The 144,179-nt window shown below is 40.9% G+C and overlaps 1 protein-coding gene across 7 annotated transcripts; it reads right to left on the bottom strand.

Moving 5' to 3' along the window:
* Positions 1 to 13,997: 13,997 nt before the first annotated feature.
* Positions 13,998 to 86,976, bottom strand: TMEM260 (transmembrane protein 260). Of its 7 annotated transcripts, XR_006962082.1 has the most exons (17): positions 86,732 to 86,976; positions 80,604 to 80,635; positions 79,729 to 79,880; positions 61,561 to 61,738; positions 59,900 to 60,013; positions 50,488 to 50,667; positions 48,524 to 48,564; positions 44,979 to 45,062; positions 43,677 to 43,791; positions 42,541 to 42,710; positions 39,493 to 39,664; positions 36,367 to 36,515; positions 28,870 to 29,046; positions 26,852 to 26,905; positions 25,228 to 25,318; positions 23,529 to 24,244; positions 21,052 to 21,131 (listed from the first exon to the last, which is right to left on the bottom strand). XR_006962082.1 is itself a non-coding variant. In XM_047079594.1 (16 exons), exons 1-16 carry the CDS (start codon positions 86,889 to 86,891, stop codon positions 14,361 to 14,363), a joined length of 1,920 nt encoding a protein of 639 aa, XP_046935550.1. In that variant the 5' UTR covers positions 86,892 to 86,976; the 3' UTR covers positions 13,998 to 14,360. The 7 variants fall into 7 exon arrangements, 6 of the variants coding, with proteins under 6 accessions (XP_046935550.1, XP_046935547.1, XP_046935546.1 ...); XM_047079594.1 differs by lacking the exons at positions 21,052 to 21,131; positions 23,529 to 24,244 and adding an exon at positions 13,998 to 14,411; XM_047079591.1 differs by lacking the exon at positions 23,529 to 24,244 and having other exon boundaries at positions 18,827 to 21,131.
* Positions 86,977 to 144,179: the final 57,203 nt, after the last annotated feature.

Genomic DNA, 144,179 nt, shown 5'->3' on the forward strand with positions numbered 1-144,179 from the left:
ACTCACTCCTGAGTGCCAGACTCATGAATCCAGATTCCTAATGGAATCCCATTCCTTTATTCAACAAACATCTGACTGAAGACTTCTATCTGCCAGACACTGTTGTAGGTGCTGGATACACAGTAGTGAAAAAAAACCCGACAAAATGCCCTGCCCTCATGGAGCATCTATTTCACTAGAGTAGGGGAAGTCAGACAATAAACAAAGAAGCAAAATAAATAGTATGTTAGAGCCACTGGAAGGCGATGAACAGAGGAGGTATGTCATCTGCCCATGTTTTTAAAGACTCACCCTGGGGCGCCTGGGTGACTCAGTCGGTTGAGTGTCTGACTCATGATCTCAGCTCAGGTCATGATCCCAGGTCATGGGATCGAGCCCACATTGGCCTCTGCACTGAGTGTGGAGCCTGCTTAAGATCCTCTCCCTCTCTCTCTCGCTCCCTCTGCCTCTCTTCCCCACTCACATGCTCTCTCTCTAAACTTTAAAAAAAATATTTTGGGGCGCCTGGGTGGCGCAGTCGGTTAAGCGTCCGACTTCAGCCAGGTCACGATCTCGCGGTCTGTGAGTTCGAGCCCCGCGTCAGGCTCTGGGCCGATGGCTCAGAGCCTGGAGCCTGCTTCCGATTCTGTGTCTCCCTCTCTCTCTGCCCCTCCCCCGCTCATGCTCTGTCTCTCTCTGTCTCAAAAATAAATAAACGTAAAAAAAATATTTTTTTTTTAAATAGAGGCTCACCCTGGCTGCTGTATTACAAATAAACAGGGGTGGGGTGGGGGTTGGGCAGGCAGAAATGGGGATACTAGTTGGTTTCTATTTTTGAGTGCCCTTAGAGGCACCTCAGACTCAAAACTCCAAAACTGAACTCATTATTTTCCCCAAACTTGCTCTTTCTCTGTGTTCTGCAGACCAGTGAAGGGTACCCGAATCCCTGACTCCAGCCAAAACCTGGAATCCCTGGCCCTTCCCCTCTTATCCAGCCAGTCACCAATCCAGTCCATTCTACAGTCTATACCTCATTCATTCTTTCATTCATTGTTTCACTCATTCACCGAATATTACTGAACACAGAGATGGTTTCAGACAGTATTAGAGAGGTAAATGAACAGATATGATCCCTGACCTCTTGCCCCTTAGAATTTAATGTGGGAAAGAGACGATAAAAACAAAAATGAGCCAATAAATATATGACTGCCTGTCATGACAAGGGCTATAGAGAAAATGAGTTAGTTTCAACAAAGAAAAAAACTGAGAGAACTAGTTTCAATAAAGAAAAAAGGTAGCCCTATGCCTAGTGCTGCCATAGCAAATGACCACAAACTGGGTGGCTGAAAACAAGAGAACAGTGTTCTTTCAGTTCTGGAGGCCAGAAGTCAGAAATCAAGATATCAGCTGGGCCATGCTCCCTCTGAAGTCTCTAGGGAAGAATTTTCCCTCATCTCCTCCTAGCTGCTGTGGTTGTTGGCACAATTTCCACCTCCCATCTTCTCATCGCCTTCTTTCCTCTGTGTCTATCTTTGTGTGACCTCTCCTCTTCTTATAAGGATACCAGTCATTGGATTTAGTCATTGGACGCCTTAATCCAGTATGACCTCATCTTAGTCACATTTACAGAGACCCTATTTCCAAAGAAGGTCACATTCTGAGGTTCTGGGTGGACATGATCATTTGGGAGCCACTCTTCCACCCGGTACAAATGGCAAGATTTTTTCAGACAGATGGAGCAGTTTTCACACAGGCCCTCAGGTAGGAAAGGGCGTGGACCATTTGGGACCAGGGAGGCTGAAATGTGAAAGGACTCAGAGGAGGGAGCTTGGAGAGAGAGACAGAGCCGGATCAGGGAAGGAGGAGAAAGAGAGAGAGACAGAGACAGAGGGAGAATGAGACACCAGTGATGCAGAAGAGAAGACGCTCAAAGGAGCAGAGTCCTTGAGAAGGTGGCCCGCCCAGGATTTCAGGCTGTCATGGGTGTTGGCTTGTGATGGGAGGAGGCCTTGGGAGTGGAGAAAGGGAAGATGGGTACAGACGCAGGTGGGTGTGATGGTGACGGGCAGAGAAATCCTTTCTAATGGCTTCTATTTTCTCAGCGACATGGGAGACAGCTAAGAGGTGAGGGAAGGGGGCCGGAGGTGAGAGGAGAGAAAGCAGCTGGTTGTGTTGACTGTAAGAGACCAAGCTTCCAAGGATTGTTGGCAGGCTTGCGGTTCTCCAGGGTATGCCTGTTTCCTTCGTGCCCACTGCCACCCAGCTCAGGCCACACCAGCACCTCGCTGTGACTGCAGTCACCTGCAGTCCTCTTCCTCCGGCCCTGCCTCTGCTCCCAGGCGATTCCCTCCAGTGCTACCGCCCTCATCACTCTAAACTCACAGGGCATCACGCCCCAGTTGGAAACACTTCCCACAGTGTCCCCTTGCCTTCAAGATACAATCCAAACTCTTTAATGTGGCTCTTAAGACACCTTACGAGCTGGTCCATTTTGGCCCACAGCTTCATTTCTTGCCACGTCTGCCTCCAATTCTGCACCTCCACCGTCTGTGTCCCTTAAATATGCCATTCCCTCTCTCCCCTCCAAGGCTTTGTACTCGCCATTTCCTGCTTCCTGCGGTACTCTCCCTCCCTACGTGCTGGCCCCCTCCCCTCATCTGTCCGGCTAATTCTCCTCCCATCCCCGAAGCCTGGCCTCCTCCCCAGGCAGCCCTCCCTGACATCCTCTCACATACAGGTGAGGCGGGTAAGTGTTCTGCATAATCCTCTATGCCACCCTTACCATGGCCGTTACCACATTATAATGCAATTGCTTCTTTACCTCTCTTTGGCCCTCACGAAGTTATAAACCCCCTAACGTACCATACCTATGTTTTTCATATTACCTGACATATAGTAGATACTTCAGAAAAACCTGTTAGAAGCACCTGGGTGGCTCAGTCGGTTGAGGGTCCAACTTCGGCTCAGGTCATGATCTCATGGTTGGTGAGTTCGAGCCCCACAGCGGGCTGGCTGCTGTCAGCGCAGAGCCTGCCTCAGATCCTCTGTCTCCCACTCTTGGCCCCTCGCCAGCTTGCACTCTCTCAGAAATAAACATTTTAAAAACCTGGTTAAATAAGTAAATTAATGGAATCATTAAAACAGTTTCTGTCTACGCTGAAGGTCACAAGTAACTCAAAGCTTCAGAGCAGTTGATCTTGCTTCCCCTCCAGGCACAACGCAATTGCACTTTATTTACTTATTTTTTATTTGTTTTTATTTTTTTAATGCTTCTTTATTTATTTCGAGAGAGAAAGCACAAGCAGGGAAGGGGCAGAGACAGGGAGAGATAGAGAATCTTACGCAGGCACCACACCCAGCGTGGAGCTTGACATGGAGCTTGGCTTGATCCTACGACCCTGGGATCATGACCTGAGCTGAAATCAAGAATCAGTCACTTTTCTTTTTTTTCCCCCTTCTCCTCCCCCATGGTCTTCTGTTAAGTTTCTCAGGATCCACATAGGAGTGAAAACATATGGTATCTGTCTTTCTCTGTGTGGCTTATGTCACTTAGCATCACACTCTCCGGTTCCATCCACATTGCTACAAAGGGCCATATTTCATTCTTTCTCATTGCCACGTAGTATTCCATTGTGTATATAAACCACAATTTCTTTATCCATTCATCAGTTGATGGACATTTAGGCTCTTTCCATAATTTGGCTATTGTTGAGAGTGCTGCTATAAACATTGGGGTACAAGTGCCCCTATGCATCAGTACTCCTGTATCCCTTGGGTAAATTCCTAGCAGTGCTATTGCTGGGCCATAGGGTAGATCTATTTTTAATTTTTTGAGGAACCTCCACACTGTTTTCCTGAGTGGCTGCACCACTTTGAATTCCCACCAACAGTGCAAGAGGGTTCCCGTTTCTCCACATCATCTCCAGCATCTATATTCTCCTGATTTGTTCATTTTAGCCACTCTGACTGGCATGAGAGAGGGAAGGAGGCAAGCCATAAGAGACTCTTAAAAACTGAGAATAAACTGAAGGTTGATGAGGCGGTGGGAGGGAGGGGAAAGTGGGTGATGGGCATTGAGGAGGGCACCTGTTGGGATGAGCACTGGGTGTTGTATGGAAACCAATTTGACAATAAATTTCATATTAAAAAAAAAGAAATCAGTCACTTAACCGACTGAGCCACCCAGGCACCCCTTTTTTGATGTGTGCATGAGCAGGGGTAGGGAGAGAGAAAGAGGGAAAGAGAGAGAGAGAGAGAGGGAGAAAGAAAGAATCTCAAGCAGGCTCCATACTTCAGCGTGGAGCCTAATGCAGGGCTCAATCCTATGACCCTGGGATCATGACCTGAGGCAAAATTCAGAGTTTGATACTCAACAGACTGGGTCACCCAGGCGCCCCTGTACTTTATATTGGTGACATCAGGGAACCACACTCTGTGCGGCCATTCAGACTCGGCTGACTGATCAGGCTCTGATTCTCAGGTGGACTTGTGACCGTCCATCTCAAATTACATGAAGCTTTGTGAGGTTTTCCCGGGTCTTTCTGGTCCTATCTGCTTCCTGTCTCTTCTGCAACCCTTGGTGTCTTTCATTCCATTGCAGGTTATGCTTTTCTTTATAAGTGGCCTTCCAGCTTCTGAAAGCCTTGGGATTGTGTATCTATTGTAGTCTCTTGGTCACTTGATTTTGAGTTCCCAGAAATTCTTTTTTTTAAGCTGTTTCTTTCCTGTACATTGTCCCAGTTCTGACACTCGAGGGGCGTTTCCTACTCTGCTTTCCAGCAGCGTCCCAAGGATGGACTTCCACTCACACCCATGTTGTCCTAACATGGCTTCTCAAGTGACAATGCCGAGGGGACGATGCTCTGGGGTCTGTTTTGTGCTTCTTTCCTATAGGCAGGCCCTCTGATCTTTCTCGAAGTATGTTGATTCTATTGCTCCTGTGCGCAGACCCAATTCCTGCAGGTGGCCGTGACTTTACATCTTTAACCCATTCCATTAATGATGTAGCTGTTCCTTCTCTTACTTCTAGTCTTCACAGCAGGAAACTTCCCACCAGCTTCCATGTCGTTAGTGGGTAAAATCAGCTGCCTCTTGTCCTTCCGCTCCGTGTTCTAGTTATGTACTGATTACCATCGCAGAAAGCAGAAACAACACATTGATCTTTGCTAATTCCTCTATTGCTAGGACAGAGGAAATAAAATAATTCCCACCCTCCCCTGCCCTTTTTGTGTTGACATCAGTACCTATAAATTCTTACTGGAAAAATCCTGCATTACTGATTTGTCCATTTCTGAATGCACATTATTTTTATTGAAGAAAAGAAGCTATTTGTTCTTGTGTGTAGTTTGTAAATAAGCTTCTTCAAATAAAAGTACACTTTCACCTCTGTAATTGTTGGGAATGTAGCAAATACAATGTATTAATGTTCAACACTTACTCCAACTACCTTCTAGAATGCCTTCTGTACTGTAGAAATGCAGTGAGAATGCAGTTGTCATTTCCCAGAGGCCCTTGCAGCTGGAGTTCCAGATGTGAGCACGGCTCAGCCATTCAGATGCACTCCATGGGATTTGGAAGGCAGGAGGAAGAGATAGCCCTCGTTTCTGCACTTTGCTGGCAAGCACAGTCAGGCACATTTAGCTCCCCTGTGTCTGATCACTAGCTTTGCGAGTGTTGAAAGCAGTGGTGGGATGGCCACTTGCTGGCATGATTTCTAGGGGGCACTTGGGTGGTTCTGGCTGTAGCAGGGGCAAGGACCTCCTGACCACGGTGGCTTCCTGAAGATGACAGTGATGTTGAGGTTCTGGAGTGGAAGACAAGAGCCGTAGCTTCCAATTTTAACCGAGAGCTTCCTTGTTATAGAAGGGTATAGCTCTGATGGTGGTCAGGTTCTGCAGAGCAGTGCTGAGGTCATTCTGGAAGGTTAAACTTGGAACCTGTCTCCTCAGTCCTTCCTGCGATCCTGAGAGCCATTTAGTGCCTTGTAACAGTCCCTTTCTAGTTTCCCTAGCTGGCACAGGTTCTGTCCTTTGTAACAGGAGCCTGACTGATATACCACAGGAGTACTTATTTGCAATATTAAATATAGTTTCTGATTAGAAAGATCTGATGGCAAGAGAAGCAGCTGAGAGGGAAAATTTAGGCATTTATTAACATCTGCAACTACATAGGAGCCAAATCAGGACACTTGCCATTTTGGGCACGCATGCGACTTTCCGCGACAGCAACACCTATAGGATCTGGGGGCATGGGTGTGAGGCAGAGCCCTGGAGACCCTAAGTCTCACATTAACTTGAACCTATCCTAAAACTCAGCCCTAAATCCATAAGCCTGCAGGTCAGATTCTTCTGCCACAGCCTTTTCAATGATGAATGTCCCCTCCCCATTCTCTCCCTGTTGTCTCTCTTTCCTTGCCTCCCCTCCTGCAGGAGTCCTTCACTACCATCTATTCCCACAACATACATGCGTGCGAGACACCCAGACACCAGGGGGAGGAGTCCATTTGTAAAGAAACCTTGTGATACAAACAACACACAGAAGTTTCAAGGGAGACATGAGAACAAGATGTGCAGTCGACCACATGCCTGGGAGAAAGCGCTATTATCCCTATGTGAAAAGCACAAACAGGGGGCGTCTGGGTGGCTCAGTCGGTTGGGCTTCCAACTCTTGATTTTGGCTCAGGTCGTGATCTCATCGCTCCTGAGTTCGAGCCCTGCTTCGGGCTCTGCGCTAATAGCACAGAGCCTGCTTGGGATTCTCTGTCCACAACACCCCCCCCACCCCGCCCCTCTCTTAACACTAAAGAAATTAAACATTAAAAACAAAAGCACAAGAAGGGGAAAGTGGTTCACGTGGCAGGGGGAGAGGCTGTCCACAAGAACGGGTCTAGGAAAGGGCAAGTCTCTTCTCTTCTGTAAGTGTGGGTTCCATTTCACTACAAGTTTCATATCAGGCAATGCTTGCTCAAGGTGCACAACTGACAGCTCAAAACGACACAGCGTGTCTCCTGACACCCTTGAGCCCGCGCTCCTGGCTCCCCACCCAGAGGCTACCTCTCTGGCGAGTGCCTTCCCCAGTGCATTTTCCCCGTGGGGTGCCTCTGCTCCGGGGGTTGCGTGGAAGCCTCCGAACTGGTGGGGAAGGGCTCCAGAGGGGGACGAGGTGTCTGTGGTGGGGGACCAGGATTCCAGACGCCCCCCCCCCGCCCCCGGCAGTGCCTGGCCACGGGTCAGATCATGCACGTGGGCAGGACACCAGTGGCTGCCCAGTCCCGGTCACCCCTCAGGAGACGGCTGATTTGCGGGCAGGAGGTGGGCGCACGCCTTTCCTTTCCTTTCCCTTATCCAAACAGGGAACGCCGTTGCCCGTTAGTTTCATTACGCTGTGCTCCGCCCCCTCCCCCCAGCTTTCCCTTCAGGTTACAGGGCTTGTGGCAGGTGTCTGTTTATGTATGTCATGTTGTTGTTCTTTGGGGTCCAAATACGTGCATCTGAGGCCGAAGACTGTTTGCTTTGTAACCTAAGTGGGCCTGCCAAACAAGCCTCTGCCTCGATCGTGGAAAGTCGCCCTATTCGGCATTTACACACGACAAATTTGTGCCAGTTATCGCAGGTATTGAGAACGGGAGACAAGAAGAGACAGGGAACCTGAGTAATCCTTTGGCAAGTCTGAGTGTGACACAAGATTCTGTTCCTTCTTAGCCATTCTGTGCCTCGTTCCTGATCATTTTGGGGTCTGCTCTGTCTTTTGCTATGAGAATTAGCATCAGCAGCTTTCAGAATGACTTACCAGTTAACCCCTCCAGAAATCTTAAGACATTATTCTTTTCTTCTCCAAATTTCCCATCCCTAAGCCTTCTAATTCTCCTTCAAATTTCCATCTGTAAAGTTAATACAATCCAATAAGAAAATAATGTGCTCTTGAGACGTTGACATGCTCAGAGCCATTTTATCCTGCCCTAAAGCCTGGAAAGTTTGAATTTTCCTTAGGATAAAAAAGTAAGAAATAATAGAATAATTCACTGTACTGTAACAATTAAATCCAGCAATTTAACATTGCACATTGGTAAATATAATGCTCGTAACAACCAAAAGTCTCCCATGTATTGACAGACAAAAACAAAGTTATAAATCTAAACCTCCTATTCCGAACCACATTCCTAAATGTAAATAAGCATCCAAGCATGTTGCTACATATCTTTACAGAAGCAATTACAAACAAGCCTTATCAGTCGCTAAGTCACCAATGCACACAACGCTTATCTGCTATGCCCTCTACTGGATAGAGTACACAAGACAAGTCGCATTATTTCCAATTAATTTTTGGCATGATCACACTGCATCTGCTTTAGGAATGCAAGGCGTGAAATTTATAGTAGCAGGTTTAATATTCCAACCAGCCAAAATTATTTCGCTACAAGGACTTACCTTTGGTGGAATATTTGGGGTTGGATTTTTTTTTTTTTTAAATGCATAGCTTGCTTCTCCCCTTCTTGCAACCCACTGTCCAAACTCTCAAGCTGTCACCAAACTCAGTACGTGGCAGGAATAATTTCATGCTGAGTAAAATGTGTTTAATTTCACATCCTGTAAGAATAATTACTTAGCATAATGCCACTTAAAATGTATTTCTATCTGCAAATGCTAATGAAGCTACAAAAACCTGAATCATCTTCGGAAAGAATTAGGGTATTAAGGGGGCTTCTCCTTCACTCCCTCTTCTCCTGTAGTGACTGCCTGAAGAGAGAAACCGGGACCACAGGAATAATCCGAGACTAGATCCTGCTGTCTTTAAACTGGGTGTGAGTCCAGTGGCTTGCGGGGAATTTAATCCCACAGACCTCTGCTGAGCCTCCCTAAGATGCTGGAAACAGAGCCAAAGGCTCCCTGGAGATACCCAGTCCTCACCCAGGTCCCACTGGATAGGCACCAGCAGGTAGCTGAGGCCCAGCGCCAACAAGGACCACCTACCCTGATGGCAGGGCTGGGGGCAGGCCTGTGGCCTTTGGCCTTAAGGAACTTGTCTCTTGATCATTGGTGTGCCCAAGAAGTGTAGACCACTGTTCTAACTACTGCTCATCTTGAGGCTGAAAGCGGTCAACAAAGAACGACAAGGAGCAAGTGGAAATAGGAGTACTTTGCCTTTAAAGAAGTTAAAAAAAGAAAAACAAATTTTGCAATAATTTTAGGATTACAGAAAAGTTGCAAAACTAGTTCAGGGAGCTTGGGGCGCCTGGGTGGCTCAGTCTGTTAGGCAGCTGACTCTTGACTTCGGTTCAGGTCATGATCTCACAGTTCGTGAGTTTGAGCCCCAAGTCGGGATTCTCTGTCTCTCCTTCTCTCTCTGTCCCTCCCCTGCTGGTGCGCGCGCGCTCTTTCTCTCAAAATAAATAAACTTAAAAAAAAATAGTGCAGGAAGCTCTTGAATACCCTTCACCCAGCTTCACCTAATAGAAGATCTTACTGACCACAGTACAATGATCAAGACCTAGAAACTGTCAGTACAATGCTGTTAACTACACTACAGACTTCAATGTGAATTTCACCGATGTTTCCACTAATATCTTTCTTCGGTTCTAGGACCCGAGCCAGGATCCCACATTGCCTTTAGTTGTCATATCTCCTCAGTCTCCTTTAATCTGAGACACTCTGTCCTTCCTTGCCTTTCATGACTTTGATACTTTTGAAGAGTATTGGTGGAGTGTCCCTCAGTCTGGTTTTGTGTGATGTTTTCTCACAGTGAAACTGTGGTCACACATCCTGGGCGAGAGTATGACAGAAGTGCTGATTCCTTCTTACTGCTCTGTAGAAGTGGGACCCGCTCCCTTCCTGCAGGGAAGTTCAAGGAGGCAGTGTGTGGAGGGCCTCAAGGAGTCGGTGCGCCTCTAGAACCTGAATGGTGAGTCTCAGGAGAGTTAGGCACTGAGCCTAAGAGCACCTGACAGGCTTCTCTTACCCGCCTCTTCCTTTCTCTGTTACTATGAATGGTGATGGGAGACGTGAGAACATTTCCTTGCTATAGGAAGGCAGCACCAGTGTTTTTAAGTAATCTCTACGCCCAGTGTGGGCCTTGAACTCACAACCCTGAGATCAAGAGTTGAATGCTCTACTGACTGTGAGCCAGCCAGACACCCCAGCACTAGTGTTCATTTAATCCGGTGCCAATGAGATCTGCAGAAGGACAAGGGGCAGCCAGGGAAGGCAGAGTATGGTGGGTGGTGGTGGGAAAAGGTGGTGTGGGAAGAGGACCACATGGCGGTGGGTCCAGTGCCCCCTTTTGTGGACTCAGCAGGGCTCTAGATAACTTGAGAATGAGATGCAGACATCTCTGTGGGTGGGAACTTGTTCATTTGTATGGAGGGAGTGGTGGTAAAGTTTCCAATCAGCATTTGTAACAGTGAAAAAACAGGTTTGATATCCTCAGGGGGTTAAAGAGTAGTAGTGGTGGCAAAAAAGGACCTTTGGGCAGATTTTTAAGACTCTCGCACTTTGGCTTTCTCCCCCTCTGGAAATGGAGGCTCCACAGGGGACAGGCCCTCGTCTGTCTGGTCCCCCTCTCCCTCTGAAAACCCAGTACACGGGCCTGGCACCTTGTAGGAACTCAAAAAATGTTTTTCCTTTTTGTTAAGTATTTATTTGTTTATTTACTTTGAGAGAGAACGCATGAATGGGGTAGGGGCAGAAAGAGAGGGAGAAAGAATTCCAAACAGGCTCTGAGCTGATAGCACAGAACCTGACGTGGGGCTTGAACTTATGGACTGCAAGGTCGTGACCTCAGCTGAGATCAAGAGTTGAATGTTTCACCGACTGAGCCACCCAGGCACCCCCCAAAATGTTTTTTTTATTAAATGAATTCATTCATTCATTCATTCGAAGGAGAGAGAGAGCAGTGTGAGCCAGGGAGAGGGGCAGAGAGAGTGAATCTTAAGCAGGCTCCACACTCAGCCAGGAGCCCAACTTGGGGCTCAATCCCATGACCCTGGGATCATGACCTGAGGCAAAATCAAGAGTCGGACACCTAACTGACTGTGTCACCCAGGCGCCCCAAATGAATTAAAAAAAAACAAGCGAGTGGATGTAGTACTCAGGCACTCCAGTCATCCCCACTGGGAAATCTATGACTTTGTCCCAAGCATGGTTTTGAAAGCCTAGCACAGGTCCTGAGATGAGGACTCCAAGCTTTCTGCCCCATGTCAGTCCTCTAAGTGCTGTGAGAAGCTGTGTTGGGAGGAGACTACTCTTTGAGAGGTCTCTGGGACCGACAGACTCCACACTGTTTGGGGGAAGGTAGAAACAGATCAAATGTATAGATGGCAGCATGTAACTTTGGAGACAGAAGGCAGATGGTAGTAGTTGAAGCTTCCTTCCTGGTGGACCATGCTCTGGGGAAGCCAGTAGGAAGAGGGAAGGACCATTGTGGCACTGGGCTCACACGGGATGGATCACACTTGTGTGTGTGTGCACACACACGTTCACATTGAGACGTTTCCCTTACCGATGAGACTGATTTCATTTCTTCATCTGCTCAGGGTTTCTTGGTTACTTTCTTTTAATTTCCAGTCTTCCATATAAGTTAAATAGCACATTATTTATAATTATGGTTGCAATTTAAATTGAATTGTCTATTTCATGCTTTCCAGATGCATATTTAGGGAGGACTTTTTTAAAAATTTCTTTTTAATGTTTATTTATTCTTGAGAGAGAGGCAGAGCATGAGCGGGGGAGGGGCAGACAGAGAGAGAGAGAGAGAGAGAGATTGAGAGAGAGAGATACAGAATCTGAAGCAGGCTCCAGGCTCTGAGCTGTCAGCACAGAGCCCGATGGGGGCTCAAACTCACGAACTGCAAGCTCATGACCTGAGCTGAAGTTGGATGCTTAACCGACTGAGGCGCCCAGTGCCCCTAGCGAGGACTTTTTCAAACATACAAGAGAGAAGCAAAGCAGAAGGAGGCTCGTTACTCATTTTACTCAGGTGTATAAAATGGATGAGAGCTGGTGTTACCGGCATGTTAATGAAAGCAACTGGCATTGTGAATAGTTGCTACGTGCCAGGTACTCTTCAAAGCACTTTATACATACCAACCCACTTCATCCTTGCAGACATATCATCAGGTGAATCTGTTATATCACCCACTGTACAGGGTGTATATACCCACTGTATATACCCAGGTTATATCCCCACTGTACGGAAAAGGAAATTAAGGTACAGAGACACTTGTTCCAAGCCATCCAGCTAATGAATGGCAAAGCTGGGAGTCCAGCTCTGAACATGGTACTGTCCAGTGCTTCTAGTGCAACCCAGAAAAGGCCTGTGCTTTCTGGAACAGCCTGTAACCTGGGAAAGTGAATGGAAGACTTGGGAAGGACTCCGTTTCTACTCTCTGCTCTTTCAGGGACAAAATGAGCCCAGCAGGCACACATCCTTACGTGTGCTTCTTCGTGCAGGCAGTCAGGACCCGAGCCGCCCTTCCCTCACTGGGAGGCCGTGGGGCGTTCCTGCAGGAGACTAAGTGCGGTTACGGGGACCTTCAGGGATGAGACGAGGGTTTTTGTGAAGGTATTTATCTAATCCTGTGACAATCCTGCACTCTAATAAAAAAGGAAGATAGAATCTCCATCCTTACCAAAATTTCATGAAATTGCTTTAAAGCAAAGTTCTGGTTTTGTTTGATTCTTGTATAGGTCACACATTTTGCTTTTTTCACAAGTTACCTTGTATTAGCTCATAGTATTCAACAGATTTAGGTTCTGTGGATCAACTCACTGTTCAGAACGCACACGCAAAAGGAGAAAAGTAAGGTCACATAAATGCTAACCCTGTGAAATAGGTCGCCTTTGTCAAACGCCCAGGGGGCACGCAGCGTGGTTCGGGTGGTCTCTGTCTCACGGGTTACACCAAACTTCCTCGCCTCCCAAAGAGGAAGAGCCAAACTACTTTCAACTCTCACAACTCAGTGCAGGAAATTTAGGTGATTTCAGATCACTGAAGCCATTCAGTGGATACTAATTGGAATTAGTGGTTTTGTCAACAACAGTCATAGTTACTGATATGACTATTACTATTGTTATAGAGTTTTACAAATCATATATAGTCAAGAGCCAAATTTGGAAGAAATCACCATTACCTAAACACTGAATTGGTAACGTTCACAATTAGAAAACGAGACCTTCAGGTCTTCAAAGAGGAATCTGCCTTTCTGGACACTTAAAAATATTTAATAGAGTGGCTGAACCAAACAGGATAATCATGGACACTGGCTCCCGATGGCCTTGGTTTCTAGGGAGAAGAGTCTGATTCGCAATCAGTGAACATTCCAGGGGAGCTGGGACATATTTCCTTCTGTAACACACAGAAATACTATTATGTTTTGAATCCTGCTTTGGAGGGGTAAGGAATATATAGATAAATGCGACATTTTTTCAATTGGAGTTTCCAGTAGCTGATTCAGCTGGAAGGTAATTTATGCTAACAACTTCCAAGATTTTAAAGCGACTTTTTCTTAACACACGAAAACCTTTTCATTTCGGTGTATGTTCCTAAGTCCAGAATGGGTAAGGAAATCCTCTGTCAGAGACCAGGGATACAACTGACTCTGTTTAAAAGGGAAGGGGAAGAAAAGAAATTACATCCCAGAGGCCTGGAGAAGGGGAAGAAAGGAACTCAGCGGATGGCTTTTACACCGTGTCCTACAACACAGTTCTCGGTTTTACACACCATTTGCCTCTAGAAAAGTTTATCGTAATTTTAATAGGGCCACATCATTTGGGGACTTTAATGTGACACACAGTTGACAGTGGAATGCAGCGGTTTTAGTGGACTGTGATGGAAAAAGGGGAAAGTACACCAGATTGAGCGCAAAAGCTCATGTTCTCGTCCCAGCCCTGCCATGACCTAGCTGTGTGACATAAAGCAAGTCTCTTAGTGCAGGCGTCACTTTTCTCATTCATTAAACTAGATTACTTGTGCTAGTTATACTAGATGATCCCTTATTAGCTTTTTGGCATTAACGGTCAATGAAGTTGGGTAAATTCTCCACGGCCAGTGGCTCTCCAATTTATTCTTTACTGTGATCCACAACAAGAAGTACCTTTTCTATTATGACCCAGTTCACATACATGTACAGATTTATATATAAAGGTCTTACACACACACGCACATGGATATATAGTATGATATATGTGTTATACATGTAACCACATACACATGTATAGGAAATGAAACTGAAAGTTTCATCAAAGAATACCCTTGTCCCCTCAGATGCATCTTGATATTTTTATTCTATTTCATGAAGAAAGAGATGGTCAATTTCCACTAACTTGACTTCATGACCCAGGATGACAATCACCATGACTAGGCACAGTCCTGCACTGTGAGGAACAGCCTCAAGGCGAATGCAAGGTGACCGCGTAGGCTAGTGGTGAGAATGCTGACCACTGAAAGGAAAATATAAAAACAGTGTAGATACCAGTCCACATATTGAAGGAATGTATTCTAATTTTAGTAAAAAAAAGTTATGACACACTAAATAAAAACAACCACTAAGTACAAGTACTCTCCATCAGTCAACTTTCCCGTTTTTTTTTTTTTTTTTTTTTTCAATGTTTATTTATTTTTGGGACAGAGAGAGACAGAGCATGAACGGGGGAGGGGCAGAGAGAGAGGGAGACACAGAATCGGAAACAGGCTCCAGGCTTCGAGCCATCAGCCCGGAGCCTGACGCGGGGCTCGAACTCACGGACCGCGAGACCGTGACCTGGCTGAAGTCGGACGCTTAACCGACTGCGCCACCCAGGCGCCCCTCCCGTTTTTTAAGTAATTAAAAAAAAATTTTTTTTTAATGTTTATTTTTGAGAGGGTGGGGGAGGGGCAGAGAGGGGGAGACACAGAATCTGAAGCAGGGTCCAGGCTCTGAGCTGTCAGCACAGAGCCCGACGCGGGGCTCGAACTCACAGACTGTGAGATCATGCATGACCTGAGCCGAAGTTGGACGCTTAACCGACTGAGCCACCCCAGGCACCCCTTAGGTATTTTTTTTTAAGTTTACTTATTTATTTCTTTTGAGAGAGAGCAAGTACATGCGGGGGAGGGCTGAGAGAGAGAGACAGAGATTGAGAGAGGACCCCAAGCAGGCTCCACACTAACAGCGCAGAGCCCGATGTGGAGCTCAAACTCACGAACCGTGAGATCATGACCTGAGCCGAAAACAAGAGTGTGACGCTTAACCGACTGAGCCACCCAGAGCGCCCTGAACTTTCTTGTTTTTAAGTGATGCGTAATTGAACTTTCAGTTTTCAATCTTTTTTTCCCCAATTATTTATTTTTTTATTTGAGAGAGAGAGAAAAAGAGAGCGAGCTCAAGCAGGGGAGAGGGGCAGAGGGAAGAGTGAGAGAGAATCCCAAGCAGGCTCTGCACTGTCAGCAAGGAGCCCAGCACGGGGCTCAATGTCAACAACAGTGAGATCATGACCTGAGCTGAATCAAGAGTCGGCAGCTTAACTGACTGAGCCACCCAAACGCCCCTTCATTCTTTTATAGACAAAACTTCTTGAAACTTTCTCTCACCTGTTAGACTGGTTAACTCTTAAATCAAAGGAAACCTAGTGCTTTGATCAATGAATCATCTTCCATTTATAAACAATTCCTTTTAGCGTTTCCATAGCTTTTGCTAGAGTATTTTAAAAGAGCCCTTGTTTCTTATATATTAACTTTTAAAAGCACTGTTAATAATAATACAATAATATAATGCTTCCCTTCTATTTTCGGAATCTATTTTGAGGGAAGATACCATAAGAAGATTCTAGTCCTTGTGTCTTTTACCCTGTCTTCACATCCTAGATCACCCTCTGTTGGAGTTTTTGAGTTCACGTCTTGGCATGCCAGGGTATCATTGGGATTTCTGTCACGATGCTCATGAATCTAGGGTACCAGGTGACACCTGTAGGTCCCATCACACCATAAGCCAATGATGAGAAAACTGGGTCTCATTTCCCAAGCAGCGTTCCCCTTTTGGCTTTCATCGCTCACACTTTCCCATACAAGCAACCCCCACAGGTATTAAGGGTATTTTCAGTCGTTCCACCACCTAGGGAATATTTCATTTAGGTGAGAAAAATCTCAAAATGTCTTCTTTTTTAGAAGGTTACATGCAAGGGGCGCCTGGGTGGCGCAGTCGGTTAAGCGTCCGACTTCAGCCAGGTCACGATCTCGCGGTCCGTGAGTTCGAGCCCCGCGTCAGGCTCTGGGCTGATGGCTCGGAGCCTGGAGCCTGTTTCTGATTCTGTGTCTCCCTCTCTCTCTGCCCCTCCCCCGTTCATGCTCTGTCTCTCTCTGTCCCCAAAATAAATAAACGTTGAAAAAAAAATTAAAAAAAAAAAAAAAAAGGTTACATGCAAAACAACCCCTTTTAAGGTAACACTTCTAAACACAAGATGATTACGGTGTGCATATTTTTAAAAACAGGATATAATGTCCATTTATTAGCTTATAATCTGTACATAATACAAAAATAACTGATCGATATAAAGATTACACTCCATCTCTTGGACTTCTTTCGCCTGATACTACTTACACAGATTTACAACAAATTATAAACAACGGAAATTATGAAAGGGTTAAATCTCAGATTTCGATTTCTATTGATTGTTACAATGTTATTTAACACTATCCTCCCCTAATGGCAAGTAAGTACAGGACTGGAGAATACCGGGCCGCTCCAGAAGCTGGATCACTGGGATGGACACCATCCTCTGTGTTCCATCCGTCTTGTGAAACTTTCTCAACCTTATCAACTCAACTTTTCTAACATCATCACAGTACCTATGTTATTGAAAATTAACCCCAACCATTCATGCTTTGGATCTGCACAAAAGATCCAGATAACTCCACGTATAGGTCAGTAATTGTAGGCTTCCTGTCTATAGTTTTAGCACCTCTACCCACCTCTCCCCCTGCCGTTTTTCTTTTTGCAATATGACATAAGCTAACCTTCCCAGTACATATAATTTCTACCAGATATACATTACATTGTTGAAGAGCAATCAGAATTTTTTTCAGAAGAATCCCTTTCTCAAGATATATTCCTATTAGTTTGCTTTCCTATATCCAGGTAAGCACGTTGTGTTATTCCTGAGGCTTTTTTTTTTATACCATCCTATGCTGATCCAAATCAAACAGACCTTTAGAGGGTACTGACAATGACGTCTTCATTAAATATGATCGCTGCTAAAGCTTTAGCTCCGTGTTTGCTCTGTAATGCTGTGCCAAGATATGGCCTTTAGATGTTCCCAGAATCCCTGGAAACGTGACTTATTTGTTTGTGAGCACAAGCTTTAGAGTGATTTTTGTAGCCACAACAAAATATGAGGATGAATCTTTCACTGGGCTGGAAATTTTGTCTTTACCCAACCACTGGGCTTGGAGCCACTTAGAAGAAGAGGACTACTCTACATTGGTGCAACTGTAAAACATACCAGCATTAAAACAGAGCAAAAGAATTTGCTCTAACTGCGAATTTTCATTTCTTCTGAATATTAAAAGTATTAACATTTCTAAATTCCAATGGCTATTGGTGGGAACTGTAAGGAAGGCCTCACATTGTTTAACTTTTAAAATACAAATTTAAAAAGCCGGTCTTCATATCCTAGCCTGATGACTTAAAGAAATCAGCAGAGTATCAAAAAATAACCCTAACACTCAAAATGGGCTTTGTTTAGGTATCATAAAGGCTAAGTCAACATAGCGGTTCTACCCTAGGAAGATGGCCAGAGATAACATTTCACAATTTCTACTAGAAGATCTCAAGAAAGCATACTAGTAATTGATGCCCTTCCAGTTTGGCTTTATTTTGAGTAATAGGACAAAAGCACTTAAAAAAAAAAAAAAATGAGACCTCTGAAGAAAGCAAAGGAAAGAGGAAAGTCAAAAGTAAGAACCAAGCACAGCTCCCATCAGCGGGAATGCGGCTGGGGGGCTTTGTCAGAGGGCTCGGAGCCACAGTCCCCTTCCCTGCTTGCCTCCCGTGTGCGCCAGCCTCCGCGCCAGGCAGGAGGGCACGGCAGCGCGAGGAGAGGCAGACAGTTTTGCCGGCTCCCACTTGCTCTTCAGGCCAAAGTCCGGGCAGAAGTTGGCCTTGTGGGGTTCCTGTCGCCCTGCCAACCCGTGGCACTCCAGGGACATTGCTAGGAGAATCCTGGCCAAATCCTGCATGAGAAGTCACCTCCTTCACATTGTCTTCCATGTCGGGGGGTTAGACTAAAAGAGACCCCTTCTGTCAGGTTTTATGGTGCTTGTGCACCAGCCGGGGAAAAGTATGAGAGAGAAAAAGAAAGCAACTTGTTTAACCTCGCACAAGAGAAAGGAGAGAATTCTTCAAAATAGTTGATCTGGGAATGAAGCCCAACTTCCCCAAATCTCGGTTCAGTTTGCTATTTTTTCATTTACTGTTGGTTTTTAACAATTTAAATAATTATCACCCTATCTACTTGGGGCCATCATATCATTGCTTTCTCAAAGAGAGAGTGGTCCAAAGCCATTGTTGCCCAAGTACCGTCCAGAATAAATCTATGCACCATTTGACAACAGTCAGCACACAAAGCATATTCAGACGTATATATGTAGCACCACAGTACAGACACAAATAAGCACATCTTCTCGAAGAGACTTATTTGCCGTTCTTAAGGCCACGAACAGGAAATACTACTTTGAATGAGGTCCTTCTGACACCATGTGTATATAGATGCCCAAATGCATTTTCACATCCACCTGTATAGAGATGTTCAGAAACAAACACGATCATCTCACACATGCACGCGATCTCTTTGCTGAACCAATAAAAACAATGCACGTCCAGGAAATGTTTATTCGAATTTTATTGTACCTTTCGTAAGCAAAGTGGAAATCATAATCTCACATGATTTCTTTCAAATGGATAAACTTAGACAATTTATCAATGCCTCCTTAAATTTTTACACCACACTGAACTCCAACAGGTTTTTGTTTTAAGGTAAACCAGGTTTTCGGTTCTTCCCCGTGGAGAAGTTACTTTCAAGTCAGTGAAAGTTCTTGGCCCATGATTAAAAGTCTTTGCCAATTAGCACTCAACAACTCCAATTCATTTTTTTCTGGTTCAAGATGAGTAGGAGCCTAATAAGGCTGTGATAAAAGGGCAAAAGGCACTGAGAGCCAAAAGCGGATTAATGAGCTCCTCCGTTTATTTGTCTTCCTAACAGCTGAACTGTTACAACTATTGACACTCTTCAAAAGGTTCCGCTCTGAACCCTGTCCAGGCACTGCAGGCTCCAATGGACATCTTCAAATCCAGAGAATGGAGGGGCAAGAGCTTCCCCTGTGTGATGCCAAAACCAACAAAGCCCCATGGATCAGGTAATGAAACTTCAGCTTTTCCCCCTTTGAGATTTATTTACTGGCAGCTGACAAGGGGCAAATTCAGCTCGAATTGTGCAGTCAAGGCCCTGTCAAGCTTTGAGAGGCACCCTTGTCTTGAAGCACCTTCATGACTGGCATTTCACTCAAAAGCCCTCGGCGCTGGTCCTTAACAGCTTATGACATCACAAAGGACACTCCAGACAGATGCCTACATGGCATCCTGCAGCATTTTAAAAGAGAATTAGTGGTTTTAATTATGGTCGTAGTATGAAAGGGAACCATGCAAGCTCCACAGGAGACCTTTGATCAGACCCTTTTGCTAGTACAATGCCACGGAACTGTGACTATTCCTGGTAAGGGGCCTTTTCTTGCTGAATGACTCACCAGTGATCTTTGAATGCAGACAAGCTTCTAGCCCTCCCTCTTCATTAGTGAGCATTTCTATACAGGGGCCTATATAGCGCTTGGAGTCTAGGAGCTATACAATTGGGGGGAAAAGAATCCCTACAGATTCTGGCCTCTACTTAGGAAGTGCTGAAGGACTCGGAGTGACTTTATTCATTAAAACAGGTTGCTATTAATTAACTGTCATAATAAAATAAAGAACTATTATTTGCATTTCTTACTATGTTCTCTTTAGTAATATGTATAAAAGATGCTTGTAACAGAAATGAATTTATTGAACAACTTCCCTCATCCCCCCCACTGCCCCCCAATCCCCGCCTTTTTTTTTTTTTTTTTTTTGCATTTTGGCCGCAGGAGCTTACTAATTATTGGGCCCGGATTTATGAATCCAAATAGAAGTAAAACATAAATATAAAATTAAGCAAGGAACTACAAAATTCTTTTTATTTGCCACTTTATGCAACTGAGAGAAAGCAAACAACAGATTAGCTTTATTTTTTGATGATTTCAGAGAATCATCAAAGACAATAAAACCCCAACTTTTTTCAAAATATCACTGGGTTGGTGTTTAGCTTGAAGTGTGAGATTATGTAATAACCAGAGCTACTCAAAAAAAAAAAAAAAGTATTTTAACTTGAAGAAGAGCAAGATTCACTCTCAAAAAAAAAATCGCTTTTTGGGAAACAGAAAATGTGTCTTTGGTCTGGTATGAATGTTTCAAGAATTTAACCTCAGAACGGATCCCAGTAAAAGGGCCCTTAAAAAGATCCGCAATCGATATTTAAAGTATATGAAAATAACCCATTCTCTGCTAGCATCCAATCAAGCAAAGTCATTAGGTGAAAGACGAGGAAGTAGGAAGGTTTTTCTGAAAGATTCTCACTGAAATGCTAATTTGGTAACACTGGATAAACAGAATTTGCATAGGGAGCACATGGCAGTAAGGAGCACAGTATACTGAACAGTATACTGCCCTACCACGTTGCTGATATCTGGGAGCTGACTCGGTCTTCGAGTTTTGTGTACAACTTCTTTTCTTGGAGGAAAAACTTTTGGACTTTGGAATTTTGGAAGCGGGAGGATGAGCAGGTTTTTCACATTCTGCTGCCTCAGACATTTTTCTTATTCCTCAGACTCTGCAGTTCTTTTCTCAGGTGCTTTAGAGCAACTAAAATATCAGGCAGCTGTGGATCATTCCGTGCTTTCTGAGTGTAGAGACGGAAATGTCTGATGGTTTCCGATAACAAGACTTCAGGGTCTGAGTCTCCTGCCCGAAGGCGTAACATCCGCTCACAGGCGATGGCATAGTTCTTGTGCCAGTTCACCGGGTGCTCCTTTCGTAAATAGACAATCTCCTTATAGAGCTGAAAAACGGCAAAAATGTTGGTATTCCATTGTTATCCCTTGACTTTTTTTTCAAAAACCAGAAAACACAGAGGAATTAATAACACAAGGAAAAAAAAATCCAAGCGGCCGATAGTCAAAATCTAATCATTGCTAGGCCATGCAGAAAATGCAAGAATGTTACTGTAATTATGACAGTGGCAGGAGGCAAATGTACTTCATCTAAAACTGCTTCTGGGGTTTTCGGATGTGCAGAGGGAACCTAAGACACACGGTGTCAGGACATAATGCTCTTCCTCCAGAAAGATGTTCTGGGAAAGGGATTTAGTTCTAATTCACGGAAAGCTATTTACTCAACAGGCAGAAAGGTTGAAACTCTAAATTTAGCTGTTAGAGGAAAAAAAAATAGCTTTCTTTAGAAAACTGCATGGAAAAAGAACTTGAAGGAATTTAAATTTTGACCCTCATTTTCACATAGATTTCTCTCTACATTAAAAACAACAGTAATAACAATAGCAACAATAAAACAGCTCACACAAATCCGTCATCGAATAGGCTGGGCGTAACAGAATTTAAGAGATGTCCTCACAGCGAGATGCTCTTTGGAGCACCCTATAATTATAATTTTAATAGTTAACACTTTGCCCACAGGAATCAGGAATTTTGTTTTTCCAACATCAGAGATAGCATTAATCGGACAGAGCTGGAATCTTTGGTATTGAGTTTTCCAGGGAGAAACATCAAAATTCAACAAATGAAAGAAACAAATCTGCACAACGGAATATTAGACTTGCTTATTTGGAAATTTCACAGCCTTCCTGAGGGCTGTCAGATTGGACTCGGATGTACAGGAACTTGAGGTCAGCAGCAGACTCAATGCGCAGAACAAGCAATGATGCTTTTCTACAGGGACAAGGGCTTTTGCAGTTAGAACTGTATTCATCACATCATTCAGCTGAAAGGAACCCAACAGATCATCTATTGGCCCGACTTCTACTCCAGGGCAGATAAATGCATATGTCATCTTGGTATTTACTAACCTTTAGTCTCCAAGCTGGCCTTTTTTTTTTTTTTTTTTTAAGTTTATTATTTTGAGAGGGAGAGAGAGTGAGAGCGAGGGAGGGGCAGAGAGAGGGAGAGAGAGAAGCCTAAAGTCTCCGTGCCGTCAGTGCAAAGCCTGGCTCATAGCTCAAACTCACCAACCGTGAGGTCATGACCTGAGCTGGTATCAAGTCGGATGCTTAACGGACTGAGCCACCCAGGTGCCCCCAAGCTGGCTTTTAAAGCAGTTGGCCCATGCGCTTCTTTCACTCCGTAACAAAGGAAACGGTCACCTCGCACTTGCTTGTACGTGGAAACTGTGACGCTATCTTCCACTCTTCCATTCTCTTGGTCAGTTATCCAATGTTTCCCTGTCTTTCCTCAGGTTTTTTTTTTTTTTTTTTTTTTTTTTTCTCTGTCTGCTGCTTCTTTTTCCAAGCCTTGCTGACAGGCACAAAGCAGGCACCCAGGAACTGTTCAGAAAACGGTTCGGCTTTCAGAATCCCGCCTGGGTTCTGGAGTTCAACACAGAGGCCAGCCCTTCAGTGAGCATTTCCCTAATGGCTCAAGAGGATGAGAGGCTCGCTCATGACCTCCCTGTTACAGTCATTAGATAACAGAACGAACATACCACCCGTCTCTCGAACACTTGGTTACCGACGCATCGTCAACTTCTACCAGGTGGCCTGTTAAGCCACATGTGCTGTATCTTAAGAAGCCGGTCATTTCTCATCACATGGAATTACGTTTCCTCCTCTATGTGAATGTTACCGTGACATTAGTCTTAGCAGACTGTATTCTATTTAGTGGGGACACCAACTTATCGAATGCATTCCTAAAGCTAATGGGGATAGTCCCTGCTCCCGCACTACACCTGAACTTAATGTCTCCTGAACTCAAAGTTCTGCATCAGCTATTGAGTGGAATACTATAAACAATGTCTTACACCTAACAAGAACGTTCTTGAAATACCAGTACTGGGGGGGTGGGTTTGTGTTGACCCATCAAGTATTTGACTTCATTTGTCTTGCAAACAAAGTCACATATCTGGAGGCATATGCAAAGAAGACACCCACGGACTTGTGTCCACTGGAAAGAGTAAAGCTTCCAGGTCCAAAGGGACAGTGAATCCGTGAATTAGCTTCAGTGGCGCCCTAGCAACAGTGGCCATGGAACAGGTCACTGATGAGAATATGAAGTATCAGTAAGTCTCAGGGATTTCTCCCAACTAAATACTATTTGTTTTTCATGGACTCACAGGGTATGAGAGATGAACAGGATATGACATGACCAGGGCGTGAGAGATAATTAATAAAGCTTAAAGCCCACTTCTATTTTTAGAAAAAATCGAGGCCTGGAATGCTTAACTGACTTACAGTTGACAATTAGTGGTGGAGTACGCCTTGAACCTGGATCTTCCAAATGCCAGACAGAACTCCAGCTTGCTGCCTCCTGTAATCGATCCCCTGCTGTCCTCGAGTGGGCACCTCGGAGGGTTCTTCCTTTGTCCCTATCGACTGTCCTTCCTCGCCCACTCTCTCACTACCCTGCCCACAGTCTGTCTGGCTACCTCGTCTGAGCTTTCAAGATGACACTCCAGTGACATCTCCGAAGACTTCCCCCTCCTTCCTCACCACCCCTCACCAGGGGGGGTGTACTCACATACAGTGTGCTGTTCCCACAGCACCTCTGCAAGACTGAATGTAACTGAGGACTCTATCTTCTGTCTCCCTCTCTAGCCTGCTACCTCTTTGGTAGCAAGGACAATACTTGGTCATCTCCAACACAATATTTGGCACAGACTGGGCGATCAATAAGCACTCTGTGAGTAAATGAATAAATGAACAATGAACCCACGATCACAAAATTTAGGAGTAAAATGAGTCCTACGGATTGGACGCTGTGTGATTTTGACTTAGCTCTAAACCACTGCCCTGGTGAGTAGACCCACAGCACCTAGAGGCTGCAGAAACACCTCAGGTGCTCATATATATGGCTCCCGGGCTCTGGTCTCACTGGCCCATGCCAGGACATCTGTTTCCTACATAGTAGGCTCCAAGATGATCTCTGAAGGTGTCTGAGGAACCCAGGGCTAGAAGTCACAGAAAAGAAGGGGCTCGTTAATACAGAGCAACAGCAAGCCTGTGCTCCACCCTCCCTTTTCCCATCAGTGAGGACCGCCTACACAAGAGTCTGTGTGTGGCCGGGCCATCTGAAGGTTGGGTTGGCTTCAGTCAGAAGACAGGGCCACAGTCAGAAGACAGAGCCTCTTGCCAAGACCCTTTATCTTTCTCATGAAATCCCACCCAGCCAGGAACCTATACTTTCGAGTGCAGCCAGGGTCATGACTTTTGTCTAGAGGGCAAACCTGTCAGAACTTGTCTGGTGGTGACTGTTTCCTGTTCCAATGGCTTCCTATTAGTTTCCTCTGCTGTTGTAACAAATCAGCACAGACAATGGCTTAAGACAGTATACATTTATTATCTTACCCTTCTGGAGGTCAAAATGCATAAAATCGAGGATTTTGTAAAAGCAGCAGCGCTGTGTTCTTTGAGGAGGCTCTAGAATCTGTTTCTTTGCCCTTGGTGGCTTGCAGAGGCTGCCTGCACTCCCTACCTTGTGGCCCCTTCCTCCCATCTTCCAGGCCAGCCACGTAGCGTCTTCGAATCTTTTCCTCTGACCTCTGCTTGCATCATCACGTCTCCTTCTCTCTGACCCTCCTGCCTCCTTCTTAAAAGGGCCATGTGATTATGCTGGGTCCACCTGGATAATCCAGGATAATCTCCCCACCTCAAGATCCTTAACTTAATCACATGAGCAAAGTCCCCTTTGTCACGTAAGGCCGTATATTCACAGGTTTCAGAGATTAAGACATGGACATCATTTGCCAACCATACCATTTACTTTAGACATTATTTGTGATGTACGAGTAGTTTTCCATTTATACTGCTTTATAAAAGCCAAATAAAACTAGAAACAAAGAAGTAAAAACTCTACTGGGATACACACTCCCTCCATTCTAATCCCCACCACCTTCCTCCCAAATATATTTATATATATAAAAATGGAACATACGTTATATGCGTGAGTGTAGAGTTGAGCCTTCACATTTGGAGGTACGTTTGCTGTTTCTGCCAGGTTAAAGATGAAGAACGGGGTTTTCATCCTGGGAGTGCGGGGGTGGGTGGGAATCTTCATTAAAACCATGATGTCAAATTTCACACGTACAGCTACATCGACCAGATTTTTCCACTGATAAGGAACACACCAAACCCTTTACTGCATTGTTTGTACCTCTCCCATATTCACAGAAGTTTATTCTGAACCAACAGCAACTCCTTCTTTCCCCACTGCCAACACGCTGCATCCGCACTGCTTGCCAAAGCTTTTAGAAAAAAAGCTTAAATTCATCATCGCTATTATACATCATTTCATTCTTCCTCCAGATGCACATTACTGTCATGCAGGAGCAGCCAGGAAGGGGGAGACTTGCTGAGTTTGTCAGCACAGCCCTGAAGGGACCCATCGCCACGGCTCATGCCACGTGTGACTAGTTCTTCAAAGGTAGCTGGACTCTTTGACCACATGCACTCATCCAAACTGTATTCAGCACACCAGTTAAATCAATACCTGCCTGAATAATGACTGGCTTCCTTCTTTTAGGTGATTTCTCCCCCAGCTTTCCTACATTCAGTCACAGTAAAGCATTGTACAAACATACGGTGCGGTGCATCTTTGATCAGTTCTTCAAAGCAAGTATTTGTCCCTATAGCTAGGCTGATAACTTGAATTATGCTGTTTTCTGGCTTTTCAAAAAACACTATTGCATAAACCACAGTACATCTATTTTTGTAATTGCTATTTTGGAGCTGTATTTCTGGACACTTTTTTTAAAAGCTCTTTAAACTTATGTAAATCCTTTATATCATAACTCAATCCTCGGTGTGGAGCACAGTCCCGGGCTCAGATTGGGCACCCTTCCTTTGCTGAAGGAAGTACTTCCTATGTACTTGGTATCACCCTCTGTATACCACTTAGGACTTTCATATTAATATCCAGGCCAAAGTCTGTTAGCGTTAGAGATTTTGAATGTTTCAAAATAATGGCAGTCAACAGCATCACCACAACGTGTTCCATCCAGGCACAACAGGAAAGTATAGCATCTAGGACGTTGATATTCAGATCTGCTCCCTTAGACTGTGAGCCCCTCGAGGGCAGGAGATGTGTTGTATTCATATGTGTAGCTTCCAAGCCTGGCATGGTGTCTGGCCTCTGGGAAGTATTCAGCAGGTGCTTAATTAAATTAGCACATTCCACATGGATCCAGGGCAGTATTAACTGCCCCTCAACAATTACACTCGCTTTGGTTTACTCGAGGCGGAGAGCACCAGAGCACAGCGCTGTGCCTGAGTCAGGGAGATGTGAGTTTCAGACTCCCATCACTTGCAGCAATCTGGCATTGGCCAGTAACCTCTCTACCTTCAGTGTTTCTTTTGTAAGATGGGGATAATAGTAACTTCTTCATAGGTTGTCGTGAGGATGAAATGGGATTATTAATGTACAATGATTAGCACAACGCCTCAAACAAAATGACTGCTCATAAATGTTATTTTTATCATACCACTGACCCCCTACCCTACTGGCTGCTTCCCCGCCATATGAAAAACAGACCACAAACACGTAAGTGTAGGATAGTCACCTTGCTTGCCACATCTCTTCGTTGGCCACAGATTCCCAAGAAGATGGGTCAAACCTGCAGTTACAAGAAAGCAGTGAGAGTTTTCTGCAAGCTACATTTATTGCTACAGGCAGGTATGGAATCCTTGTTTTATAATCTTACAAGGCAATAAAATAGGTTGGATCTTGAAGTACTGATAGGGACGGAAATAATAAACTTATCCTAGAAAAGTCTGATCCTTAGGAATTTGAAATTTTGGTAAATGTATTCTTCATCTGCATAATGAGCCCCGGTGCCTCGTGGGAGCAAACGAAGGATTAGTGGGAAGAGGCTGGAGGCATCTGAGGAACCAGCTGTTCCCAAGAACTGCAAGATGGGCAACAGGGCAGGGGCGAGGCCTCGGTCACTCTATGGACACAGCTAAGAGCCCAACAGCTGTGAAGCCAGGGGATAAGCTTGAGAGAGGGGACTCCTGGCTTTGATAAAAATCACTGCTGGAGCCAGGACGCTGCTCAAAGAACAATGGCTAAACCATCTGCTGGATTTTGACTTCTCTTAATTAAATTTCTTATTATGTGTCTATTTTGATGGAATGGAAATAACGAGTGGTGTCCTGTATTTGTACTATGGTCACTGTTGGCAGAAAAGGTTATTTTCTTTCTTTTTTTTAAAGTAAGCTCTATGCCTAAGGTGGGGCCCGAATGCACAACCCCAAGATCAAGAACGGCACACTCTACTGATCGAGCCAGCCAGGTGCCCAGAATAGATGATTTTCTAACTTCTCACAATGGTCATGGAGTGCTTTTTTTTAAATATACATATGTAAGTTTATTTATTTATTTTGAGAGAGAGTGAGCAAGTAAGAGCGGGGGGAAGGTCAGAGAGGGGGAGAGGGAGAGACTCCCATGCAGGCTCCCCATTGTCAGCGTGAAGCCCACCATGGGGCTCGAACTCACGAACCATGAAATCATGACCTGAGCTGAAATCAAGAGTTGGACACTTAACCGACTGAGCCACCCAGGCGCCCCTACGGAGTGCTTTGATATAAACCTACTTATCTATCTCTGGTTGGTGCACTGCGGACTGTTTGCACATATTGATTCAAAAAACCTTTGTAGCATCTTTCATATAATCTCGCCTGTCCTTGAATTATAAGCAATAATTTTTTTTTAATGTTTATTTATTTTTGAGACAGAGAGAGACAGCATGAACGGGGGAGGGTCAGAGAGAGAGGGAGACACAGAATCTGAAGCAGGCTCCAGGCTCTGAGCTGTCAGTACAGAGCCCGACGCGGGGCTCGAACTCACAGACCGTGAGATCATGACCTGAGTCGAAGTCGGACGCTTAACCGACTGAGCCACCCAGGCACCCCTATAAACAATAATTATCTAATCTTTAAGTAATTCATAACTTAAGAAATAGGCAAGAGAAGCACATTTCTAGAGATGGTGACTCAATTTCCATATGGGTGAGAGTCAGCTCTATAGAGATGCTTCAAGGAAGACTGATCACACCCCCAAACAACATAACCAGGATAATGACAAACAACATAACCAGGATAATGACTTTTTCCTAATGAGTAGGAAAAAGTTATTCAAGGGCCAGTCTCCCCTATAGACAAGTTATGTGCTACTCCTGAAGAGAGGAAAATATGGCAAGTTCGTGCGCATAAAAACTCTCATGGGAAACAGAGTACCTTGTAAAGCTCTACTGCAGTTGATGGATCTCTTCCACCTTTAGGGTGCGAGAGAGAGGATGGTGGACAATATGGCGTCACAAGAGCTGGAAGCGGAAGGTGCAGGGCACCAACCTGTTGTGATGCCCACTCAACCGCAGCCCCCCCTTCCCCTCCCATCTCCCTACTGTTCTTCAAACATGAGAACAAGAAATACATGTTCTCTGTTACAATTCATGTGGGCAGCAAATAATACTAATAACTAATTAAAAAAAATCAAAACTATTCATGGCATCTCAAAATTTAGTTTTTTAAGCACACAAAACTGCCATACTCTGATGAAAAACAGAACTGCTGTTCCTACCTTCCATATTCTTCGGTCCAGTTATAGATATTTCTTGTGAGTTTAATCCATTCCTCAGGGTTGAATACAATCTCTGAAGGAACTAATTTGTCACAAGAACCCCAAGGCCAAAGTGAATAGTTCTTTTTCCAGGTTGGGTCACCTTCATGAATTCCTATGCAAACAAATGTTTTCTTCCTATTGAAAACAGAAAAGAAAATATTTTTAACTCAAAGTTCTTTTTTTTTTTTTTTTTTTTTTTTTTTTTAAATTTTTTTTTTTCAACGTTTATTTATTTTTGGGACAGAGAGAGACAGAGCATGAACGGGGGAGGGGCAGAGAGAGAGGGAGACACAGAATCGGAAACAGGCTCCAGGCTCTGAGCCATCAGCCCAGAGCCTGACGCGGGGCTCGAACTCACAGACCGCGAGATCATGACCTGGCTGAAGTCGGACGCTTAACCGACTGCGCCACCCAGGCGCCCTTAACTCAAAGTTCTAAATGTTAATAAATACAACTCATAAAGGGTCATTTTTGACTCCTTGAACCTTGGTTAGCAATAAACAATTGGTAAACCTTTCGGTTTATTTAAATCTTTCCCAAATAGACCGTTTAGAATTTATATTAGTGCAAAAAAAGCTGTTTGGGGAGAGCTGGGGAGAAGTTAACAGACATAAATAATAAAACCTACCTGCTCAAAACATAAGAAATCATTTGGGGACAAGCATTATTATAATGAAAGAAAGCTTCTGTGGTCCTGTTTCACATGTAAACTTAAATATTATTTGACACCTTTCTTTTTTCATTTTACAGGTGGAAATATAAGTCTTCATTTGTTTCCCTGCTTAGAAGTAGTTTCTCCTTCCTCAAATTCCCATTGCACTTTCTTCTTCTCTTTTATTGTTACTGTATTGTACTTATTGTTTGCATTCATAAATCTCCCCAAGTAGCCCAGAAGCATCCTGAGGATAGGCTCTCTATCTCTGAATTAACTCTAAACCACACATAGCAGGATGCTTAGCTAATCCACAATATTTGCTGACTAAAATCAGTTAGATTGAATAAACTATAAAAAGCTTCAAATCCTGCAAAAATTAGGAATAGAAATGGTTTAAAAAGGTTGGTTTAAACTCACTATAATCGAATAGTTCTGTTCCAATTTGTGGTGTGTGACTGGGTAGCTATTACGAAATAGGAAAAAAGACGTATATTAGAAGAAATTACTTGAAAGTAATAAAAGACGCCATCAACTTTGAAACAAGATACTTCCGGCTTAGATTTTAGGTTTTTTCCCACCATCTCTGACCTCTGTGATTTGGAGGAAATTACTTAACTACCTGTGTCTAGTCTCCTCAGCTGTGAAATGGGCAAACCCTCTCAAGAGCTGTTTAAGATTAAGTGGGGATCTGATACCAAAGTGCGGTTTTAAAACAGAATAAGAGTTCTGGTTTTGGGGAAGATGGAGGAAGCACGCTCTACTCTGTCTCCCCCACTGCATACTAGACTTCTTGCACAGAACGCCTGGAATCTGAGGACTCTGAAGAGTAAATGGCAGAAACAAGCACAGGGAAAGACACCGGAATTCTGAGTTCTACCAAACCTGTGGGGAGTTTACCATTTCCCCGCTGCTGATATTGCCTAGCCTGGACTCAAGGGAAGCCTAATGCCAAGTGAGGACAAAAAGAGCTCCAAGAAAAGCCCCTGTTTTCAAGCCCAAGAAGGAGGAAAGGGAAGGTTGGAGAGAGTAGAGGAAATCCCCTGGATCTCCCCTCCTCTCCTTCCCCAGGCACCAGGAAGTATTGTGCCAGTAACAGAGGCAACAGCACAGTGACGGCAGGGGCAACCAGCAGGTTCCTACAGTTCTGAAGGAAAGGAACACCTCTCTAATCAGAGGAGCTGTGGCTGCAAGAGCCAGGAGCAAATCCTCACTGCTCTTTACCTCTGTGCGGCCTCTGGCAGCCTGGCCCCAGACACAGACACAGTCACAGGACTTGCGTGGCAGGTGAGGGAAATTAAAGCTCCAGCTTTCCGGCCAGACAACCAGGAAAGAAGGCTCCAAAGAAGGAAAAGGGCAAGAGTGAAGACAGAAAGGAGGGAGGTCAAGAGAGCAATCCCATGAAGTTGTGTAGGAACTCCTGGCATATCTCTGAGCTCAGCATGCATGGATCTGACCCTAAATAGACTCTGAGAAATGAGTCACTGGACAGATGGCCACCCAAGGCCCAGACTGAGTAATGGGCAGCACACAGGGATTGATTCAGATCGCACTGCAAATGCTTTGAAAACAGAACCAATATTGGAACTACAGGACACAGAAGGCAGGTCAGAATTCGCAGCCTGAGATTTGCCTGGCTGACAGCCTGCTACACCAACAAACAAATCAACATTCTCGTTAGGATTTAAATAAGGCCCAAATATCCAAAATGTCCAGGATATAATCCAAAAATGATTTGGCTTATAAAGAAGCAGGAAAATCTCAATTCACAAGGGAAAATATAATCAATAGATGTGAATTCCAAAATGGTACAGATGTTAGAATTGCCAAAGACTTTAAAATATCTATTATAACAATGCCCCAAGAAGTAAAGGCAAATACTCTTGAAATGAATAGAAAAATAGAAAAATCTCAACAAAGAAACAGAAGATATAAAAAGGAACCAAGTAGAAATTACAGAGCTGAAAAATATGATGGAAATTAAAAATTCATTAGATGGGCTTAATGTAAGTCTGGAGAGAGAGAGAGAGAGGAGGAAGAGAGAGAGAGAAGCAGACAGTAAACTGAATGGTGACAGATCAAGAGAAATGAGACGATTTAAACCACAAGCAAAAAGACTGAAAAAAAAAAAAAGTACAGTCTCATGCACCTGTGGGACAGTGCCAAAAGGTCTAATGTTCATGTCATCAGAATCCCAGGTGGAGAAGAGAAAAAATGTGAAGCAGAAGAAGTATTTAAAGAAATAATGTCAAAAAAGCTCCCAAATTTTGTGAAAGACACAATCTTACAGATTTAAGCAGCTCAGCGAACACCAAACAGGTTAGACTTAAAGAAATCCATGCTTAGATACACCATAACCAAACTGCTAAAAACCAAAGACACAATCTTGAAGGCAGCCACAGAAAAACAACACATTTCACACAGAGAACAATGATGATGATATCCTGGGATCAAAAGAAGGGCAACGGATATGATAAATATCTAGATAAATACCTTAAATTATTTTTTCTCTTAAATTAAAAAATATATGTATGACAGATGAAAACAAAAATTATCAAGTATCTGGTATAATTAATATATATGATAACACAAAAGTGAGGAGGTTAAAGGGACTTATATGGCAGTAAGTTTTCTATATGCCACTCGAAGTAGCAAAATATTAATCCTAAGTAGACTGTGAAAAGTTAAGTATGTATACTGTGATTCTCAAGATCAACTGTTAAAAAAAAATTTACCAAGAGACATAGCAAACAACTGAATAATTTAAAATGGAATACTAAAAAAATCAAAATTTCCAAAATATGACAGGAAAAGGGAAGCAGTGGACTGAGAAACAGAGGGAACAAACTGAGAGCAAATAATGAAATGGTAGACATACATCTAAATATGTCAATATTTTCATGAAATGCAAATGGTCTAAATACACCAATGAAAAGATAGACATTGTCAGAATGGAAAATAAAACAAGACCCAGATATATGCTGTCTACAAGAAACCCACTTTAACTATGATATGGGTGGTTAAGAACAAAAGAATAAAAAAGATATAACATGAAAACACTACTCAAATTAAAACCCAATCAAAAACCCAGAAGAGTTTTTTCTTTTGTAGATACAAAGATGAAAATGCCATTTAATGAAGAAAGGATGTTTTCAACAAATATTAGGACAACTTGACATTTATACACAAAAACAAAACAACAACAAAGAATCCCCAAGAACCTTGTCTTAATCCCTTGCCCCCTTACAAAAAGTAACTCAAAGTGGATCACTGATATGAAATGTAAAAGATAAAACTATTAAACTCCTAGAAGAAAACACGTGAAAATCTTTGTGACCTGACACTGGGCAAAGAGTTCTTGGATACGACACCAAAGAGTATGATCCATAAAAGAAAAAAAATGATAATTGGATGTCATCAAAATAAAAAATTTATCTGCAAAAGCCACTTCAAAAAAGAATAAAAGTCAAGCTACAAAATTTATGAATCACATATTTGCTGAAGATTTGTACCTACCATACAGAAAGAATTCTTAAAACTCAATAGTTAAGAAAACAAACAATCCAATCATCCCACTCATGTTCACACACAAACCTGTACATGAATGTTTACAGCAGCTCAGTCCCCAACCTGACAACCCAAATGTCCTTCAACAGGTGAACTGATAAACAAACAGGAACATCTATAGAATGGAATACTACTCAGCAACGAAAAGGAACTGTTCTCTATCCTGATTGTTGTGGGGGTTATCCATGTATCCCACATGGATCTGTTCTGTATCCTAACTGTTGTGGGAGTTATATAAATGTATACATGTGTTAAAATTCATAGAACTATACATAAAAAAATATCACTGCATCTTAAAAATAAAATAGTAAGTGTTCAATAATATTAGCTTTGTTCCTTTTAAAAAGTGCCCATTTAGAAAGCTTTCGTGTGATGCTGATGGCTCAATGCTTTGGGGGAAAAATCTCTATCAAGTGCCTTACAATTGTTCATGTACTTTGACTTAGTAATTTCACTTCTGAGAATCTATTCTAAGAATTCAAACTTCTATCCCCTCCAAAGAAAACTATATACACAAAGTCATTTGTTGTAGTATATAATTTTATGATAGTTAAACATTAAGATATTCTATTAACTATCTACTCATAGTTCCTTTCCCCTCTTATTATTAAAATATAGTACATGTACCTACTAAGAATAGTTTGTAAAAACATTAAAAAATGGTTTCATGATATTCAATGGAAAGACAGGATTCTTCCACATTATGCTTTCAACTTTGTAAAATTTTTGATTTATTTGTATATGTGTAATAGAACCATATTTTTTCTAGTTAAAAAATTTTTTTCTTGGGGTGCTTGGGTGACTCAGTCAGTTGGGCGTCCGACTTCGGCTCAGGTCATGACCTCACAGTTTGCGAGTTCAAGCCCCATGTTGGATTCTATTCTATTCTATAATGAATAAGGCTAACAATAAACTAAAAATTTTATTTAAAAAAATTTTTTTAATGTTTATTTATTTTTGACAGAGAGAGAGAGAGAGACAGAGCATGAGCAGGGGAGGGGCAGAGAGAGACAGGGAGACACAGAATCCGAAGCAGGCTCTAGGCTCTGAGCTGTCAGCACAGAGCCCAACGCAGGGTCGAAGTCACAGACTGCGAGATCATGACCTGAGCCGAAGTCGGATGCTCAACTGACTGAGCCACCCAGACGCCCCCAAAATTTTATTTTAAAAACTGATACCAATAAGCAATATTTATCTTGAGGCCTTGGTTAATCAAAAATATTAACAAAAATTTATGGGCCAGAAAGTTTATCACCATGCTATAATTATAATAAAGTCTTCTAGACTTCACAAAAATGTCCAAAAATAGAATATTTGTTATCATGCATCTACATGAGAATATTAAACAGTCAAGAAATGATGGTAATAAAAGCATTTTTCTGAGTACATGGGGAAATGCTTATGATATAGTATTAGGTGAAAAAACTGAACAGAAAACTAAGTATTATCTGAGCTAGTACTGTAGGAGTCTGTGAGAGTGTATATGTGTTTGTAGAAGTAAATAATTGATGTTAAAAATGAATGAAATTCCGAAAAGCTTACCAAGATGTTATCAGTGGATATCTTAAAGACAGATAGTATTGATCTTCTTTATATTTATTTGCCTGTATTTTTTAGAATTTCCACATGGAGCATAGAGTATTTCTGTAACAGGGACATGCCTCATTCATGCCAATGGCCAATGGGGTAATGCCTTTCACAATCTGGGCCTCCCCATGCCTCCCCACTCATCTCTTCACCTAGCCCTTTAAGCCCGTGCTCCAAGCTTACTGGACCACTCCCAGTTTCCCCAGGGCTCAGCAGGCCCTTCCCACGACTTTGCACATGTACTTCCCTTGAATCGGCCTTCTCCTACCCACTTGGCAAATTCCTACTTAGTCTTTAAATCTCCAACATTTTGTCCATAATGACACTTCCATGCTTACCAGATGACAATGTAATTTATCTGCTTCATATTTACAGCACCACCTGAAACCCTCTCCAAAAGACTGCAACAGCAGGGGTCATGCCCATGCATCTGTAGCTTATATAGTTGTTGGGTCATTTTGGAAAGTCAATTATTTATTAAATAAATGCTGAATGAATGCCTCCAGGCAGAATTAATTGCTTCTTCACCCATGCTCCCAGTTAAATCATCCTCAGTAAACACATATTGAACATTGACTGGGTCTCACACTTCACAAAGCTCGGCTAGCATAGTAGAGAGCTTACCCCATTATATTATAGCCAGTTATACTCATATCTATGTGTATATACAACAAGATTGTGGTCTACTTAAACTTGGAACTGAGTCTCACTTTATTGCCAAGGCCTAACATAGGCTGGAGCATAGTAGATTCAATAATGTTTGTGGGGTTGAATTAAATAAAATTAACCAAAAAAATGTCCATTTAGGGATGTTAATGGCTCTTAATATCTTATTCAAAAATAGAACAATTAAAATTACTCTCACAGAACATTTATACTCATTACTTATCACTTCATTAGCCACGGTAAACTTCAGGTTCTGAACACCAAAAGTACCATGTTATCAAATTCTTAGTAAGGGATAATTTAACTTGGGAATTTAGAAAGAATTTCTTAAATCCCCTTTGTAAGAGAATAGAAATTATGAAATGCATTTTCTTCTTCACACTCTGGACAATCTCAAGCATTTCATGGATAGGAAAAATGTTCAACACTCTACCACTGAAGGAGTTATTTATTCTTGACCTTAACTATGAATAATTTTACGTTCTGAAGTCTAGAATTCACAGTTCTCATATGTTATCTCAGCCAGCATAACTGTAGGTGTTTTTCTTATTTACAAAAATGCCTTATCCTTTATTAGAAAAATCCTTAAGCTATTTTTATATAGTATTTATTCCTGGAAAAAATTTGCTTTACACTTTAAAGGGGGCCATGGTGTTGATCGGGGGGAACTATAATTGCTTGAGATCCACCTGCAACGATTTCAAGTAGACAGGCACATCTCCAATTTCTCTGAATTATACTAAGATCTTATTTGCTATTCTTGTTAATCTGTCCTTATTTTTCCTTTACCCAGAACAATAACATTTATTTCTGCCTGGCCTCATTTATGCACAGATATTCAATTTAATTACAAAGATAATCTCACCGGTGACAGGGAAATAGGTGTAGAAAATTGGTCTTTTGGATGAGGCACAGCTGCTACATAAACAATTTTAGAAAAGCTTAAGATTTTAGAAAAGCTATTATATGAAAAGAATGCTTACTGTTTATTTATTTCAAGAAAATGATAAAGATTAAATGTGACCATTCCACTAGGTAACATTCCTTCCACAGGATTCCACCGGTTTCCAGGAAAGCTGACACCTGGTAAGTGCTTTGCCATCTTGGGTAAATACCACTCATAAGTCATCATCTATCAGAAAAATAATAAGTGATGTCATATTTTTGATATACATCTTAAAAAAGAATCAAGTTGACCAAGTACAATGAAAAAGTTCTAAAATGTGGGTATTATACTCATTAAATATTAACATGATTGAAAAATATGAACAAGCACATCCGAGGTATTCGCCACTGACTACTCCTCTAAATGACTTTAACCTTGGATTTCATTTCTTAAGCTGCGTCTACTATTGGTAACCTAAGCACTTAGTTTGATCTTACCTGCAGGCACTTGACGGACGCACTGGCCAGAATGACCTTCCCCCGTCTCACACCTAGAGAATGTGTGCCCAACTTTCAGACCAAGCTTAAGTATCACTTCATCCATGATGCCCTCCCCAGGTTCCACCGCAGAATGATAGGCTCCTATAGCACCTTGTACCTACCTCTGTCACAGCTCTTACATTACTCACTAGACTGAGCTTCTCGAGGGAAGGGACTGTATGTTTTCACCTTTGTGCCTCTGCACCTAGCACAGTGCCTGGCATTGAATGGTTCTCAGATTATGTTTGCTGAAGTTGGAAGGTCTTTGGTGGCCAGGCTAGACAACCTGGGCAAGATACAGAGATGTGTCATTACTCGACTCTTTTGTTCATCCATTTACTCCAGAAACAAGTACTGCCCACCTACAATGAAGAAGATAAAATCCCTGCCCTTGAGAAGCTCAACGTATGACAATCTAGACCTCAAAGAGAAAAATTATCTGAATGTATCAGTATGTCCAAATTGTATATTCTCACATGGTCTTTTGATTAAAAAAAATCATCAATATCAGGAAAAATCATTATTTCTTAATTCTATACTTAGTATATCCTTATCTATACTTTCATATGTACAGATTTACTTTTTTTTTTTAAAGAAAAGACTCCCATTTACACCTTCAAAGCTTTGTTATCGTTTAGATATCACCTTTTGAGCAATTATGCTTATGTGTTACTTGCTTTATATAAGTAATTTAACTAGAGATGACAAATTAATTTTAATCTAGGTGTACATTGTAAATACTCAAACATACTTATTGAATTAGATCTTATGACCCAATAATTTCAGTTCTTAGGGATATTAACATTAATTCAACACCTTCTATATGCTACAACCTTAATATTTCTCATTTAATTCTCATAGTAACCTTATTGCATAGTAATCACATTAGACACTGCTGGGTGCCTACTCAACAGCTAATACCCTCTTCTTCCTCACTGACACAATCCTGACTTTGACCTGGTAGTCCAGGGCAGCTCCATGCTTGGGTCTAGTCTTTCCCTTTTGCCAGCAAGGAGTTTAGGAATTAGCATATGACCCAATACTGATTAGAGGGGGCCCTCGGGGTGGTCTGCTAGGGGCTTCTGGGCACATGTTACTCTCAACAGAGAGGGGAAGAGAGATAGGAGGTTGGTGGGGGGCAGGGGACGGGGGAGAGAGAGAGAGAGAGAAAGAGAAAGAGGAGGGGAGGAGAGAGGAGGAGAAGCACTTTGCTTCCTTTTAGGATGTGATGCTTGGAACTGGACATTCATCAGTTCAAGATGGATGTAGAAAAGTGGGCCTGGAACACTGACATCACTTGAACTGCTTGTATTATCCATCCTAAAACCTCCTATCTTCAGACTACTTCTTACGGGAGATTAAATACTCTATAGTTTAAGCTACTCTTAGGTATTTTGTTTCTTGCATTCAAAAGCATCCTAACTTAAATGATGATCATTTCCATTTTATAGATCAGGAGACAGAAGCTCTGAGAGGAAAAATCATTAGCCCCATGTCACACATCCTGGAAGTGACAGAATGAGGACTTGAATTTAGGTCTAATTAACTTTGAAATCCATGCTTTTCAACGATAGTGACTGCCGTCCTAAACAGTATTTTAAAATCATGGTGGGATACCACATTATCAACTAATAACCTTGCTTTTGTCAGAAGCTAGGTTGAAGATCAAATTAATCAATTTGTGTACCTGATATAAAAGCAAACTGCTTACAAAAAATGTGTAATTTGCAAGTTTCCCCATATTTGCAAATCTGTTTATCCAGTTTTCTCCAAAAAATTCCAATTATTCATTAATTCAACAAAATTTATTAAGTATTGTGCCTACTCATTTGCTCAATCAAACTAATCATAGTATTAAGATTAGTATAAAGATTAGGAATTCTCTTTCCCTGATGACTGCTCTAAAAACACCAGAGATAGATTTGCTCCCTTTTAGGTATTTAAGGTTTAAATTAGAAATCTTATAGTTTAAATATATTTCTTCAGTTCCAGAAGATTGTTTTAATAGACCTGGAAATTTTCACAAGTCCTCTCCAAACGTATTTTTGTCACAAGACCAACAAAGTTTACTCAAAATTCTATACCAGAATTGGGGTTAATAATTTCTACTTAGAATGAAATGTTTACTTACCTGCAGTATAACTTATTTTATATTCAACCTAAAATATTTTAATCTCTGGACCAGTGGGTAGTGTTAATTTGAATGGCTGTGTTGGCCAAATATATTATTTGATTCTACCATGAAAAACATTAATTCTTAAAACATTCAGTTTAGAAAAGTTTTTTTAAATATTTATTTACTTTTGAGAGAGAGAGACAGAGACAGAGTGTGAGCAGGAGATGGGCAGAGAGAGAGGGAGACAGAATCCAAAGCAGGCTCCAGGCTCTCAGCTGTCAGCACAGAGCCTGATGTGGGGCTCAAACTCACAAGCGGTGAGATCATGACCTGAGCCAGAGTTGGACACTTAACCGACTGAGCCACCCAGGCGCCCCCAAACATTCTGTTTAGATGAGAAGGAACCAATTCATATGGCTTATACATTAGTTAAAATAAACAAAAGAACATGATGTATATTCTAAGAGTTTTCATGAAAACTGTACCCATCCACTGTTAAAGTTTAAAAAATATTTGCTTTAAAGCGATTACTGTTACTATATTCTAAGTATATTTTTCACATACTTACTTCCTGATCCACTAGTGAAATATCTGGCCTCAGTCCCTCGCAATAATGCATGTAACGGAGAGAATTCCCTGGCAAATCTCCTCTGAGTAAGATAATTGCATCATGAGGCATAGAGGCTAGAAGGTTCTTTGCAAATTTATCAATAACATAGTTGGTCCTTTGGTCACAAATGCTAAACAAAAGAATAAAGAAACATTAAAATAGCAACATACTGCTACAGTTTGAACAAGACTGAATTTATTTTCTGCACCATTCTTTTCCCATCACGCACTCTACATGTAGTGTTTCAAAGTATCCTAATTTATATCTTTAAAAAAAATTTTTTTTAACATTTATTTATTTTTGAGACAGAGAGAGACAGAGCATGAACGGGGGGAGGGCCAGAGAGAGAGGGAGACACAGAATCTGAAGCAGGCTCCAGGCTCTGAGCTGTCAGCACAGAGCCTGATGCGGGGCTCGAACTCACGGACCGTGAGATCGTGACCTGAGCGAAGTCAGACGCTCAACTGACTGAGCCACCCAGGCGCCCCTAATTTATATCTTTTAAGAAGATAAATATATTTGAAAAAAGAACACTATCATCTGAAAGAAAACTGATTGTGCAATTAAACAAAAATCAGTGGACTGCTTTACTTCTGGAATTTATCATTTCTATAAAAAGGGAATCAGTTAGTGCTTAGAAATAAGTCCTTTTTCCCCCCTAAAAACACACCCAATTTCACTAAAAAGAAGTAAGTCTTCTGATTTCACTTGGAATTCAAGGTAATGTCATGTCAACTTCATTTAGACCAAAGGACTTTTCAGAAATTAAAAGGAAATCTACCAATTTCTGGCATAACTTCGTATGACATTGGTCTGACTCTCTTGCATGCAAGGTTGATCCTTTTCACCACTTCCCCCGCACCATAGTCTCTTCTCTCCTTTCTAGACTGAGAACTAACTCATTAGGGAATGACACCAACAAGAAGGAAGGGAAGGAACAGCTGGTTGAGTTGTTTACTTCTCTCCAGGCATTTCTTGCTATTGCCAACAACAGCGGTACAACTCTTTTCAGTGACGGAGTGGACTTTCTAACTTCAAAGAAAACTGGCATGAATTCTGAGAGCTTCCCATGAAAAAAGAAATAGACTACAAGAGAGTAAACGCATCAAAACACGGAACAAGCAATGTCCTGCCTGTTATTATCAGGTCTGTTACATTTAATGGTTTGGAGACACACAGCCTAAAGTTGAATCACTGGGCTAGCGTCACAAAGCAAATGAACACTGCTAGGAACAAAATATTAACCCTTGCCTTTGAAACTGCTGCAACTGCTTCCTGCTATGATTCCCTACTTTGCAGGGTGATGCCTCACATTTTGCCACCTAGTGAAGTTGCTATCTATTCCATTCCCCTGGGACAAATACAAGAATCAAAACAAAATACAATAACCCAGCCTTGTACAAGCATCCCTGATGTCGAACCTGGATTGCCCTAAAGACCCAAGTCAGGAGGAGACTGGGATAAAACAAACGTGGGAAACATGTGGGCTTTGCAGACCCTTGTTAAGCTAGCTGTGGAGTTGTGCCTGGGACACACGTCCCCTTCCCACCAGACCTCCTGTGAAGCAGCCTTCCCAACACTGGCTCTACCCTGGTATTATAAAGAACATCAGTTTTTAAAGTTAAGTTGAAAGGGGACATCTAACCTTTTAATCATTATTTTTTAAAGGCTTTAAGTATACATGCATGTATATATGTATGTATGTATTTATGAGAGAGAAGGCACATGAGTAGCAGAGGGAGAGGGAGAAAGAATCTTATGCAGGCACCACCCCCCCCCCCCCCAGCACAGAATCCCACGCAGGGCTCGATCTCACAACCTGAGCCGAAATCAAGAGTTGTACCTGAGCCACCAGGTGCCCCAGAAATTTAACCTTTTAAAATACCAATCAGTGCACCTGGGTGGCTCAGTCGGTTAAGCGTCTGACTTCAGCTCAGGTCATGATCTCGTGGTTCGTGGGTTTGAGCCCCATGTCAGGCTCTGGGCAGACAGCTCAGAGCCTAGAGCCTGCTTCAGATTCTGTGTCTCCCTCTCTCTCAGGCCTCCCCAGCTCATGCTCTGTCTCTGTCTCTCTCTCAGAAATAAATAAACATTAATAAAAAAACTTTTTTCAATACCAATCAAATCTCACTATCATGAAACTCCAGTGGACTCTTTCCACCTCTGTAACGTTTACTCAACGCTGATGGAAATAAATGAACTATCATCTAAAACGTGGACGTCTCTTATGTTAGACTGAGGTTTTCATTGGCATGGTTATCAAACAGATTTTTAAAAGTACATATAATACTAATGCATAAGAATGAAGAAACTTTTAGAACTTCAATGATTTCAAAATAATTAATATTCACTGCTATGGAGTGAACTAGAAAAGGGCCAGGTGTTACTCAAAAGATGAAATCTTTGAAGGATAAAGGGAATTATTTCAGGGCATACAAAAAGGCCCAAATGCCTTTACTCTCCATCCAAGTGGTATTTAAAAAAAAATTTTTTTTTTAACGTTTATTTATTTTTGAGACAGAGAGAGACAGAGCATGAACGGGGGAGGGGCAGAGAGAGAGGGAGACACAGAATCAGAAGCAGGCTCCAGGCTCTGAGCCATTAGCCCAGAGCCCGACGCGGGGCTTGAACCCACGGACCGCGAGATCGTGACCTGAGCTGAAGTCGGACGCTTAACCGACTGAGCCACCCAGGCACCCCCAAGTGGTATTTTAGATCATGGACACATCACAGACGCATCCTCCAGATCCTACAAAGTCTCTCTAGGGCTCCTTGGGGGAAAATATACAACTGGTTGATATGCGCCACCCAAAGCCTTGCTGGCAACGTCCTGAAACTACGCATCAGTCAGGCTGAGATTCTGTTCAGTCAGAAGCACCGCATCCAGACCAAGCCGTCTCACTCTGAAAACCAGTGGAGGTTACAGGTGCAACAAAGTCCGAGGATCTAAACATCCAAACGTCTCTTGTTTGGGTGAGACTTTTCATAAAATTAAGCATGTGTTACCTGAAATTAGAATATATTTGGTACATTATAAAAAGCGTTGCTGAAAGCCACTCCAGACACTGAAGCCCACTGGTGTTCAGCACTCGGTTGCTCTCAGAAACTAGCGCGGCCAAGCCGACGCCGGCGAGCACGGCCACCACAGCGTTGCTCTGCATCCAGAATCTTTCTACCTGTGCAAGAGACACAAGAGCAGCACGTCCGGCTGGCTGCTTTATGCAACCAATCAGGCACCTGTCGACTTAAAAAATACACCGCCTGTGCCTATTGCTGTCACGCAGGTCTTGTTAACTGACTTTCCCCCATCCAACTCCACGTCCCTCTAGCTTTCAATTTTCAAATATTTCCCCTTTCCCGTTTGACACACGAATCTCCCTTTTTGGATCCACACGTTCTTTTCAATCCCATGGCCTGCGCCTTGAACTCCTGCCACTTGTAAGGTGGAGGGGGTGGAGAAATGCTTTTGCTTTGCTCCTGATGTCTCCTCCCACGTGGGAAGCTCCACCAATGTAACACCCCTCACTTCTTTCCCGAGGGGTGCAGGCACTGAGCTGGGGGGGGGGCGGGAATCTGGGAGCTGAGGGTGGGTCCGCAGAGCCCTCCCCTTTCCTCTTTCTCTTGGAAGTGATCTGCCTACAGGATGCACCTGTCCAGGGGCAGACTCTGTCCCTGTGATGCCAGTGGGGCGGGTGTGGGGTGGGGAGGGTCTTGCCCTGGACAGCGCTGCCTGTGACTAGTGGGTGGGTCTGTCCATTCCAGGATGTGCTATGAGGAAGCCCCCTTGCCCACAGACATAAACCACACTCTCCAATCTCAGAGTGATCAGTGATAAAGGTGATTCACCCTGGTTTATCTCATTTCTCAGATGATTCAGAACTCAGATGATCAAATAGGGTATTATTTATTAGGCCTCTCGAACACACACATACACTGCATTGGTTTCCGCCATTAGAGAAGAGCTATCTACATTTATAATTTCTACTACAAAGAGAATACGCTAATAATTTTTGATCTATAATAAATTACACACAATTTTAACTATTCTAAGATAAGTCGCTCTTCTACAAGATTTGTGAAGACAAGATTGTACATTCCTAATCACCTTTTGGGTCAAAGGGCCATATCCAAGTCAAACTTACCACACCCATGAAAAGTGGTTTTGAAATATCTAAATTCGCTCTCCAAGCGAAGAACAATGAATAAATGCAAAACATTCCAGTAAAAAGCCATACTGATGATGGGTTCTGTCTGTCCCTATAAAAAAATTTAAATATGTCCAAAATTATTTATATGCATGAATATTAATGACAATATCACATAGGTTTAAACTACAGGGAAAAAAAATTAGACCCATAAAACTTTCCATTTTTAACTAGGGACAAAGAAAGATCTCAGTTGAAAGAAATCTGAGTGGGAACATATAACCAAAACATAGTCATTCACTACACATTGTAATACATATCACAGACGACTTCACTTGGAACTATACAGCAACAGATAGAAAGTTAAGATTTGCAGAAGAAATACAGATTATTAATCTTGTTAAATCGGAGATGCAATTAAACATACGCAAAACAAAGGAATAATGTCATGCATCAAAATAAGAAGATTTTACAATGACAAATCTCAATATTGGTGAGGACGTAATACTGCGAAAGCACGTGTTATTATAATCTTCAAGAAAAGATACTTTGATAATATATATGAAGAGCCTTAAAAATAATCACACTCATTGACCTAGCAATTTGACATGTAAGTGTAAATCTTTAAGAAAAACCAGAAATGTGGATAAAGGTTAATCCATAAAAATGCTTTAATATTACTTGTAGCAGAAAGAGTGGAAGCAATCTGCAAAGTCTCAAATAGTTAAAAGTTAATTCTCCTAGGTCACAGAATGGAGTTTTACACAGACGTTTAAATGATTTTAAGTGTTTTTATGATACGGGAAAATGTTCACAATGTAACGTTAAGTGCCAAGGAAACACAACTACAAATGTATGTACATGTATAAATTTACATAAAACACTTAGACTAGAAAGTAAATGAACAAAAAATTAAGGGAGTGTTGCATTTTTCAGGTTTTCTTTTATCATCAGAGGTTACTTTTTTCTTCAGAGGAATTCAAATTATGGCTTACTTCTTTTGCAATGCAACAATAAGTAGCTATGGGCAGAGTACGGGATCAAACCAGAAGTTTAAGACATCAAATGACTTGCTTACTTAGATTGTAATGTGATGAATGCTCAATCTTCCAAAATCATTAATTTATAATCAAGAAAAAAAAAACTAGCAAGAAAGCAATACAAATTTGCTGTAACAGAAGTGTCAGTCATTTATATTTAATATAAAATAATACTTGCAATGTTCTACAATGACATATTAAAATATGAATGGAATTAGTGAATATGGGGAAGAGAATAGGGAAAAATTATATTACTCACTTTCTTGCTAAAGATATATTTGCCCAAACTGCGAGGGCTTGAATGTTGAATGAGAGTTGGGTCCTCATACTTGTTACTTGAGAACTGTAAAAGACAATCTAACTTATTGTTGGTAGAAAACAAACGTGGTTAGTTCCAAATAAAACATTATATGTAAGACACACCTGATAACGCACTGAATAGTTTTAAGGGCTGGAGTCAGATTTTAAAATTACTTTGTCTTCTCATTTTAAATTTGGGAGAAAAGGTACCACAAGAAAAGAGTTAAACAGTTCTTTTTTTAAATTTCTTTTTTAACGTTTGTTTATTTTTGAGAGAGAGAGAGACAGAATGTGAACAGGGGAGGGACAGAGAGAGAGGGAGACACAGAATCCAAAGCAGACTCCAGGTCTGAGCCGGCAGCACAGAGCTCAACGTGGGGCTTGAACTCACGAACTGTGAGATCATGACCTGAGCTGAAGTCTGATGCTTAATCACTGAGCCACCCAGGCACCCCAAGGGTTAAATAGTTCCAAGATGTTTTCCAATTGTAACACTGGGTTACCAATTTTATATTTGGCTTAGGATCAGAGCAAGTAATTCTTCTGTATTTGTAATATTGGTATGGTGTATCGATATCATAAACCAATTTGTATCCTCTGATTGGTTTGGTAAGAAGTCATCAGAAATGGGTTTTTGAACTTCTGTCAGCATTGTACACATGGCCTCCTGTGATTTCCTAATTGAAAACAAAATTAATTCAAATAATTTTCTGGAGATCCAATCATAAAAAAGGAAACAAGAACAAGAGGTGATCTCCCTTAAAAGGCTTCCTTGTTTTCTATATTATGTGGTTCAAAAATGTTGAAGCCATCTCTGAGAAATGTATTCTTTTTCCTATAATTAAACTAAATTCTTCCATTAACTAATAAGGATTTTCCAACTGCTTTCTGAGTTCTAAAATAGCTCTAGCAGTCTCCACTTTTCAGAAAAGAAACGACTCTATACACCATCTCAAAGAACTTTCTTCTCCCTACCGGCAATTTTGCTGGAGAAAATGCGATGCCATAATTATGGAAACCACACAATGTGTCTTTTACTAATGGAGACTCATCTACTATGAGAAGATATTCTTACCCATTTTCAAATACACTTGAAAAATTGATTCCAGCATGAGGCCCATTTCAAACCATTCTTCAAAAGGAATGAAGTCAGTCTCAAAATTAATTCTTGGAGATCTGTTGCTTAAGTGTTAGCTCTAAAACATGGTCACTGCCTAGGGTTAGATTCAATAATTTCCTTGTACAGGATTGCAATTTAGAGATATGCATGGGGAAAGAATTTAATTTGCTTGACTGGAAAAGGATAGATGATTAGGTCCCATCATTTTGAAGGATTTTCTAGTAGGTTAATTATGAGTTGCTTCTCTCAACACTCCTGTCCACCTGAAACAATTAAAGGCTAGAAATTCTCTCCCTCAGTCAGAGAGTGCTAGGATTAAGCCTCCATTCTACATTATGATCTGGTTTGAACAAATAGCGTGGGTGTGAGTGGTCATTACTTTTGTCATGTCTTTTTTCTGGGCATATTACCTAACTGCTATTCCTTCACTATAAAGGAAGCTTTTGTGTTCCCCAATAGATGACCTTTATGTGCACCTAATAAAAGTTAGATGTAAAGTCCAGCATTACTTTTTTTTTTTTTAATGTTTCTTTATTTTTGGGAAAGAGAGAGGGAGGAGAGGGGCACAGAGAGAGGGGGAGAGAATCCGAAAGGCTCCGAGCTGTCGGCACAGAGCCCAACGCAGGGCTCAAATCACAAACTGTGAGATCATGACCTGAGCCGAAGTCTAATGCTCAACGAACTGAGCCACCCAGGCGCCTTCACAAAGGTGCCTTACTCTTGAGAGCTCTTTGGAGTTCAGGTGGGATTTGTGAAGGTAAAATATACTAGCAATCTTCAGTGTGATAACAACCCTGGGAGGTGGGTAAAATAGAGCAGCAGTGAGTCGTCTGGCATGGAGCAAAGCAGAATAAAATGAAGGTCCACGGCCACTGGTAAAGCTGTCTTTATAACTGAGCTTCTGGCGACCTTCTCTCCAAACGAAAAAGAAGAAGGACCCACGAAAGGGTCAGTCAGACATAAAAAAAAATATTCAAAATTAGTTGTGAGAACCAACAAAAGGTTACAGAAGAATAATTGGTACCAGGAAAGTGTTTTCAAATTACAGTATAAAATGAAAACCAGCAGGCTAATAAAACAGTATGCATATTACAATGCCATTTTTAAAAACAAAAATAGAAGAAATATTGGAAGGACACAGACAAAAATGTTACTGGTGGTTATCTCTGTATGTTGGAATTATAATAATTTTAATTTTCTTATTTTTGCTTACCTGGATTTTCTAAACTTCTTATAATGATTATGCATCATATTTTGGGAGTAGGGAAAAAGGTCATTTAAAAAGAAAGGAAGGATGGCAGGAAGCAAACAAGCTAGCAAGTTAACAAGACAGAAACTGTGAGAACCTATGAACTGCCTTGTATACAGAGTTAAAATATTCTCCCCATATTTTAAAAATGGTTTTCAAATAGTCCTGGGAATCCCACATTAATAATTACTTAGGAGATCACCTGTGATAGAAGACTATTTGCCATAATTTTATATTGAAAATATTACAAAAATAGTAAAGGATTGGTATGGATATTTTTCAAGTTGTCTTAATCTGTGTGGGTTTTAAAGCAAATATTAACCCATTTTTCCAAGAACCCTAGTGGGTAACGCAGATGAAATTTATTTGCTTAACCTGGCTCTAAAAAAGGCTGGATATTAAAAATATTTAAGTCCAAAACAGAGCTTAAGGACAGCCTAAAGAAAAAGTCTTAAGAGACATCAAGTAAATAAAGCTCTGAATAATTAAAGAACATAGCTCAATTCTAAATAAAAATAAAATAATCAAATTGCTAAATACAATGTTATAAAATATCTCTGAAAAAAAAGCATATATAAAACCAGAACAAAGAATAAATTATGTATAAAGAAACAGTGCATTGGGTAATTTCGTATCCAAATGAAAGTTGAAACATTTTAGTTGCATAGGTTCTACATAGTCTCTTAATAACTGCTGTATTTATTACTCACTTCAATCTTTACCTTATTGAAGGAAATGCTAGAATGTTTGACAGTATACACACACAACTGTTACCTGTACAGGCTAAAGCTACTTCTCAGACATACAGCTTCACAAAGAGATAAACCCAGAAATCCCAAAATTCAGTTAACGGAATGAATAGAGAATTTACTTAAAATCAGTTTCAGGGGCGCCTAGGTGGCTCAGTCAGCTAAGCATCTGACTCTCGATTTTGGCTCACGTCATGATCTCAGGGTTTGTGAGATCGACCCCAAATGGGGCTCTGCGTTGACAGCCAGAGACTGCTTGGGATTCTCTCTCTCCCTCTCTCTCTCTGCCCCTCCCCTGTATATGCACGCTCTCCCTCTCTCTCTCAAAAATAAGTAAATAAACTTAAAAACAAAACAAAACACAGTTTCAAATATTTCATACTCACAGCAAAATTTCAGACATACTGGATCCTATTTCAGATTTGGCCTAAACATAAAAGAGAAAAATTTACTTGTGCAAGCATTAAACTGAAGCTTTGTTAGGCTATTGTATTTTAACTACCTTGATTTTAAATATGCGTGTTTTAAATAGACAAAGCAACATCTCTCTGTACTCAGTCTTTACTTCAGAGCCTTACTGAGTTTTTGCAGAGAAGTCAATGAAAACTAAACACTTTCTTTAGGAAGAATTAATGCAGAAATAATGATTGGCTAAAAATCAGTTAAAATATTTCCAGCAGGAATGATTAACACATTAATGAATTAACAGACTTTACACTTTTGTTACGGAGTCTCTTTAAGGCACTTTGATTAGAGCTCATTATCACATGTTAGTCTATAATTTCACAATTACATGTGAATTATACAAATTTCAAATCTGGAATGGCCCTCAAGCAATATTGTAATGGAATAACCAATATAAGTAAGCCAGAGTATAAATTTAAAGTATCAAACTTTCTAAGTCAAGAAGTAATTAATAATTATCCTTTCATTAACCTATTTTATTATGAAATATCTCCTCCATACAAATAACATATATAATGTGTATTTAAGGGATAAACAGTTTTTTTTTAAAGTCTACAGAGCCACCATTCACTTAAGAAACAGGACTGCACCAATTCCATAGGGTATCTCACAAAGCACTCACAAGCCTCGCTTTTCTTACCCCCCAGTGGTAACTATTACCTTGAATTTGGTGTTAATTATTCCCCTACTTTCTAATAATATATAGTTCTACTTCTTTTGTATGTCTCCTTGAGTAATAGACTGTTTAGTTTTTGTATGGTTTAGAATTTTCTATCAATGGTGTCAAATAACATGTAGTGTTCGGAGATTTGCCTTCGTAGAAGGCACAAAAAACACAAACCATGAAAGAAAAATCCGAGACAACTGTCTCTCTTAAAAACAAAAAACAAAAAAACAAAAAAACCATGAATTTGTCCTCCTATTCTTCAGATAACCTTTACCATAACCACACTCAGTGTTTTGCCCTGATTTCTGTTTTAGGGACAGTAGGGCCTTTTGAACTTTTATAACGCAATTTTAGTGAAATTATATTTTATAAAGTATTTACACATAGGTATGACAGTAAATAGTACCACGAACACTATTTGTCAAATGTGAAAAAAGGAAGTGTTTTGGTCAAGGTAGATTAAAAATTTTGAGGTTTTTTTTTTTCTTTAATCTTTCCAAATATTTTTAAATCACAGACTGAGGGACCAAAGTGATACCCGATGCTAAGAATGAAGTGTTTCAGGTGCTGGCGGCAGAATCTTTTTAACTTTGTCATGCTGAGAAATATATTCGGGATATACGACATTATGATGTCAGGTTTGGGGATTTCAATTTTTTTCTAATGTCTGTTAAAGGCCATATTCCGGGGCGCCTGGGTGGCGCAGTCGGTTAAGCGTCCGACTTCAGCCAGGTCACGATCTCGCGGTCCGTGAGTTCAAGCCCCGCGTCAGGCTCTGGGCTGATGGCTCAGAGCCTGGAGCCTGTTTCCGATTCTGTGTCTCCCTCTCTCTCTGCCCCTCCCCCGCTCATGCTCTGTCTCTGTCTGTCCCAAAAATAAATAAAAACGTTGAAAAAAAATTAAAAAAAATAAAAAATAAAAAATAAATAAAGGCCATATTCCAAGGAGCAAGTCTGTTATGTAAATAACTGAAATGAAAATTCTCTGTACTGTCATTGATAAATATTGTTTTTTTCAGTCAAAGCCCAGGCAGAACACTGAAATTTTGCCATTTACTTCCTTAAAAGTGTTTTACTTATTTTTAAGAGTTTATCTTATTTTTTAAGTAATCGGTACACCCTACATGGGACTTGAACTTACAACCCGGAGATCAAGAGTCGCGTGCTCTACCAGCTGAGCCAGCCCAGTGCCCCAAAAGGGTTTTAAATATAAATTTACCAGACTGAATGTTCCATATTCTTCCCTGAGAAAATGCGTCAAAAATCCTAGCAATGTTGTCTGGTCTCCCCAGGTCCAACGGGCTTGATTGAGGTAGGACGAGACAGGAAGGTAGACATAGGGCAACAAGCCAGCACCGAAGCACAGACTCAGCTTCAACAAAGAGCCCAGGGAGAGTTCCTGCATCAGAGCACATTGGGTTGTCTAACAACGTTTATTTTAGTCCCTTCATCCCCGTACTTCCAGAACACAGCGAGGAAAACACCAAAATGTTTACTCAGAGCTGATCTCTCAATTTATAGTTAAGTTACCCCAGAATCCTATGTTAAACCTTCTGAGTCCTGTGGATTACTAGAGAATTGCATCAGCCTGAATTCCTTTGCATGGCAGGTGAAGCAAATAATATTAGTGAAGACTCCTGAGTATCATGTGGATTGCATGTTTTATATTTAAAACCATGTCATGACATGTATTACTCTAATACCAATTCACTTCACCACCATCATCGGGAGTAGGCTTCAACTATATTCTCTCTTGTGATTACACACTGATGATATGATTCTCTCTACAAGGGTTTTGGATATTTTGTGGAAATAGTGGGCACAAATGAAGCTAGCTTTTAAATTACCTCCCAGCTCATCCAAATGCTTTCTCCTCAGTTTACATATAGGAAGGAGTACTGATGGAAATTTGTTGTATGTAACAATGCTGTTACGTTCGTATGAGAATGTATTTTTTCATCTGCACATTTCTAAAATAAAGGACAGTACTGACAAAGTCTCATAAAGATTATATCCAAAAGAATTCTGATATGCTAAAGACTCAAAGAGTGGTTGCTTTAGTAATTGGGAAAGGGAGTCTCTTACAAATATCATAATTGGAAATTGCCAACTTTTCCTTTACAAAAAAGGAAAATTCATATGTGACAATGAATACAAGAACCAAGGTTCACATTCACCAGAAGTAGAACAAGCAGTTGACTTATATTAACATTTTCAAATAAACACTCTTAATTGAAAATGGAGTGTTTTTATTATAGTACTGATTTCATTAGATATTTCTAAAGAGGTAATGAGATGCACAAAAATGATGCATGAAAAGAGTATAAGAAATAGCTAATCGGATAACATGTCTTTGCTATTCTTAAAAGTAATTTTAAATAAAGCAAATGTTTATATTTTGACAGTTCCTACATGTTGTAAAGTTTGATTTAAAGTGGCACGATGCACAATTTTCCTTTTGTGGGGGAAATACACAGGGAGACAATTACATGAGAGCGTTTTCAGAGAGCACTGGAGAGTGGCTCAGAGTTCTAGCTGCACAGACATTAGAATCATCTGCAGAGCTTTTTGAAAACATTAATGCCTGGGCTTCACCCCAGACCAATTCAAACAGAATTATTTTAGGGTGGGATCAGCATAAATACACACACACACACACACACAATATATATATACATGGATGTATACATGCGTATACATATATGTACACACATATACACACTTTTTAAAAGCTTCCTAGGTAATCTGAGTAGCGAGGGTTGCAACCAACTGACTCAGGACTTCGTACTCTGCCTCAAATCACCTGACCAGTGAGATCCAAGTACCCTGTCACTTTACTGGTAGACCTTATTCTAGCCTCTGCTATTTAACTAGTGAAAATGAAATGCCCTTTGAAGAGTCATACTTCCCAAAATGTCATCATGCATCAGTAGCTGACCTAAGTATGGGAAAAACAGGCTCTCAGACAAGGCTCCCACATTATCAACTCTGAGTCCTGCATGTTTCATAGAAAGAATATGGCTCTTCTTTCAATTAACTAACACAAGACATTTCCTTTTTTTGTTATTATGTTTATTTATTTTTGAAAGTGAGACACAGAGCGTGGGTGGGGGAGAGGCAGAGAGAGAGGGAGACACAGAATCCGAAGCAGGCTCCAGGCTCCGAGCTGTCAGTACAGAGCCCAACGTGGGGCTCGAACCCACAAACGGTGAGATCATGACCTGAGCTGAAGTCGGACGCCTAAGCCACGCAGGCGCCTGAAGACATTTACTTTTTAAGTTCCTGACTGTCAATGCACTGCTCTGGTATCTGAAAGCACCTTCTCTGATGTCAGAAGCCTATCTACGAGTAAGGCCACCAAGATGGCAACATAGATCATTCCTGACTTCAGTCTTCCCCACAAAAACACCAGCTAGCAACTATCCATAGACAAGACATCATTGTGAAGAATCCCAGGATTTAGGGGTGAGGCTGAAGCGCACTGTGCACCACAAGGACTAAGAAGGGCTGCGTTAGGAAGAAGGAGGAGCACTCTGACTGCATCACCCCACCCCCAGGCCAGCACTGCACTGCACTGGCAGAGCATCCCTGGGGCTAGTTTTTCCAGTGGGAAAAGACAGTCCCAGATGGACATCCAGCTCCCCCAACATGCAGGACACTTCCTAGGAGGCTCATTCAGTTCTCACCTCATGAGGACCATGGTGGGGGAAAGGGGTTGGCTGGGCTCAACCACTGGGATCACACAGACAGGAGACGGGGAGCAGGGTTTTCAGCAACCAGTGCTCAGATTTGGCAGATGGTGTCCCTCCTGGCAGCGGTGCCCAAACAGAGATCCCAGCCAGGGTTCACCCACCTGCAGGGCTGAGCCAGTAGCTGATCTCACCCTAAAATAATTCTGGTTTAATTGATCCGGGGTCTACTTTAACATAACAAAGTCCGCATATGACAAGTCCATAGCTAACATCATACTCAATGGTGAAAGAAGGAAAGATTTTCCTCTAAGATCAGGAATAAGACAAGGGCACCCACTCTTACCAACTCCTGTTAAACACAGTCCTGGAAGTACTACAGAGTATTCAGGCAAGAAAAAGAAATAAAAGGCATCCAAATCAGAAAGGAAGAAGGAAAACTGTCTCTGTTTGCAGATGACATGATCTTATATAGAGAAAATCCTGAAGACGCCACCAAAAATCTGTTAGACTAATAAATGAATTCAGTAAGGTTGCAGGATACAAAATTGATGCATAACATTAGTTGTGTTTCTACAGACTAAAAATAAATTGCCTGAAAAAAAAGAAAATTATCTCATTTACGATAGCATCAAAACCGATAAAATATCTAGCAATAAATTTAACCAAGGAGGTGAAAAATCGATACGTTGAAAACTAGAAGGCATTGATGAAAGAAACTGAAGAGGGCACAAATAAATGGAAAGATATCCCTCGTTCACAGATTGGAAGAATTAAAAATTTTTAAGTGTCCATAATACACAAAGCCGTCTATAGATTCAATGAAATCCCTGTCAAGATTCCAATGGCATTTTTAACAGAAATAGAAAAATGAACCCTAAAATTTGTATGGAACCACAAAAGACCCCAAATAGCCAAAACAATCTTGCAAAAGAGGAATGAAGCTGGAGGCATCACACTTCCTGATTTCAAACTACATTACAAAGCTTTAGTAATCAGGAGGCAGTTCAAGATGGCAGGGTAGGAAGATTCTGAACTCACCTCCTCCCACGGACACAAATTTACAAAGACCTGAAAACTACCTGAACAAGCGCCTCCACAACGAAGAACAAAAGGGCCACCTGAAAACGGATAGAAGAGGCAGAGACATGGTCTTACAGAAAACCTCACCCCAATGCTGCAACCCACAGTCAGGAGGGATCTCGTACATACAGGACTTCTCCCTGAGGGGTATGGGGTTTGTGCCCCACATAAGGCACCCCAACCTTTGGAACCTGCACCAGAGTAACAACCCCCCACCAAATGTCTGGTTTTGAAAGCCAAAGGGGCAAACATTCAGGAAATTCACGGTTCTGTAGGAAACAGAGACTCTGTTCTTAAGGGCTCAACGTGTAGACGCACTCGCCCCAAAACCTGGTACAGAAGCAGCAGTCTAGAAAGTGCTAGACTGTAAGTGAAGAAGATTCATTTGTTAATCTTTTTTTAATTTTTTTTTTAACGTTTATTTTTGAGACAGAGAGAGACAGAGCATGAACGGGGGAGGGGCAGAGAGAGAGGGAGACACAGAATCTGAAACAGGCTCCAGGTTCTGAGCAGTCAGCACAGAGCCCGACGGGGGGCTCAAACTCATGGACCGCGAGATCATGACCTGAGCCAAAGTCGGACGCTCAACCGACTGAGCCACCCAGGCGCCCCTCATTTGTTAATCTTAAAATGTCTGCTGTAGGTGCAGAAGCCTGGTAGAACTCTCTCTGAGGACAGAGACGCTGGAGGGTACCATTTCTGGCGTTCTTCCTTGACCCTGTTATTGCCAGTGAGTGCGTCCCATTCCTGTGTGCCACTCCATCGTGGCTCTACCAAAGCCAGCCAGTGTGCACAGCCCACACAGGGGATGCCCCTTCAGTGCGTGGATCTGGTGATCAAGGGGGATTGCGTTTAGGAGTCCTATGGGTCTGAAACCATTGGAAAGACGGTTCTTAACAAGCTACCATCCCCGAGGGGCTGCACCGACAACAGACTAAAACACACCCTTGGTCTTCCTGTGAAAAAACTTCAGCCTGAGGGGTGGGGAAGTTTTAGATTTACCACACATCTAAAGGCTACAGAAGTGCTCTCAGGGAACGCTGGCTGAAGGATACCATCTTTGAGCTCTCACCTGGCCTCACTACAGCTTGCTGGCATCTCCCAGAAAGAAGCTCATATACTCGTCTAGAGCCCCGAATTTGCATCAGTCCCTAAGCGGAGGCCTCCAGATTGCTTGGTCTGGAGGCCAGCAAGGCCTATGATTACAGTCCCATGGGACTATATATATATATATATATATATATATATATATATATATATATTTGCATACATTAAAGATGCTAATTGAAGTTCTAGTTTCCAATCAGCCTGAAACTAGGTGCTGAGATCCCTCCGTCTGGAACACTCACAGGCCTTGACACAATAACTGGAACCTACCAAGGAAAGCCCAGGCTGCTCAGACAATCATAAAGGCTTGAGAGACAACTAGAGCAAGGTTAAACAATGAGGTACATCCCCTACACGATGCGACTCCTGCAAGACTAGGAGAGGCAGCCATTTTGCCTAGTATAAAGAATCAACCTCAGAGAGTCAAGTAAAATGAGGAGACAGAGGAATACATTTCAAATGAAAGAACAAGATAAAACCCTGGGGAAAAAAATCTTAATCAAACAGAGATAAGTAACTTGCCTGACAAAGAGTTAAAAGTACTGGTCATACAGATGCTCACCAAACTTGGGAGAAGAATGGACGTACACAGTGAGAAGTTCAACAAAGACATAAACATAAGGCAGTACCAAAGTCACAAAATGGAAGAATCCAATAACTGAACTGAAAGATACACTATAGGAGTTCGAGAGCAGGCTGGATGAAGCAGATAGAATCAGTGAGCTGAAATAGGGGGAGTGGCACTCACCCAAACCAAGCAGCAACAAGAAAAAAGTTGTAAAAGTGAATATAGCTTAAGAGATTCACAGGACAACATCAAGTAGAAAATCATGTGTATTATAGGGGTCTCAGAAGGAGAAGAGAGAAAGGGGCAAAAAGCTTATTTGAAGAAATAATTGCTGAGAACTTCCCTTACCTGGGAAAGGAAAGAGACATCTGGATCCAAGAAGCCCAGAGAGTTCCAAAGAAGATGACCCCAAAGAGACCCACACCAACACACATTATAATTAAAATGTCAAGGGGTGCCTGGGTGGCGCAGTCGGTTAAGCGTCCGACTTCAGCCAGGTCACGATCTCGCGGTCCGTGAGTTCGAGCCCCACGTCAGGCTCTGGGCTGATGGCTCAGAGCCTGGAGCCTGTTTCCGATTCTGTGTCTCCCTCTCTCTCTGCCCCTCCCCCGTTCATGCTCTGTCTCTCTCTGTCCCAAAAATAAATAAACGTTGAAAAAAAAAATAAAAAAAAAAATTAAATAAAATGTCAAAAGTTAAGGAAGGAAGGAAGGAAGGAAGGAAGGAAGGAAGGAAGGGAAAAGAAAAAAGAAAATTATAGGCCATATCAGATATCCCTGATGAACATCAATGCAAAAATCCTCAACAAAATATTAGTAAACTCAATTTGACAATACATTTAAAGGATCATATACCATGATCAAGTGGGATTTATTCCAGGGATGCAAGGATGATTCAACATCTGCACATCAATCAACATGACACACCACATTAATGGAGTGAAAGATAAAAATCATATGATCATCTCAACAGATGCAGAAAAACCACTTATAAAATTCATTGACCATAAAAACTCCCAACAAAGTAGGTATATGGTCACTGAAAGGCCATATGTGACAAGCCCACAGCTAACATCATACTCAACAGTGAGAAGCTAAAAGCTTTCCCACTATTATCAGGAATAAGACAAGGATGCCCACTCTTAACATTCTTAATCAACATAGTATTGGAAGTCCCAGCCAGTGCAATTAGGCAGGAAAAAATATAAAAAGCATACAATTGGAAAGGAAAAAGTAAAACTGTCACTATTTGTAAATGACACGATTTTATATAATGAAAACCCTAAGGACTCCACCAAAAAGCTGTCAGAACTACTAACCGAATTCAGTAGAGTTGCAGGGTACAAAATCAATATAAAAAAATCTGTTGCTTTCTTTTTATGCAGTAACGATGAACTATCAGGAAGAGAAATTAAGAAACCAATTCTGTTTACAATTGCATCAAAAAAGAATAAAATACCTACAAATAATTTTTAAAATAATTTTATTTATTTATTTATTTATTTATTTATTTATTTATTTATTTATTTAGAGAGTGAGCAGGCAAGAGGAAGAGAGAAAGAGAATCTTAAGCAGGCTCCATGCTCAGCATGGAGCCTGATGTGGGCTCAATCCCACAACCCTGGGATCATGACCTGAGTGGAAATCAAGACTCAGACACTCAACCAAATGAGTCACCCAGGCGCCCCTACCTACAAATAAATTTAACTAAGGAGGTGAAAGACCCATACACTGAAAACAATAAGACACTGATTAAAGACACTAAAGAAGACACAAATAAATGGGAAGACATTCTATGTTCATGGATTGGAAGAGTTAGGACTGTTAAAACATGCAAAGCAGTCTACAGATTCAATGCAATCTCTAACAAAATTCCAAAGTCATTTTTCACAGAAATAGAACAATCCACTTGTATGAAACCACAAAAGATCCCAAATAGCCAAAGCCATCTTGAAAAAAAAACAACAAAGCTGCAGGCTTTTCAAACTATACTATAAAGCTACAGTATTTAAAACAGTATGGCACTGGGGTAAAAACAGACACAGATCAATGGAATAGAATACAGAGCCCAGAAATAAACCCAGGCACACATGGTTAATTAATTTATGACAGAGAGGCAAAAATACACAAGGGGAAAAGACCAGTCTTTTCAAAAAATGGTGTTAGGAAAACCAGACAGTCACATGCAAAAGAATAAAACTGGATCACTATCTTACACCACAGACAAAATTAACTCAAAATGGATTACAGACTTGATTGAAAGACCTGAAACTATAAAATTCCTAAGAGAAAACATATATACATACATACATAATATGGAGTATTATTCAGTCACAAAAAAGAAGGAAATTCTGCCATTTGCAACAACATGGATAAAACTTGACAGTATTATGCTAAATGAAATAAGTCAGACTGAGAAAGGCAGATACTGAATGACCTAACCTATACGTGGGATCTAAAAAACTGAACTCCCAGAAACACAGAGTAGATTGGTGATCACTGGAGGTGGGGTTTAGGGATTGAGGGAAGTGAGTGAATGTGGTCAAAGTGTGCAAATAGTTATAAAATGAGAAAGTTATAAAATGAGTAAGTCTGGGGGATGGTCATTATAGTATTGTACTGTACATTTGAAAGATGCTATGAGAATAGATCTTAAGAGTTCTCAACACATACGCACACACAATTTTAACTACATGAGGTGATGGATGTGTTAAGAACCGCATTGTGGTAACCTCATATATCAAATCATCATCCTATATACCTTAAACTTCCACAGTATTATATGTCAATTGTATCTCAATAAGCTGGAAAAAGAAAAAGGAAAAAAATGAAGACTGGAAAAATAAAAAAGACGCCAGCTAAGATCACGGACAGCAGGGTGTGAGGGCACCCCCATCTGTGTATCCGTCAATCTGCAAGGAAAATATTTGCGCCTCCTCAGGTTTGTACTCTATAGAAAAGCCTTCACTGAATTATATTTTTTATGTTATATCTCCAACTTTAAAAAATCAAGGGTTTATATAATAAAAGACTAGATAAAGAACTTTCTGTATATTCTATAATACCACTATTAGACACTGCCTGCTACACTAATATTCCTTACATAATGGACGTGATTGACTTCACAGAATCCAGTTCCAAGAAAAAGTTGATCTTTCCTGTCAATTGTTATGTTCCGTTTTTATTTCTTTTTGATCGCACAATAAGAATTTTATAACCTCCATGTTATCCTTTTTGCTTTGTTGCCAGAAGCTAAGGACAAAATATGTTCAAGTACAGTAAATACAATTACCTAAAGTTTTGGAACAATTTCCCTATTTCTGTATAATAATTTTATTAAACATGTATTTTCTAATATAATTCTGACTATAGCAACAAACAATGAAATGATAAATAAATGTAGCTGACAAATAAACAATAATTAACAAACCAATAAACAATAAGTAAAATGACTCCAGTGTTGGCTTTGTATTTAGATTGCTTCAACCTCTGGGAGGAAGACTGACAGAATAAAGGGCTTCCGTCTTTCCAAAAACTCACACCTAACTCAGCTCCCTGCCTTCTTACGTACATCTCCTAACGCCTTACAGAGTATAGTAATTTTCTCATGTCGCTTTATACCGCTATTTAAATTAATAATAATTTTTCCTTTGAGAGAAAGGAAAAGCTGAAATAAATCATCTTGAATTCTACAGAAATCTGTTCTGAGAAAACAGGATTGTTATTTACCAGAGATTTTATTTTTTGGGTCACAATAGCAGTGACAGTATCTTGTTTTGTTGGGCGCTGCATCCCTAACACCTAGGGTAGCATCTGGCAGCGAGCAGGGGCTTGACAAACAGCTGGATGAATGAATAAACCATTATGAATACACTATCCTTTGTCTTAGAACATATAATAAAACAATCAAGGAAATCTGTTATTAGTGTTGTAACTCCTATTTTTATCACGGTGCTGTTCAGAATCACTAAGAAAATGATGAAACAGGCGAGATGCCGCTGCAATCAATACTGCATTTTTGTAAATCCTATTTTTTTCCAGTCAATGTTGTTAGAGCCTCAGGTCACTTACACATTATAGAAAACTAAAAAAAATTTAAAGCTACACATTTTCTGATGCCATAAATGTTATATCGGGCCTTAATAAAATATTATGAATTTTCATTAAAAACACTCAAAAACCTACCTTCTCTTTTAAAAGTCGGAAGAGAATCCATGGTATTATGCACAAAATATAGAGTACTATTGTGTGCTGATTACATAAGCTAAGGCCACAGCAGAAAGCACCAATTTTAGCTATCTGGAAAAAAAAAAATCTAAGTTAAAAATTTATTTAAAACTCATAAGTAAGTACGATGGTAAAAAACTATTCTTTATATTAAAACCAAGCACTTGTACCATAGGTCAGGCTGAAGTCAACCTCTTAGACACAAGCAGTCACACTTCAACAGACACTAATATTTATCACCATTATTTTTTATAATATTGCCCATTGTCATCCAATCACTGCAGTTTGACCTTACATGACTGCCTTCAAATTAAGTTTCCGAAAGTTCTGTGTGATGACTAGATAAGTCCTAACAATAATAGGATACTGTATCATTGAAGTAAAACCTGTAACTAAAGCTCAGTCATTCTTTCCGTTTCATTTTTTCTCCTAGTAAATAAAGTACAATAGGGACGCCTGGGTGACTCAGTTGGTTAAGTGGTCGACTCTGATTTCAGCTCAGGTCATGATCTCATGGTTTGGGAGTTTGGGAGTTTGGAGTTTGTGAGCTGTGCTCACAGCTTGGAGCCTGCTTCAGATTCTTTGTCTCCCTCTTTCTGCCTCTCCCTCTCTCTGAAAAATAAATAAATGTCAAAAAAAATTTTAATAATAAGTAAAATAAAGTATAACACTTTTTTATTTAGAAACCAAGTCATGGGTGCTGTTTTTGCTTTTTTTGAACATGTGCAATTTTCATAATCAGAAAAAGTTATTTTGAACAAAAAGTAAACTCTAAAGCAGCACAGAACTGTTTATGGAAACCCCAGATAAACCAGGGTATTCTTCTGTTCATATATTCTTTAGCAACAAAAAGTTGCCTATACTAAGATGGTTTGGTACTTTCCAATGTGTAGACTGTAAGCTCCTAGAAGACCGGGTTCCTTCACATTTCAAATGATTCTGATATTAGCATTTGCCTTATAATTTATTGTAACCTCTTCTGAACTACTTTGTTTATACATTTGATACTCTTCTTATAGTTAAAAAATAGTACAATATTTTGGGTTTTTTTTTGAGGGAGAGAGAATCTTAAGCAGGCTTCTCGCCTAGCATGGAGCCTGATGCGGGGCTTGATCTCATGACTGTGAGATCATGGCCTGAACCGAAATCAAGAGTCGGATGCTTAACTGACTAAGCCACCCAGGTGCACCCCGCCCCAACAGTACAAATTGGATCTTTTTGGCAATTAGAGAGTCAGTCAATGTACCATATTGGCATATAACCTAAGGTGGTCAGTCTGGAGCTTGGCCTCTTACGACCACACATGCGCACATGCACACACACGTGACGGTGGGGCTAACCACCAAGCCTATCTCTCCCATAGGCCTCGGAGGGGGTTCCAATCCTCTCATTCTCCAGAAAGCTTCTGAACTCTGAGAGGAAAAAAAGTCCCATGTTGTATAAAGGCTATCACGGGTCACCGTAAAAGAACTCAGAATATTTTCTCTCTCGACATGCCTAGATTACCTTGACAGTAATCAGATCAGATACACAGCGCCCAAACCAAAGTTAAAAGGAAATATAGCAACTGTCTAAAAATTAAAACAAAAAGTGATTTCACTTTGATCAAAATAGGTTACCTTTGATCTTTCTTTGGCGGTTGCTGCCTCCTCAAAATGTACAGTAAGAGCCATGAGCAGCCCCACAAACAGATTGTTTAAGCTGAAAACCTCTGCTGCAATGGACCAGTGCCATGTTAGACGAGAGAATGAAAACACCCCCGCAGCAAGGATTCCTCCAGCATGGGAGCCAGAAAGCCTGCAAATACAGATAACATGAAATCTTCTTTCCCAACAAAAAGAACCGACTTTATTTTCCTTTTTAGAAACTGTAGCGGCAGAAATTATGACAGTCACCCAGCCCTATCCCAACACATTATATGGTTAATACATTACTTTCATGTAATAATTTCTTCCCACACGTTTTAATTAGCAAGTCCATATATTAACTTATCAACAAATGAGGGAACGAGCCGGCTGGGTCTCCCATGCACTGAATGAGGCTTAGTTCTCAGATGGAACCTCTAGGATTCGAGCCAGTGCAGAAAGCCTGAAGTGAGAGTAGCTGGAGAGATAACAAGTAGTAGCTGGAGAGATACTGAGTCACTTGTCTTGCTATAGCCGCAAAGAAGGATGGTCTGGTTAACACGGAGCTATGCTGAATTGTAAAAATTAATGAAATGGCAGAAGATCTATTCAGGAACACCCTTTCCCACTTCTTGTGGCATGTATGGACCTAGGCACCTTCCACACGACCACACTAGAGTGTATCTCTCAACATATGGCAAAGACGTCTTCGTCACAATATTTGGTGATTTTAAGATCTTGAAAGTTAAGGTCTTAGTTTCTAGTGATTTCTTCTCAACACAAAGTTGAAGTTGAAAACGGAGTATCTTCTTTTAAAGACAGGGATGGGAATGTGAACTTCATTAACACAAAGAGAACCAAACGCTACACTTGGAAACAAACTTCTCAGCCCCAGTGCCAACGAGAGGCAGACGTCTCAAATAGATCAGGAAGCTGGATCTCAATCCAGAGATCTGATTTGAGACTGGCAACGTGATGGAATATGTTAGCACAGCAATGTCCTATTTCACTAGAAGTCTAAAATGATGAAAGAGCTGTTACCAAATATCTCTAACACGTGTTGTGATTCAGTAAGCATTACCATGTCTAATAGTTACAATATTATATAGCCCTAAGTCATCGCTCTTAAACTATATTGTTTTGTGTAAAAAGTGGTGGGGTAATTTTGTGAAGTAGTTGTGGCTTTTAATCAAGCATTTTAGAAAAAAAGTTAAAATACAATTTTGATATCACTGAACCTGTTTTTGAGGTCCTCTTTGCAATTTATTTCTTTTCTTTCCCTTATAAAGGTCACCAGTTTCCTATTTCTTTCAGGGTTCCCCATTCTTCCAATGACCCTGATTCAACACATTAAAGCATTTCTTCCTTCTAAATTACATTCCAAATTCCTTTCAACTTGTCCTCATACTACCCTAGACTCAATTATTTTAATAGTTTCCTAAGTTGTCTTCTGTTTTCCAATCAATTCTGCAATATAACATCACATTAAACTTCTTAAAACATGCTCTTTATGACTACCTAGCCCGCCAATTTAAGGACTCTTCGTTGCCTGTAGGAAACGAGCCAGGTTGGAATCCACGCTCCCAGCGAATAGTAACTAGCCGCTAATTACCAGCATTATTATCTCTACCAACCAGTTAGGCTCCTCAAAATTCCCTAATAAGACATGCTTATTCCCAGTGCCATACCTCTGCTCATGCTGTACCCATGAACTGAATGTCGTCTCAGCTTCTATTTATTCAACCTCTACTCTTTTCTCAAATTTCTCTTCAATTCCCAGGTTTCTAGCTCATCTTGGAATATTTATGGCATGTTAACTGCCTGCAATAATTATTCTGACATTATTTTTGAAATGTGAACCGGAGTTAAACTTCATTTATATTGGAAGTCTTTAGCTCCAAGCACAGAAAGGAAACTCAGTGAATGAGAGAATGAATTAATCTTAAAGAATGGTAACATTTTTAAAGGAATTTCCATGTTTCATCTGTCAATATTATTTTGGAAAGTCAGCATAAGATATAAGATTCCTTCCTCTACTTAAAACATAAATTCAGGGTGCCTGGGTGGCTCACTTGGTTAAGCGTCCTATTTTGGCTCAGGTCATGATCTCATGGTCTGTGAGTTCAAGCCCCGCATCAGGCTCTGTGCTGACAGCTCAGAGCCTGGAACCTGCTTCAGATTCTGTGTCTCCCTCTCTCTGCCCCTCCCCGCTCACGCTCTGTCTCTCTCTGTCAAAAAAAATGAATAAGCATTAAAAAAAACACACACACAAATTAGCTTCCTTGGAAAACTGGCTGATTCCAGGTCTGTGGTAGCTCAAGTATAAAATGAATCTGAACTATCTTGTGCCAGAACGTAAGGAAGTGTTCAAAAGGGGACATGACAAAAGGACAAGGAGTCAGCTTCAAGGGGCCAAATCAGGGATAATTTAAATATCAATAATTATAGTAATAGATTGCAACCCAATGAATAAATAACCTATAGTGATATAAACAAATAAACGGGAGAGGAGAAAGTCCATAGAAAGTCAACAACTAATAACTGTAGAAGAAATGATGGAATTTGGCAGTGATCACCATCAGAATAATGGATACCAAAATTAGTGGGTAAAAGTTTTGCAGTAACAGAAGTATGTACATAAGTCGAAAGGTATCTGTCTAGAAATAGATTAACTACAAAAGGAAAAATGCTAACGTTACAGTGGCAAACCAGGCAGACACAATCTTAACCACATGATCAAAGTTAATGCCCAGAAATGGGACAAACATCATATACTTCCTGATCTAGTCCCATCAAAAGAATAGAGCATCATTTCTATGGTAATCTTGCCAAAATGTATTACCTGAAGCTACAGACAAATTCAAATTGAAGAACATTCTATAAAATAACTGGCCAATATATACCCCCAAAAATGTCAAGGTCTTGAAAGACAAAAACAAAAAGCAAAAAAAAAAAAAAAAAAAAAAAATAGGTCCATATGAAGACTAAAGGGATACAACAATAGAATAAAAGGTATGATCTCGAATTTTCTTCTGTGAAATAGGATATTATTGGAATAATTGGCAAAATCTGAATCACCTTTATAGATAACAGTGTTGTATCAGTGATAATTTCCTGACTTTAAGAAATGCACTGTGGATATGTAGGAAAATGAGCTTGTTTTTAAGAAACACCCCTTGAAGCATTTAAGGGTAAAAGGGTACCATCTATGCAGCTTACTCTTAAATGGTTAAAAACAAAACAATACACACATATGGCTTGTGGCTAATGATATTGAGCATCTTTTCAAGTGCTTATTGGCTATCTGTATGTCTTCCTTGGAGATGTTTATTCAGACCCATTGCCCATTTAAAAATTAGGTTGTCCTTTGTATTATTGTACAGTTCTTCTCAACTTCCTTTTGATACATTTCTTTTCTGTGAAACACAGCCAGAGTCCATTGCTTGCATCCAAGAGCCCTGACTGAAACACGCTGCCTTCCCTCTTTGTTATTTCTATTACGTTTTCAAGGGAAACTATGTGAGCAAATTCTGAAAATAAATGCTGAAGATGCCATAGCTTTGTGAAAAGCAGAAGAGACAGCAGTATGTCTAAGAACAGAATGCATGCATACATACATAAGATATGAAGAATACAAAACATTTTGGAGTCTTCATCATTTTACTATTTGATTTGCGGTCTTCCTAGCAATGTATATAAGCTAAGCTTATATAAATTTCATTGATTTCAGCAGCCTTTTGTAAACAGTGAATATCCATTAAAACACACGTATTTCAACAAACTGCCTTTAAATCTGCTTTATGCTAAGATTCAGAATCAATCACCATTTTCCCGACCATGTAACATGTATAAATGAGTGGGTTAAAAAAACAGAGACATGGCACAAGAACAGACACTCAGATCAGTGGAACAGAATAGAGAACCCAGAAATGGACCCACAAACGTATGGTCAACTAATCTTTGACAAAGCAGGAAAGAATATTCAATGGAATAAAGACAGTCTCTTCAGCAAGTGGTGCTGGGAAAATTGGATAGTGACATGCAGAAGAATGAACCTGGACCACTTTCTTACACCATACACAAAAATAAACTTAAAATGGATGAAAGACCTAAATGTATGACAGGAAGCCATCAAAATCCTCAAGGAGAAAGCAGGCAAAAACCTCTTTTATCCTGGGGCGCCTGGGTGGCGCAGTCGGTTAAGCGTCCGACTTCAGCCAGGTCACGATCTCACAGTCCGTGGGTTCGAGCCCCGCGTCGGGCTCTGGGCTGATGGCTCAGAGCCTGGAGCCTGTTTCCGATTCTGTGTCTCCCTCTCTCTCTGCCCCTCCCCCGTTCATGCTCTGTCTCTCTCTGTCCCAAAAATAAATAAACGTTGAAAAAAAAAAAAATTAAAAAAAAAAAAAAAAAAACCTCTTTTATCTTGGCTGCAGCAACTTCTTACTCAACACATCTCCAGAGGCAAGGGAAACAAAAGCAAAAATGAACTATTGGGACCTCATCAAAATAAAAAGCTTCTGCACAGCGAAGGAAACAACCAGCAAAACTAAAAGGCAAACCGACAGAATGGGAGAAGATATTTGCAAATGATGTATCAGATACAGAGTTAGTATCCAAAATCTATAAAGAACTTATCAAACTCAACACCCAAAAAACAAATAATCCAGTGAAGAAATGGGCAGAAGACATGAATAGACACTTCTCCAAAGAAGGCATCCAGATAGCCAACCGACACATCAAAGATGCTCCACATCACTCATCATCAGAGAAATACAAATCAAAACCACAATGAGATACCACCTCACACCTGTCAGAATGGCTAACATTGACAATTCAGGCAACAACAGATATTGGCGAGGATGCAGAGAAAGCGGATCTCTTTTGCATTGTTGGCGGGAATGCAAGCTGGTGCAGCCACTCTGGAAAACATTATGGAGGTTCCTCAAAAAATTAAAAATAGAACTACCCTATGACCCAGCAATTGCACTACTAGGTATTTATCCAAGGGATACAGGTGTGCTATTTCGAAGGGACATATGCACCCCAATGTTTACAGCAGCACTATCAACAATAGCCAAAGTATGGAAAGAGCCCAAATGTCCATCGATGGATGAATGGATAAAGAAGATGTGGAATATGTATACAATGGAGTATTACTTGGCAATCAAAAAGAATGAAATCTTGCCATTTGCAACTATGTGGATGGAACTAGAGCGCATTATGCTAAATGAAATTAGTCAGAGAAAGACAAATATCATATGACTTCACTCATATGAGTACTTTAAGATACAGAACAGATGAACATAAGGAAGGGAAACAAAAACAATATTAAAACAAGAGAGGGACAAAACATAAGAGACTCTTAAATATGGAGAACAAACAGAGGGTTGCTGGAGGGGTTGTGGGAGGGGGGATGGGCTAAATGGGTAAGGGGCACTAAGGAATCTACTCCTGAAATCATTCTTGCACTATATGCTCACTAATTTGGATGTAAATTAAAAAAAATTAAATTAAAAAAAAATAAAGGAGAATCCCCCCACCCCCCAAAAAGAAAAATTAAAAAGGAGACAATTCAAAACATCTGTTGGGGGGCACCTCCACAAGTCGAGGAGGGACACATACAAGGATTTGCAAGTTGCAATAAATGCTCAGGGAGGCCGCAGAGACGGTGGGTGTGGAGTGGCAGGATCCATGAGCATGGCTGTGGAAAGGTCTGAAGCAACCTGAGCTGGCCTGGAAAGGCTGGATAGAGCCAGGGTTAGCGGCTTTACTATGTGGGTAGGACAGAAGGGCAGGAGGGAAGGGAGTCTGTACTGAACCATGGGGCCTAGACTGGGTAGGGAAGGAAGCAAAGCAGCAGAAGGCTGATGAAGGCAATAAAAAGGATGAACAAAGGGCTCTAGGTCTCAGTTAAATGGAAGACAAGTGTAGAGGCACCAAGGAAATGAGTGAACTGAAAGCTGAAGTCACTCCAGGTAGTGGAAAGTCAGCTGGGGAAGGGGACATCGAACTGGTAAAGGGTGGAACAGGCCTGTTAAACAAGAACTCGATTCTATTATTGAAAGCAGGGGATGGGAAATCCCATGCTAACAAGGACATGTGATGCCCCACATCGGCACACTGCAAGCTGGGTCTGGGTTCTGCTGTCAAGTCAAAGGATGATGTCTGCAATGGGAAGCATGAGGACTTTCTGAAGACTCTGGCGGTCTTCAGTTCGCTCACTGACCGTGCAGCCAGGCAATCTCGGTATATTGTCCAAGGCATATTTCATTATCTGAGCTTGCTTCGTTTCACCTGAATGGACAGAGCTAACTGACTAGAGAGCAAGTTGAAGTCAACGGTGATTTCACGAAGACATTTCAGGATCATTTTCAGGATCATTAGCTTCCTTTTGTCCACATCCGTAGCCTCTATTCTCTGTTCTCACCTTAGCATTCTCTTGAAATAGCACCCAGTTATCCAACTGCTAAATACAACAGGCCCCCAGGACCTCTCTGCTGTACTGATCCCAGACCCAGACCCACTCTACTGAGTTGACCCGGGCTCCGCCTCCCTCTGGTGTTCCTTCTGTGGCCCTCGATCTTCCTTCTGTGTTTTCTCTGAATGGCTCCCCTTCATCCGTTATGTCCTTCAAAGCTGATGTTGCCAAGATCTCATTCTCAGCCAACTCTTCTCACGTGTACATACTCCACATGGGTGGCCTTATCCACTCACTGTCTTGACTTCAGCTACCGACTGCAAACTGAAGTAACCAGATCTGTCTCTAGTACTGCCTCCCCTTAGTTGCAAACTGACGTGTCTCCAACTGACTGCTGTACACCTCACAACAAAGCCACTCCAGCTCTGGGTGTCCCACAGAACCTGAATATCAACATGGTCAAGCCACCAGAACGAAGGATCCAAAACATACTTGCTCTTGCACATTTCTGCCTCCAACCCTGTAATGACTCCTCTTTGATTATAAAACATTTTACAATGTCCTCATTACGACAGGCAAGACCTTTCGTGATCTGGTCTCAGCCTACGTGCAGCTTCATTTTTGGACATAACCCATCTCATAGTTTGTGTTCTAGCAACACTAGGTGAGTTTTAAGTTCCAGTACTTACAGGCTGTTTCTACTCCATCTCTGGGTTTCTTTGCCGATGAGCAGTGCTGCTGGGTACATTTTTCCAACAAGTTTTTCCTAAAGTACTTTCACTAAGACTAGGGTAGTTTGCTCCTTCTCCAGATTCTATTAAGTCAAATGTATTAAGTGGGTACTGAATAGACATGTTTTTCTGTATTTCTAAAACTGTACAATCCTGAGGAATAGAAATTTTTAACTGCAACCTAATCAAAACACAGTTAAGGAAGCCAGATATGGGGAACTTAAAATCCTCTAAATAATGTATTACAAAGCCAACAGAATTATTTTTGGACTACTGAAACCACTGTATGGCCATTTCAGCATATCTGTATATTTTAAAAATTAAAAGCATATCTCACTTTACATGTGTGTGCTTGTCCCTAAAAAAGTCTTTTGATTTTTGGGAAACTAAAGGTTTTTTCACGTATGTGTTTCAGACATTCTTTCTTTATCTTTAGTTTTTGATGCTCTCTGAATAACATGGTTTTTAATTATCTCAACATAAGTCCAAGTATTTCTAAATAAAGCTTTTATAAAGTTACATATGCCACTATTTAGAAGTTGATCTTTTTTTTTTCATTGCAAAAAAACTGAAAGGAAAGATGTTTTGGTATTGGGGTAAATTTTGTTTATGAATCATGTTGTCTTTCATGTTGTGCTTTACTATTATAAAAGTGGTACCTTAGTAACAAATGAAATTGAGGGAAATATTGAAGGATTCATGTTTGCTTTTGCTACATTAACTTTTATTACACTAGTTTTTGTTACATTAGTAACAAAATTTTATTTTTTAAAAATAAAGCAATGTCCATATGGATGTATCTTACAGAAACTAGGGAATAATCCATTTTTCCACCCTGTACTTTAATTCAAGTGTTTCAATATTCTCTTGGCAAGAGTATAGAAATCATAATTTTACCTAAAAGAATTTTATATTACTTTGTTCCTTGTCTAAAGTGAATATTTCAAAGGAGATAAGAAAGTAGAGATTTACAGTTACTCACATTGCCTTTCACATACTAATGTATAAATAAAGTCCCTTAAATTTTCTCACGTTTTTCAGAAATTTCAAAGACAATAGGTTTTCACCTTATGTCTTATTGAGCCAAATATCAATGAACCATCCATATCAATAAGCCACTGCAAGTCTAAGATAGAAGACATTAAATGTGCAAAAGATTTACTTAAATGATGATGCAAAAATCACACTGATGAATACGTCTGAAGGTGAATCTTGTTTAAGCAAACAAGATGACTGAGCAAACCCTTTTATTATCTATTTATGTATGAATCTTTAAAAAGGTATTTTTGAGGGCGCCTGGGTGGCTCAGTCGGTTAAGCATCCGACTTCAGCTCAGGTCGTGATCTCATAGTTTGTGGTTCAAGCTCTGCGTTGGGCTCTGTGCTGACAGCTCAGAGACTGGAGCCTACTTTGGATTCTGTGTCTCCTCTCTCTCTCTGCCCCTCACGTTCTGCCTGTCTCTCAAGAATGAATAAACATTTAAAAAATTAAAAAAAAAATAAAATAAATAAAAAAGTATTTTTGTATGAGCGTACAGAATACCTACAACCTCCAACTAAGCCATCATCTATTCTGATTCCTGGGGTCTTTGTTATTTTATGAGCCTGGACAAAGATGATCCCTCTGAACGAAGGGTGCCCGGAGTAAATGATTAGGCAAGTTAGCTGTAATCTCTTTTGGGGAATAACTATTTTTTATCTATTTATTTATTCATTAAAAACAATTTTTTTAGACAGGGGGAGAGAGAACATGCTGGAGACAGGGGCAGAGGGAGAGAGAAAAAGAGAATCTTAGCTCGCTGCCCAGCATGGAGCCCCAAAGCGGGGCTGGATCCCACGAACCCAGGATCGACCTGGGCTGAAATCAAGAGTCCAATGCTCAACTGATTGGGCCACCCCGGCACCCCTTGGGGAATAATTCTAACCAGAACACATATTCCGCAATTTTTTTTTCCCTCAAAAGGCTACAACATATATTTATAGTTTGGGGTGGGAGGGCAGAATTAAATTATGTAAGTAGAAGGAAACACTATTCATACACCTTACGGAATACAATACTGTTAAGTGAGTTGGTAGTCTAAACTTCTGGCTAAGTAATCTTTCTTTTAAAAATATACAGAAGGAGGGCTGCCTGAGTGGCTCAGTCAGCCGAAGTGTAGGACTCCTGATTTTGGCTCAGGCCATGATCCAGGATCATGGGATTGAGCCCCGCCATGGCTCAGTGCTGAGCACAGATAAAGCCTGCTTGGGATCCTCTCCCTCTCTCCCTCTGTCATCTCCCCCACTCATCCCCCCCCCCAAAATAAAAAAAAAAAAAATAGAAAAAAAATATATGGAAGAAATTTCCAATCTGACATTATTACTTAAGCATGAGATTTAAGTAAAATTGTTGTTCTGGGTCCACAAAATGAGCTGTTTGGTATCAATCCATAAAGTCAAATGTACAGATGGACTATAAATAGACGTAAATCCAAAATAAGGTAAACCAACTGTCATCTACCCATAGACGTAGTCCGAGGATTTTTTTTTCAAATTATAATGACATAATTAAAAACACCATTGTGTTTTCACTCGGCAATCCCAGAGTCCTACTTTCCATTTTCATTTTATTCTTTTGAATAAATATGCTTAACCATTTTTTTTTTACAAAGCAACTAAGGAGTTAGTAAATTTATTTATATATACTTAATGCGTTAAAGTGGCATCTTAAAATGAGCTCACTAAAAAGAGGCACATTTATCTACTGACATTGATGAAACTGCTTCAATAAAAAAGAAAAAGAGAAATTCAAATGAGGTGGTGAATAAAATAAGAAGTCTCTTCACCAGAACTCAAGAATAAATTGCAAAACAGTCTAAACTATTTTCCATTTTAATTTAAGGACACCTTATGATATGAGAAAAAATGTTTTCCATTCTCATTTAGATTCTCACAGAGCCTCATAGAAGGAGGTCAGAAAACATTTCTTCAACTGAAATACGTATTTTTAGAATCTAACCTGACTTATAGAAAGATAACATGTTATGAAGCCCTATGAAGAAATAATCACATACTTAAAACACCATTACTGTGACCATTTTAATAACACAATCACTACATTGTAAAAGATAGTCACATGTCAGTACTAACAATCAAAATCCAAGTTGTTACACTTTGCGAGAGGGATGCTGAATTTAAGGGCTCATACTAATAGAGTAAAGCAATGATACAGATGATTCAAAACATCCAATAATCTAAAAGTCACTGAAGTATGTTTTATTTTATATAAACATATTTTTATGTTACATGTAAAATATATTTTCCAGTATATTTGCAGTAAATAAATCTTCCAAATTGCTTTGTGCTTGGGTTAACACTAAATGTCACTCAGTTCACATTCTAGTAAAGTACAGTGGTTAGTCAATAAAGAAAGATGTGCCCAAGAGTATGACAGACAGTATGGGAAGGGTGGTCAAGTATTTAAAATTTCATCCAGATAATGCAAATAACAAGAATTCTCCACTGGGGTACGGAATATGGGGTAAGGATTAAGATCGTCCTAACAAATGTGAAGCTCAGAATTCTATGGTTAATACACAAGTGCCTTCTTTTTGGTCCACAAAATCCATGAGACCTAGATAAGATTCCTAGGAAAGGTACTGATTGTGCAGGAGTTTTCTCATTGATGGAATACTCTTCATCTGTTGACACAATGGATAAATCAGGAGGTTACAATTTACACCATTGACACAGGTTTGCTATTGATGATGAGGTATATTTTTCTTTCTACTACGTGGTATTTGATTTTCATGTGTAGTCACATGTTTGTCTAACCCACAATCAAAAGGCAAATAACAGAAACCTGAGATTCTTTCAGAACACACATTTGACGTGCCTCATAAAATTCATGAATGTATTTGTCTTCAGTGTTACTTGCATGCAAAGGACCCAACATGGAAGGTACCCGACGCTCCCTTCTACGCTGCAAACTCCTGCTTGAAGTAAGCAGGGCCGAGCAGGCAGGCCACAATGCAGCATTTGAGAATTATTGTTAAGTATTTACTATTAGCGTCGAGTCTTACTGACAACTAAAAACATGTAATGGCTTACAGGGAAGAAGTAAGGTAAAGCAGGACACAACGAACAGCAAATCTACCACCCTACCCTCCCAAGTTCTTATCCTTCTTGTTCACGAAAACTATATAAATGTTACTTCTGGCTCAATCACATAATCAACACTTATCTATGTATCTCTTCAGTGCACCTGGAAAAAGGTCAAACTGGGAAGCCAGCTACTGCTGAACCTCTCTTTCCAGGGTCGTTCACTCACCCCCAGTTATAACAAATACACACTGAGCATCTCATATGCTCCAATACTCTGTGGGCAAATTACAGTCAGTGGCCAGTCTGGACCTAATTAACATAAACCAATCATTGAGGGCAGGGTATATGAAAGTTACGTCATGGAAGATAAATTAATTAATTAAAAAAATAAAGTTACATGTTGGAAGCCACCACCACTGCCTCTAAAAAAATGTAAAATACTTCCACCTTTAATAACTTCGCAAACAATCCCTTTTTCCACATTTTATAAAAATTTACTTTCACTCCAGATAAAATCCTACCAAGGTTTGTTCCATTTCATGAGATTCAATCAAAAGGAAAACTGGTTCTAGCCTGAATTTTCAGTTACATAAGTATCAACTACTAAAACTATGCTAAAAGGAAAAGTATGAAGTATTATTCCTGATTTTAAGCCACTAAATAACATTGGGGGAAAAACTGTAAAGTCCTCAAAAACACCCAACTGAAATGGAAGGAGTAAGATTATGAATATCTTCCATAAAGTATAATCACACAATTCCCATTAAAATTCAGATTTATGCATTAACCACTAAATAATAAAGTTACTCAAGGTTTAGAACAATTCCTTTTATTATAGCTCATCAACTTACACCTAAATGTCTAAAGGAAAAAACACTGAACTGGGCTTTCTAGGAATCACCATCGTACGCTTCACTTTTTACTAAGTTTTCATGGTATGCCAAATAATTTGCACAGTGGGAGGCACGATTTCTTGAAAGCAACCAACTTCCAAATAACCCCCAAATTACAAATTTTCATCACATTTTGTCTGAAATGTTTAAAAACACAGAAGACCCCCAAACAGCCTATTACCCAAGCTTGATGGCGTATTTTGTGTTCAGTAGCAAACCTGGATGGTTAAAAAGTGTACTCCAGCCAATTGTTCTCAGAGGCCTTGGCCATGACACAGCATCACGCTAAGTCCCTTTAAACCCAAAACTTAGAAGATGCTACATACTTTTTTAAACAATTAAGATATGAAACGTGTACGAAGGAAACTTAAAAGATCCAAATAACTCAGCAGAATGAGCGTATTAAACTGTTTTCACCAGCAACACTAACCAACTCAATAAACAATAGAGATTTAATGTTAAGTAGTTTCATTATGCAAAGTTATGAAGCATATCTTAATACTTCCATTCCTTCAGACTGCTTTGTTTTTATGGCTTTGAGAAGTAGCAAATCTATATGAGTTATGATCTATAATTTTATTTGTAATTTTAAGAAATATATGCATTTATGATTACAGCCCTAATGACTGATGACTAGTTCCAGTGGCAAAATCTCGGCAGGAAACAGATTTAGCAATTTGAATGTTTTATAAGTTTTTGTAATTGAGGAAACTTTTCATAATCTGACATTTGTTAAAACCACTTATTAGAAATTATGCAGCACAGTAGCTGTGGAAATATGAGCTAGCTTCACAATTATAAAGTCAGCCTATGTAGCCCTTTCCTATTGTATATAGTGGCATAAACCCCACAGCGGCCTATCAGCTAACTGGCAGGCAGGGGGCTGCTCTATTCAAAGTGAGAGATACAAGCTGCAGGGCAAAAACCTGGCAGCTCCCATCTGACCCCACAATCCCCTACTGGTGACAGCTCCAAGCTCCATGGCAAATTAGGCCTTCTCATATTACAATTGGAGAAGACAGATTCCATTAGCAGTATCTGAAATTGAGTGGAGAGCTGCACTGTTATCAGACTTGACTCATAAGCACTGCTATTAATCAGAGCTATGATAGCATTTATATATTTCAAGCTATCTGCTGCCGCTGTGATATTCTGCTACAAAGGGTTGATGGGACTTAGGAAAGTGAACAATAGAGCTTTCTGGGAAAAGCAGAGTAAATCAAGAAAGTCTATGACTTCCGCACATTCTGAAGGGATTGTGGTTTACATAAATTTTCTCCCAATTGGAGATTGAGCTCTTCCTCATCTTACACATGGGATTTAGTTGTCACTCAATGGTAACAGCTGTGAAAAGGTGAAGCGGCCCACCGCTCAGAATATTGCCTTCGCTTTTAAAGCAATTAACCCATGAACAGGAGGATACCTGGTGATATCAAAGGGATTAGGCCAGCCAGTGCATTATTAACATTTCCTTGAACTAATTCTAACTCTGACTAGCTGTCAGAAAAGACTCTACAGTCTTAAAAAAGAGTTTTTGCCCTGCTTTTTTCCCCTTCAAAATGAAGTGCTGCTATTTGAGCCTAATATGTCCCTCTACTTATAAGAAAATGCAAATGAACCAAGCTCTTAATATGCTTAACCAGTCTGAGTCAATGCAATTTTAATACAAGTATGAGAGAAATATATGATCAATTAACCAGGGATCAAGACAGATATTCTCCTGAATGGAAATTAATGCTCCAGTACTTTCCATTCTTCTTCAACTACAAAAACTTGGGGCCTATTTGTTACTTATGCATAGTTACCTCTGAAATTAGGAAGAGCTTCACATTATTCTCTATGGCAATAATCTAAAATACTCTCTGAGCTGGAAAATCCAAATGTCCCTTAAGCAGGAGATTCTACATTCTCTAAGGTATGGCATTTTAATTTTCTATTCTTTATTGAATGGAGTCTTAGCTGAAGCTGCAAGAGTCGCAGACACAGGGCTCAGAATCAAGTATTCCTCTTCTAAAAGTTTAAGCAAATTAATTTTTAGCAGCAGCATAATGTTTAGAATTATATTGCTTATACAAAACAAGATACCCCACAAATAAAATACTGGCACAAAACAACCTGCTGGAAGATATTTAAATATCACTGAAACTGGTTAAGTTCTTTGCAGCAGGTAGGCAGAGTTTCAATACACCTTTAATTATTATTTGTACTCATATATTCTAGCTAACGTGGTTGACATCAAGAGATCTGATTTCTTACTGTGCAGTGTTAACAGTGTTAGAAAGTTTTTTTTATGCAAGTGTCCTAAAACAGTAGTTCCTAGAAAAAAAAAATTGAAAACCTGTTTAATGGTTAGCGACTTTGTCTTAATTCCTTTAAGATAAGCACTGAATTTTGATTATAAAAACTAAAATAGTTTTACTTTCGAGCCACATTCGTCCTCAACAAACACTGTTGGATGAATTCTTCTAGAGTTCCACTTGGTCCATAATAGTTTGGAAAGGATATGCTGACTCTCAAACCTATTGAGAATATATTTCCTGCCCTGTAACTCCCAAAATAAACGATACAAGATACACCCTCATCTGAGATCATAGGCAATTTAAATCTTCCCTGAGGTAAAGAATTTTTAACAATGCTATCAACATACTCCATCTTCTTTTAGTGATACCAGAACATATGAGACGTAAGCATGTTGACGTTTAGTGACCGTGATTTCAGCGCTCCTTCCTTACTAAGTACATAGGACCGAGTGTGATACTTCTTAGGAAATAAGTTTGAAATTCAAGTAGTAAGCAATGCTAAGGCATGTTCATATTCATGATTTATAAGACCTATAACTTCCTAAATTTTGTATTAATAGGATTTGTGAATTTCGAATATGACACTTTAAATATTGTGCCATTAAACTTAAAAATCATTTGCTTTAATGGCCTTAAAAGAGAAAATCCCAGTTCCTACGAATCACTGACTGCGTTTCATAGTCTTAAAAACACAGATGTACATATTAATAAAATGAATACTATTTCATATAAATGAAATGCATTAAACTCTCTTAACATAATGAATGCTTAAAAATACCCCTGAAGGGGACAATACATAAATAAATACATACAGAAACAACTGCCACAATCTTACTATTTTTAATTCAATAAACTACAATGACACATACAGCTTTCCACGTGCTGTTTTCCTCATATGCTTTCTACATTAAGGCAAAGCACACAGACATGAGTTCTTGCCAACCATTAGGAAAGATTGACAAAAAATGCAGTGTTAATGACATCTTATGGCTTTTAAAAGCAAGAGAAAGACGCAAGGAAAGCAAAAATTACATCGTAATTGGAAACAACGAATAAATTGCTCTTTCAAAACCTAAGTCATGTTTACTGAAAAAAACGCAGCTTTTTACATCAACACATTTAAACAGAAATTTGCTTTTAAAATGCAATCTTTGTTTAAAAGGTACAGAAGGTCTTTATGTCCACCCCAAGAGCTAAATATAGTGAATGCTATGTGAACAATTACCTGAAAAAAATCTAAACCTGTTAAAAGAATTAATTTACTGCACACCAGTCAGCACTAATCCTACATGTACAGTAATGTTCTCTTAAGTGATGGGGGAAAGAAAGAATAAAACTGTTTCCTAGATCAAAACCCTTCAATATTCAACAACGAAACGGAATGATGATTTGGCCTGTAAATGAATAAAGTAGTAAAATGTCCCCTCAACAAATTCTGATAAAAGGAGTCAACCTGTAAAGGAATACATTTACTATACGCTGATACTGGGAAAAAAGCTGTCACTGTAATGGCTGTACAAAAACTGTGTCCTGCTGTTGGGTTTATATTCACAGAAGAAAGGTTTTAAAGGTTAAGTTCAGGTCATACAACAAATGAAATTGTAACAAGCCAGCTGACATTGTATAATGTCTTCTTCCACTCAATCAATAGGCTACTGTTAGTCCCATTACCATAGAGATGGCTTGCTCTTTCCTGAAGGGTGTCTATTGTTTGACAAAACAGATTTGCCACTTGAACTAGGTTGTTCCCAAAGGACGTGTACCTTGTCAATTATTTGTATTCAAAATAATGAAGTATTTTCATATTAAAATGTATGTAAGAGATAATATCATTAGATCCCTTTTCTGAAAGAAAGCAACTTTCCCAAGTACAGTATTACTAAAACACTACTAAAACCACTCAAATATCCAGTTTAGTCATATTAAGAGTTTTTGATTTAAAGCATCTGTCAGCAAATATACAAATTTATCATTAAGACTGTATTAAAAGAAAAGGGTCACAGGTTAAGTGTGCTAATCTAAAACCCATTATAATCAAGCATAATAATAAAAGGTATTTTAAAATGTGGACAACTCAAAGGAAAATTATTGTCCAAAGCTATTTGGATTCAGTAAAGATAAAGACTTCTATGTACGATTTTTACAGTGGTTTTCATGGGGAATGGTATCACCAATTAATATAGTGAACAGCATGAAAAAGTTTTAGAAACCAAATCACTTTATTTGCATAAGAGCTTTTTATAGCCACATAGCATTTAAATACACGTTATAGAAATACCTTGTAAAATACAGGTAAAGAATGAAAAATAAAATAAAATAAATAAAATACAGATGAACTAACAAAATAAATACAACTATTAATTTTCTTTATGTGCTTTTGTCTTAAATGTCTTATGAAAATTATTAATTTGTACACTCAATACAGTACAAGTAAGTTCTGTATTTCAACCTAGATATTTAAAAATTAAAAAGATCAGTTTTTTTGTCTGAATAGAAATAATGACAGATTCTTAATTATAAAAGACTCAGGAGAAAGAATTCTAAAGAAGATTATTCTAATCATTTAGAAAAAGAAAGTATTCGTAATACTAATCAATTCAAGCAGAGATGTTATTTTCCACATTTCATACTTAAAGATTTGGCTATCACCGAAAACCTGTAAGACTGAAATAAAAATGAATTAAATAATATAGATAAAAATTTAGTAAATGATCAATAGTCACAACATTTGAACCTGAAATCTTTCCACAAATAAATTTAAAAGTAAGCTTTAGAGTCATAATTATGTTAACTTTTACCTTTCTGTAAATAATGAAAAAGGAAACTTAGGAAGAATTTAGCCAAAGGGCAATATTATGACTAATGCAAATAAAAACATTAGTCTCAAAAATGGCATTTGAAATTGTCTATTCAAATTACACTATATTTACAGACAAAAATTTATTGTTATACTAAAAACTACAGTAGTTTTTGAAAGAAGTGTTTTAATTTGGCTCTCCCTTTGCAGGAAGTATCACTGTATTTTTTACTATAATCTCCTTAGGCATAGGTTAGACTGAGTTAAGAATGAAGGAGACAGGAACAGCAAAGACAAATAAGTTTACCAACACCCTAAACTAATGACCCATTTTTTAAAAGCAAGGTAGCCTTCCAAACTAAGAAAGCCTTCCATCCATGAAGTAAGTGGGGTCTAATTTGCCTCCCTTCCCTACCTCTATAATGGAACAAAGTGAAACCTTACTAAATCCTTATCCCAAATTTATTTCCTTAGTTAACAGCCTCATTTCAAAACGTAGACAACATGTGCGTATTTAGAATACAACATAATTAGGTAGTAGCTCTGGCCCTGACAGGCAGCTGCCCATCAGCAACACTGTTGAGTAATTAAATGATATTTACCATTTACCAAAAGATGAACTTCATATTGTTGAATTAAACTGGCCCATCTGCATCTTCATAAAATGACAAACCTTATTAGTTCTGCCTAACCAGAGAACTGCGATAATGAACTAGTGACACCTTTACTCCATTGTACGAAGCACGACCAACTGTGTAATCATCTGAGGGGTCAAATGCATATGAAATTACCGGAAATTAAGAAAGTGAAATCACATGAGTGATTAGGAAAACCATTCAAGCAACAAAAGCTTTTTTTTTTTTTTAACGTAAGCACTTAGACCATAAGACAGCTACATCTCCAATTAGCCAAGATTAACTTTAACTGATCAACTACTTTACCTGAAAACGGTGAAAAAAAGTAATGCTGCAGCTACTGCTCCAAATAAGCCACACAGAAGATTGACTCGGTAGGCAACTGAACCGAAAGGAAATAGTATAATTGCCAGTTTAGCCACCAGAGTGAACAAAGGATAGCCAGGAGGATGGGCAACCTATGGAAAAATCAGCAGGTTAGGAGGTTTTCACCCACTGAAGAGTCACACTGGCTTTAATTGGACAGGAGCCTTTTTCTCGGGCAAGTAGCGAGATTAAGAGGCAACGACTCAATGTTTGAATGGTGGTTTTCTATTGTAATCCTTTTGTGCCAATACAAATAAATATTTTCTTTCGTGGATTTGGCAGTGTCTACCACATGGTGTGTCACCGACAGAAAGGGTGACATATTTCATTGTCAGTTCTTAAGCAGTCTGTTCTCTGGGTTCACAGTGCATTAGGGTCATTTAAAAGGCTATTGAGAAAAAAGCAGGTTCTGAAATACCGTATTGGTTAGAAAGTTGAAAGACCACACTGCTATCGGATTACCACCACGCTGACAGTCCTAAGGTCTTGCCTAAAGGGATCATGCACCATAATAAAGTTTATTAAATAATAAACTTATTAAAACTGTTAACCCGATTTATTTTATTCTCCATAGCTTATACAAAATTTGGGGTGATAATAAGCCAGCTACTGTATATATAGTAAAGGCTTTGCTTTATAATTTAGTTTAATTGGATTTAAAACTTAAAGTAAATTGTCACGTACTGTACTTATAAGTTACTAAAAACTGGGGTTTGAAAATAAATTAATCTACTTTACTCCATGCTTAATTAAACTTTCTTAATTCCTAAAACTGTTAATGAGAGCATTGATTAAACAATAAAACTAATACTTACTCCAAGCTCATGTGCGGCTGTGATCAGTTCCCCTGTGAAAAAATAATGTAAAACCAATAATTACTATTAGAAAATGACACTCCTCCAAAGTTTTCAAAATCCAAATGCTTGCACTGGGGTTTTGCATTAATTTGACTGGATAAAACTGTAAATCTGTAGAGATTTAACAGCATGAAATAGTCTAAGGATATTTTCTCCCTTAGGTCTTACTGAACAAATGATCTTTGATAGCTTTTAATAACTGGTCAGTGGAAATATAGGTGAATTCTCGTTTCTAAAAAGTGCCTATTGTCCTTCCTGAAAGTTGTACACACTTACAAATACATAAAAACTCTTGTGAAATGATAGTGTAATATGCTGTATTGTCCCTCAAGATTTTAGTATTAAAATGTCTACAAAGATGCAACTTTATGATATATAACATGTGCAGACATCTGAGGCTTGGACACTCCATTACATGTACCATTCTGCCCTAAACTGGCGTTTGAATACCTTCTCTACATTAATTACATTGGAGATCTTTAAATGACTGCTAAATACTTCTTGCCCCAGGTTATTTTGGGAAGTTCCGACTATCATAATACATTTCTTCAAACCACTAAATCATTATATTACTTACGTAGCCCTTTGTAATTCTTTGCCATCAGTGATTATTTCTAAAATTACGATGCAGTAATTCAATGCTATTTGTTAATATTTTAAGTATCCAGAGCACAGGGATTGTAATACATACAGTACAATGTAAGAAATCAATGTTGATGATTTATGAGTTACTATTAAGAAATCTATTAATGGCCATTTTCTACCCTTCGATGGATGTTAATTTGAATACTCTTAATTTCTACTGTCCCAGCTACGATGTAGATCTTCACCCTCTGGCCTGGACTACAGCAAAAGCTTTGACCAGTTTCCTACTTCAATTCATCTTCATACTGAAATCACTCATCACCATACCACCCACCAAAAAATGTTGGACTATATCCCTAATCCAAAATTTCTCAGTTGCTGCTCTCAGTTTACTAAATGAAGTTCAGATTCCTCAGCACAACAGGCTAGCCCTCTGTGGCTTCGAGGGCCCTTTACAAGGCTTACATCCTACGAAACCTATGCTCGCCTCAGTCAAATCTTACTACTCACCGTTCCTCTGGAATGGTTCTCTTTTGCACCTCTTATCACTCATTTCCTCACCCAGTATTCTCTCCTAAATCCTTCAAGGCCTAATTCAACTGCCACCTTCTCAGTGACACCTTTCCTTATACATATCCTTCCCCAGCCTCCCCCATCAAGATTAATCACCTCTTCCTCCTCCATAGAACCTGCTCTAACCTCTCTACGCAGCACTTAGATTGCCTGATATTCTGGTTAGTTGTTTTCATTTCTATCATTCCTATGAAGTTGAAAATATTATCCTAGCCACTTCAGGAGTCTGTCAAGACACCATCACCTCTCCCTCCTCTGGTCACACAAAGAAACTAATTCAAGACCTGCACACAGAGGTTGACAATAAGACGAATCATATTGTCATCCTTGCTACTAAGATTCCCTTAGTAGCATCCAAGGGCCAGTGAATGGTTGCATCACGGAAGCCCCACAAGGGCACCCAAAGAGATACTAGACACTGCTCACCTAAGTCAATGACGTAGGGACATCTTTTAATTCTGGAGATATTTAAGAGCACCTTGGAAACAAAGGCATTTTTTTTTTGTATCTTAAAGACTTTTTTTTTTTTTTTTTTTTTTTTTTTTTTAATTTTTTTTTTTTTCAACGTTTATTTATTTTTGGGACAGAGAGAGACAGAGCATGAACGGGGGAGGGGCAGAGAGAGAGGGAGACACAGAATCGGAAACAGGCTCCAGGCTCCGAGCCATCAGCCCAGAGCCTGACGCGGGGCTCGAACTCACGGACCGCGAGATCGTGACCTGGCTGAAGTCGGACGCTTAACCGACTGCGCCACCCAGGCGCCCCAGTATCTTAAAGACTTTTTAAAGAAATTGTTTACGGCCTAAAAAAATTTAAAGTAACCATTCCCTTTATAACCACCATCAAGAATGTTGGATAATTTTACTCCAGAATGGATTAGCATGTCTTCAGTCCCAAACTGTTTTCATCAGCTTTTGATATTTCTATAGTTATGATGAAATACAGTCACATTCAAATTTTCAAAGTCACTATTCTCCAGGTAAAATACCTTTAGAATTGCATTTAACATGAAGAAAAATAGCCTACTTTCTCTAACTTCTTTTTACCATTAAAAAGTCATAATGCTGTTATTTTTTTTTCGAAGTTCATTTATTTTGAGAGCACATGCACGTGAGGGAGGGGCAGAGAGAGAGAGGAAGAGAGAATCCCAAGCAGGTTCTGCACGGATAGCACAGAGGCAGATGCGGAGCTTCAATTCATGAACTGGGAGATCATGACCCAAGCCAAAGTCAAGAGTTGGACACTTAACCAACTGAGTCACCCAGGAGTCCTATAATGCTGTTATTCTTTGCTGGAGTTCTGTTGGCATAAAAATCAGGAATGTGACAAACTTCCATCACCAACTCTTATCAAATGTTAAGCTAGTATCTAAATAGAAACCATAGCTATTATTAAATTATTAAAGCCTATAAATGTGTCCTTGCAAAGAGCTAAAGGGAAACGTTACTCTTAAAGTTGAATATGATTAAGAGAAAAGAGAATGTGACTTGGGGGGGAGGGGGCGGGTGAAGGAAGAACCTCCTGAATACTTGCTTTCTCCCAAACCTTTACCCTAGGGCTTCCTCAAATTTAAGTCCTACTACAACCTGCACCAGAATGCTTTTTTAAAATGAAGATTCCTTGACCAAACCTACCTACATTAAGACCCTCTGGCATTGGGGCCCAGGTTTCCTAGGCAATGCTGAGGTGCATTCAAGTTTGAGAATTACAGCTTTTCTGTCTGAGACACAAATGGGTGGCAAGCTCAGAACTGTTAGCAGATGCTTAACGTTTACAAAAACTAGCTCCCTCTGTATTATACTTTTTGTATTAATTACAGTTATATTTTCATCTATCAAGTCTATTAAAGACTGCATCCTTAAAATATATAAACACATAAATAAGCTGATTTACTTTTCCCAAGGATAACAAGAGAAGTGATGGCTAGATTCCCACACTCTCCTCCAAAGGATGAGTATTTCCTGCCCATAAATCAACTATGTGTATCAAGTAGTGCAAAAAATAATTTTGGCAAGGCCACACAATGTGATAGATTTATGGAGTATAAGTTAAGACTTATCAGGAAGAAAAATACATACTTTATATTGGTTTTGAGATGTGTTCCATTTATTGATAAAAAATATATTTCATAAACAGAAACATTCAAGGAGGACAGTACTTCCATCATATAAACAAAATTGTCAAAGACATGATTATACAAATTCACTGGCAATACCTGGAAAAGTTTATTTATCATTTCCAACAATGAACCCCAAAATATTAGAAGCAACCACTATTTAGCATCAAATTAAATCAGAACACCTAAAAAGTCTGGTAACTCAATCTGAATAAATAACTTTATTCTACTGGGGAAAAAGTAAAAGACAATATTAATAAAGATACCAATCACAGATTTTAAATATCAGTATATATGTAATGACGGATTTAACTACGAACTTAGAGCAGAAGTTAAGAGAGCATGTTCTAAGTCAATCTACTGGAGTTCTTTCCTCGACTGCCCCTACTTTCTAGCTGTGTGATTCTGGACACAGGTTGGCCTCAGTTTTGTCAGCTATCAAAGAAAGATACTGGTAGTGCCTACCTCATAGGGATAGTAACTGAATTAAAATGACAATCCATGTAAAGCACTTGGAACAGTGCCTGGCATACAGTAAGAGCTCAGTGAGTGTTAGTTGTTTTTATTCATCCCCCCAATACTGCAGGCTCAAAGAACCGTGGTAACCTGCAATGTTTTTTTTCTTTTTTTTTTTAAGGTACAGAACTACTCAATCTTTGAGTAATGCTCTCCATTGTCAAAACTCTCACTTGCACTGCTGGTGGGAATGCAAACTGGTAGAGCCACTCAGGAAAACAGTATGGAGGGTCCTCAAAAAACTAAAAATAGAACTACCCTACAACCCAGCAATGGCACTACCAGGTATTTATCCAAAGGATACAAAAATGCTAATTCAAAGGGGCACATGCACCCCAAAGTTTATAGCGGCGTTATCGACACTAGCCAAATCATGGAAAGGGCCCAATGTCCATCTACTGATGAATGGATAAGGAAGATGTGATACACACACACACACACACACACACACTGGAATACTACTCAGCGATGAAAAAGAATGAAACCTTGCCCTTTGCAACAACGTGGATGGAACTAGAGTGTATTATGCTAAGTGAAATAAGTCTGAGAAAGACAAATGCCATATGATTTCACTCATATGTGGAATTTAAGAAACAAAATATGTGAACAAAGGGGAAGGGAAGCAAAAATAAGACAAAAAAAAAAAGAGAGAGAGGGATACAAACCATAGGAGACAAATACAGAGAACAAACTGAGGGTTGCTGGTGGGGGGTTTGACTAAATGGCTGATGGGCATTAAGGAGGGCACTTGTTGGGATGAGCACTGGGTGTCATATGTAAGTGATGAATCACTAAATTCTATTCCTGCCATCATTATTATGTTAATTAACTGGGATTTAAATTTTAAAAATAAAAAAAACTCTCACACCTTAAAAAAAACCACCTCTCACAACTATAGTTATTTCTATTATTAATGTAAACCTTGGATACTGCTCCTATTTGTTCAACAAGACTTGAAAGAAAGATTAAAGGTAATGATTTGTAAAAAAAAAAAAAAAAAAAAAAAAAAGATCTTCAATGTGGCAGACAGCCCTGAAGACGGCCCCCAGGGATCCCCAACTCCTGGGGTTCTCACTATATAATCCTCTCCCCCTTGAGTGTGGGTTGGATTTATCGACTAACTTCCAGGAATAAAATAGGGCAGTCCTGCATCAATCACTTCCAAGACTAGGTTTACAAAATGACCGACGTGTCCGAGGAAGGTGCCATCTTTTCTGGTCACAAGAGTCGGCTTCCCGAGAGACCCACTTGGCAAAGAACTGGATTGAGGTTACAAGCGGTTCCTCTCCCCAAGATGACCCTCGAGAAGACGACAGCTCCCGTCCACACCATGACAACAACCCCGTCCTGAGTAAGAGCACCCAGCTAAACTGCCCCCGGATTCCTGATCCACAGAAAAAGTGAGATCATAAACATTTGTTTTAAGCCACTAAATTTGGGGCTATCTTGTCAGGCAGCAAAAGATAACCAGTACACTCCATGTTTTCGACCTATAGATTCACTACCTGAAGTTACAACACCATTCTGACAAAATTAGGCATTACTGGTTGGTCATTTAATTTGGCAACAAGACAAAATCAAAAACGGAACCTGGGTCTTGTTCCTCATCCCAAATATAAGACAATCCTATAACAAACACAACAATTGCTCGTGTCATTTAAATGGTCCCTGCTTTTCTTTTTAATAAATCAGCTTGTTTTAAGCCACACCTAGCTTCCACTTTTTCAAGTGTTCGCCCTCAAATTTCCTGCATGGCCGGTTCCTTTTCAACACCCAGGTTTCAACTACAATATGCTGCTCAGAGGCCTTTCCTGGCTAGCCTTTCTGGTGGAGCCCCACTCTCCATCCCGTCTCCCTCCGACTCCCTCCACTCATCACTACTCAACTTATCATTGTTTATGCAGTAGTTGGTGTACGGTCTCGACCCGCACTGGAATATTCTCCACGATACTTGGTCCCCACCACTGTTATTCCTTTTGTCTGGAACACGGTAAGGACTCAGTAAGTAGTATTTGGGGGGGGGGGGTGCTGAAAAGGAGTGGACAACGAAAACTCGGGTCCCGAAAAATGGACCCCGGGCAAGCGGAGAAGTCGCTAAGTCCCACCGGGCGAAACCAACAAGCCCCTTCTCCAAAGCCTGAGAACTACAGAACCCGGTTACAGGAATGGAATCACAAGCCGGTTCTGGAACGCAAAACGCTGCACTGGGCCAGGGGGGGACGGGGAGAGGGGCGATGGAGGGCGCGAGCCGACCGACGAGGGAGAGGGGCAGGAGGGCGGCCCTGAGATACTTTACCCGAGTCTCCCCCCGGCACCGAGGGGGGCAGCGTGAGGGTGAACACCGCGGCCACTGCGGCGAACACGGCCAGGCCGCCGCGGAGGCCCCCGGAGCGCCGCGGCCCCACCCGGGCTGCCCGCCCCCCGGCCGGGCCCCTGCCGTCGTCATGGAGACCCATGGGCCCGTGGGGCCCGGGGAAGGAGGCCGCGGCGGGCCCAAGGACTCGGGTGGCCCGGAGTTTCCCCGGCGAGAGGCGAGCGCAGCCCGCGCGGCGGCTTCCGGGTCGGGCCCCGGGCCGGCCGGAGCGCACCTTCCTCGGCCCGGCAGCGGGGGGGGGGGGAGAGAGAACGCGGCCGGCCTGGCGCGAGCGGCTCGGGGGTTTTGCGGTAGCGCGCCAGGCGGTGGGAATCCGCGGGGTTATTTGGTGCTTTACCAACGCCCACCACGAGCACGAGCCTCCTCTCGAGAAAGCAAGCTGGGGCGTGGGGCTGCCGTGTCCACGGCCTCCCCCCGCTGACGCTGACTTGGTCGGGTCGACGGAGACGGAGCAGGGTCGCAAACCGGGCGGCGTCGGGACCGCCTCTGCCCCCGCTGGTGTGGCGGTGGAACTACACGCCGGGGCCGTGATCGCCAGCCTCAGCCTTCAACTGGGCGGGAACTAGGGGAGGGGTGCGTACGGTGGGCGCCACGCGGACCAATACGGACGTCGGTCGCGTGTTGGCGATTTATTCCAACGCCGTGTGCGAATTGTTGAATCGCTGAGTTAGTTTCAGAGAGATTAAAATGAGCTAGTTGGTCTTTTTCTTTTTTTTTCTTATACAGCATGAGGAAAACTCAACGATGAGTTGAGAAACTTGAGTTTCTGCGTTAATCCCAATAACTCCTATCCTGCTAAAGTTGCCTCCTTCTTTAACGAAGAGGGGTATTTTGGTGGAGCTTGACCACAGCGTGGCAAATGAAATGGAGACACGGTGCTTCACGATTAGCTGCACTGCAAAAAAAAAAAAAAAAGAACGGGGCTATTGAACAACCCACATAGCACGGCTCTTAGTGAGATTTTTAAGCTTACATTTTACATTATTATAGCAATTATTCTGGAGTGGGCGGAGGGGAGGGCATCCTCTGTGGAATGCATCTCAAAGTACGCCAAAGATTAGCGACCATCTAAAACGTGTCACGGGTAACCTGCCAGGAACACAGTGTCTGGACTGTAGAGTAACATACACCTACATAAATTGGCAGTTGTACCAGCAATATCTTAGTCTTTCTCACGTACTTACATAATGCTTTCTCAGCCATGTTGGGGGTTGCTGGAGGGCAGGGGCCCTGTGGTAGGCAGCTCCTAAAATAGCTCCCAGGGATCCCCGGCTGGGCTGCTGGTATTCACTCCCTCGTGCAACCCTGTCCCTTGTGTGGGGGCCAGATCTATCAGCAGAAAAAGGCAAGAAGTGATGGATGAGCCTTTGCAGATTTGGTTACAAAAGTCTGACCTCCGTCTATCTGACACAGGTTGCTTTCTGCTTCTTTTCTGAAAGAGCATGCCAACGATTAATACTGACTGAACCAGGCATGTCCATTTCATCTTTTGCTCGTGAGCTTTATAAAGAGATACATTTTTATCACGGCACTTTACTTTCAAAAGGGCCTAATTCTTTGCCCATGTTTGGGAAGGAGAGATCCGTGCTGGAAGGAGTTCTCAAGCAGGGATGAGAAGGATGAATCAGTTCACAGAGGCACAGTGTAGTGAGGACAAGGTTAAGGTCAAGCATTAGCCCATGTCTTCAATTATTTAGCCTAATAATTAGCAGGAGAGGAGGAGAGAACAGTGGCAGAGGGTAACCTGTCCTGAGAAGCTACAGAAGAAATGATGTCCGTGAAGGATATGTGGTCAGGTAATCACAGAGAGGTGAAAGATGCTGATGAGGACCACATCTAGGTTTTATGGGGCTTGAGGACATACAATTTGGAGAATCGTCTAAGCAAAGGAATACAAAACTGCAGATACGAAGTTAGGTACAGGCATCGGAAGGAGCCTGTGCCAGTGACACGCCATGAAACTTAAGTTTCGTTAGCTTCACAGTTAATCTCTTACGAGGATGAGGTACAGCTAGTTCTCTGTCTGTACCTGACCCTGCTTTCAGGAAGAGTGCTGCTGACTCTTGCCTCCCCCGCCCCCTCCAGCACTTTCTCCTCTAGGCTTCCCTGAGAGCACACTGCTTTGGCTCTCCTTTTACCACTGCCCCCCCCCCCCCCCCCCCGCTCGGCTTCTGTCAGACCTCCAAATACTAGAGTGTGCCAGGGCTTAGCTGTAGACTACTTCTTTTCTCTCTTTCTGCCTTCTTTCCCAAAATAATTATATTGAAATGTTAAGTAGTGACTTCAAATTATTAGCCTAAACTATAGGCTAATAAATCCCAAAACTACATACCACCCTCCTTTCCTTTAATCTACTGCTTATTAAAAAAAAAAAAAAAGCTGCACTGTGGTTTCTCTATATATCTAAACACTTCAAACCTGGCAGACTTTGCTTTTCTTATTTGCCTAAAATGGTGCCTGGCACAAAATAGTACTTAACAAATATTTGTGTAATGGATGGAGAAATGAACAATGATGGGCCACTGGTGTATCCATTAGGGATTGCATTTAGCTGCTGATAACAGAGACTCTGATACAGTGTCTTAAACATGCAAACATCCATTTTCTTATATAGAGGTCTGAAGGAAGTCAGTCCAACATTCATTTGGCAATTCTCTCGGGTCATTAAGGGAAAAATTGAGGTCCTTATATCTCTCTGCCACATCCTACTCAACATATGTCCTCAAAGTCATCTCTTGACCCATGATGGATGCTAACGCTCCAGACATTTCATCTGTATTTCAGGAAGAAAGAGAAAACATGGCAAGAGATGGCAATACCCCATCCTTTTAAAGAATGTTATGGAAATGCCATTCCACAATTATCCTACATCTCATTGGCCACAGCTGAGTAATAGGCCACTCCTAGGGCCAAAGGCAGTTGAGTAATGTACCTTTTCGCCTAGATGGCTTTTCAGGATTCTACTGCCAAGGAAGAAAAGGGAGAATGGATATTGGAAAGCAACTAGCAGGTCCTGCTATAGTTGGGTTTGGTGAATTGGAAGTATTTGAACTTTGAAAGTTCAAGGGGTCAGTTTCCGTAGAGTAGTAGGTATGAAAATCAGGCCGTAGGGGGTAAGAAATGAGGAAATGGAAGAAGAGAAAATAGAATACATTTGTAAGAAGTTTGACAGTGAAGGGAAAGAGAGAAGTAATATCCGAATTCATAGGGATTGAAATGTCAAATGAGTTTTGTGTAATCCAAGGGAGTATTTGGAGAGAGATAGTGATGAAGAAAAGATGTACAGGAGGCAGAAGGAGATGGAACCAAGGACGAAAGAAGAGAAGGGATGAAGACAGAAAATATTAGAGTTAGGAGGGAAATTAAGAGAACACATGACAATTGAGCTTGATCCTTGGGGGAGACTAGTAAAATATATAAGGAACCCATACCTATGATGTATGCTCTGGTTCACTCCACAAAGAGTTAGAGACAGCTACTGTAATAAATAGTATAAATGAAAAAAACATGTGTACCACTTAAGACTCGGCGAGAGAAACAAAAGTAGTAGGCGATATATGAGTGTTAGAGATATATTGCAAGAAATGATCTCTCATGATTATGGAGGCTGGCTAGGCAAGTATGAAATCCCCAGAGCAGAAAGGGCAGGCTGGAAAGGAAATCCCTTTCCCAGAAAGGGCAGGCTGGAAGCCTTGGGCATGGGGATGAGAGTTGAGGGGGGAGGGAGGTAGTGGGTGCTGCTGTCCACAGGTGGAATTTCTTCATCAGGGAATCCTCAGCTCTGCTCTTAAGGACTTTCAACTGATTGAATCGTGTCTACCCAGATTATTTAGGATAATCTCCCTGTCTTAAAGTCAACTGATCACAGACTTTAATCATAGCCACAAAATACCTTCACAAGAACATCTAGATTAGTGTTTGATTAAAACACTGAAGAATGCAGCCAGGCCAAACTGACTCATCCAAAGAACATCACAGTATGCGTAATGCAAATTCAAGGACAGGGAACATATGAGTTAGAACATCAGACTGAAGAAAAGTAAATGCATGGATGTGTGGGCCTATGGTATACCACATTTGCCTCTGGGAGTCTTGAAAGCAAAACAAAAGGGAAATAAGATCATTCGTGTCCCCAGGGAAAGCAAAGTCTTCCTGGCACTTAGGGCCAGCATCTAGCCTCTATTGACATCTAAGGGAGTGGCTCGTCCATACAGTTGAGCAGACGTGGGCTTTCCAGCTCCCCATTATGTCTCCATTGAAAACTTCCCTAGCTGGACGGGGAGTAGGAACATCTTATTGATACCAGGATGAAGGCTCTGGCTCCTTCCTCGACCTTCTCCAACATCACCCTGGTGGGTGTTTTGGGGCACCTGGAGAGGGTAGAAGTTTAGGTCCCCACTCAGCCTTCGCTAGAATGGTCAGGGGCCGGGGCCACAGTTTTTTCTTTGGCTTTTGGCTACAGCAGAGATGTCACTTTCTAAATGTATCTGTCCTGACCTCTTCCCTGTCTTTGGACCAGAGAGAGCAGGATTTTGTTGGGGCCTTTTTTTGTTCTGTGCCCATTGCTGTCTCTGGTTGCCTGCTTTTCTAGCATCCAATCAGGGTCCACAAGGCAAAAAGAAAACCCAGGCAATCCGCTACCGTGGATTCAACTTTTGAGGCTCCTATCTGGTCTGCCTTCTTCTTTCTACCTTTCAGTCTTTTTTTTTTTTTTTTAAGTTTATTTATTTTGAGAGAGAGTGCGAGCATGAGCAGGGGAGGGGCAGAGAGAGGGAGAGAGAGAATCCCAAGCAGGCTCCATGCTGTCAGTGCACAGCCTGATATGGGGTTCCATCTCAGGAACTGTGGGATCATGACCTGAACCCAAATCAAGTCGAACGCCTAACCGGCTGAGCCACGCGGGTGTGCCATTTCAGTCTTCTTATCTTTGTCTTACACATAATGTTTAGTTGTACTTAGCAGGAGAAATAGGGAAAAGCGTGTCTACTCCCATCTTGCTGGAAGCAGGAGTCACTCCCCTTTGTTGTATTCTTTCTGAATATTTATAGCAGCCTCATAGACATTAATGCACTGAAATCCTCCTTCAAAAATTGTCATTTAGAAGTCATTATCTCTGGGGCACCTGGCTGGCTCAGTCAGTGGAATATGTGACTCTTGAATTCAGTCAGGGTTGTGAGTTCAAGCCCCATGTTGGCTGTAGAGATTACTTAAAAATAAAATCTTAAAAAAAAAAAAGTCATTATCCCAAATAAGCCCCACTTAAAATAAAGTCAAATGTGTCTTACTCTTTTAATACCCATGAAATTTTAGATTCAGAACCTTAGATTAGAAATTCGATACCTGGAAAACCACCCAATACATCATGTACAATAGGACACTATAAGAAGGCACAAATGTCTCTGTAAAGGGCCTTAGAAAAATTATTTTAAACACTGAAATGTACTAGTAGCCACACATATTTGAAATAAAAACAAAAAAGCCATTTTCAATCTTTCCAATTGTTGAAGATATTTAGTATCTATAGAGCATTAGTGATAAAGTAATTTGGTACATTTTAGAGGGCAACTGAGCTACATGTGTCAAAAATCTATACAAAATTTATATAATTTGACCTAGAATTGCCAGCGAATGTCCCAAAATGTGTTCAACTTCATTAGTAAACAGAGAAATGCAAAATAAAACCACAGTGGGATACTACACTCCTACCAGGGTAGCAAAAACAAAAATCTGACTGCATCTAATGCCAGCAACTGTGTAGAACAATGGACATGCTAACAGGAATGTGAATTGGTACAACCACCTTGGAGAACACACGTTTTTCTAGTAAAGACAAAGATATGCAGAGCTTGTAAATCCTAGCAATCCCATGCCACACTTGTACCTAGAGAAGCCAGAGACAGATACGAAAAACGTTCTTAGCATTATTGTTCATAAAAGCCCCCAAATAGGAACAATCCCAAACACCCCTCAACAATGGCATAGAGAAATAAATCCTGGTATATTTATACCATAAGATGCTATACATTAAAGAGAATGAACAAACTACAGTTAACCACCATGAAAAGCATGGGTGCCTCTCATAAAAAGTACCGAAAGAGACAGTTATAAAATGGTACAGATACAATGTTTCTAGCTATTTAAAGTTGAAAGATAGTGAAACTAAACAAAATTGTTTGGCGATCTACCTGTAAAGCTTTCAACTATAAAGGAAATAAAAAATCATTGTCACCAATGTTGGGATAATGGTAGTTACCTCTGGGGGGTTGGTGGGGGCCGTGACTGGGGGGTACATATGGGCTTTACTGTCCGTCAGTGCTTCTGTTCTAGGCTTGAGTAGTGGCTTCCTGGGTATTTTCTTTACTTAATTTTTTTAAAGTTTATTTATTTATTTTGAGAGAGAGGGAGCACGAGCAGGGGAGGGGCAGAGAGAGGGAAAAAGAGAATCCCAAGCAGCATCTGTGCTGTGAGCAGGAGCCCAATGGAGGGCTCGAACTCATGAACTGTCAGATGGTGACCTGAGCTGAGATCAAGAGTCAAACGCTTAAATGACTGAGCCACCCAGGCGCCCTAGGCATCTTCTTTATAATTATTCTTTAAATTGTTTACAAATGTCTTACACACTCTCCGATAGGTGATACATCTCACAATGAAAAAACAGGAAGGAAGGGAGATTGTGGAGCAGTTACCTAGTAGACAGTTTTGTAATGAATGCTAACCAGAATATTACTCTGAGTCGGCATGTGGTAACTCATGACTTTTCCTGCATCTTTTTAGTTGTGTGTAATATAAGGGATTCCACGGAGGTGTTTTATACTCAAGGAAAATAGATTTCAGCATGAAAGTAAATTTTCTTTCAAAATCCCTTCTGGTAGTCTAATGTAATGGCATAGTAAACTCTCTCTTGAAACCAATTTACTTTTGAACATAAATTTTGTGAATTATGCTCCAGACCTTGGGCAAAAATAAATACTTGGTTTTATAGCGTGATGTCTATCAGTGTTCTTCAAACTTCCAATGAACCAACTTCTTTAAACAAAACTCTAAGAATGTCACTAAAAAAAGAATGTTATTTAAAGGAAAAAAGGCAGCAGTTAGATAAGGAGGCGAGGATTGTAGCAATGAACCAAACCCTCATTCTGTCTGTCTATGCTCATTCATCAAGAGACAATGTCTTAAATTGATAAATCAACAGGTAGCTTTGCAGGCCTATTATTTAGGGAAGTAGTCATGAGAAGGACCAAAACCAGAAAAGGTTAAAAGTGATTGCCTCTGAAAACGGAGTCTTGTGGGAGGGGAAGAAGCAGGATGTGAGATATTTCTTTCATTAGAAGTTGTCCTGTGTATTATATATTTTGCTTTCGTTACAAGTTGCACTGTTCTTTTTCTTTTCTTTTCCTTTTCTAATGTTTATTTTTGAGAGAGAGAAAGAGCACAAGCTGGGCAGGGGCAGAGAGAGGGAGACACAGAATCCAAAGCAGGCCCCAAGCTCTGAGCTGTCAGAGCCTGACGTGGGGCTTGAACTCATGAATCACGCGATCATAACCTCAGCTGAAGTCGGGGCTTAACCCACTGAGCCACCCAGGCGCCCCATACGTTGCACTGTTCAATTATACATTTTGCCATGTACATTGTATTACTTTGATAAAGAAAAAGAAAGTATTTGTAAAAATGAGAATGATAAAAAAGCCGAAACCACAGCCGTTCGGAATTGTAGATTATATGCATATGAAGAACCTGAAACATAGGAGCCATATAAATGTTTGCCCTAAATCGGTTGTTTCCTGTTTTAGTTACATTTTTACAAGTCTCGCATTTAGCCATTCTACTTTGATTTGTAAATATAATTTCTTCCAGATTCGAGAAATTAATTGTTCATAAAGTGTTTTGAAAATCTGTGTTCCAGTTACCTGCTTTTGTGTTTAAAAACTACCCTAAAACTTAGTGGCATATCACAGCAACCATTTATTATAAATCAGTTTTGTAAGTCAGAAATGTGGATAGGGCTCAGCTGTAAGTTTCTCCTGTTTTGTGTGGCACGGAGTCAGGTCACTTGGGGGTATTCAGCTGATAGATGGTCTGCAAGGCCCAAGACACCTTCCTTATGTGTCTGATGCCTGGGTGGGGATGGCCAGAATGCTGAGCTCAGCTGAAACTTTTGATCTAAGGGGTCGTATGTAGCTTCTCCAGCCCTGCAGTCTCAGGGCACTTGACCTTATTACCTGCTCAAGTTTCCTAAAGAGTTAAGAGAGGCCAGGATGGAAGCTGCAAGGGTTTTTATTTTGTTCTGTTTTGTTTAATATTGTGCCCTTAGAAGGCCAGAATGTCACTTTTGCTGTATTCCATGGGCCAGACAAATTACGAAGGCCAGCCCAGATTCAGGGGAAGTGGAGTTACACTCCACATAGCAAAGGGAATAGGAAAGGAATTACAGCCATCTTTCATATTCCCTCCAATAAGGCCCTTGATACAACAATAAAGAAAATGTGTGGGGCAAATGTTACATATTTTTTCTGCCTTAGGAAAGAAAACACATTTCAAATAATATAGCTGGAAAATTCAAACCATTAACACAATATGCATTTAAGAAAGGAAATGTCTCGTCCCAACACAGAAAAGTCTTATAACATGTATTTCTGTTTCAAAATCTGGTGAGTTTATACCTGAATAATTCAACTAGAGTTTTTAATGGTTTGTGCCATTTTCAAAATGTTTTTGTTCTAATTCAGGGTCAAATAATGAAGTTTTTTTACACTCAGATGTAAAAAATGTAAAGATGATATTAAAATGTACCTATTGGGGTGCCTGGGTGGCTCAGTCTATTAAGGGTCTGACTTGCTTTTGGCTCAGGTCATGATCACACATTCTTGAGTTTAAGAGCTGCTTGGGATTCTCTCTTTCTCACTCACTGCCCCTTCCCTGCTCACACACATGCTCTCTCTCTCTCAAAATAAATAAATAAATTTTAGGGGCACCTGGGTGGCTCAGTTGGCTGTGTTCAACTTCAGCTCAGGTCATGATCTCACAGTTCGTGAGTTCAAGCCCCACTTTGGGCTTTGTGGTGACAGCTCAGAGCCTGGAGCCTGCTTCAGATTCTGTGTCTCCCTCCGCCTCCCGCTCACTCACACTCTGTCTCTCTCTCTCTCTCTCTCTCAAAAATAAATGAATATTTTTAAAAATTTAAAAATAAAGAAAATAAATAAACCATAAATAAATAAATAAATAAATAAATAAATAAATAAATAAAATGTACCTATTAGATTGAATATGGATATTGAATACTATAGCGGTGGATTTATCTTAGTGCCTATCATAGTACCTAGATAAGCACTCATAACATATTTGGTGATTGGCAGTAGAAAGGTTGTAGAGGGGATATATAACTTTACCAATTATTTTCAAAAGAGATTATATCTAAACCACCCACTCTAAGGAAGATCTTTCCTAAAGCAGACTTAAGATATAAATCAAATGACAAAAGAAATTTAAGAGACATGTAACTATACAGTAATTTTAAAAGTAATTATAGCATATACGTGACATTAAATATTTTCATAGTAGTTCAGGGAGCAGCTTGTGTTAACTCCTGGCCCTACTAATTATCCTTGTGATCTTGAACAAGTTTCTTAGCTTCTCTGGCCCTCAGATTGCTCATTTAAAAAATGAGAATGACAATAGCACAATCTTTGTAAGTTTGGTCTGAACAGTAAGTAAAATAATGAAAAGAACAAAGACTGGCTCATTGTGAGTTACAATAAATATTTGCTTTCATTACTATTATCTAACATTTAGAAGAAAGAGCCGAGGATACGACTTTAAAATAGGGTAAATAAAAGTCATACTTTTCTACTTCCATTTCAAAGTTAATTTGTTAGAAATGAGAATGTATGAAAGAAACAAAGCATCCATTTGCAGCCTAGCTGTGATCTGGGAAGCTCCTTCCTCCCTGGAGACGTAGTCTAACTTGGATAAACACCTAATTCCATGGTCTGTGGAACTCTAAATCCCTTCCCAATATTTGGGGGTGGGAAACCTTGCCGCCATGTTCCCTCTGCCTCTAGCTCTTTGGTCATGCTGCATCAGCCCAAACGCAGCCCTTTTTACAGTTTTCATGGAAATCCACTTGTGCCAAATGAGCTGAGTTCTAGTAGAATGGAAAGAAGTGTTCCACCAACAACCATCATCTCAGCTTCCTACTCGCGCTCTCCTCCTCATCCTCCTCTCTCTCAAAGGTGCCTCTGCAAACTCAAGTTCTTCCCCCTTTTTACGTACAGCATATTAGGTTGCCCAAACCAGGGTACCCAAAGTCATCAAAGGCATTTAGTAGAAGAAAGGACCTTCCTTATGACAGGGTTTATAAGCTCCAAATCACAGGAATAATGATCTAGTACCTGACTCTCAGTCTAGTTTCTTTTCTTTTCTCTCAGGTTTTCTGCATTGAGGCTTCCAACATCTATAGAAAAATTACTGAAGTATAGATACGCAACATCTTGATGAGTTTATAACAGTTGATAAATTGAATTAAATATTTTCATATATATGCATACGAGTAGTGATTCCACATACAGTTAAAACTGTAATGACATATCACCTCACACCTGTCAGAATGGCTAAAATTAACAGCAGGAGAAACAGCAGGTGCTGGTGAGGGCGTAGAGAAAGGAGAACTCTCTTGCACTGCTGGTGGGAATGCAAACTGGTGCAGCCACTCTGGAAAGCGGTATGGAGGTTCCTCAAAAATTTCAAAATAGAACCCTACAATCCAGCAATAGCACCACAAGGTATTTACCCAAATATACATGCATCTCAATATTTATAGCAGCATTGTCTACAATAGTCAAATCATGGAAAGAGCCCAAACGTCCGTTGACTAATGAATGGATAAAGAAGATGTGGTATATATGTGGTAGGGTCCCCTCCTTAAGGAAAGAAAAACCAAAACAAAACCCCAAGGAAACTTTGCTATTTGCGTACTTGGCAACATCCTCACGACCTTGTAACATAAGACTACTTAATCAGACTACATGTTTGTGTGTTACCATATCTGGGAGACAAAGAAGTACAAAATATATTTTAAAAAACTACGCTTTGTGGCGTTCGGGGCTCAGGTCTTTGGGTATGAAACCAACTGAGTGGTGCCAGCAGGAATAAAGTTGCTTCCTGGAAAGAAAAGCCTCGGTGTCACAGCTCTCTGTGCTTGAATCCTGCTACATATATACAATGGTATTTATTCAGCCATCAAAAAGAATGAAATCTTGCAACTTGCAATGATGTGGATGGAGCTAGAGAGTATTATGTGAAGCAAAATAAGTCAGTCTGAGAAAGACAAATACCATATGATTTCACTCATATGTGGGATTTAAGAACCACAACAAATAAACAAAGAGGGCGCGGTGGAGACAAATCAAAAAAAACAAACTCTTAACTGTAGAGAACAGAGGGTTACCAGAGGGGAGGTGGGTAGGGGGATGGATTAAATAGGTGATGTGTATTGGCAGGTGGTGCACTTGTGATGAGCACCGGGTATTGTATGTAAGTGTTGAATCACTAAATTGTACACCCGAAACTAATATTACACTGTATGTTAACTAACTGGAATTTGAACAAAAACTTTAAAAATTAAAAAAATGAATACGTAAAGTCTACCTACCATGAACTATGCAGTGGTCTCTCTGACTGTAGTTAATAGAGTCCCTGGATGGTGCTCTTTGTTGAGGATCAACAACCCGTACCCTATAGGCCACTCAGGCCATGACCCAACTCTTTACTTCTCCCTGACCTGAAATTCTATGATGAGTCACTAGCCACACTAAACACACAACTCAGGGGTTTTTGCCTCTAAAAGTGTCAGTTTACTTGTGGTGATCTAATATTGGAAGTTAGGGAGAAAAAATGTCAAATAGGTATCAGACTGTATCTTAATGCTTTTCTGAGACTGATACTTTTCTTTCTTGTTAGAAAATAGGGTGTTTAGAATAGTTGGGGTTTAGGAGAAGGCAAACCTTGGCTCAAAATGTTCTGAGAGTCAGTGACAGGGTAGTGCTTCATGACCCATCAGAAGAGTGTCTCGTTAAATTTCTCTTAGGGAGAAAATAGAATGAGGGAGGGAGAAGCCCCTTACCTCTTGGTTAGTAGAGCCCAGTGGGAAACTGGCTCTTTGAAGGATGGGAGCTCCAATAAGGATGGGAGCTTGCATAGAGTAGGAAGAGGGGGGCACTTCTGGAATCTGAGCCCCACACAGATTCTGGGCCTGGCTTTGCATCCTGTTAGACGATGCCCTAGATCTATCCCTCCTGCTGTCTCTCTGAGATGGGAAAAGTGAGGATGCTGAGAGTTGAATCCTCACCTCGGAAGGATAGTAACAGCAAGTCCAAGTGAAGTCAAACATAAGCCATGATGAAGAATAGCTGAACACATGAGACTTCTTTCAGGCGTCAAGAGAAGGAATATGGCAGACAAGGCAGTTAATGCCATTCCTAGTGTTTCATTTTTCCACAAACGCAAAAAAGGGCTTTGTTCTCTTGTGGGAATACACCATGTTGAGTGCATCATTTGGTTGAATCATGATAGTTGGGTTCAGGACATTGGCAATAAGCTGACTGTAAATGAGTGGCATTAGGTGAGGTGCCACCCATCAAGTGTTATTTAGATTAAAATATCATATCTGAGGGACAAATGAGGACTTCCTCCCCATGTATATGAAAGAAGATGGGTTTAGTAGGCTTTCGCCTTAGAAGGCAACATCCTAGATATGAGGGTAGTACATAAGCATACATGTTTGTAGAAATGAAGGAAGGTAGCAAAAGCAGTAGGGGTTGGGGCATGGAGTGAGTAGACAGTATGTTTGGACTGTAGGAAATGGTCATGAATGGTGAGATGGGCCTCTCAGCAGAATGGTAGTCTTGCTGGAGTCCAGGAATATGTGGTACCTGGCCTACCAGGATGTATGCTCCTCTCAGGACTAGAGGGCAATGGTTAACTCCATGGGCTTTGGTGTTAGACTGCCTGAGTTCAATCCCACCACAATCACCTATGAACTGGGCAAGTTGCTTAATTTATCTTACCTTATTTTTCCCATTTATAAAATGGGAATATGATGAGAATTTAATGAAACAATCTAGGTTAAGTCCTTAGCAGCCAGCCTGGAACAAAGTAAAGCCTCCAACAAATGTTTGTTCTTATTATTATTCACCTCAGAAACATCAATTGGGTATCTATCTATTGTGTGCCAAGCCTTGTGCACTGGTAAGCAATTAAAAGTATGGCAGGCATTATTTCTGTCCTCCCAGAGTTTACAGACCTTATTATGAAGGACAATAAATAATCTGGCAATCAAAATACCATGTGATGAGGGCTATGATGGGGACGTGCAGGGTGTTATGGGATCACACAGGTGGCTTTAAAGACGCTGAGGCCTGACGTGGAGAAGAGTTTGGAGTTTGCTGGAAAAGGGCTGCCTGGGTGGGTACCGGGTGGGTTGGGGTTTGTGTGTGAACACCTGGAGTTGAGGAAGTCATGGTGTACTCAAGCAAACAAATCTGTGGGCCTAGAATGCAGAGCACAGGGTAGGCTGTAAAGGATGAGGCTAAGGTAGGTCCAGGGAGGCTACATCATGGAGAGTGGAGCAGAGAGGAATTTTAATTCACACCATAAGTGTACATTGATTTTATTTCAGTAGTTCAAACTTAATCTGTTTTGAGTCTCTATCCCAAGTCATTAGTGGGGCTTCTTTCCTCTCTCTCCCGGTCTTATGAGAGTCTTGGGGCTTACAGGGCCACAACATTCTGGGCTTAATCTGTATGGTGGCCTCTACTGATGTGCCCATTGTCCAAATCCGCATTCTCCCTTGAAGGCAGATGTCATCAATGCCAATGCCAGGTTTGGGCCTGCAGAAATATACCCCCAGATATGAAAGAGATATTTCTGTGTCTATACAGCCCCATCCTTGTTCCCTTTACCCCACTCCAGCATTCTCCATCATTGCTTAGTCTCAAGTGTTGCTAGCAAATGAACCTTGGTCTCTACCTGCTTGAAAACCTTTGAGAATCTGATCTCTTATCTCTGGAAATCTGTCTCACCTCTCTAGTTTGGTTACTTCTGTGTCTTAAATCCTCAGATTTCCTGCCTTTCCTCTCTCTCTTTGGGATAGGATAACATCCATGAGCCCAACTGTCACAGGTAAACCTGGGTCTGGAGTTGTCTTCTTCCTGGTAACCTTTCCTTTTAGTTCCCCAATGCAGAGCCACATGAGCTCAAAGATCTGACTTCCTTTTTGGAATGGAGAAAGAAAAAGTATCTAGAGCAGCAAAAACAAAACTCAAGCTAGTGTCATATTTTATCTGCTCATACATGTAATTCTAACACCTCTTTCCTAAAAAAATATTCGGAAATTGTCAAAGGGTTGTATGATTTATGTTGTAGGGATTTCACTCTGGTTGTGTAGTGGAGAAGAAAGATAAGTAAGAGTAGAGGCAGGGAAATTGGTTAGCAGTAACCAAACTGGTAATCTAGGTGAGAGCCGACATCAGTCCTATGGAGTAACGATAGTGGAGATGAGAAAAATGTAAATACGTGATAGTATTTATATTTAAATAAAGTGCTTTCTCAGGCAATATTTAGATTTGCCAACATGTTTTTCATTTTTTTCCCCATTATTTCTTCTTTCATCATGCCATTTCCTTCTGGGTTCATCTTTTCTTTTTTTTTTTTTTTAATGTAATCTTTTAGTAGCTTCTGAATCTCTGTGTATCTATATTTGTCACTTGTTTCACCATGATTCTGAATCATGTTTAGCTGGGTATAGAATTTTAGATTCATCATTTTCCCCTCAGTTCTTTCATTACTGTATTTTTCCCCCTCTGCCATCTACTGCTAAGAAATCCACTACCAATCTGTCATTCTTTTACCTACTTTGCCTTGGGATTTTTTTTTTTCCTCACCTTCATTATTTTTGCATTTTCTGTGATGTATCTGGGCATAGAACTTTCTACACAGAACTTTTTTATTCTGCTTGGTACTCATTTGTGCTTTTGGTTTTGGAAAATTATTAGCTATTATATTTTCAAATATTGTTTCTTTATCATGTTATCTTTCCTCCTGGAATGCAAGTTGAATTTCCCTTTGTTTCTACATCTCTTTCACATTTTCCATTTCTAATTTCTCTGAGATACATTTTGAGAGATTTACTTAATTCTTTCTTCCAATTTACTAAATATCTTTTCAGTCATAAATAGGCTACTAGCAAGCTCATCTAATGAATTTTTTTAACAGTATATATAATCAACTATATTTTTCACTTCATGATTTCTAATTAATTCTTATCCTTTATTGTCCTATTCATAATTTCATAATTACAAGTTTTCATAATTATAAATTTTTCTTTTTTTAACGTTTTATTTATTTTTGAGAGAGAGACAGAGACAGAATGTGAGTGGGGGAGGAGCAGCGAGAGAGGAAGATGCAGAATCCAAAGCAGTCTCCAGCTCTGAGCTGTCAGCACTGAGCCCGACGTGGGGCTCGAACTCATGAACTGCGAGATCATGACCTGAGCCCAAGTCAGGTGCTCAACCTCCTGAGCCACCCAGGCACCCCTATATGTTTTTCATAATTACAAGTTTTTCTCATAACTTCCAGTTTTTGTTTTATGCTTGCTAGTTTCTTCTTAATGCCCTGAGACTTGCTCTATTGTATTTATTTCCCCAGGTGTGCATTTTCCCATTTCTTCGATTTGTTGACTTTATTTCATGCCATTTAGACCCTCATTGGTCTTGAGATTATAGTTTGCATGCATATTTTCTATTGTGAGTTTTTCCTCATGTATATTCTAAGACTGTCTTATAGTTACTTCCCCTTTAACATGGAAAGATCCACAGCTTCAAATTAGGTCTTATCTTAATAGCTTAGCTTGGAGTTCTACCATAAGTGGCACTGATGTCAAGTATTCGGTTCTGATCTTATTTTGTGACTCATCATTTGTCTATAGCAGTTTGTTCATTCTATTCTCTTCCTTTCTCTCTCTCTTCCTCCTTTCCTTTTCTTATTATTTTTTTAGTTTTTATTTTTATTTTATTTTTCTAATTTACATCCAAATTATTAGCATATAGTGCAACAATGATTTCAGGAGTAGATTCCTTAATGCCCCTTACCCGTTTAGCCCATCTCCCCTCCCACAACCCCTCCAGTAACCCTCTGTTTGTTCTCCATATTTAAGAGTCTCTTATGTTTTGTTCCTCTCCTTGTTTTTATATTATTTTTGCTTCCCTCCCCTTACGTTCATCTGTTCTGTGTCTTAAAGTACTCATATGAGTGAAGTCATATGATATTTGTCTTTCTCTGACTGACTAATTTCACTTAGCATAATACCCTCTAGTTCCATCCACATAGTTACAAATGGCAAGATTTCATTCTTTTTGATTGCCGAGTAATACTCCATTGTTTATCCATCCATCCATCGATGGACATTTGGGCTCTTTCCATACTTTGGCTATTGTTGATAGCGCTGCTATAAACATTGGGGTACATATGTCCCTTCAAAATAGCACACCTGTATCCCTTGGATAAATACCTAGTAGTGCAATTGCTGGGTCGTAGGGTAGTTCTATTTTTAATTTTTTGAGGAACCTCCATACTGTTTTCCAGAGTGGCTGCACCAGCTTGCATTCCCATCAACAATGCAAAAGAGATCCTCTTTCTCCACATCCTCGCCAACATCTGTTGTTGCCTGAGTTGTCAATGTTAGCCATTCTGACAGGTGTAAGGTGGTATCTCATTGTGGTTTTGATTTGTATTTCTCTGATGATGAGTGATGTGGAGCATTCTTTCATGTGTCGGTTGGCTATCTGGATGCCTTCTTTGGAGAAGTGTCTATTCATGTCTTCTGCCCATTTCTTCACTGGATTATTTGTTTTTTGGGTGTTTGCTAAGTTCTTTATAGATTTTGGATACTAACCCTTTATCTGATACATCATTTGCAAATATCTTCTCCCATTCTGTCAGTTTGCCTTTTAGTTTTGCTGATTGTTTCCTTCGCTGTGCAGAAGCTTTTTATTTTGATGAGGTCCCAATAGTTCATTTTTGCTTTTGTTTCCCTTGCCTCTGGAGATGTGTTGAGTAAGAAGTTGCTGCGGCCAAGATAAAAGAGGTTTTTGCCTGCTTTCTCCTCGAGGAATTTTTTTTTAAAGAATTTTTTTTTAACGTTTATTTATTTTTGAGACAGAGAGAGACAGAACATGAATGGGGGAGGGTCAGAGAGAGAGGGAGACACAGAATCTGAAATAGGCTCCACGCTCTGAGCAGTCAGCACAGAGCCTGACGCGGGGCTCAAACTCACGGAGTGCGAGATCGTGACCTGAGCCAAAGTCGGACGCTTAACTGACTGAGCCACCCAGGCGCCCCTCTCCTCAAGGATTTTGATGGTTTCCTGTCTTATATTGAGGTATTTCATCCATTTTGAGTTTGTTTTTGTGTATGGTGTAAGAAAGTGGTCCAGGTTTGTTCTTCTGCATATTGCTGTCCAGTTTTCCCAGCACCACTTGCTGAAGAGACTGTCTTTATTCCATTCTTTCCTGTTTTGTCAAAGGTTAGTTGGCCATACATTTGTGGGTCCATTTCTGGGTTCTCTATTCTGTTCCATTGATCTGAGTGTCTGTTTTTGTGCCAGTATCATACTGTCTTGAGGATTACAGCTTTGTAGTATAGCTTGAAGTCCAGGATTGTGATACCTCCTGCTTTGGCTTTCTTTTTCAAGATTTCTTTGGCTATTCGGGGTCTTTTCTGGTTCCATACAAATTTTAGGATTGTTCTAGCTCTGTGAAGAATGCTGGTGTTATTTTGATAGGGATTTCATTGAATATGTAGATTGCTTTGGGTGGTATCGACATTTTAGCAATATTTGTTCTTCCTATCCAGGAGCATGGAATGTTTTTCCATTTTTTTTGTGTCTTCTTCAATTTCTTTCATAAGCTTTCTATAGTTTTCAGTGTATAGATTTTCCACCTCTTTGGTTAGATTTATTCCTAGGTCTTTTATGGTTTTTGGTGCAATTGTATATGGGATCGATTCCTTGATTTCTCTTTTCGTTGCTTCATTGGTGTATAGGAATGCAACCGATTTCTGTGCATTGATTTTATATCATGCAACTTTGCTGAATTCGTGAATCAATTCTAGCAGTTTTTTGGTGGAATCTTTTGGATTTTCCATATAGAGTATCATGTCATCTGCTAAGAGTGTACGTTTCACCTCCTCCTGGCCAATTTGGATGCCTTTTATTTCTTTGTGTTGTGATTGCAGAGGCTAAGACTTCCAATACTATGTTGAATAAGAGTGGTGAGAGTGGACATCCCTGTCTTGTCCTGACCTTTGGGGGAAAGCTCTCAGTTTTCCCCATTGAGGATGATATTAGCGTTGGGTCTTTCATATATGGCTTTTATGATCTTGAGGTATGATCCTTCTATCCCTACTTTCTTGAGGATTTTTATCAAGAAAGGATGCTGTATTTTGTCAAATGCGTTCTCTGCATCTATTGAGAGGATCATATGGTTCTTGTCTTTTCTTTTATTGATGTGATGAATCACATTGATTGTTTTGTGGATATTGAACCAGCCCTGCATCCCAGGTATAAATCCCACTTGGTCGTGGTTAATAATTTTTTTAATGTATTGTTGGATCCGGTTGGCTAATATCTGGTTGAGGATTTTTGCATCCATGTTCATCAGGGAAATTGGTCAATAGTTTTCCTTTTTAGTGGGGTCTCTGTCTGGTTTTGGAATCAAGGTAATGCTGGCTTCCTGGAAAGAGTTTGGAAGTTTTCCTTCCATTTCTATTTTTTGGAACAGCTTCAAGAGAATAGGTGTTAACTCTTCCTTAAATGATTGGTAGAATTCCCTTGGAAAACCATCTGGCCCTGGACTCTTGTTTTTTGGGAGATTTTTGACTATTAGTTCGATTTCTTTACTGGTTATGGGTCTGTTCAAATTTTCTTTTTCTTCTTGTTTCAGTTTTGGTAGTGTATATGTTTCTAGGAATTTGTCCATTTATTCCAGATTGCCCATTTTAGTGGCATATAATTGCTCATAATATTCTCTTATTATTGTTTTTATTTCTACTGTGTTGGTTGTGATCTCTCCTCTTTCATTCTTGATTTTATTTATTTGGGTCTTTTCCTTTTTCTTTTTGATCAACCTGGCTAGTGATTTATCAATTTTGTTAATTCTTTCAAAGAATGAGCTTCTGGTTTCATTGATCTGTTCTACTGTTTTTTTTTTTTTTTGGTTTTGATAGCATTAATTTCTGCTCTAATCTTTTTTATTTCCTGTCTTCTACTGGTTTTGGGTTTTATTTGCTTGTCTTTTTTCAGCTCTTTAAGGCATAAGGTTAGGTTGTGTATCTGAGATCTTTCTTCCTTCTTTAGGAAGGCCTGGATTGCTATATACTTTCCTCTTATGACCATTTTTGCTATGGTTTTGGGTTGTGGTGTTATCATTTTCATTGGCTTCCATGAGCTTTTTAATTTCCCCTTTAACTTCTTGGTTGGCCTATTCATTCATTAGTAGGATGTTCTTTAGTCTCCAAGTATTTTTTACCTTTCCAAATTTTTTCTTGTCATTGATTTCGAGTTTCATAGCGTTGTGGTCTGAAAATATGCACGGTGTGATCTCGATCTTTTAGTACTTGCTGAGGGCTGATTTGTGTCCCAGTGGCCTATTCTGGAGAACGTTCCATGTACACTGAAGAATGTATATTCTGCTGCTTTAAGATGAAATGTTCTGAATATATCTGTTAAGTCCATCTGGTTCAGTGTGTTATTCAAACCCATTTTTTCCTTGTTGATTTTTTGATTATATGATCTGTCCATTGCTGTGAGTGGGGTGTTTAAGTCCCCTACTATTATGGTATTAATATCAATGAATTTCTTTGTGTTTGTGATGAATTGATTTATATATTTGGGTGCTACCACATTTGGCACATAAATGTTTACAATTGTTAGGTCTTCTTGGTGGATAGACCCCTTAATTTAGATATAATGCCCTTCTGCATCTCTTGATACAGTCTTTATTTTAAAGTCTAGATTGTCTGATATAAGTATGGCTATTCTGGCTTTCTTTTGTTGACCATTAGCATGATAGATGGTTCTCCATCCCCTTATTTTCAATCTGACGGTGTCTTTAGGTCTAAACTGAGTCTCTTGTAAAAAGCATATAGATGGATCTTGTTTTCTTATCCATTCTGTTACCCTATGTCTTTTGATTGCAGCATTGAGTCCACTGATATTTAGAGTGAGTACTGAAAGATATGAATTTATTGCCATTATGATACTTGCAGAGTTGGAGTTTCTGATGGTGTCCTCTGGTCCTTTCTAATCTTTATTGCTTTTGGTCTTTATTTATTTATTTTTTCATCTTTTCTCCCCTCAGAGAGTCCCCCTTAAAATTTCTTGCAGGGCTGGTTTAGTGGTCACAAACTCCTTTAATTTTTGTTTATCTGGGAAACTTTTTATATCTCCTTCTATTTTGAATGACAGCCTTGCTGGATAAAGTATTCTTGGCTGCATATTTTTCTGGTTCAGCACGTTGAATATATCCTGCAACTCCTTTCTGGCCTGCCAAGTTTCTGTGGATAGGTCGGCTGCAAACCTGATCTGTCTTCCCTTGTAGGGTAAGGATTTTTTTTTCCCCTTGCTGCTTTCATGATTCTCTCCTTGCCTGAGTATTTTGTGAATTTGACTATGATATGCCTTGTTGATGGTTGGTTTTGTTGAATCTAATGGGAGTCCTCTGTGCTTCCTGCATTTTGATGTCTGTATCTTTCCCCAGGTTAGGAAAGTTTTCCGCTATGATTTGCTCACATAACCCTTCTATTTCTCTCTCTTCTTCTTCTAGGACCCCTATGATTTCGATGTTGTTACTTTTTAATGAGTCACTGATTTCTCTAATTCTTAAATCATGCTCCTTTGCCTTAATCTCCCTCTTTTTTTCTGCTTCATTATTCTCCATAAGTTTGTCCTCTATATCACTGCTTCTCTGTTCTGCCTCATCCATCCTTGCTGCCGTGGCATTTATTCAAGATTGCAGCTCAGTTATAGCATTTTTTATTTTATCCTGATTAGCTTTTAGTTCTCTTATCTCCGCAGAAAGGGATTCTAATCTGTTTTTGACTCCAGCTAGTATTCTCATTATTGTGATTCTAAATTCTGGTTCAGACATCTTGCTTCTATCTGTATTGGTTAAGTCCCTGGCTTCCGTTTCTTCCTGCTCTTTCTTTTGGGGTGAATTCCTTTGTTTCATCATTTTGAAGGGAAAAAAGGAATTAATGAGGTAAAAAAATTAAAATTAAAAAACTAAAATTAAAAAATTAAACACACACACACACACACAAATCGAATAAATGATGCTAGATCCTAGGTGCGTTTTGGTCTGGGTGTTGAAAGGGGCTTGATAGATTAGAGAAAACAAGGGGAAAGGAAATAAAAAGGAAATCATTTAAAAATTTGAAAAAATGAATACACTGGAGTAGACTAAAATGAAATGATGGAAGTAAAATAGAATTTGAAAAAATTTACATAAAAGTAAAAAATATAGCAGAGAAAATTAAAGAAAAATATTTTGAATAAAAATTAAAAATAAAAATGAATTTTTTCTCTTTCTGTATTCAAGGAAAAGAAACAAAAAAGAGAAAAAATAAAAAAAAAGAAAATTGGATAGATGGACCCACGAACAGACTGAAATACGACCGAAATTACTTCGTTTTCTCTTAGAAGTCAAACTATGAAGCAGTTTATAGTCCATAAACTAAGCAGGTGGAGAGACTTGCATTCTGAAGAGTGAGGTTGGTCCAGTTGGGCAGGGTTTAGTGTAATGGCTCTGTTCTCCACTAGATGGCGCTACTTAGCTTATTGGGGGGGGTTGTGGCGCTTGTATGTGCGTATGCGCATGCGCGGGAGCGGTGGAAACGGCGTCAACCAGTTACCCAGCCTCTAGTATCGAACTCTGTCTTGATCCCTGATCAGCAGTTGCGCACCTGTCTTTTGTTTTCGGCTTTCGTCCACTCCCCGCTTTTACAAAGTCTGTAACCAAGCCCCAGGCAGCACCTCCCTGCAGAGTTTTGTCTCAGACTCAGATGTGGCTGTTTTTCCCGACCCCTTACTTCTGAGGGACTGCGGCTTTGACTCGTTTCACCCCTCTGCAGGAGGGTCTCACCAAGCAATGGACGGGTCCCTGCCGCACCCAGGAACATCTGCGGGACCGTGCTGCTGCCGACGACCAGAGACTTGCCACCAGGTGCCATCCCGCCCCAGAAAAAGTTCACGAGATAGTGTAGCAGCAGCGTTTCAGGGATTATGGAAAATCACAACACACATCTGGCATCAGGCTTCAACCCCAACGACCTGGTTCCAGCGCCAGCGAATGTGGTTGTTCTCCAGGGTCCACTGGGGCCTTGCCTTTGGGGCACCCACACAGCCTCCACCAGGTGTCCCCTGCTGGGAAGCAGGGAAACCGCCTCTCCCCATGTGGCCTGAAGAACCCCGGACCCCACTCTGCTCCTGGGGATTCACCTTTCTCACCAGAGCACCGCCAGGTATTGAGCTGCAGAGTTTCAGACTCTGCGCTCCCCTTGTTTATAATGTTAATGGAATTTAAACTCTCTCCTTTCTCCCTTTTTAGTTCAGTCCCTGCGGCTGTTTCCACTTTTCCATTTTCTCTCCAGCTGCAAAGCACCCAAAAAGGGGGGGGGGTGCTTTTCCCGTATTCTCCCCCTGTCTCTGTCCTCTCTCCCCATGCAAAAGAGGTTTCCTGCCCTCCGTGGCTTCTCTCTCCCCCAGTTCGCTTCTCCATGCGGTGTACCTGCAGAGTTCTGTGGTTCAGGTTGTGCAGGATGTTGCGTTAATCCTCAGATCAGTTTTCTAGGTGTGCAGGATGGTTTAGTGTGGGTCTGGCTGTATTTCATGGACACGAGACACAAAAATTTGCATGCTGTTCCGCATCTTGGCTCCTCCTTTTCTTCTTACTTTTTATTATGGAAAATTTCAAACATACACAGAACTATGGAGAATAGTATACTGAATCTCTAGTACCCATCACCCAGCTTCAACACGTACCAATACGTGGCTAATCTTGTTTCATCAATAACCCTCCCTTATTTTTTGCCTCACTGGGTTATTTTAAAGAAAATTCCAGACATTATATCATGTCATCCATAAATGTTTCAGTATGTGTTTCTCAGAGATATGGTTTCTTTTTTTTTTTTTTTTTTAATTTTTTTTTTTTCCAACGTTTATTTATTTTTGGGACAGAGAGAGACAGAGCATGAACGGGGGAGGGGCAGAGAGAGAGGGAGACACAGAATCGGAAACAGGCTCCAGGCTCTGAGCCATCAGCCCAGAGCCCGACGTGGGGCTCGAACTCACGGACCGAGAGATCGTGACCTGGCTGAAGTCGGACGCTTAACCGACTGCGCCACCCAGGCGCCCCTGGTTTCTTTTTTTTTTAAAAGCCTAACTATATTACCGTTGTAAAACCTAAAGTTTAACAATAATTTCTTAATATCAACTGTCCTATTAGTGTTAAATGTCCCTGGTTGTCTCATAAATGTGTTTTTGTTTGTTTGTTTGTTTGTTTTTGTTTTAATACTGGCTTTGTTTGAATGAGGTTCATAGAAGATCCAGATATTGCCTTTGGCTCATACGTTTCTTAAGTCTCCTTTAATCTGTAACATCTCTCCCTTTGGAATGTGGGGAATTCTACAGGACAAGAGAAGAAACTGGATTATGTATCTTGTACAATTCCCCACATTCTGGCTTATCTTATTGCATCCATGTGATATCACTTCACATTATGTGCCAGTCATCTAGGGGCTCCTGGGTGGCTCAGTTGGTTAAGTGTCCAACTTCGGCTCAGGTCATGATCTTATGGTTCGTGAGTTCAAGCCCCGCATCGGGCTCTGTGCTGACAGCTCGGAGCCTGCTTCAGATTCTGGGTCTCCCTCTCTCTCTCTCTCTCTGCTCCTCCCCCACTCATGCTCTGTCTCTTAAAAATATATAAACGTTAAAAAAATTTTATATAGCCGTCATCTATTGCTTCAATAAATAGTGCTATGTAAGAAAACACTATAAAACCTCAGCAATAGACAACAAAAAGTGTTTATGTTTGTCCATGGGGAAGTCCGTGTGGTAACTGCTGATCTTGGCTGAGTTTCCTCACAGGTCTGAGGATCCATTGGATGTTAGCTGGTCTAGGATGGCCTTGGCTGGGAGGACTAGTCTGACATGTCTCTTCTTCGTGTCTCCCATCTTCCATCAGGCTAGCACAGTCTTGTCCTTCTCATGGTAACAGCAGAAGAGCAGAGAGATCATGTGGGGTTAAAGACAAAGGGGTCAGGAAGGAAGGCCTAATAAGAGGAAGCTCTTAGGAGGTGGCTGAGTTCTAGGGGAACTGGGTAAGTAGACAAGGCAGTAAGATGGAGTCTCGGATAGAGAATAATGCAGAAGTTGGTGGAAATTGGACCACAAGATAAAGGAATAGTCACCACCTACAAAGCAAGGGCCCAGATTCTGGATTTTCTTGAAATATGTATTCAATTCTTAGCGTATGCTGGATGCTTCAGCAGGTACGTTAGGTAAAATATAGAGTAGTCGCTGAAACTGTGGATTTTGAGCTTAACTGCCTGGGTTGAGACTGTCCTCCACCAGAGAAATGTATTAATGTATGTACAATTCTTAGAACACTGCCTGTTGCGGGGAAATACAAATCAAAACCACAATGAGATATCATCTCACACCTGTAAGAATGCCTAAAATTAACAACTCAGGCAGCAACAGAGGTTGGCGAGGATGCGGGGAGAGAGAGGATCTCTTTTGCACTGCTGGTGGGAACGCAAACTGATGTAGCCGCTCTGGAAAACAGTATGGAGCTTCCTCAAAAAATTAAAAATAGAACTACCCTACGACGCAGCAATTGCACTAATAGGTATTTATCCAAAGGATACAAAAATGCTGATTCGAAGGGGCCCATGCACCCCAACGTTTACAGCAGCACTATCAACAATAGCCAAATTACAGAAAGAGTCCAAATGTCCATCCACAAATGAATGGATGAGGAAGATGTGTCACATACATACAGTGGAATATTACTTAGCGATCAAAAAGAATGAAATCTTCCCATTTGCAACAACGTGGATGGAACTAGAGTGTATGATGCTACATTAAAAAAAATCACTCAGAGAAAGACAAATATCACGTGATTTCACTCATATGTGGCTTTAATTTTAGCCATTCTGACAGGTATGAAGAGGTATCTCATTGTGGCTTTAAGAAACAAAACAGATGAACATATGGGAAAGGAAGCAAACATAAGATAAAAACAGAGAGGGAGACAAACCATAAGAGACTCTTAAATACAGAGAACAAACTGAGGGTGTGGGTGGGGTGTTGGGGGGGGATGGGCTAAATGGAGGATGGGCATTAAGGAGGACACTTATTGGGATGAGCACTGGGTGTCATATGTAAGTGATGAATCACTAAATTATATTCCTGCAATCATCATTACACTATACATTAACTAACTTGGATTTAAATTAAAAAATAAATGAATGAATAAAAACTCTGCCTGCGGCATAATGAGCACTCAAAAATGTCAGCTGTTAACACGATCTCATTTTACACTCCCAGCAACTTGTGAGCTAGAAACCATTTTTATTCCCATTTTACAGATGAATTAAAGGAGTTATGGAGAGGTTAGGTAACTTGCCCAAGCCACACAACCAGCAAATGGTAGACCAAGAGTTCATACCCCCACATTTCATCCCAAGGCCCCCCATGATGGACAACTATCTTGTTTGGACTCCTTGATTTGACACTGAATCCTTGAGTTAGTTTTTGAAATGCCTTGGTCCTGGGCTAGGGTTGGCCCCAGAGCTCGGGTGTGTGGATGTGTGAGGGGTGGCGGTGGGGTGAGAGGGGCCGGGCTCATCCTGAGAGGAGACTCCACCCATGGGGAAGCTGCAGGGACAGGAGCCCAAACAGTAAGAACGGCGTGGGTTCCCAGTGGAGGAGGAACCTGAGCAAACAGGAGGAGCAGGGGTGTATGTTTAAGGCCACGGATGCAAAGGAGTGGGTCATGAAATCCCTGAACAGGGAGTGGGAAGGTAACGGAATAAATTTGAGAGACATCTTTTTACGTAGGGTGAGAAAAGAGGCGGGTTAAAGAAAGACCAGATGTGGCCAGTTTTCTACCAGGCATTCCTTAAACCAGTTGATCATCAGCAACATGTGGCAGAACTTTTAAAAAATGTGGATTCCTGGGCCCACCCCTGGAGATTCTAGTTAGCAGTTCTAGGTAGAGGCTGGATATCTGCACGTTTTCAAAGCTTCGCAGATGATGCTGTTGATTAGCGTGATCTGGGGCTCACAGATCTAAAGTTACAAAGTCATAACTCTTCCGTTTACTGATAGAGAGGCAGACACCAGGAAGGTTAAGTGTCTCACCTGAGCCACACAGCTGGCTGATGGCAGAGCTGGAACCTGGCCCTCTAGTCCAGTGTTCTCCCACGACCTTTTACATTCCTGCCACTATGCTTAAAGAGTAAAATGCTTTCAGGGGAAATACTCCCAAACATAAGTGCATTTGTTTTGGTATGAGATTGTCAAATAGTTTTTGTCATCATAAGCTGTAACTATAGTTATGCAAAATAAATTCCATTTAACAATCTCTCTTTACAATTCCTGGGTGTATGGTTCTATGCCCAGGTGGAATGGGAGAGGCTCAGAAATTGGAACCACTGTTTTGTTTTGTTTTTCATTCTTATATCTCCAACTTCTCCCGTCGTACGTTTAATAAATGTCAGTCAAAGAATTGCTATGATTTTTAAAAGCCGACATATTATGGCATGTTCAGTGGTGCAAGTCAATATTGTGGTAGGAAAATACTTATTTTTGTGCAACTCTCAATATTCTCTTTCTCTTTTCAAGTCTGTCAGACCTCTGTTGCTTTGAAATTACAGCTTGGTCAGCAAGTAAGAGAAACCCAAGAAGGAATAACACAACGACTTCCTTTTTTTTTTTTAACATTTATTTATTTTTGAGAGACAGAGACAGAGCACAAGCAGGGGAGGGGCAGAGGGAGAGGGAGACACAGAATCTGAAGCAGGCTCCAGGCTCTGAGCTGTCTGCAGAGCTGTATCAGCAAGTCCTGATACAGGACTTGAACTCACAAACTATGAGATCGTGACCTGAACCGAAGTTGGATGCTTAATTCATGGAGCCACCCACGTGCCCACGACTTCCTTTCTAAAGGTAGTTTTAACAAATGTGATTGAGTAAACCATGAGCAGATCAGTTAGGCATCCAGCTTGCCCACATCTCTGCCTGAGTTAGTAACACTGATTGTCACTTTTGGAGTAGTGGTATACCATGCTGAGCCTGCTCCCCATAGCACCTCTCCTTTATTTAAACAAACAAACAAACAAACAAAAAAACGGAGACTGAGACCTAGAAAGTTGGGGAAACTCCCTTGATCACACAATTACAACTGACAAGATGAAGAATTGGGGGCCTGTGTTATTTCCATACACAGGATCATGCTGCTGCTCAAGGGAGAAGTAGATTCCTGGGTTTCTGTCATTTTTTTCTGACCAAAGACTGTCTGTAAGTCATCCAAGCACAGAGGCTGAAGGAAATTCAAGAGAAGAGTCAGGATCAGCTTGGAGGCTTTGTTATCACACAAACTATCTCCATGAATGTTCTTAGGAGCCTGTGGGGTGTCCAAAAGTGGCATTTGGGGGGGGGGCTCCTGGTCCTGGTAGAATCTTGGGATCAGCAACAAGACGGATGGTGCTCATTTCCCCCAGGAGGCCTAGATCCAGTAGGGGCTGGCTGCCCGGGGTTTGTGGGAGGGGAGTCTCTAGGACTGATTGCCCAGACCCACATCAGAGGAAAGATGGCTTATGGATGTCCATGTGGATGGGACTCTGTTGGAAGCTGGAGAGGCCTCTCATGATATGACTAGGCTTAAAGTTGTGCTCACATAGCAAGTGCACTTTATTTATTTATTTATTTATTTATTTATTTATTTATTTAGCTCCACACCCAGCATGAAGCCCAACGCAGGGCTTGAACTCAGAGCATAAGATCAAGACTTTAGTTGAGATCAAGAAGTGGACCCTTAACCAACTCCACCCCAGCGCCCACAACACTACTTTTATTTAGATTCCGCTTTTATTTGGAGTGGCTTTGAAAGGGGCTAGGTGGGGATTATTATGCACAGGGATGGGAGGTATCCCTGAAATCTCCCAAACTACCTGCTTGTGTCCCTATTGTACAACCATCAACTGAAGAGATTCACCATCACTGCCAAGTTGAAAAGGGGGTTGGGATGCTCTCTATTCCATAGCTAACTAAGGTTCGTGTGGAGAGGGGAGCACAGAGTCCCACACAGGTGCCGGGGGGGCCCTCCGGGCCCAACCGGGGCAAAGGAAGCCTGGCACACTGGGCCACCTCAGATTGGTCCGTCTCAGGCCAATCTGCTTCAGAATGGCCCCCAGAGCTGGACCTGAGCTGAACCTCCATGTGTCCAGGCAGACCCAGTGGCATACTTCTGTGAAAGTGGTCTTGGGCTGCCTTCTGGTCAGAAGGAAAATGTGAGCCGCAGAGACTGTGGTCACTGAACCCTGAGCAGAGAGTCTTAGACATCTCAGGGAGACAAGTGGTCCCAGTGACAGAAACCTGTCAGACTTATCTGGAGCAACAGTGACAGGTGCCTGGAGAAGGAAATTACATCGGGTTGGCAGTTATTTAGATGCCCAAGGGCAAAAGGACTGTGCGTCACTGGAAACACAAGGGGACTGTGGGACCACAGCATCTAGAGAGAGTCTCCATGATCTGCTCTTTCCCTGGGAGAAGTAAAGCAAAAGACAGAGCTCTGTTCCAGCAGAGAGCTGAAGGATGAGGAGATGCTGCTAGAAGGTGCTAGATCCACACCGAGAAGCACAAGAAGCACGTGCTGTCCTCCAGCACGAGCAGCCTCCAATGCAGACCCTCACTGAGCCGGCCCTGAGGCCAGAGGCTTCTGCCAGGGACTTGAGACCAAGGGCATTCGACACCCAGGAGTTCATTCAGCCCAGGTCACCCCACTGTGCCTCCAGGCACTGGGGCCACAGCCACACTATTTTATAAATAAGGTGAAAGAGTTATTGCCTGAAAATATAGTTTGTGGATGGAGGAGGAAATAATATTTCTTACCACCCCACTGGAACTCAGTGCTTAGAGCTAATTGAAGTACAAACAAAAGAACTCTTGCCATATACTGGCATGTGTTAATATTGAAGGTAAATTCTTCAGTTCCACCTTAATCAAATCCATGAACATAATCTAGTCTTACCAAGACACTTAAAGGGACACTTACGCAATTTAGATGGAAAGAATTTTTCCAGGCATTTCATCCATTTACCTTGCCAACCTTCTGAAGAAAACATTCTGAATCTTATAGCAGTAGAGCACACTCTAGTGGTGGTGAAGGAAAGTGGACGCTTCCGAATGGCTCAATTTCTCCGTGGCCAGGGAGCACCAGATAAATAAATATTCCTTGTCTGGGCAAAAGGTTAGCTAGTCTTGCCTCAAAATAGCAAAGGAAATTAATATAACATCATACAAGGACTCTGAGCCTTGTAATTCTCCACTAAGAATAAGTCAAGTTCTGTTTTACTCAATGTTCAATGTCAAGGGCAAACAAACAAGAATCATTAAAAATCTTCAAACAATCTAAAATAACATCCTACCCGGCCGATAAGGTTTTAGGAAAGCTTTTGATTTTTCGTTTCTTCTTAAATCCACGCCACATCCAGACTTTCTCCTTGGAGATTCTGTTTAAAGAAGGGAGAGGAAGCAGATAATAGATATAATACCTAAAACAAACTCCCTTCAGCCATGACAGTGTTATTACAAACTTGAGTGAGTGCCATTATTGCATCTAAATAAAAACAATGGACCAGAACCAATTTTACATAGGGAAACATCATTCAATTTTTTGCAAGCCTTGGTTTAGACTTCCCTCTGGTTTATCAAGTGATGGTTAACATAAATAAGAATGCTTGTCTTTGCTTAAAGATGGCACTCCTATGAAAGCACACGTACACATTTAACCAAGTAAAAATGTTACCATCTTTTGTGTATGTGTCTCCAAACTGAAGGAAATATATCCACTTGGTTTGAAATGTAAATTATACTCTTAAAATCTAACTAACACAAACTGGAAGAAAAAAAAACACCCAACAACACACACGTAAAAAAATAAAAAAACTTTTTTTTTTTTAAAGCTAGAAGCTTTGTGTTCTATTGTGTTTAGACTTAAAATATGGAACTATTTAGAAAGAATTAAAGAGATTATGTTTATTTGATTTCAAGTTATCTCAGCAAGAAACACATTTTTCATACCTCTTTGGAGGAACAGCAGGTCAAATGACACATTTGTGAGTGACTGTTTGAAATATTTCAGCCACGCCGCAGGGTCCACCTGACCTGAGCACCATAGATTGAGGGAACAAAGACTTGTGTTTTAAATGTTCCTTTAAGAGCCTTTCTGGGGAGCTGAGGGTGGGGGGGGATGCGGGAAGCTGTCACAGGCCTTGCTTTTTATTTTTATCCTATGACACTAATCATTTTAATTATATTTCTGACCCATGACTTAGGATCATAATTAATTTTCCCAAATGCAAACATTATGTAGCGTAAATCTGCAACTTTTCAGGAATGATATAATTTGTTTCAAAGTCACCCACAGTCCTTAAACTCCAGAGTTTCCCAATATCTGCAAATTCTTTCCTCTCCCTGAGTGGATTTTGTTTTTGACTCTGTTCAGGAGTAAAGGCAGGTCTTTATTCTTCATGCCTAAAACAAAAAGCAGAACAGGTTTGTAAAAGAGGAGATCTAGGACTTAAGAAAGCAACTCACTTGAATGAAAATCATACATTCATGTAAGGTTACATGGGGCTATGGTTTTCTTATTAAATGGGACAAATAATATTACAAGTGTCTGAAGATCATGCTTGAGAGGACTCCCCTGAACATTTCTGAGAGTAATTATTCCAAACATAAGGCATAACACAACCCCCGTTTAAGGTGTAACTCAATATAAGGGCTTGTGAGTCAAATGTTGAGCCCCTTCGAACTACAAACCTTTGTCTGTGGCCTTATTAAAGAAATTCTCTCTTCTCCGTTTAAAGGGATAGATTGCCAAGGCCTAAATAAAACGCCGGGACCTAAACCGAAACGGTCTGACCTCGCTGCCACACCTGATACTTCCAATACTGATTTCCTCCGAGCTCCCCCTTTCTTCACCTCCTTTGCCCCAGCCTTTCATAAGCCAGAGAGAGAAAAATGAATTTCACTTCCCAAATGCTAGAATTGCTGGTGCAGAACGTAACTAAATATCAACAGCTGTGCCAGGGCACCTGGCGGGAAACCTGACAAAAGACTTAGTTGTGAACGAGATCCTGGTTCTCTTTTCGTCCTGGTTTCATGTCCTTTAAGAAGGGCAGGGAGAATTGCAACTATGCTCTTAAAAAAAAAAAAAAAAAAAAAAAAGTGTGTGCCGATGGGGGAAGTTCTGAGGAAAAAGAGAATAAAACAGATGCTCCTAAAGCAACAACTTATGGGGCATAAGTAGCCAAGATTGCTCATGACCACTGCCTCCGAACTTTAATATATCAATATATCACTTCCCAGATTCTGAACCACTAAGTCCGAGGGAGGGGGGACTGAGATTCCGCATTTCTGGAATGCTCCCACAGGATGTTGGTGCAGATGGTCTCAGGATCACCTTAAGAATTATTTTTTTCATGTTTATTTATTTTGAGAGAGGGTGAGGACACGCTCATGTGCATGCGCACTCTGGAAGGGCAGAGAGAATCCCAAGCAGGCTCTGTGCTGTCAGTGCAGAGCCTGATGCAGGGCTCGAGCTTACAAACTGCTGGAACATGCCCTGAGCCAAAATCAAGAGTTGGATGCTTAACCAACTAAGCCACCCAGGTACCCCAAGAACCACCTTTTATTTACTTATTTATTTTTTTATATATTTTTTTAATGTTTATTTTTGAGAGAGAGAGGCAGAGCGTGAGCGAGGGAGGGGCAGAGAGAGAGGGAGACAGCAGGTTCTAACATTTGACTCACAAGCCCTTATACTGAGTGACATCTTAATCCAAAGCAGGTTCCAGGTTCTGAGTTGTCAGCACAGGGCCTAATGCAGGGCTCCAACCCATGACCGTCAGATCATGACCTGAATCGAAGTCGGACGCTTAATCCACTGAGCCACCCAGGCGCCCAGAGGACCACCTTTTAAATAAAAAGGGGTTAGAGCAATTCTCTGCCTTTCAAATAATCTCCCCCAACCTCATACTACGATCCCAAAGCGGTTTCATTTAATATTTACTACTCAACTCAACAAAAGATTTCCTAAAGACAGGCATTGTGTTCTCTCTCTCCCTGGTATATCCCTTAGAACCTAGCATGGCACCATTACCAGAATAAGAGACATGAACTACTAACAAACAGTAAGAGAGGCAAACATTTTTCAGAGGTAACTGCAGGTTCCAAGGCAATTACGTGACATTGGCGGGGTCTCCCTTCATGTCTTTATAATCTCTCATGAAGACTGTTTGAGAAGATAATCTCTGGCCTCTTTCCACCTCTCTTTTCAGAGGTTGAAATGATGGTACTGTCCTTCCAGAACATATAGCAGGAAAGGATTGGGTTTGGGGGCCGGCAGATGGGATGGATCCTCTGTGACCTTGATTTAGCCATGAGGCTTAGTTTACTCCTCAAAAAGAGAGGAGCATGTCTACCTGCAAGTTAATTTTAAGGATTAGAAAGGATCCACATAAAACACCCAGCACAGTGCCTGAGAATAGTAGTTGCTCAATAAATATTGGGTGCAATCAACTCTCCTTCATCTGGGCTTGGCCTAACCCAGGGATTTTCAACCAAGACAGCTGCACATTAAAATCATCTGGGGGAACTTAAAAAAAAAATCCTGATCTGCCCCTCCAGGCCACAGCCCAACCCAGTGAATGATAATCTCTGAGCCAGTGAGTGGGGCTATTTTTAAAGCCCCCAGGTGGGTCCGGCATTCAGCATGGGTTGGGAACCACTGGTCTAAGCGTAAGGAGCAGTCACTTCTTTTGGCCTAGTAACTGGCACCAGCTAATTAGCCTCCTCCAGGGGTGGTGGGGAAGGAAGGGGGAGGGAAACAGACTTCCCACCTCTCTCCTGTGCACACCCTTCAGGCTCCTGCCAGGACAACAATCTGCCAGCCCTCTGTGCTAATCAGTTTCTTCCTAGTTAGTGATCTGCCCTGGGGACAGTATCGCAGCACGGTGCCCTCCCTCTATCCCATCCCACCCCTCTGGATATTTGAGCCTGGACTACTTTGTTTATTTGTAATTTGTGGTTATCTACCTTCTCCTTAAGCCAGTATGATTATTTTATTATTGTCACTCACATTCTCTGGGGTTTCACCAACAGTGACATCAAATGGGGTCACATGAATAAAATAGCCACCAGAAAAACTCACCCCAATATTCAGCCCCTGGAGACCTCACCCACAAGCATGTCTTATGGGTCCTGGGGGGGGGGGTGCCTCCCATGTGTTCTTGAACAAAACCAGTCAACTACCATCCTGGTTCTGTCACATCATAGCCATGAAATCAACTACCTCAAAGGATAGTGAATAGTAAATAAACAATATGCATAAGTTACCTTAGCCTACTGTTTGGAGCAAGGTGTGTTTTCAATAAATGTTAGGATTTTTGTAATTAGTAGGTGGACCCTTGTCAGGTACTATTGCCTTTCCTAGGCACCACTGCTTTCTTCTGATGCTACTATTTTTTCCCCATCATATTGCTCCCTCATGGTGGTCCTACCATTGTCTGAGACGGCACGGGGATTTGCAGCAAAGTTGGACAGAGTCCTACCCTTAGGGGAGACACATTCTGTTCCCCAGGTTCCAGGCTGTATTGCTTGGGCCTCGAGGTCTCACTAAGATTTGCCTTTCTTCCTTTTCTTTTCCTGACTTCGACATAAATTCTTACCTTGTACTCAGCAGCGTTCTGGCCTTTGTTCCTGGAATGTTGCTCCTAGGTCAGCTCTCTGGCTTCATATCTCTTTCCACAGTGGGCCAGCTGCACTGGGTCATTAGACATAGCTGAGTTTCTGCAGGAAACCCAGTTTGGGCCCAAGATGGGACACTGATGTGCTTACCTACCATGAGAGGAAGCAGGCCTTTCAGGGGATACTTGTTTGCACAGAGCCATCCACATCCTGTTTGCTCCTAAATGATGAACAGTTGCTGTGCACCTATCATTCGGTGGGTGGTGGACACCAGACCCAGTCCTGCTCTCATGATGTTAAGTTTGAGAAGATACAGGATCTGCAGGAAGGAATAATTCACACACTCCTGGTTGCATTTAAATAAGGGCTAATTAAGAGAAACAGATTATAATGGCTATAGAAGATCATAGAGGAAACAGATACTAGGAGTCAGCTTGACATAGGCTAGTCAAAATGACTCTATAGATGAGATGAATCTAAGAAAATGTTTGAAGAAAGAACAGTGGTGTACCAAGAGGGGGCTGATCAGGATGGTCGGCCCATGGTACAGGCAAAATGAAGGTGCATCGTCTGCAGAGAGTCTAAAAACAATAAAATCTAAAAGTGACTCCACTTTTTATTATCATGGTGCATGAGGAGTTCTAGACAGTAAACGACTATTCTGGTAGTAGTCCTTTATTGCCTTAGAAATTCTTGCACAACATTGAGCCAGGTGCTGTATGTTTCTCAGAGAAATCAGTAGTCTTTTGTCTTAAGCATTTGACCTTCCATTTCTTCTGTCAAATAAATTAAGACTTGTATTTTAAATCTCCCACTTCATATCATCCCTACGAGTCTGGTACTTTGGGGGTCCTTTCTGGAAAGTGCAGTGTTTTAATAAAAGTAGTTTCATTATCCAATTTATTTTTCAAAATTAAAACAAAAATTACTAATTTATTTTTGAGAGAGAGAGTGTGTGCACACACATGAGTGGCAGAGGACGGGGAGGGGGAGAGAGAAAGAGAGAAAGAGAAAGAGAAAGAGAAAGAGAAAGAGAGAGAGAGAGAGAGAGAGAATCTCAGACAGGCTCTATGCTCAGTGTGGATCCCAATGTGGGGCTCAATCTCACAACTGTGAGATCATGACCTGAGCTGAAACCAAGAGTTGGATGCTTCACCGAGTGAGCCACCCAGGCGCCCCTCATTATCCAATTTAGAATGAAAATGGAACGTGAGAGAGGAGATTATGGACATAAATATTATTTGGGGAATGGGCAGTGGGTCTAAAGTCCTAGACTTCTGCCTTCAGCCTTTATGTTTATGACTTCCCTATGTAAACCTGTTGTTCCATATCCACAATCAGTCAGCTCATGGTTTGGTGGAGAGTTGGAATGTTGACCCCATGAAGGCAGGGATCTTTTCTTTGTACTGTTCACTCACACTCCCAAAGCAACAGGATTAGTGCTGAGCCAGAGGAAATGCTCAATAAATATTTGTTGTGTCAGAGAAAAAGAAATAGTTCAAGTATTTCTAATAGAGGTTAAAGGCTTTATTCAGCTGATGCAAATCTGGATCTGAAGACACATTAACTCTCAAAGATGACGCAGTTTGGGAAGGGAGGGGTACACAACCTTCTGGTGTGACTCAGGTTGCAATTTTCTTTGTCTCTAACTGCTGCAATATTTGCCTTGCAGCAAACAGTTGGAGGTTGCTCTGGGTTTTCGTGACTCTTGCTAGAGATCACTGGATCAATCTCATCCCAGGAAATGTCAGAACAGTTCTTCCAAACACCATATTTGTAAGCTTTGAGGTTGTCTGTTAATCAAGGTTCATGGGAGGTGAGGTAAAAAAAAAAAAATGTGGGGGGGGGGCGGGATTGGGGAGAGAAAATAAAAGGGAAAAAGAAAGAGAAAGGAGGCAAGGATTGAAGCAAAGAGAATGAGGTCTATTTTCATCTTTTTATAGTTGAATGAATGAGTGGGCAAATTACCTTTTCTCCCCACTCAGTCTTACATCTGCCCTTGGAAAACTGCTAGAAATACTTAAGTCATGTTAATTTTTTTGGATCCACACACATATCCAAAGAAGTTGCTGCAGAACATCCCCCTACGAGCTCTGATCTCACACAGGAGATTTGCTTACTGCGTTAGTTTCCAAAGCTTCTGTTTTAGCAGTCATGGTGAATTAAAGTCAGATTCACCAGAGGCATTTTAACATTTCTTGAGCTATGAGATCAGGACTTGGGATCCCCACTGAACACTTCAAACGTATAGCTGAGCGAGAGCAAATCAGCCAAGTTCTACCAAGTTTTAAATCCAGTCATCCTGTGCTTGTATGTAACTTTGATCTGTTCTGGGAACGCAGCCTGCGCTTCTAATCTGAGCGCATCATCTTGGAAATGTGTGTCCTGTTCTTAAGAGACGCTGAGAAAGAAGGTGTTGTAAATAGGTCAGGGGGAGACTATCATTGCCCCTGGGGACAGTACCTCAAAGGCACTGCTGATGTTAGATCGCTATTGTCACCTTTAATAGGAAAGTTTCTTTCTTTCTTTTTTTTTTTTTTAAGTTTATTTATTTATTTTGAAAGGGAGAGGGAGAGACAGAGAGTGGGAGGGGCAGAGAGAGAGGGAGATAGAGAATCCCAGCAGGCTCTGCACTATCAGGGCAGAATCTGATTGGGGAGCTTGATCCCACCAACCGTGAGATCCTGACCTGAGCCAAAGTCAAGAGTCAGAGGCTTAATTGACTGAGCCACCCAGGCGTCCCAGGAAACGTTCTTAATGTAGTTTCCAAAGGTAATTGATTTATAATTAGGGCTGAGCTTGAATTTGGAATGGGAGGTGGGGAGAGATCAGGCAAAATACTAAAACCACACCATCCTTTCTTTTTTTTCAAAGCGCTTGTTGAACTGAATGAATCTTTACCGCTTGTAAATCTGCCATTCAGAGGTGTTGGAGTCAGCGCGTACTGGCTCACAAGAGCCAATTGTGAGCATCTCTCTCCCATTTCATAATTCATGATGTTAGGTTGGTAGCTTTGAATTAGCCACAGTGGGGATATTTTTGGAAATTGCAAAAACTACAGATCAAACTCTCCCAGTCCCAGAACTGTTTGTTTTTTTGTTTTCTGTTTTTGTTTTGTTTTACCAGCACACCACGGCCCCTATCCATCTTTCACGAGCCAGCTTAATACCCATTTCTTCATAAAGCTTCAAATGACTACTCCAACCTAACAATGATTTCCTGCTTGCCACAAGCAGAGAGCATTTATATGACCTGTTCTACTTATTTGACACTTTAAGCAATATGTTGTGGCTTAGATTGTCGATTTTGTGTTATTTTAAGATGCCACCATTTACCCTTTAATATTCTTCATGTAGGTTGTAAGTTCCATGAGAGCAGGAACGAAGTACTATGCATGCATAGTAGGTATGCCATGGGTTTTGTCAGAATGGAAACCAATGGCGGGAGCTCAAAATGAAATGGGTTAAAGACATGAGTGATAACTGGGTGTCGGAAAATGCTAGGCAATTGGATAGGAATGACATAACATTTTGAAATATGTAAAATTATATCTTCAGAAAATAATTTATTTATTTATTTATTTTTAATTTTTTTTTTCAACGTTTATTTTTGGGACAGAGAGAGACAGAGCACGAATGGGGGAGGGGCAGAGAGAGAGAGGGAGACACAGAACCGGAAACAGCCTCCAGGCTCTGAGCCATCAGCCCAGAGCCCGACGCGGGGCTCGAACTCCCGGACCGCGAGATCGTGACCTGGCTGAAGTCGGACGCTTAACCGACTGCGCCACCCAGGCACCCCCAGAAAATAATTTAAATTAACCATGTATGTAGCTGTATGTAATGCCACTTCCAATTTGTTGATAATTGAACTGCTTATGGTTTTTGGAGACGTCGACATGCTTTTTGTGCTAATTACAGCACAGTTCAGTTGTGGGATCTGAACACTGATGCGCTGTTTGCACGTGGCAGACATGTCCTTCAGCACTGCAGTTGGACACAGCCAAAGGCAGAGAAGCAAAATATGTCACAAGTTACCTTCTTTTTAATCTGCTGTCTCACTAATCAGTTCTTAAATGGCCATCAATCTTTCCTCTGTTACTAATCGAAGAAGTGATGTAAGTTATAATCTGCCTTCCCTACCCAACATCACATATAGTCATGATTTCTACCAAATATTTTTGGGGTCAAGATATATCTTAATACCAAGAAATAAAGCCCCATACCTAATGTTCTGGTAATGGATACATATGTTTTTAAATATTTGTTTTAATACTAATGTCAGATTATTTAGGGCCTAATCCATCCTGTTGACTGGACCTGATATAAGTGGAAGGATAAAGATTTCTATCCCTACATTAATACATTTTATGTGTTGCAAAGCCATTTTTTCTCCACTAAAACATAAGGTCATGAACTAATAGAATCCTCACTTTCTGAGGGTTTCATGTGGCTTAAAAAAATGGTTTTAGAAAAGATTAATCCACAGAATAGGCTTCTACAAGTACTGGGTAAATAAGACATTTGAGTTTTGTGAAATGTTGCTCTCAGACCAAGTCTGCTCTTGAAAACGTTTATGTTAAATGGCGTAGAAGTAAATGTTAAGAAGCACTCTGCTAAAAGCTATTCATATAAATGTGCTCTCAAAGATTAAAATTAAGTGATTTGTGGCAATCTCCCCCCCAAAAACAAAGAAGAAGACTAAAAGGGAAGACTTTTGGGTCTCTTCATATCCTCTCTCCCTCTTTCCTTATGGTCATTAATAGTTGTAATGCTCTATGATTTATTGTGACAGGGTTTCGTTGTTTGGTTCATTTTTCCCTCTATCATGTGAGTTTTCTTTAGGCATCTATTTTTGCATCAGTAAATGACAATTTTATGGATTAAAAAAAAAGCGGGACAACAATATAATTAGCACCCGGTTTCTAAAAAATAAGATGGTCTCCTCTCCTTTATGTTCAGTTATTGACAACCTTCTGCCTCATGCCAAAGAGAATTTTCTCTTTTTTTCTTTTTGTCCTAGTTTCCAGGGTTCTACTGCATTCTACTGATTTTGTGCTTTTCCAGAATAGCCCCTTTACTCTTTTTTGCCCATTGGGGTAGAATGGGATGAAGACATGGGGAGACTGTCTGAGCCAGGTGACCTGACCCTGTTTCACCACCTGTCCTTCCTATTTGCTGCTCAGGCTCCTGGCTGCTGATTCAGGACTCACAGCCTTAGACCACAGACAGAGTCCATCTCCCAAGAAACCCTGGGACCAGCAGTCTCTTTGTCTGGTATATTTGCTCTGACTTGTACCAGGATGAATATATTGCAAACTTAGCATCCCGAGTAAGAAAAGGCTACTGTAGAAACATTACCAGAGCTGTGACAAGTTTCAGGTGCCTAAGAAATTATATTTGCCCAGCAGGAAGTAGTAACCAGTGGGTTTTAGTTTTCAAAGAAAAGGAATCCCTTTAAAATTTCAAAGGAGCTTTCCCCAATGAAACAATGAGATATGCTTGATTTATCCACGTAGCTTGGGATCGTCACTGTCACTGAGTTGTTATTTAGAACAAGTTTTCCTGTTCTGCCCCTGTGGCATCTCTTAGCTATTCCTTCGTCTCTATTCCCATTTCTGGGGCATTTTCTTGCCTCTGCTGTTATTGGGCCATCTGTTTCCAGTCTTGCCACGTTCAAAGCCATCTTCCACATAGCTACCTGAGGGGTCTCCCTCATACAGAAATTGTGCTATGTCATTCCACTTTGTAAAACTCTTCAACATTTAAGTCCTAGCTCCTTAAATGGCAATCCGTTCTACAATGGAAAGTAGAAAGCATCCCTGGCAACTAGCCTGTGATGTTCCCAACTGAACACAACCTGCGCTCACAGAACAATGATGAGACAGCTTTGCTCCGCGACCGTGTCTGAGACAAATGGAGACAAGGAGACTCTCCACACAATAATTAACTATCACCCTTTCCCAGCTGACATGAAAGTTGATGCTAGCCCCACTTCGATCCTTCCATCTCCTGGATAAAATGATTAAACACCCAATTATGGAATCACCCCTTCTCTTCATATGGCTCTCAATACAGAACAGGCCCCCACTTTCTCATACCCTCCTTGGAACCACCCAGAAAGAGCCTGAATCCTGTAATGAGCCCCTCCTGACTCTCTATTACCAGGTTGCCCCTCAGACCTCCTGCTGATGATTCTTTCTTGCTACCACAAGCTAAATGAATTCACCTTTTAGGCCTGGGAGAGGTTATTGATGGTTTGGGGCCATTGGCTTTAACATATTGCTCTCCTCCACGGTATGTCGTGTAGTCACAGCAAGACCACATGTAGTTTCCAACACCTGTCCTTTAGCACATGCTGTTCCTTTGGCTTTTGGGACCTTTTCTCTTTCGCCACATAGAGAACTACCTTACTTTTAGAATCCAAATCACATGTCAACTCATGTGTGAACACTTCCAAAAACCCACACATTTTCCTGGGCCAAGTTCCCATTGTGTTGTGTTAACTCTGAGCCAGATCCTATGTCCACGTTTGTGGACTCCGAGAGAAGACCAGATTCAAGTTCTGGTTTTGGCAATGGATAACCTTGAGAAGTTTACTTATGACTCAAGTCAGGGCCTAACAGGCAGATGTCATTCCCTTGACAAACTCTATTTAATCATTACTACCCATTGACACTTAAGAAATGACCCTGAAGCCAACTGTGCACAAATTAACAGTCCTGAGGCATAGAACAATATCTCTTTTCCTTATATGGAGCTTAATAAGACAATGTCCAAGACTGCTAAATAAATCACGTTCATTTACTTTACCTCTTTCCTTCTGTAGTTTGCAAACTAGGACTTCTCAATTTGATATATTCTAGAGTATGGTTGTAAAAGATTTATGAAGAATGGTCTCTTAAGACATGGCAGCAGAGGGTCTGAGGATTGGATCCAGGTGTCAATCCTGGACCACTCGAACAAGCCAGGGGGTCTCTATATGGAAATTTATGATAATACCATCTTTCAGGGGTAATGGGATGGTATGCATAGACTTTCTGAAGCAGCTCTCAACCTGTGATGCACTTTAGCATCACCTAAAGAGCTTTTCAAACATATTTGTGCTGAGGTCCCACCTCCTCTAGATTCTGGAGGGGTCCTGGGCATTGGTAATTTTTTAAAGTTCTGTAGGTCTAACTCACAGTCCAGGCTGAGCATCGCTGATTTAGATCTTGGCAGAAAAGTTCCTCTAAAAACAGAAAACATCTCCCAGCACTGGGGGATGGATAATAGAACAAGCATGGAAATGCAAAACTGCTGATACTTGATCAATGATCAAATTGTATGAAGACCCCAAGCACACCTTCACGAGGCCAAGACTCCTCCAAACTAAAAGGAAGTAAATGATGGCTAGATTCACAATGAAATTCAGGCTGCAGAAATTTAAAACATTAACAAATTTGGAAATGTATACTATTGCACAGATCAGGGAATATTGAAATGAAATGGGGCCAGAAGCTAATTATATGGAAATATTTCTATTAGCACATTTCTCTAGAAGGCAAAGCAGAGATTGCAACCAATATATCTATACAAGTGACAAGAATATTAAGTTTTCTTTCATTCCCATAGTATACTACCTTTCTCAGTGTGTATTCTGTCCTAGTTCTTGTGAAGGTGAGAATAATATCAAACTCATTAATTGTCTACATTTTAGATACGATAAGACTTTAGTGGATGGTGTTAATTAAACTACAAAACAACTCCTCTTGCTGTGGTGTGCATTCCAAGTTAAAGCAATTAATTCACTCACTTAAACTGATCAAGATTTAATTACCATCACTCTGTGCAATTACTCCATAATTAAAGTAATTTGGTTCATTCCACTTGCTGACAGTGTCATTGAACAGCCATTCACAGAACCAAAAGAAGTGATAATTAACTTAAAGAATAGCTCAGGGCAGTTTTACACAGACAAGTTCACTGTTAGTTATTCCTAAAATACTTAGAATGAAGTAAGGTGTGGGGTGAAAATCCTGGCAGAATTTTAAAACAAAAATAATGATACAAACAAATGACACTCTAGAGGGTTTTTTTTCTTCCCAAAATAAGGTTTCTAGCAATTTAAATATTTGTTGTGGCTATTGTTATAACCTACCCATGAATTAGTGTCATGGGAAAAACAAACAGAACTAGAAAAAAATTAAGCACTTAAATATTGGTTAGGGCTAATCACTGTGGGGGATTAGTGCCTGCTTGGGGGCTGGTAGGTGTGGTACAAAATATACTGGTAAAAAAAAAAAAAAAAAGAACACTCAGGAGTCTCCAGAGAAGAACCAAAAAAGTGTTTCAGGATTACAAACCTCAAGTTTGAAAGAAGTTTTGGAAAACACACACACACACAGGTCATGGACAGGAAGAGTAGTCTCTATTTATCTGTGGAATTTTTTTTTTTTAATAGAGGAGTTAACTCACTTCTCCAACTATAAAAACATGGGAAGAGTAGCTTAAGAATTGGGCTAGAGCATTACTGGGAAGTGCTAGGATGGAGTACAGGGAATGGGGTTTGTCCAAGATCACAGGTCTAGAGCTGAGTGCGAGAGTTGGGACCAGACCTGAATTAAGGCACACCCAGAGACAGATTATATTGAACTGGACAGATCTGAATTAAATTGAATTTCGGGGAAAGGACCAGATGGAATCTAAAGTAGCCTCCTCAAGGGCCACGTGAATCAAAATACATGTGTAATGGTAGCTCTGCAAGGATCTAGCAACATTTGAGAATCATTTCTGAAAGCCCTGCTTCTGAGGTAAATAGTCACAGAGACTATAGTAGCCTTTCCATTACACTCTGAGGAAAACATGAGCTTTGGAGGGTGGTCCTTTAGACTCTACTGGGTAGGGGGCAGCTTCTCCTGGATCTTGTGCTCAGAGCTGGGGAGAGGGAAAGGGACACTCATCCTTCTGTCCTTTTCTCAACATTATGTTGATACAACTTTGAAATTTCCACCTTGAACAATACATCCCACGGAGCTTGTGAAAGGTGCCAAGAGTGAGGCGTCCTTTCAGGTGCAGTAGCCTTGGGTTGTCCGCACTGGGGGGTGTGGCCCCGGAACTGAGCCCTCTAGGGAGGCCCCGCCCATGTCTTTGCCATTATACCCACAAGGAAATTAGTTGAACTAAACAGCTCCCTTCAAATACTGAAAACTAGGAAGCAAGGAGACAACCAAGATCACAGATCTAGGTGGTGGCCAGACCTGGAGCTGGAATTCTTATCTCAAGCCCGCCTAGACTACGCTCTGTCACTGGACAATGACTAATGCAAACTGTACATAAGGGACTGCCTATTAATGAAACCCTTGTGTATTTCCCCGTTCACAACAGCTCCGTGTATATTTAGAAAATTTACCCTGAGAGCCTTGCCTCCTAAAAAAATTCCTTCAGAAATCCTTTTCTGTCCTGATATTATGTCCTGATATCTGTCCTGATATCTAAAATATTAGGTGTGTGGTGTTAAAATATCCTTCAAAGGATAAGACATATACCCTCTGATGATTTTTACTCACAAATTAGTAAGTCATCTATATATATTTTTTATTAAAATTTTTTTTTAATCTTTATTTATTTTTGAGAGAGAGACAGAGACAGAGTGTGAGTGGCAGAGGAACAGAGAGAGGGAGACACAGAATCCAAAGCAGGCTCCAGGCTCTGAGCTGTCAGCACAGAGCCTGATGTGGGCTCAAACCCAGGAACCTCAAGATGATGACCCGAGCAGAAGTCGGATGCTTAACCAATTGAGCCACCCAGGCACCCCTCTTTTTACTTTTTAAATGTGGCTACCAGTGAATTTAAAGCTATGTATGTGGTTTGCATTATATTTCTATGGGACAGCACCTCTCTCAAATGTTGGCAAAAGACTTTAATAATGTGGAAAATGGTGGAAATTTTAAATGAGAAGGTAAAAGAATCCAGGAAGGGAATGATATGGCCACCTGAGTACATCTATGTACATTTTAGGAAAAAGTCTGTAAAACTTATTAAAGGTATGAGTATACAGGGGTGCATGGGGGGCTCAGGTGGTTAAGTGTCCGGCTTCCACTTGGGTCATGATCTCTGCACTGATAGCATGAGCCCACTTTGGATTCTCTGTCTCTCTCTCTCTTTCTCTCTCTCTCATGCACGCTCCCTTGCTTGCACTTTCTCTCTCTCTCAAAAATAAATAAACTTAAAAAAAACCCAACTATTAAAAAAAATGAAGTATAGGTATACAGAATATTTTTATTAAATGCCCATTAAGATCTTACAGATGGAATATACCTCATTAGTGCAACAAGTAGTTATTGAGTGCCACCTACTGTGTTTGACACTGGGGTTCAAAAGCTTTACTCTTCTGCTTAAAAAAATTTTTTTTTCAACGTTTATTTATTTTTGGGACAGAGAGAGACAGAGCATGAACGGGGGAGGGGCAGAGAGAGAGGGAGACACAGAATCGGAAACAGGCTCCAGGCTCTGAGCCATCAGCCCAGAGCCTGACGCGGGGCTCGAACTCACGCACCGCAAGATCGTGACCTGGCTGACGTCGGACGCTTAACCGACTGCGCCACCCAGGCGCCCCAATTTACTCTTCTGCTTATATCTCATCATCCAGAACTGGATCACTAATCACCACAAAGGATAATGGGATTACCAGAGATCTGGGGGGAAGAGTCTACCTTTCTTGAAATCAAAGAATCTGTGCCTGTTACCTGAACAGAATCTGGGTTCTTAAAGCAGGGACTAAATGTGACAATTGCTGTGTGCCACGATGTCCAGGTTAAAAAATGAGCAGATTCACAGCATTGGACATTAGGTACTCCTTAAATTAATAATTAAAAATACCAACTAGAAAAATCATTCAGGCTCATTCACACTTGTTCATCATCTTCCCCAAATCTTCAACCACAGACATCATTCTGCTGACATGGGATTCTAACAACACGCATTTCATTTAGAGTTAAGTTAGAGGGAAAAATGGTTTCAAATTGGAAAAGATACCTAGAAACCTATGGCTGTTTTTTCTTTTTATTATTTTTTAATACCAAGGAAATGGGTATACCTTAGCACAGATTTTTTTTTTTTTAATTGGAAGGGGGAAGGGAAGATAGGGAAGCTCAAAGCTTTTCTAAAATATAGGATTTTCTTGGATGGAGTATACTTAAAATTATATTGGTAAGGATGTATAATAAGTCACCACAAAGTCTCATCTTCCTGTGTTGACTGACTCAATTATGTAGCTCCTTTCAGCCTGGACTATAGTACATATTTATATCATTAAACACGTGTCCATACGTACACAAGCCCATCTTTTTAAGGCTTCTAAGAAGGCATTTTCAAATATAGAAAAGAGAGAGGATTCCACTGAATCGATTCAATAAACTTTTCTTACACGAGAACGAAGCACGTTTAGTAATAGGTGGATGTGGACATAATTCATACTAACCTTGCACATTTAATACCATTAATTTGTCAAAACTAATAATATCAATTCATTCAAAAATGAGATTAAGCACAGGCACCCCTTGCAGCCATAATCCGTGACTGATGGCCCTGTGACACGGACAGCACAGCACCTCCAGCAGAGTGAGCAGCGCACGTGTGGCAGAAGCCAATGGGAAGCCATCTAGTGTCTCCTGCCTTCCGTTGGAAGGAACTTAAAAAACAATTGCTTGTCTCTCCGCACTCCTTGAGTGTTATATTTTAGCAGCCAAACCAATGATTTATATTTAATGACAACAGGGCAGGGTCACACAATTATTTTTCTAAACAGCATTTAATGGAAATCAGCAGGTATGAAGAGTCCAACCAGGCTCTCAAAATGATGGTCGCTGCAGTTGACTTTCATCCTGACTATGGGCATCACTAAGTGTAGCTGACCAAGAATAGTGCAACCATGCTACAGGGTGTCACTCTAAATTATGAAGGACACCTATTTGTCCCTTCTCTTAGTTCCCTCTCTTGCTCCTTTGCAATATATGTAACACTCCATACTTACTTGTCTCCGGTCTTTTCCCTACTTTTATTTATTCTGTAAACATTTCCTGCACACCTACTATGAGTGAGCAGCTCTACAAGAGCCAGGCATTCATAGGAAATGGTAGTCTTTCCCCTGGAGGTCTTTGCCTATTGAGAGCTACTGTGGTCCATGGAAAAGAGCATACAGACATGTTGGAGTCAGGCAGATCCAGCATCTAGTTCTGGCTGGAATTAAAATAACTAGCTGTGTGGGGGTGCCTGGGTGGCCCAGTCGGTTAAGCGTCCGACTTCGGCTCTGGTCATGATCTCACGCCTTGTGAGTTCGAGCCCTGAGTCGGGCTCTGTGCTGACAGCTCAGAGCCTGGGACCTCTGCAGATTCTGTGTCTTTCTCTCTCTCTCTCTGCCCCTTCCCGCTCACACTTTGTCTCTCTCTGTCTCTCAAAAGTAAATAAACATTAAAAAAAATTTAAGAAAAAAAAACTAGCTGTGTGATCTTGGACAAATTACTTAGCCTCTCTGAGCTTCAGTTCCTCCTCCATAAAATGGAGATAACTACCTAAATGCTTACAACATTGTCATGAGAATAAACTGAAAAAAAAAGGTAGGTAAGACAATTAGTACAATGGATGGCAAATGGTTATTATTTTTTTTATTTTTATTTTTGGGACAGAGAGAGACAGAGCATGAACGGGGGAGGGTCAGAGAGAGAGGGAGACACAGAATCTGAAACAGGCTCCAGGCTCTGAGCCATCAGCCCAGAGCCCGACGCGGGGCTCGAACTCACGGACCGCGAGATCGTGACCTGGCTGAAGTCGGACGCTTAACCGACTGCGCCACCCAGGCGCCCCAGCAAATGGTTATTATTTTAAAAAGATAGCTAATGTTGTTTTTATTATTGTATAACTTACCCAACAAAGGACCTGTGTGAGGTAGATATTCAATGAATATTTAGTCCCTTCCTCCTTCATTTAAGATGCTAGTTTCTCAGCACTGGCACATTCTCTCTTCTGTGCCTCCCTGCCTCCCTGGCAAGATTCCTCTTCCTACACTCTTGCACCTTTTGTTTAAGGCACCAATGTTTTGGGAAAAAAACCCTGAAATTTCTCCAGGCTGAAAAATGTGGGTAAATAACTGATAAGGATGATGGAACTCTAACAAAAGTTTAGTCACCAGCCTGTGGGTAGGGGATCCTGCTGCTTTCATTCAGTGCCAGGTACAGGCGACACCAAGATATCTCTCCCCTCTGGTTCTCATCACCAGCAGGGTTAGTAGAAATAGCATACTCTTAGGATAAAAAAAAAAATGCCCCCCAACAAATAAACAAAAAAACCTTTGGGGTTCCATACTCCACAGCAGGCATTTACTAACGTGTTTTTCCAATCAGAGACAATTTTCTGGCTAGGATTAATTACTGTGATAAATGTAAGAGTTAAAAATAAGCATGTGATAGACCGGTAGCACTCTTTGTATGTCCTGGGTAAGTACATAATATCGATTTTCTCGCTTCATCCTTCTAAAATTCCAGGAGGTAGGTAACTTATTATCTGCATTTTACAGATGAGAACACTGAGGCCAGAGAGGCTACGCACCTGAACTAATTGATAGAGCCAGGATTTACTGCTCCTTCTGACTGAACGCAGCAATGACTGTTCCTTACCCTCCTCTCTAGGAGCCATCTTTGCCAAGCTGAGCCTCCATAAACTATAATGAAGTGAAATGCAATTTTCATTTTATTATGTGTTTACAGATATGCTTATTCTTTACAGCCACTTTTACCGATAACACAAATCACACAAATAAATCTGTTGGGAGCAGCTGGTGACTCACGGCTATCTTTCATGTCTAGCGTGGCTGACAATAAGCTGTGCTTGGCCCATGAGGGAGGACTTGGGGCTTCATTGTGTGCCATAAGGCAGTGTCCGACATTGCAACGTGTGGTTTTCCTTTCATAGGTTCAATCCAGTCTCTATTTCTTTTTCTTTTCTTTTTTTTCTTTTTTTGAGGTAGGAATTAGGGACAAGTCAAGGCAAGTGGAGAGCCAGCTTCCATAACGATACCATAGAATGAAGGTGCTGGATTTGTCTGGAAATAATTTGGAATGGGGATTAATGAGACAAGGAGGCCGAAGATTAAAATGAAAAGGTCTATTGGGCCTGATTGTTAACAGTCTTGATTGTCAGGTTCAGGGATTTGGGGGTTGCCTGGTAGCAGTGAAGAGCAGTTGGAGATGTTTAAGACGAAAAAGTCATTAATGAACTCTGAGATTTGGACCACCTGGGTCGCAGAGCGGAGGACGGAGGGAAGGTAGAGGGCCTGGAGACAGGGAGACCCATTGAAACAGGAGTCTGATGGCTCACCTTAGGCACTCTGAAGACCTGGATGAAAGCTTGGGCAAAGGGCATGGAGAAGGGATATATATGTATATGTTCAAAAGATGCTTTGCAAGTAGTATGTTGGGGGAGGGGACAGCAGCCCACTGGTTGCTATATACAGGTGGCAGATCAGGAAGAAGGTTCAAGGATAGCTCAGGGTCTCTAGACCGGAGATGACAATAAGATTTCATCTCCAATGTCCAGAGGATTCAGAGGTGGAGAGCTGGCTCAGTGATCTTGCCACAGGCGCAGGAAAAGCCAGGGCAGCTGGGTATTTATCATCCTTTTCAGACTAAATGAGTGGTTTGCCATGGAGTAGCCCTTTATCTTTGAAGTGAAGTCATGTTATTGTCCAACAATGATGATTTTGTCGGTCACCTTCAGCATGAGCACTAAAGATCAGAACATGCAACAAAATAATACAGAACCCACGCGTAATCGGCAGCGAGGCTGAGCTAAAAGATTAGCATCGTGAAATACCAAAAACGTTAACAGAATAAGAAAATGCATTTACAGACAAGGGTACAAGTAAACTTTTTCAGGTAATGTAAATGTGAGAAAGCTAATAGAGGAGTCCAAATTCCTCCAGATGTTTTTGAAAAATTGACTCGAAAACTCTCTTTAAAAGTATAGACCCATGCTATTGTTTTGCTCACCTCTTCTTTACCTCATTGCGGGGGGAGAGAGAACCTTGCCCTAGGGTTCTGGAGAGAGCGGAATACGTGACACTGGACAGAACAGAGGATATTGACAGCAGTTTATTAGACCCACATACATACAGCTTGGGGGAGGGGGATACCACATGCCATACGGAGCCACATAGGGATTGCACCGGGGAGCAAAGGGAAGCAGCAGGGGCTGTGGGAGGAGCTTCATAGTAGCAAGAAGGTGAGGTGACTTCCGGTTCCCAGAGGAGGATGTGATTGGCTTGTTGAGGACCAGGTGGAGCGCAGCTGGTCTGGCTGCCGGGGCAACTAGCTTTGGGAGCCTTTCTCACTGGGTGGCAAGAGCAGGGGAACTCCCACTCAGGACTTGGGGGCCCCCGTGAGGCTCAAAGACGTCAAGGCAGCACGTGAAATGTTAGGACTTAGAACATAGCTGTCTAGTACGCTAGCCACTGGCCACATGTAGCTATTGAACATCTGAAATGTGGCTAATCTGAGCTGAGATGTGTTGTAAGTGTAAAATACACACCAGATGTTAAGGACTGAATACAAAAAAAGAATGTAAAACTATCCCATTTTTTGTTACTGATTGTATGTTGGAATGACAGTAATGTGGGTGTATTTTAGGGTTAAGTAAAATATATTACTGAAATTCATTTTACTTGGGTCTTTTGACTTTCATTTCAATGGGACTACTACAAAGCTTAAAATTACATGTATGTTTCCCGTTAGTGGTTCAGATTATGCTCCTGTGGAAGAACACCAGCCTCACGCTTCCTGTAGACAACTGAGAAACTTGAAATATCTAGGAATAGTTGACTGAAATCTCCGTGGTATGGAAAACTCCTACTTAACTGACCGTAAGATTTATTTTGGCCATTTATTCTGGTTATCACTCCTCAAACGGGTCCCCTAACAAGCAGGTGTTTTTGGTTTGGTTTGGGTTGATTTGGTTTGGTGTAGCCCTGATAAAATTTCAACCATCATTGACTAGCATTCTAAATGTGCTTATCTGAAGTTACTGAGCCAAACTGTAGCAAAGCAATGGAAGGGTCTGGGAGAGGGTAAGAAGGCCAGTGTCTTGATACTGGGATGTACATCACAGAGGATGCTCTAAACCGTCACACAGGATTTATTTTTAAGCCCCTCATATTGGTTGTGCTGGACCAATATATCAACAGGCTTCAAGGAAAACTAATTTATACAGGCTTAAAAACATGAGCAACAACTGATCATTTTGGCCACAAAATTGAAACCAGGAAGCCAACGCATATCACGCTACATAAATCAGAATTAGGGTGATTTCACATATTCAGGAAATAAAAAAGAAGTGCTAACTTTGGAGGCAAAAAGCCTGTGGTCTCCAAAGAATGTTTTTCTGGTTTTTAATTGAAACAAGCTATTAGATGCTAATTTTGCAGTTTGCTGGTCAGGAATAAAATGCAGCCAAGGGATTTGGTTTCACTATAAAGAAAGCAACAGTTTGCTCTCCAAGTGTTAAAAATAGCTAGTATGCATTAGCAACAAGCCAGAAAAATCTCCTAAACTAAGGCCAAAGGGACACAGTTTTTGGATATTGACTATTTATAAACCCTCCTGCTAAGGTAAGGGTCCTCATAAAGCTGAGTTCAATCAGCCGGTTCTACCCCAATATGACCTCAGCACCTTGCCCAGAAGACAGTCCTCATCTCAGGGAAAGCTTGGCTCTGCTTTGCCAAAGTTTTGCCACAGAAAAAGAAATACTTCAACCTTACTAATAAATAATAATAATAATAATAATAATAATAATAATATAGCTTTACTGTGAGTCAGGCGTTGTGATAGGAATTACACATATACTAACTAGGCTTTACAGCAAATCGTCACAGTTGGTGTTTCCCATGCCTATTTTGCAGATAAGGAAATGAAGCTCAGAGACATTAGTTTATCAGTCAGAGGTACCTTGGCTACAAATAGTAGAATATCTGACAACTGGTGGTTTAAGCAAGTTGGAGTTTACTGGGTTCATGCAACAAGACATCATGGGGAGGCAGTCTAGGGTCCCTGTACTGTCTCAAAATTCCCAGGGACCCAGGCTCTTTGTCTTTCCACTCTGCCATTCAGAGTGTGTTGGCTTGTGTCCTCGGATTCATCATTGCCACATGGCTGCTAGAACTCTGGCAGGAAGAAGGAACAAGAGCAGAGGGGCAAAGGACCCTGCCAGCTGAGGCTGCCTTTCCTAATAAGTTTCGCCAGAATTCACATCCATATCCAACCATCTCATGTCTCATGGCCACCTCTATCTGCATGAATGTCCAAGAAACAGCATTTTTATCTGAACAAAGTTCCCAAAGTGGGATTCTTTTAGCAAGGATAAGGGGAGAACAATTAGGCAAGAAACTATATTGTCTATCACTTTGAGATTGGATCGTAGGGTGACCCGATTTCAAAACCTATGCATGTGTCTTAAATACTTCGCATCCTCCTGAGGAACCTCTTATTTTTCATATTCCCTGTGACTGGCACATAGCAGGCATCCGAGGTTTGTTGATGTAAGGCACCCTGTTGAAATCCCAGCAAGGAGAGAAGTTTGGGTATCCCTCAAAATTCCCCATGGATGGTTGTGAATGCACACAATTCACTGTAGTTCAAGTGAACAATATTAACATAGTCTCTGCTTAGGGAAATTAAAAAAAAAAAAAAGAACAGTGAGGTACACTAAGACTTGCCACTTTTGCTAAGGAATGTTTTTTCTTTTAAAGGTTGGGAGAGCATCTACATGAAAAGATGTTCCCAACAGCTAGATTTAGAAAACAATTCCCAAACTACTCTTGTCTCTTCTATCTAAGCCTTTACTAATAGCCCCAAAGACCTGCCTCAACTCCATTGCATTTAAGTAATAAGCTTTTGGGACTAAGCTTCATATTTTTGCTAAAATGTTTTCTCTTTAGGAGACATGGGTTGCTAAGTATATGAAATGAGGAATTGGAAATTAGTAATTGGAAAACACATGAGTGATTTACATGAGCTTGTACATACACACACGCGTAGACATAAAACCTGTGGAAGAGAGGGTTTTCAGAGACAGCAGTTGATGAGATAGGACCCTGGACTGCAGAACTCCAGAAGGAACGGAAGAAGCCATCGTGATTATGAATTTCTTCTGGAATGGTGACGCATCCATCATAGGGAAACCCTTCTGGATTAGTCAGACTTGGAGGCAGTCTCACTTACAAATAATCTATCCCACTGCAGATCAAATGTGTGATGGTTTGCCCTGATTCGACACTGTGAACCATGGCCCCTTAGCTGTGAGCTACAGTGATTATTGGGCTCATTTCCTACTTGGTGGTCTGAACTGCTGTCTGTTCAGCATCTATGAGGGATTCAAACTTTGGCCATTCCTTCTTCTCTGTTCCTTTCTGTTGCTTTTCTTTGTGGTAAGTTTCCAGGGGCCCAACTCACATTTTCAGGCCAAGGCACAGTTCAGACTACAGAGCTTCATGTGCTCATGGGGCCGGGCAGGTTTTTAAATTGGCAATCTTCTCAGAGTTGCTAAGGATTAACAAACAAACCCAGGAGATCCATTTTATCTGAAATCAGGGCACTTGGTTACAAATATAGTAATCAAATGGATGTAGGTTATAGCTTTTTGCTTAGATAAAATGAGCAGGAAAAAAAAATTGTTTTACTTTAGATGTTAACCCTTGCAGAAATGTTTGAATTTTATCATATAAATAGCATACTTTTGATTCAACTCTATGGGCTGCTTGGTTGTTAACTGGGAATATCACAGCCATTAGAAGAATATAATTATTGTACTAATTTATGCGTGTTGCTCAACTACATTCACTTTTGATATTTGCTTTTGATTTCACCCAAACTGTAATATTTTATACTGAAAAGTGCCCACATTATCTTCATATTGGGCATGGGGATGCCATTTTACTTATTTTATAATAAGCTAATATAATTTTATTCCATAGGTTTTTATTTTTGTTTGTTTGCCCTTCCCCCTTTCTTTTGATCGAGGCTTTCCTTCAAATTTTAATTTGAAAATGGCAATGCACAAGACTACCAAAGGGCTGTTAATCAGAGTTTTGCCTTATCTTCTGGCTTATCAGTTCCAAATTTTCAGTGCAACAAATAGCAGTTTGGGGTGTTTCTTTACGTTGGCATCTGGCTGATGCTTTCCGGAAACAGTCTTTCTGTAGTCAGAACCACACCATCTCAACACACCCTCATCCATAATCCTAGGGTGGGCTCAAATGCGACTAGGCTGTGTGAAATGTTTTCATTTCCTATTGACTGGTTGTGTACTTCCCTTGTGTTAATCCCTTGTTAATGGACACTTTCTTTTAGCCAGCTGAGATCGGAGTTGTGTTGTCTTTGTGATTCTAGCAGATTTTATTACTTGGATATCTTTGTTTTCATTATTTTGAGATTTTGGGATTTTGTCTGTTTCATTGATATTGATTCTCTCAGTTAGAGATGGCCCGGCCTCCCACTGCTTCTGTTTGTGTTTGATCTACAAGCAGTGGGAGGGAATCCTCAGGCTGCAAATGTTTTGGTTCTGTGCTTCAACTGGGAAAGGCCTGGTAAGAGCCATTAGCAGCTTTCTCAACTGAAAACAGATGACTCTGGCTTTAAACCTAGGTGGGGGGGCTTCTATTTTGTCATTTAAACGACCTCAGGTTATTGCTCTGGGGCTCTCGTTTTAGGGGGCAATATGGAATTTTGAAGAACCCTGGCAATCACTTTCTGAGAAATCCAAAGAAAAATACAGTTTCTTTCTTTGGTTATTAGCTCTGCCTCTATCTAGCTGTGTGACTTTGGGCAATTCATTTCACCTTTCTGAGTTTTACCTTGAAAATGAAGATACTAGCTCTGGTGATCTTCAAGTTCTCCCCTTGATTATTAGATGGAAAAGAAATAACATTTCTTGAGCTATTACTGTATGCTTGGGGTTTAAATATTTTATTCAGGGGTACCTGGGTGGCTCAGTCGCCTAAGCGTCTGACTTCGGCTCAGGTCATGATCTCACAGTTCATGGGTTCTGGCCCCACGTCAGAATCTGTGTGCTACAGCTCAGAGCCTGGAGCCTGCTTCGGATTCTGTCTCTCTCTCTCCCTGCCCCTCCCCTGCTTGTCTTCTCTCTCTCTTTCCCAAAAATAAATAAATAAACATTTTTTAAAAAGTTCCCTGAACATAAAAAATATATATATTGTATTCAAATGACATAGTTATTTCACTTAGCAACCATCTTGTGGTTAAGCATTATTATTCCATTTTGTGGGCGAAATAACTGAGTTAAAATATGGGTACGTGTTCTGTCATCTATCTACGCTGAGACATAGTTTGCTATATAACTGCTTAGTACGGGAGTATGTACCTTCTCTCCCCATTAGGATTATAAATTCTTGGAGGGGAGAGACCATAATTACCAAACATCTATTCCAGGGCTTGGTTTTAAGGTGACTGTTAAATTCAGTTAACCATAAGGTAACTGAATTACCTTATAAGGTATTATAGGTATAAGGTATTATAGTTATAAGGTAGCTGTCTTATAACTATAACGTATAAGACACCCCTTTGGCAGCGGCCCAAGCAAATGGGTCATGACTTTGAAAATGAGCTAGCTGTGTGGTTGTATACAGATCCCAGGCCGAGTTCCGATGGTGGTTACAAGACCTTCAACGCCCCTCTACTGGGGAATGTAGCTATTTATTGCCAGAAAGATGTTTCTTTCCACTCAAGATCCCTTTTTAGGTAAACTATGCCTTCATTTATGTATCTGTTAAGAAAGTTTAGGAATTGGGGCGCCTGGGTGGCGCAGTCGGTTAAGCGTCCGACTTCAGCCAGGTCACGATCTTGCGGTGTGTGAGTTCGAGCCCTGCATCAGGCTCTGGGCTGATGGCTCAGAGCCTGGAGCCTGTTTCCGATTCTGTGTCTCCCTCTCTCTCTGCCCCTCCCCCGTTCATGCTCTGTCTCTCTCTGTCCCAAAAATAAATAAACGTTGAAAAAAAAATTTTTTTAAAAAGAAAGTTTAGGAATTAACTTAAAAAAGAAGTAAATTTTTTAAAACGCTTAAATATCAGCCATCAGTATGGATTTAAAAAAACACTGACGTATGTTGGCAAAAATATTTTATAACTGCGCAATTTAAAAAATCATTTCTAAATTGGCTAGAGGTTTTACAATAGATGCAATAAAAATGCTGTCTCAGAAGAAAGCACTGCTTTTGAGTTTCCCCCTTCATTACCAAATGGCAATCTGGGCTGGATGTCCCTGTCTTTGCAGAGGCAGGACCTAGATGAGAGGTTTTTTACAGGGAGGCAGAGGAACTGATGGGCAGGTACAAGACTGAGACAAGAGAACTGCTTAACGTGGATCCTATTCAAACTGATATTCTCTACAATTTTGTTCAATATGTAGAAAAGCCTTAAGCCTTAAGGTGGGAAGGTTGGGGAACAGCAGCTACTAGTGTCAACACTTCAGGTCTGGCCCCAAATTTCTTTTTTTTAGAGTTTATTTATTTATTTTGAGGCTGGGGGGAGAGGGATAAAGAGAGGGCAAGAGAGAGAATCCCAAGCAGGCTCCACACTGCCAGCACAGAGCCCAAAGTGGGGCTCGAACTCACAAACAGTGAGATCATGACCTGAGCTGAAATCGAGAATCAGACCCTTAACCAACTGAGCCACCCAGGTGCCCTGGCCCCAAATTTCTTTTTTTTTTTTTTTCTGGCCCCAAATTTCTAATTCCCAATGAACAAAACAAAACTCCTGTGGTTAACTGAGCTCCTTCTTCATAGAAGACAATTTGGCAACCATGGATTGCCCCTCAGAGCATGCCTTTTGGGGTTTTAATCCTGTTATACTTCAAGCTATTTATTGGAGAATTCCTTCCAACGTGTTGCAATTCTGTCCCTGAAAAGTGTCCTAGTATAGTTTTCTCCATCTCCTTCCATTTCTAGAGACAATGTAGCAGGGACTTGAGCACCTGTTTTGTTGAGCCACCCTTCAATTCAGCTCAAGGTCAGGGTGGTGTGGTTTGATGCCCTCCTGCCCCCAACTACCCTTCCACAGACCGATGTGTCAGGATGCTTGAAGACTCTACCATTAGAACTTCTCAGATGATGATGTTGCTGGAGCTGTCATTCTCAACTCTGATGCACATCAGAATCCCTTGAGGAGCTTCTAGAAATCCCCAAAGCCCAGGATGTACCTGAAACCAATATCTCAGAATCTCTGGGTTTGACACCAGGCAGTTCTTTTATTTATGTATGTATGTATTTATTTATTTACCTACTTACTATAATTTATTGTTAGATTGGCTTACATACAACACCCGGTGCTCATCCCAACAAGTGGGATCCCAACAAGCTCATCCTCCCCAATGCCCATCACCCATTTTCCCCCCTCCCCCACCCCCCCTCCACCCTCAGTTCGTTCTCTGTATTTAAGAGCCACGTGTGGTTCAGGCAGTTCTTTTAAAAGCTCCCCAGATGATTCCAATATGCATCCAAGGTAGAAAACCATGGCTTTGGAAGGACTGTGTTTTCTGGTCTGTTACCTACAATTTGGAATATATTCATTTGGATACATTCACCTGGAATTTGTGATATATTCATGTATCACCAGTTAAAAATTTTGGCTGATTCATCTGCTGGTCTGCAGAGGACGGAAGAAATAAATCCCCCTCCCCCCTTTTAAAGTTTATTCATTTATTTTGAGAGGGGAGGGGGAGAGAGAGAGAGAAAGAGGACCAGCAGGGGAGGGGCAGAGAGAGAGAGATGGTGGGGGGTGGAGGTGGGACAGGGGATCTGAAGTGGGCTCTGTGCTGACAGCAGACAGCCTGATGTGGGGCTTGGACTCATAAACTGTGAGATCATGACCTGAGCTGAAGCCGGATGCTTAACTGACTGAGCCACTGAGGCGCCCCAATTTTTCCCTTTTTAAAAAGAGGAGCAGGGAGGAGCATGAGGAAGCAGGGTGTAGCCAACCACAATAAACCTTGGGCCCTTGGCCAAATGGGCTCTGTGGTTCCCCTCGGCTATAAAGGTGAAAGCGTGGCTAACCCTGCCCAGGAGAAGCAATTAAGAAAAAGCCATGTTGTGGAGAACAAGAGCAGGGAAAGGAGATGGAGACAAGCCACAGAAGAGGTCTCTCAGTCAATGATTCCACTTAGTCTTCACTGGAGAGACTTACAATGGCCAAGTCACCCCTGTCCCCCTGCCCCCACTGCAGGACCTCGACCCTCTTTTTAATGGAAGTAGCTGC

This window comes from Lynx rufus, unplaced genomic scaffold, assembly GCF_022079265.1.
Source record: "Lynx rufus isolate CCGP_SWC_20201006 ecotype Redwood Valley unplaced genomic scaffold, mLynRuf1.p SCAF_17, whole genome shotgun sequence".
In the NCBI taxonomy this organism is placed as follows: domain Eukaryota; kingdom Metazoa; phylum Chordata; class Mammalia; order Carnivora; family Felidae; genus Lynx; species Lynx rufus.

Coding starts and splice junctions, on each gene's coding strand:
- TMEM260 (XM_047079590.1), bottom strand. CDS start 86,891: ATGGGTCTCCATGACGACGGCAGGGGCCCGGCCGGGGGGCGGGCAGCC. Junction 29,047..36,366: donor TTTCTTGAAATAAATAAACA/GTAAGCATTCTT, acceptor TGTTTTCAATAG/GAAGAAAACATTTGTTTGCA. Junction 25,319..26,851: donor GAAGAGATGTGGCAAGCAAG/GTGACTATCCTA, acceptor CCGCACTCCCAG/GATGAAAACCCCGTTCTTCA.